Genomic DNA, 144179 nt, shown 5'->3' with positions numbered 1-144179 from the left:
ATTGAGACATATAAAATGTTGAATGGGATGGATAGGATAGAGGTGGAGAAGCTCTTCCCACTCAGAAAGGACAGTAGGACTAGAGGGCACAGCCTCAAGATAAAGGGGGGGGCGGTTTAGAACGTTTTGAGGAGGAACTTCTTCACTCAAAGGGTGGTGAATCTCCGGAATTCTCTGCCCGTTGAAGTGGTGGAGGCTACCTCGCTCAATATTTTTAAGACGTGGGTTGATGGGTTTTTGATAAGCGAGGGGATTGAGGGTTATGGGGAGAGGGCGGGAATGTGGAACTGAGCCACGACAGATCAGCCATGATCTTATTGAATGGCGGGGCAGGCTCGAAGGGCTGGATGGCCTACTCCTGCTCCTATTTCTTATGTTATGTTAAGATGGGTATAGAGGGATATGGGCTAAATGCGGGCAATTGGGATTAACATAGGGGTTTCAAATAAAAGGGTGGCATGGACAAGTTGGGCCGAAGGGCCTGGTTCTATGCTGTAAACCTCTATGATTCTGTCAGCAGCGCTATCAAGCAGAACCTGCTCAACAATAACCTGCTCAGTGATGCCCAGTTTGGGTTTCACCAGGGGGTCACTCAGCTTCTAACCTATTTACAGCCTTGGTTTAAACATGGACAAAAGAGCTGGACTGCGGAGGTGAGGTGGGAGTGACAGCCCCTGACATTAAGCCTGCATTCGATTGAGTGCGGCATCAAGGAGCCCGAGCAAAACTGGAGTCAGTGGGAGTCAGGGGCAAACTCTCTGCTGGTTGGAGTATTCCTGGCACAAAGGAAGATGGTTGTGGTGGTTGGAGGTCAGTCATCTCAGTCCCAGGCCATCTCTGTAGGAGTCCCTCAGGGCAGTGTCCTCGGCCCAAACATCTTCAGCTGCTTCATCAATGACCTTTGCTAGACAGAGGGAGTCAAGGAATTTGCAGGACCAATAGAAACTGGGATTAAGGTAACAATCTGACCAGCCATAATCATATTGAACAGCACAGTAGGCTTGAGGGGCCTAATGGCCTCCTGCTTCTGATCCTTGCGACACAATGCCCAGACTCTCCATGGTCAGATCCTAGGCATGATGTGGATGTGCCGGTGTTGGACTGGGGTAAACACAGTAAAAAGTCTGACAACACCAGGTTTAAGTCCAACCGATTTATTTGATAGTAAGTTCACTAGCTTTCGGAAAGCTTGTGAGTTTACTATCAAATAAATCAGTTGGACTTAAACCTGGTGTTGTCAGACTTTTTACTGTGCAGATCCTAGGCTCCAGCCCAGATCAGACTGGCCTTGGAATGAGTTCATCAGGCAGAGATTGTGTCCCTGTTCCAATAATTCCCACACAAATATCACATATACACTATTCAGCAATGTTCTGGGATCAGTTTTCAGTCATTGATTCTATGGGGACGACACTAACGCAGCAATGTGTGATCCACTCACCCACCAGCACTGGTATAGCTACAGATGATGCAGAGACAGTAGCGTGGTGTATAATAGGAAAACTGGATTTCAGAGTGGGAGCAGGCCATTCAGCCCTTCCAGCCTGTGCCACCATTCAATAAGGTCATGGCTGATTTCCACGTTGCTGCCTGTCCCCTCTAAGTCTTGACTCCCTGTCATTCAGAAATCTGACTAACTCACCCTTGAATAAATGCAATGAGACAGTCCCACTGCTCTCTGCAGGACAGAATTCCACAAATCAACCACCCTCGGAGAGAAAAAACCTTCTCCCCATCTCCGTCTTCAAGTCGATCTCTTATTGTTAAACTGCCAACTGCTTCTAGTTTCTCCCAAAAGGTGGAAACATCTTCCTCTGTCAAGTTCCCTCAGGATCTTATACATTTCAAAGAGCTTACCTTCATTCTTCTGAAGTCTAAAGGTTCTTGGCCCAACCTGTTCAACCTTTCCTTGGAATGTAAACCTTTTATCCTAGGAAGGAATCGAGCGAACTTTCTCTGAACCTCTTCGAAAGCAATTACTTCTTTTTTCAAAGAAAGAGACCAATTCTGTGCAGAGTATTCCAGCTGTTGTCCCAGCAACACCCTGCACAGCTGCAGTAAAATTTCCTTCTTTTATATTTCATTCCCCTTGCAATAAACACCAACATTCTATTTACCTCCCCAATCACTTGCTGTACCAGCAGACTACCTTTTTCACACAGAGGGTGGTGAGTGTCTGGAACATTCTGCCAGAGGTAGTAGTAGAGGTGGGTACAATTTAAAAAGCATTTAAGCAGTTACATGGTCCCGTATACATTGATATAGAGAGATATGGAGCAAACACAGGCAATTGGGACTAGCTGAGGAGTTTAAAAAAAGGGGGCATGGATAAGTTGGGCTGAAGGGCCTGTTTCCACACTGTAAACCTCTCTGACTCTATGATTCTATCTTTATATGATTAAATAACACGACACTCAAATCCCTCTGTGCCCATAAGTTCGGCAATCACTCTACATTTAAATAGTCCTCTGCTCTTTTATACTTCCAGCCAAAGTGAACTTCACATTTTCCCACATTAATACTCCACCTGCCACATTTTTGCCCACTCACTTAATTTATTTAAATTTCTTTGCAAACTCTCTCTCCTCTGAATAACTTACTTTCCTTTCTATCTTGATGCCATTGTCAAATTTAACTACCATACATTCACTCCCTTCACCCAAGTTTGTGATGCAGGTTGTGACTAGTTGAGGCCCCAGCACTGATCCCTGCGATACTCCACTAGTTACAGCTTGCCAACCCAAAATAAACCCATTTAACCCTAAACTCAGTTTCCTGTCAGCTAACCAATGCTAACATGTTACCCTGGACTCTGTGTGCTCTTACCTTGTGTAGTAATCTTTGGTATGGTGCCTTAACAATTTGGAAATCTAACTACACCACATCTACAGGCTCTCCTTTATCCACCTTGCTTTTTACTTCCTCAAAGAGGTAATAAATTAGTTAAACACAATTTCCCTTTCATAAAGCCATGTTGACTCAGTCTGATCCTATTATGATTTTCTAAGTTTCTTACTATCACCTCCTTAACAATGGAATTTCAGCAATTCCTTCTGACCGGTATTGGGCGAACTGGCTTTCTGTTTCGCTCCTTTTCTTAATAAAGGTCTCACATTTGCTATTTCCCAATTTGTGGGGAGCCTTCCAGAATCTAAGGAATTTTAGAAGATTATAACCAATGCCTCCACTGTCTCTGCAGCGACTTCTGTTCAGATGCTCGGATACAGGCCATCTGCTCCTGGGGACTTGTCGGCCCTTGGGTTTAATAGTTTTCCCATCCTTTTCCCTGGTGATGGTGATTGTTTTAAGTTCCTCCTTCCTGAACACCTCTTGATTTTCCAGTATATTTGGAAAGTTTTCTAAGTTTCTACAATGAAAACAGTCACAAAATATCTGTTCAACATCTCTGATATTTCCTTGTTTCTCATTACCAATCCCCAGACTCACTCTCTAGAGGACCAACGCCAATGTTAATTATTCTTTTGTGATTTAAATACAGCAGGAACTCAACATAGCGTAATGGTTTTGTTATTATTCAGGTAATCCAGAGAGAATCCCATTAAAACAGTTTGATAAATAAATAGAAATTGAATTAATCAAAAATGGAATTGGTTCGAGATTTGGGATAACTTTGCAGTGTCTGAAGAAGGCTTTCTTTCAGAGATGAGGTGAACAGAATTATACTTAAATGAAGGGTCTTCAGTTATGAGGATAGGTTGCAGATGTTACTGAAGAAATAGGGTCAGGAAATGGCCCTTCAGCCCTTCAACTCTACCCCACCATTCAATACTATCATGGCTGATCTCGTATCTAACATTGCTTTCTTTCTCTATTCTCTTCATTCTCTTAGGATCCAAAAATGAACAAATCAATTTTTAATATACTCAGTGACTGAGCCTCCACAGCCCTTTGGGATGGAGAATTCCAGAGATTCAACACCTTCTGAGTGAAGAAATTCCTCCCAATCTCAGTCCAAAATGGTTGATCTTTTACTCTGAGCGCTGCTCCTTCTTCAGGGTGTCTTTTTGACTTTGCGGTGTTGGTGGTAGCCATGATGTGAAGATGCTGGCGTTGGACTGGGGTGGGCACAGTAAGAAGTCTCACAACACTAGGTTAAAGTCCAACAGGTTTATTTGGAGTCACAAGCTTTTGGAGCACTGCTCCTTCATCAGATGAGTGACATCAGGAGTTACTGTGGCCACCCCAGTCTAACGCTGGCACTTCTATATCTTACTCTGAGACTGTGACATCTTGCTCTAGATTCTCCAGCCAGTGAGGAACAACCTTTCAGTAATCTACTCCATCAGGTTCTCCCTGTAGAAACTTTATATGTTACCATGGGAGCACCTGTCGCCCATTTAACAATCCCCTCCTCAGCCGAGTGATCTTCTAAGGTAAGTACAACCTTCAGTAGGTAATAAACCCAAAACCGAATGATATTCAGCAACGCCTTGTATAACTGCAGCAAGTGGTCAGATTCTAACTGAGACCCACAAGCTGCAAGTTTATGAATGGGAGCTGAGGATGATGAGGGGATTGATTGAGTGAGATGGAGAGAGATGCTACAGAGAAAGGAGGATCTTTCTGGAGGTGTCTTTTGCAGAATCGATTGTCCTGGTTATGACAGAGAATTCTCTGCAGTACAATCTCTCTGAGATTGAAAAGTCTCAGAAAATGATGTCTCAGTGTTTATTGGACTTGAGTATTTGTTTTGCACAGAGCAAAAAGTTTAATAAGGTTGAGTTCACAAAACATGGGTAGCTAGAGCAATGAGGCTGTCATTCTCAGTCACAAACTGTTGTTCAAATTATGTCAAGTAAATGTCACAGTTTGCCACAAACTGTTATTTTTGGGAGTAAAATGATATAACTTCTCTGATCTTAACTCTAACCTCTGTTCAAATGTGACTTCAGTCTTTTGCTTTTTGTCATTTTCCAATTTGAGTAGCTTGTGCAATGGAAATGTAAACCGCACAGTTCTCACCTGTCAGAGATGCAATGTGCGTGTCAGGCTGTGTTTGAAGCTGTCTGCTAGCCACCTTTGATCAAACAAGGAGCTGTCAACCACTGGGTAAGGGCTGGGAGCTCAGAACAGCATTGAGTAACAGAAAACAAGCTCAACTCGAAGAAATGAAAACAAGTTTTGCACAGATTCTGGGACGGGAGTTACACAACCACATTCAGAGACAGGACAAAGAGAAAACATCTTGGCCCAAAGGTTACTGAGCCTCGCCTCGCCACATTCTTTCATCCAACCAGAATACCCTCCTGGTCCTTTCTTCCACATTGTCCTACATGAGGTTCCCGTTAATTGCAAAGAGGGAATGTGCGGGGCTGTGTGGGAACCCCCCGCCCCAGAGTTCTCAGTCTAGACTGTGTGCTCAAACCTGACAAGTGTGACATTTCTTTGTTATTTTAATGGTGTAGCAGTTGTTAATGAGATTATTTTAAATATTTCACACTTTCTTTAAATAGCAAAGCAATCATATGGCCTCCATTTCAAATTTTGCTGAATCCCCCCCAATCTAATTGTACAGAAATGCTACATCAACCATTCCAATTCCAATCCTATTCCCAGCAGAACAGACCCCGGAATTCCACTACAGCCTGTTCTTGGGCCCATTTCAGCTGATTTTCAGGTCCCTGGGTAAGGAACAGTGTAGGGGTTGGAAAGGGAATGGTAGGGCGGAGTAGGGGGGAGTAGGGGGGTTTCGAATCTAAACCAGCCATTGTCCTCAGGTGTTGCTCTGGGTAAGGCAGAGAGAGTCAGTGTCTTCCTTGTCCATGGGTCTGATTGTAGAGTAGATAAACTCTGAACTATTGAACATAGAACATAGAACATTACAGCGCAGAACAGGCCCTTCGGCCCACGATGTTGCGCCGACCAGTTAAAAAACAATGACCCTCTAACCTAAACCAATCCCTTTTCGTCCATAAACCTATCCACGGATCTCTTAAACGCCCCCAAACTAGGCGCATTTACAACTGCAGCAGGCAGGGCATTCCAATCCCTCACCACCCTCTGGGTAAAGAACCTACCCCTGACATCCGTCCTATAACTACCACCCCTTAATTTAAAGCCATGACCCTCGTGCTAGCTTTCTCCATCCGAGGAAAGAGGCTATCACTATCCACCCTATCTAAACCTCTAATCATCTTATATGTTTCAATAAGGTCCCCTCGTAGCCACCTTCTTTCTAGCGAAAACAACCCCAAATCCCTCAGTCTCTCCTCATAGGACCTCCCCTCCATACCAGGCAACATCCTGGTAAACCTCCTCTGCACCCTCTCCAAAGCCTCCACATCCTTCCTGTAATGTGGGGACCAGAACTGCACACAATACTCCAAGTGCGGCTGCACCAGAGTTGTGTACAGTTGCAACATGACGCTGCGACTCCTAAATTCAATCCCCCTACCAATAAACGCCAAGACACCGTACGCCTTCTTAACAACCCTATCTACTTGATTCCCAACTTTCAGGGATCTATGTACACATACACCTAGATCCCTCTGTTCATCCACACTATTCAAAGTCCTCCCGTTAGCCCTATACTCGACACATCTGTTATTCCTACCAAAGTGAATTACCTCACACTTCTCCGCATTAAACTCCATCCGCCACCTCTCGGCCCAGCTCTGCAACCTGTCTAAGTCTCCCTGCAAACTATGACACCCTTCCTCACAATCTACCACACCTCCGACTTTGGTGTCATCAGCAAATTTACTAATCCACCCAACTATACCCTCATCCATTATTGAGGAAGATGATTGAAGGCAGTTCTCAATATTGGGCATAATTCTTCCCTTGCCTCCGCTGGCGAGGTCAATAGCAGGTGAGGGGTGAAAATTTTGAGGGACATTCAGTAATAAGTTTCAGTTTGGCATGCAATGTCAGTGGAATCTTGCACTGCCATCACAGTGGATCATTATTCGTACTCAAGGCCTCATTCTACACTTTGACCTGGACATTGTCCAAGGAAAAGGGCTTGTGTTGGCAGTATCAGTGAACATAGTGCCAGGGAACGGCCAATGATTATAGGGGGAATGGCGTGGGTGACGGGGGGGTGGGGGGGGGAGGTGGTGGAGTGGGTAATGCTGCTGAGACACAGAGAAAGTGTCTCACACCCAGCATGCCGCGCTGGCCAAAGGTAAACAGAGCCTGGAGTTGGACAGGGACAGGTGCAGCATGGGAGTTGGGTCAGGGGTCAGGTGGAGATGCAGGTCATTGCAGCTGGGAAACTGAAAGGAGGCACAGCTGGCAGACGCGACCATGCTCGAGACCTGGGATTGAGTCTGACAGGTGGGGCTGTGCTTGCACAAGGTTCACAAAGGCCCTGCCACTAACCTTTCACCCTGCAGAAGCACTCAGGGGTGTCGGGTGTCTGGGGGAAGGGGAGGGGGGGGCTGTTGGAGTGGGGGGGGGGGTGGAGGAGGTGGGGGGTGGAGGGGGCTGTTCAGAAAGATCTAAGAGTCACATTGAAAGAAGAGAGTAAAAATTATTGAAGTGAAGGTGATTTTATTGACTTAACTTCGATTGATGAGAATTGTTTATTTATCTGGCAATGAGTTATTATGAAAATGTATTTCTTCTCCATGGCCTCCCACTGCTTTTCGATGCTTCCCTGATATCTGCAGCATGGGTAGGGCAGCTGGTGGACCTGTTTGCTCTGTTTCCTTGGGTGACCCTGGCACCTGTCCTCTGGAGACCCTCAGCCTGGAGGGTCCCGAATTCCTTTGCGCCAGCTGCTGCCCGCGCAATGTCAGGGGCCGAGGGGGACACGGACAAGGTGGATCCAGAGGGTGTGGGGTGTCTCTGGTTCCTGAGTGGGTGACCCAGGCGTGACCAGCTGCTACTCCCTTGGGTGCCCAAGTTCTGACTCTGTAAGAAGCGACATCTGGAGAGAGGTCAAAGTGCATCGTCCCCTCGTGCAGAAACTCCCCCATGGCAGCCGGGGAGAATGCAGGACTGTGCGTATCTCCAGCTCAACCTGCTGGACTCGGACCCCAGAGAGCCCACTTTCCTCTCCATGGAGACTTGATTCACACACAGGACAGCAGCACCGCACCGGGCAGCCGATGGACACCCTCTGACGCGCCTGCCATCCTGCTGTCACGTTCCAACAGCTCTGCCTCTTCCTGACGCTCCAACAACTGGAAGGAAATTCCAAATGTTTCCCTTCCAACAGTTCTTGGGGAGAGGTGGGGGATGGGGGGGGGGGGGGGGGGGGGGGTGGGGGGGGGCTCGTCTGACTCCGCCTCTTCCCCTAGTGGACCATCTGCGTGGTGACCAGTGTCAGACTACACCAGAGCACATTCTCATTGAGATACGTATCCTGGGCCGGTAGAGTGTGCAGGTGTCTGCTGTGACCTCTCTACAGGTGGATATCTCTCCCCCTGTGCTCTCCCTGGGCTAAGCCTGAGAGGGAGAACATAGAACATTCCAGCACAGTACAGGCCCTTCAGCCCTCGATGTTGTGCTGACCTGTGAAACCAATCTAAAGCCCATCTAACCTACACTATTCCAATATCATCCATGTTTTTATCCAATGACCATGTAAATGCCCTTAATGTTGGCAAATCCACTACTGTTGCAGGCAGGGCATTCCACACCCTTACTGCTCTCTGAGTAAAGAACCTACCTCTGACATCTGTCCTATATCTATCACTCCTCAATTTAAAGCTATATCCCCTCATGCTAGCCATCTCCATCCGAGGAAAAAGCCTCTCACTGTCCACCACATCTAATCCTCTGATCATCTTATATGCTTCTATTAAGTCACCTCTTAACCTTCTTCTCTCCAATGAAAACAACCTCAAGTCCCTCAGCCTTTCCTCATAAGACCTTCCCACCATATCAGGCAACATCCTGATAAATCTCCTCTGCACCCTTTCCAATGCTTCCACATCCTTCCTATAATATGGCGACCAGAACTGTACGCAATACTCCAAGTGCAGCCACACCAGAGTTTTGTACAGGTGCACATGACCTCATGGCTCCTCAACTCAATCCCTCTACCAATAAAAGCTAACACACCGTACCCCTTCTTAACAATCCTATCAACCTGGGTGCCAACTTTCAGGGATTTATGCACCTGGACACCGAGATCTCTGCTTATCCACACTACCAGGTATCTTACCATTAGCCCAGTACTCTGTAATCTTGTTACTCCTTCCAAAGTGAATCACCTCACACTTTTCCTCATTAAACTCCATTTGTCACCTCTCAGCCCAGCTCTGCAGCTTATCTATGTCCATCTGTAACCTGCAACATCCTTCCACACTGTCCACAACTCCACCGACTTTAGTGTCATCCGCAAATTTACTAACCTATCCTTTTATACCCTCATTCAGGTCATTTATAAAAATGACAAACAGCAGTGGCCCCAAAACAGATCCCTGCGATACACCACTAGTAACTGAACTGCAGGATGAACATTTCCCATCAACCACCACCCTCTGTCTTCTTACAGCTAGCCAATTTCTGATCCAAACCGCTAAATCACCCTCAATCCCATGCCTCCGTATCTTCTGCAATAGCTTACTGTGGGGAACCTTATCAAACACTTTACTGAAATCCATGTACACCATGTCAACTGCTTTACCCTCATCCAACTCTTCGGTCACCTTCTCAAAGAACTCACTAAGGTTTGTGAGGCACGACCTGCCCTTCACAAAACCATGTTGACTATCCCTAATCAAATTATTCCTTTCTAGTTGATTATAAATCCGATCTCTTATAATTCTTTCCAAAACTTTGCCCACAACAGAAATAAGGCTCACCGGTCTATAATTACCAGGGTTGTCTCTACTCCCCTTCTTGAACAAGGGGACAACATTTGCTATCCTCCAGTCTTCTGGCACTATTTCTGTAGACAATGACGACCTAAAGATCAAAGCCAAAGGCTCTGCAATCTCCTCCCTAGCCTCCCAGAGAATCCTTGGATAAATCCCATCCGGCCCAGGGGACTTATCTATTTTCACACTTTCTAGAATTGCAAACACCTCCTCCTTATAAACCTCAATCCCATCTAGTCTAATAGCCTGTATCTCAGTATTCTCCTCGACAACATTCTCTTTTTCCTGTGTGAATAGTGATGAAAAATATTCATTTAGTGCCTCTCCTATCTCTTTGGACTCCATGCACAACTTCTCACTGCTGTCCTTGACTGGCCCTAATCTTACCCTAGTCATTCTTTTATTCCTGACATACCTATAGAAAGCTTTAGGGTTTTCCTTGATCCTACCTGTCAAAGACTTCTCATATCCCCTCCTGGTTCTTCTTAGCTCTCTCTTTAGTCCTTTCTCGCTAACTTGTAACTCTCAAGCACCCTAACTGAGCCTTCACATCTTATCTTGCCATAAGTCTCCTTCTTCCTCTTCACGAGCGATTCAACTTCTTTAGTAAACCACAGTTCTCTCACTCAACCACTTCCTCCCTGCCTGACAGGTACATACTTATCAAGGACATGAGGTAGCAGGTCTTTGAACAAGCTCCACATTTCAATTGTGCCCATCCCCTGCAGTTTCCTTCTATATCCTATACATCCTAAATCTCGCCTAATCGCATCATAATTTCCTTTCCCCCAGCTATAACTCTTGCCCTGCGGTATATACCTTTCCCTTTCCATCGCTAATGTAAATGTAACTGAATTGTGGTCACTATCACCAAAGTGCTCACCTACCTCCAAATCTAACACCTGGTTCATTCCCAGTACCAAATCCAATGTGCCCTCGCTTCTTGTTGGCCTATCTACATACTGTGTCAGGAAACCTTCCCGTACACATTGGACAAAAACTGACCCATTTGACTTGAACTATAGTTTTTCCAATCAATATTTGTAAAGTTAAAGTCCCCCATAACAACTACCCTGTTACTTTCGCTCCGATCCAGAATCATCTTTGCAATCCTTTCCTCTACATCTCTGGAACTTTTCGGAAGCCTATAGAAAACTCCCAACAGGGTGACCTCTCCTTTCCTGTTTCTAATCTCAGCCCAAACTACCTCAGTAGATGAGTCCTCATCAAACATCCTTTCTGCCACCGTAATACTATCCCTGACCAACAATGCCAGACTTCCCCCTCTTTTACCATCTTCCCTGATCTTACTGAAACATTTAAACCCTGGAACCTGCAACAACCATTCCTGTTCCTACTCTATCCATGTCTCCGAAACAGCCTTGCCCTCTTCCTGGTGGCACCAGTCGGTGAGGGAGAAGAGACTGAGTGACAGCAGGAGTGGAGGCACATTCCACCCTCAAGTTCCAATCCAATGGCTGGAGTCCCAAGCCCATGCCTGACACACACAAAAGTTCCAGAGAGCTCTGGTGTGGGCGTGTCCCTCCTGTTTTCTCCCATTCTCACTGGCAGTCCCCCTCCTGCTCAGAGACATGAAGAAAGTCGGGTCTGAGAGGAATTGTACAGCGCCTTCTCATCCTCATTTCTCAGATTTCCATTGGTTGGGGCCAGCTCCCTCCAGAGTGCCAAGTCCATCCACGTACAAGGATAAGGCTCAGAGATGCACCTGATTTGCTGAGGTTGCTGTATCCATTTCCCTGGCCCTCTCTGTGTGGAAGGATGGAAGAGGCATGGTTCTCACCGATTGCAGCAGGGCTGTGAGGTACTTCTCATTTGGTTTGATTTGATTTATTATTATCACATGTATTAACATACAGTGAAAAGTATTGTTTCTTGTGCGCTGTACAGACAAAGCATACCGTTCATAGAAAAGGAAAGGAAACAGTGCAGAATGTAGTGTTACAGTCATAACCAGGGTGTAGAGAAAGATCAACTTAATGCGCAGTAGGTCCATTCAAAAGTCTGACAGCAGCAGGGAAGAAGCTGCTCTTGAGTGGGTTGGTACGTGACCTCCGACTTTTATATCTTTTCTTTGACGGAAGGAAGTGGAAGAGAAATGTCCGGGGTGCATGGGGTCCTTAACTGCGTTGGCTGCTTTGCCGAGGCAGCGGGAAGTGTAGACAGAGTCAAAGGACGGGAGGCTGGTTTGCGTAATGGATTGGGCTACATTCACCAACTTTTTATAGTTTCTTACAGACTTGGACAGAGCAGAAGCCCAGACCAATCTGTGATTCAACCAGAAAGAATGCTTTCTATGGGGCACCTGTAAAAGTTGGTGCACAACTGTGAACAGACAACTGACACCCACAGACCGTCCATTACCTTTGTTCCATCTTTCAAAGGCTCTCTCACTGCACTTCCACTACACTACACCTCCAAACCTTTGAGGAGGCTTTTGACAAGAACTCCACAGGAGGTTAGTAAATAAAATTAGAGCGCATGGGATTGGAGGAATTCTACTCGTATGGATTGAGAATTGGCTAATGCACAGAAAGCACAGAGTAGGAATAAACGGATCATTCTCAGTAGGAGCAGGAGGAGGCTCCTCCAGTCTGCCCTGCCATTCAATACAATCATGGCTGACCTCATCCTGACCTCATCTCCAGTTTCCCGTCCATTCCTCGTAACCCCTCATCCTGCTGCTGGTTAAAAACCTCTCTATTTCCTTCTTCAATGTGTTTAGTATTGCAGCCTCCACTGCACTCTGTGGTAGAGAATTCCACAGATTCACAACCCCTTGAGCGAAGTAACTCCTCAGCATTTCTGTTTTAAATCTGTCACACCTTCGCCTCTTGTTCTAGAATGTCCAACAAGGGGAAACATCCGCTCAACTTCCAACCTCACAGTCCCCTTTTAGTCTCTAACAAACTTCAGTTCGATCCCCCTCATTTTTCTGAATATGAATGAGTATCAGCCTAAACTGCTCAATCTCAAGTCACAAGACAATTCATTCATCTCTGGAATTAATCTAATGAACCCTCTGGGAACTGCCGCTAATGCATTTACATCCTCCCTCAAGTAAAACTATGTGCAGTTGTGGTTTCACCCATGCCTTACACCGTTGCCATGATGTTGCCATTACTGTGTTTACACAGTTGCAGCAGCATTTTCCTATTTTTATAATCTATTCCATTAGCAATGAATGCCAAAATTCTTTTATTACCTACTGCCCCTTCATACATTGTACCCTTCATTCTCAAGGACACCCAGATCCCTCTTCACCGAACCATTCAAAGTTTCTCTTGACTTAGATAATAAGTTGCCTTTTTATTCCTCCAATCTTGCACTTCTCCACGTTAAACTCCATCTACCAGATTTTGGCCCATTCACCCGGCCTATCCATATTAATTTGTAAGTTTCTGATTTCCACATTGCAACTTGCTTTCCCGCCAATTGTAGTGCCTATAAATTTGCCCATAGTACATCTATCCCCAAATCCAAATCATTAATATAGATTGTAAATAGTTGGGGCCACACTCGTTACAGCTCGCCAACCAGAGAAAAGATTTTTTAAAATTTATTAGTCACAGTGGGCTTTACATTAACACTGCAATGAAGTTACTGTGAAAATCCCCTAGTTGCCACACTCCAGCACCTGTTCAGGTACACTGAGGGAGAATTTAGAATGGCCAATCCACCTAACCAGCACATCTTTGGACAGTAGGAAGAAGTCAGAGCACTTGGAGGAAACCCACATTGACCCGGGGAGAATGTGCAAACTCCACACAGACAGTGACCCAAGCCGGGAATCAAACCTAGTTCTCTGGCGCTGCGAGGCAGCAGTGCTAACCACTGTGCCACCCATTTATCTCAACTCTCTGCTTTCTGTTGGCTGGCCAATCCTCTATCCAAGCTAATAAATTACCCCTAATCCTATGTGATCGAACCTTGTGTATTAACTTTTGTGTGGCACCTTATCAAAAGTCCAGGAATACTACACCTACAGGATCCCAATTATCCACCTTGCTTGTTACCACTTTGTAGAACTGTCTAAGTTGGTGGTTGAGGCTGAAACACTCAAACCATTTAAAACGTTCCTGGATCTGCACCTGCAACCTGTGAGGCCACAGACCAGGTGCTGGAAACTAGGATTAAAATGAGTAGCTTGTTTCTATTTTTTGGTCAGCGTAAACACAATGGGCTGAATGGCTTCTTCCTGCCATGTAACATTTCTATGGTTTTATTCTCTCTACAACTGTCTTCCCTCCACCACAGCGACCTCAAGCCGGCTTCAATCGAAAGGCTGAGATTTCACAAACATCGATGCTGCAGCCGGTCTGCAGACTTATCCCTGTATAATCAATCAAAACACAGGAAGAAATCTCACAATACCAGGTTAAAGCCCAACAAGTTTATTTGGTAGTAAATGTCACAAGCTTTCGGAACACTGCTCCTTCGTCAGGTGAGTGGAGAGTTCTCATCAGAAACAGGGCATATAAAGGCACACACAGTTTACAGAATACTGATTAGAATGCGAGTCTTTACAGCTTGCGTTCTAAGATTCACATTCTAATCAGTATTCTGTAAACGGTATGTGCTTTTATATGCCCTGTTTCTGATGAGAACTCTCCACTCACCTGACGAAGGAACAGTGTTCCGAAAGCTTGTGGCGTTTACTATCAAATAAACTTGTTGGACTTTAACCTGGTGTTGTGAGACTTCTTACTGTGTTTACCCCAGTCCAACGCCGGCATCTCCACATCATAATCAATCAAATAACAGGGAAATTGTTAACAAGATACTTCAAAAGATGAGTGCATCAGTCCATTGAAATTAGGTCTTCTCTCCAAGATAATGCCTGTCCCTGGTTGCACCAAGTCTAAAGTTAAAGGTTTACATTAACACTGCCGTGAAAATCTCCTTGGCGCCTGTTCGGGTTCACTGAGGGAGAATTCAGCATGGCGAATGCACCTAACCAGCACACCTTTCAAACTGTGGGAGGAAACTGGAGCACCGGAGGAAACCCATGCAGACATGGGGAGAACATACAGACTCCACACAGACAGTGGCCCAAGCTGGGAATCAAACCCGGGTCCCTGGCGCCGTGAGGCAGCAGTGCCAACCACTGTGCCACCGTGCCACCCAAAGTCTAATTTAATGATGCGATGCCACATCCAAGGGAGAGTAAAACCCAAAGCAACACAGCCAGGATGAAGAATGCAAATAGCCAGATTTTCACCAGCAGGGGGACACGCTGTCATTTTCCCATTCCAACTTTCCCAGATTCCACTGGAATTGGATGCTCAGCCACTGGAGCTCCAGGAGACTTGGGAAAGGAGGTGAAGTTGATTGAAACTCAGATCTAACTTTGCGAATTGTTGGGAATTGGCAGTAAAAACTCGAATCGAGTGTCAGGTCATACAGGCACTAAACTAAAACCGTCAGACTCTCTAACATAGAGAATGGGACAGGACAAGAGGCCATGTGGCCCACTACACCTGTACTGACTCTTTAGCAAAGCTATTCTATTAGTCTCACACCCCAAGATTTTTTCCCATATCTTTGGAACCTTTTTAATTCCTTTTCAAGTATTTTTCCAATTCCCTTCTGAAAATTTTTATTGAATTCAGTTCCAACCTTTTCAGACTGAACATTCAGGAATGCATCAACTCTGTGTAAAGGAAATGCTTCACTATGTTTCCTCGGGCTCTGTCACTAATCATCTTTAACCTCTGACTCCTCTGGTTACCGACCTGCCACTGGAAACTCTTTCTCTTTATTTACTCTAGGCAACAATTCAATTAAATCTCCTCTTAACCTTCTCTCCTCTAAGGAGAACAATTCCAGATTCTCCAGTCTCTCCACATTAGCTGAAGTCCCGAATTATAGCCAATCTCCTCCACACTTTCTCCCAGATCCTGACATCCTTTCGAAAGGGCGTGATCGGAATTCAACACAACATTCCCTCTGTGGTCACATCGATCTTCATAAAACATCCTCATTATCTACCCTGCTGTCTGATAGGGCAATGTAAACAGATTTAACCAAAAAGCAATTTGATGAATTCTTCAAACAGGAAAAATGACTGGGATTGGGGAAAGTAGGGACAGCAAGCATTAACTTGATGGACTGAATGGTTGTATTATTTTATGATTCCAATCCTCTGTTAATAAAGCCCAGGATCCCATGCTTTTTCAACACCTTTCCCTAATTGCTTTAGTGATTTGTGTGTACGCTCCTCTCTGTCCCTTTTGATCATTATTGCCTCTCCTGATCTTTCCATTATCATTATTATGTCACGTTTCTCTGCATTAAAGCCCACGTGTCAGCCCATTTCATCCGTCCATCAATGTCCTTCTGAAGTTGTAGGTGGTTTCTTTCAGATAAGACACTAAACCAAGGATCACACTGCTTTATTTTGTAAAGGGGAGAGACTTCTCCCAGGAATCATGCCCAGCATTTATCCCTCACTCAATATCATTAAAAACAGATTATTTGCAAAGATACATATTCACCAGTTTGGGAAAAACTCGCTTATTTACAGTTTGAACTATACAGAGGCTCACAGCTGCTTTCAACTCCTGACAGGACTCAGTCCAGAAGCCTATGTTTATTTGGGTGATTAGAGTCATAGAGGTTTACAGCACGGAAACAGTCCTTTCAGCCCAACTTGTCCATGCCACCCCTTTTTTAACCCCTAAGCTAATCCCAATTGCCCGCATTTGGCCCATATCCCTCTATACCCATCTTACCCATCTAACTGTCTAAACGCTTTTTAAAAGGCAAAATTGTACCCGCCTCTACTACTACCTCTGGCAGCTCATTCCAGACACTCACCACCCTCTGTATGGAAAAATTGCCCCTCTGGACACTTTTGTATCTCCCGCCTCTCATCTAAACCTAAACCCTCTAGTTTGAGACTCACCTACCTATGGGAAAAGATATTGATTATCTAGCTGATCTATGCCTCTCATTATTTTATAGACCTCTATAAGATCACCCCTCAGCTTCCTACGGTCCAGAGAAAAAAGTCCCAGTCTATCCAGCCCCTCCGTATAACTCAATCCATTAAGTCTCACTAGCATTGTAGTAAATCTCTTCTACACTCTTTCTAGTTTAATAATACCCTTTCTATAATAGGGTGACCAGAATTGTACGCAGTATTCCAAGTGTGGCCTTACCAATGTGTTGTACAACTTCAACAAGACATCCCAACTCCGGTATTCGGTGTTCGGACCAATGAAACCAAGCATGCCAAATGTCTTCTTCACAGCCCTGTCCACCTGGGACTCCACTTTCAAGGAGCTATGAACCTGTACCCCTCGATCTCTTTGTTCTGTAACTCTCCCCAACGCCCTACCATTAACTGAGTAAATCCTGTCTTGGTTCAATCTAAGAACACCTCGCATCACCTCGCATTTATCTAAATTAAACTCCATCTGCCATTTATAGATTCCCCCACCTTGCTCCCCAATTGCTTTCCCAGGTCATGTTGCACTTACTCTGCAGATTCATCCTGAGAGGGACAGTCACCACGTTAGTCATTATCACTTTGTTGTTTGTGGGATCTTGCTGTGCAAAATTGGCTGTCAGTTTTCCTACATTACAACAGGGACTGCACATCAGAAAGCATTTCGCTGGTTGTCAAGCACTGTGGGTGCAGAGATTTTCAATGGTGAGATATAAATGTAAATATTTCTTCCTCTGTGGCCTTTGTGCTTTACAGTTGGGGGGCAGTTTTGTCACTTTTTTACAATTTAAAGTGGTAGAAACACCTTGAATCTCTGACCTTCATTTGCTCCTTTGGGTTGGTCATTACCTCAAACTGTCAATCCTTAGTGCACGTTCTGCTTCTATTTCACTGCAGGAGTTGATTCATTGTCCAAACACCAGATTGTGTGTGAGGGCGTGTGTCTAAATTGTAATGTCTGAGAGTGGGGGCACGGTTATATCGAGTGTGCACCAACTCATATAGAATGTGCAAAAACAGCAACTTTTTCATGAATTGTTTTTGATTTCTCACCAAACATTCTCATGAAATGATAGTGAGAGTCCAACTAATTACTGACATTTTCTTACAAATCAGCAGGTTTTACAGAATGTGGTTTTCTGCTTTTATAGAAATTTAACCCAAACATCTGACTTGGTTTCTCTCCCTGTGTCTCTCGTGGGAATCTCTGATGCCTCTCACTGACCCCCCATTCCTTCCCTTGCAGTCCAGGTTTGCAGTGTGGACAGAACAGAAGCAATTCGGTATTGGGAAAATATCAAGTTGGATATTTTGGGGGAAAATACAAAAACAGCGCTCAGAGAAGAGAGGTTTTTGGGGGCAACAAAATCTGGGAGAAGAGCCAGAATAAACTGCAAATAGTAAAAAGGACATTGGGCTTTATAGAGAGAGAGAGACACGGAGAGAAAGGATGTTTAACTCTGTGCACCGTGTGGAGGTTTAGTTTGGAACAGTGCGTGCAGTTTTGTAAACTCCGTTTTTGGGAGATTAATCAGACACAACGAACACTCACCCACAAGATTCTGTTGAAGAACTTCAAACATTTGGAAGGTTTTAAGAGGATGTATAATTGTTTCTGCTGATTGTCAAAGTGCTAACAAGACACAAACTGTGGATGATCATTAAAGACAAAGAATTATTACTGGAACAGAGAATTTTACGCCTCAAGATGTTACTGAGTTTTCTGGAACATCATTCAAATGGATATTGCACAGAAAAAAATGCAGGGAAATGCGATTAGAGAAGCGAGCTCTGGTTGAAGAGCTGTCACCATCATATGATGGGCCGACTGGTCTCACACTGTGCCGCACACTCTGATTTCAATGTTAAGAGCCCTGTATTAAATTAAACAAGGATGTTGTGCTGGTGTGGATGCTATCTGCTTCAGGCATTTAGTGATAGCAATTCTGACACCAATCCACTCCCAATGAAGTTTTTTTGACAGTTGCAAGTTTTTTAAACGGTATGTAAACTATTGACAGGATATCAGAAAAAGATGAACCACATTATACAACTGCAAGTCTGTTCTTAACCTCAAGACATCCATCAACACTCCCTTACTGCTCTGCAAGTGTTTCAGCCGAATACCAACTGTGCTGTGAAGATGTTTCCAGCTGTGACTGTGACACAAACAAGAATATATGCAACATATTGTTTTATAAGAAACAACGGAGAGAGAGCAAGGGACATAGGTCAGAACATGATCAACCAAAGGAGCAAAAGTAGGTCAATGCACAGTGACTTGGCAATGACCTTTGTAAGGAAAAGGTTTATTTGACAGTTAGTGACTTCGCCTCATATTAACCTTCATCTTCTGCGTGTTTGAGGTTTTTTGCTTTACTTTGGATCATTTTGTGCTCACAAAATGCTGTGAAGGGGATTTGAACAGGATAACATCATTAAAAACGAGAGCTGGGATTTTCCCAAAAAAATCCTGAGCCTTGAATTTTGTGTAAAAACTGGAGTAAATCCTATTGGCTTATTCAGCAGGATTACATAAGAACATAAGAAATAGGAGCAGGAGTAGGCCATCCAGCCCTTCGAGCCTGCCCCGCCATTCAATAAGATCATGGCTGATCTGTCGTGTTTCAGTTCCACATTCCCGCCCTCTCCCCATAACCCTTAATCCCCTCGCTTATCAAAAACCCATCAACCCGCGTCTTAAATATACTTAGGGAGGCAGCCTCCACCATTTCAACGGGCAGAGAATTCCAGAGATTCACCACCCTTTGAGTGAAGAAGTTCCTCCTCAACTCTGTTCTAAACCACCCCCCCTTTATCTTGAGGCTGTGCCCCCAGTCCTACTGTCCTTTCTGAGCGGGAAGAGCCTCTCCACCTCTATCCTATCCATCCCATTCATCATCTTGTACGTCTCAATGAGATCTCCCCTCATTCTTCTAAACTCTAACAAGTACAAGCCTAGTTTATTCAGCCTCTCCTCATAGCTCAACCCCCTCAACTCCGGTATCAGCCTAGTAAACCTCCTCTGCACTCCCTCCAAGGCCAAAATATCTTTGCGCAGGTGCGGCGCCCAAAACTGCACACAGTACTCCAGCTGCGGCCTCACCAGTGCCCTGTACAGTTGCAGCAAGACCTCCCTACTTTTATATTCTATCCCCCTCGCTATGAAGGCCAGCATCCCATTTGCCTTCCTGACCACCTGCTGCACCTGTAGGCTGGGTTTTTGCGACTCATGCACAAGGACCCCGAGGTCCCTCTGCACCGTCGCCTGCTGCAGTTTTTCGCCATGTAAGTAATAATCCTTCCTACCATTATTCCTACCAAAGTGGACCACCTCACACTTGCCAACATTAAATTCCATTTGCCATTTCCTGGCCCATTCACCCAGCCTATCTAGATCCTTCTGCAGACTTTCCACACCCTCCGCACAATTTGCCGTTCCACCAATCTTTGTGTCGTCAGCAAATTTCGACACCCTACACTCGATTCCCTCCTCCAGATCATCTATATAAATGGTAAATAGCTGAGGCCCCAGCACCGACCCCTGGGGCACTCCACTAGTCACCATCCGCCAATCCGAATAGCACCCGTTGACCCCCACTCTCTGCCTCCTATTTGACAACCAATCCTCTATCCACGCTAACACCCTACCCCCAACTCCATGCCCCCTTACCTTCTGCAGTAACCTCTTGTGAGGTACCTTATCAAACGCCTTCTGAAAATCAAGAAACACCACATCCACCGGCTCTCCTCTATCCACCGCACTAGACACATCCTCATAGAATTCCAATAAGTTCGTCAGACACGACTTCCCCTTAACGAAACCGTGCTGCGTCTGCTCTATCAAACAATTCTCCTCAAGATGCCTCGCTATTTTCTCCTTGATTACGGATTCAAGCATTTTACCCACAACAGACGTTAAACTAACCGGCCTGTAATTCCCTGCCTTTTGCCTGCTACCCTTTTTAAACAATGGCGTAACATTAGCCGTTTTCCAATCTTCCGGCACTTCCCTGGAATCCAGCGAGGTTTGGAAAATAATCATCAAGGCATCCACTATCATCTCCGCCATTTCTTTCAGAACCCTTGGATGCATTCCATCCGGTCCTGGTGACTTGTCCACCATCAGTCCCTCTAGTCTGTCGAGCACCGCCTCTCTAGTAACAATAATGTCATTCAGGCCCTCCACTCCTGCCATCTTTCCATCATTAACACCCGGCAAACTATTCACGTCCTCCTTCGTGAAGAGGACATGATTTTCAAAATGAATCTCCCACATTCTGTGCATCGCAGAGTGGACGAGCATGAATCTGGTGGAAGCTCAGTGGGCAGGGCCTGTTCCCGCTGGAGAGGCCGGCAGCATCGCACTGAGAGCACCACTGCACATGCGCAGATCTGTCATAGCGGAGTTCAGCACACGCGCTGTGGCCCCACACTGCTTGCCTCCTGATCATTGGCCAGTTCAATCCCCCATCACTGGCCTTGCCAACCCCCCATCACCCCATCACTGGCCCCCTTGACTTATCTGGGCCATCATCAACACCCCCCGCAGTCCTGATCTCCCCCCACTACCCCCCAACTCGGCAGCCTGAACCCTTCCCCTGCACCCCACCCCCACCAATCCCGACCCTCCACCCTCCTCCCACAGCTTCAAACACCACCCCCCACAACACCCAGCAGGCCGATACACGTCACCCACCCCAATGGCCAGCCCCAGTTGCTGCTCTTCCTAACTCTGTCGCTGATCCTGAATGCAGAGTGGTAGCAATGCCTGATGCCCAATGGGCAGTGCCGAGATGCCCCCGGTCTTTGCCACTTTGCCCAATTTGGGCAGCGAGAGGAAAAGCAGCCGGCATAATTAAGGACCCCGTGCACCCCGGACATTCTCTCTTCCACCTTATTCCATCGGGAAAAAGATACAAAAGTCTGAGGTCACGTACCAACCAACTCAAGAACAGCTTCTTCACTGTCAGACTTTTGAATGGATCTATCTCGCATTAAGTTGATCTTTCTCTACACCCTCGCAATGACTGTAACACTACATTCTGCACCCTCTCCTTTCCTTCTCTATGAACCATATGCTTTGTCTGTATAGCACACAAGAAACAATACTTTTCACTGTATGTTAATACATGTGACAATAATAAATCAAATCAAATCAAAATCAGGAACATGAAGTTCAAATGAGAAAAGGGTCCCAGAGAAAACAGAGGCCAGTACCTCGTGCCCCATCTCAGCTCAATGTCTCCCTCAGCAACACCTGTGGGGGAGACTGTCATGACGGAACTCCACTAGGTGGCGTTGGTAGCCATGATGCCAGCAGCCATAGTTTGGGATGTTTGGATAAATGTGGAAAGAATGGGTATCTAATCACACCTTAGGACATGGAACTCTGACTGTTCAAATCCGGTTAGCTGCTCCTTGGAATTCCGCAGAGAGTTCTTGAACACAAGAAAGCACTAAAATATAGGAGAAAAGTAGACTGAGGAAAGGGGTGGTAACAAGCTGAATGGATTTGAGGCAAGAGAGAGTTAGAGTAACTCGCACAGATTTCCATTCCTTTCTCCCTCATGTATGTGTTCATATTCCTCTCTGAACTGCTCACGACAAACCCAGCACCGGTAACCTGAGCAGATAAGGACACCAAAACTGTACACAATACTCCAGGTGTGGCCTCACCAATGCCCTGTACAATTGCAGCAAAAGATCCCTATTCCTATACTCAAATCCTCTCACTGTGAAGACCAACATACCATTTACCTTCTTTACTGCCTGCTGTACCTGCACACTTACTTACAGTGACTGATACACGAGGACATCAAGGTCTCGCTGAGTATCCATCTCTCTCAATTTACACACATTCCAGTAATAATCTGTCTTCCTATTATTGCTACCAAAGTGGATAACCTCACTCAGCCTGTCTAAATCACACTGAAGCATCTCTGCATCCTCCTCACAGCTCACCCTCTCACCCAACTTTGTATCATCTGCAAATTTGGAGATAATACATTCAGTTCCCTCTTCCAAATCATTAATATATCATGTGAACAGTTGGGGTCCTTGCATGGCTTCCTGTGGAAACCTCACTAGTCACTGACTGCCAATCAGGAAAAGAATAAGAAGTCTCACAACACCAGGTTAAAGTCCAACATGTTTATTTGGGAACAAATGCCACTAGCTTTCGGAACATTGCTCGTCAGGTGAGTGGGAATTCTGTTCACAAACAGGGCAAATAAAGACACAAACTCAATTTACAAAATAATTTGTAATCAAGTCTCAAAGATACAGACATTGTCTGTACCTTTAAGACATGATTACCTATATTCCAACCATTATTTTGTAAATTTAATTTGTGTCTTTATATGCCCTGTTTGTGAACAGAACTCCCACTTACCCGATAAAGGAGCAGCGCTCCAAAAGCCAGTGGCTTTTGCTACCAAATCAACTTGTTGGACTTTAACCTGGTGTTGTGAGACTTCTTACAGTGTTTACCCCAGTCCAATACCAGCATCTCCACATCAATCAGAAAAAGACCCATTTATGCCAACTCTTTGCTTCCTATCTGCTAACCAGCTTTATATCCATCTCAAGACATTACCCACAATCCCATGTGCTTTAACTTTACATCAGAATCTGTTATGTGAAACCTTGTTGAAAGCCTTCTGAAAGTCTAAATAAATCACATCCACTGGTTCTCCTCAGACAACTCTACTAGTTACATCCTCAAAAAATTCCAATAGATTTTCAAGTATGATTTCCCTTTTGTAAATCCATGCTGACTGTGTCTGATTATCCCACCGCCTTCCAAATGCTGAGTTATGATGAAGGGTCATCAGGACTCGAAACATTGGCTCTATTCTCGCCCCACAGAGGCTATCAGACCTGCTGAGATTTTCCAGCACTTTCTGTTCTTGTTTCAGATTCCAGCACCCAGAGTATTTTGCTGTTAGTAGAGTTATGAAATCCTTGAGAATGAATTCTAGCAACTTCCCCAGTAGTGACGTTAGGCTCACTGGTCTATAGTTCCCTGTTTTGTCTCTATCTCCCTTTTTGAATAGTGAGCTTACATTAGCTACTCTCCAATCTGTAGGAACTACCCCAGAATCCAAAGAATTTTGGAAAATAACCACCAATGGATCTACTGTTTCCAGGGCCAGTTCCTTAAGTACTCTGGGTTGAAGATGATCAGGACCTGGAGATTTATCCACCTTCAGTCCCATCAATTTCCCCAAACCATTTCTCTGTTAATGCTGATTTCCTTCAGCTCACTAAAATGTGTTTCTCCCAGCACTTCTGGTACATTATTCATGTCTCCCTTTGTGAAGACTGAAACAAAATACAAATTTAATTCCTCAGCCATTAGTTTATTCCCCATTATGATTTCTCCCATTTCTGACTGTAAGGAGCCTACATTTGTTTTTGTCAATCTTTTTCTCTTCACACACCTATAGAACCATGGGAAAGGCACAGCAATTAAGGAGATAATTCAGCCCATCTCGTCCATGCCAGCTTGAGGACATTCGGGTGCCCTTTCTGATCCCCCCTTCCTGCACCCAGCCCAGAGCCTTGCAGCTTATAGCCCTTAAGGTGCAGATCCAGGTACTTTTTAAAAGAGTTTAGGGTCTCGGCCCCACCACCAATTCAGGCAGCGAATTCCAGACATCCACCACCCTCTGTGTAAAAGCGTTCTTCCTCGTGTCCCCTTGACACCTAACACTACTTATCTGGATTCTATGTTCCCTGGTTCTAGAAATCTCCACCAAGGGGAACAATTTTATCCTGCCGACTCTATCTCTTCCCCTCAATATCTTTACACTTCAATCAAGTCATTCCTCAGCCTCCTTTGTCCCAGGGGAAATAATCCCAGCCTATCCATAGCTGCAATTCCCTAGCCCTGGCAACATTCTTGTAACCTTCCTCAGCACATTCTCCAGAGCAAATACTTCCTGCCTGTAATGTGGTGACCCAGGACTGCACACCATACTCCAGCTGTGGCCTCACCAGTGTTTTATACAATTCCAACATCATATCAGTACTTTTATATTCGATACCTCTGCCAATGAAAGGCAGCATTCCAGACGCCTTCTTTACAACCCTCAGCACTGACCCTCTGACAGTGCGGCGCTCCCTCAGCACTGACCCTCTGACAGTGTGGCACTCCCTCAGTACTGACCCTCTGACAGTGTGGCACTCCCTCAGCACTGACCCTCTGACAGCACTCCCTCAGCACTGACCCTCTGACAGTGTGGCACTCCCTCAGCACTGACCCTCTGACAGTGCAGCACTCCCTCAGCACTGACCCTCTGACAGTGCGGCACTCCCTCAGCACTGACCCTCTGACAGTGCGGCGCTCCCTCAGCACTGACCCTCTGACAGTGTGGCACTCCCTCAGCACTGACCCTCTGACAGTGCGGCGCTCCCTCAGCACTGACCCTCTGACTGTGCGGCGCTCCCTCAGCACTGACCCTCTGACAGTGCGGCGCTCCCTCAGCACTGACCCTCTGACAGTGCGGCACTCCCTCAGCACTGACCCTCTGACAGTGCGGCACTCCCTCAGCACTGACCCTCTGACAGTGCGGCACTCCCTCAGCACTGACCCCCTGACAGTGCGGCACTCCCTCAGTAAAATTTATTTATTATTGGCACAAGTAGGCTTACGTTAACAATTAAAATCCCCTAGTCGCCACTCCGGTGCCTATTCAGGTATACTAAGGGGGAATTCAGCACGGCCAATGCATCTAACCAGCATGTCTTTAAAACTGTGGGAGGAAACCGGAGAACCTGGAGGAAACCCATGCAGGCACGGGGAGAATGTGCAGACTCTGCACAGACAGTGACCCAAGCCGGGAAGTGAACGTGGGTCCCTGGCACTGTGAGGCAGCAGTGCTAACCACTGTGCCATCGTACTGTCCAACTATCCACTACTCAGTCAATCTTTGAGTCATCTGAACATTTTACAATCATGCCCCCCACATTCATATCCAAATTGTCAATATACAACATAAACAACAAGGTTCCTAACATCAAACCCTGTGTAACACCACTTGAAACAGCTTTCCATTCACAAAGGCATCCATCAGTCTTTGTTTCCTGTTTCTAAGCCAACTTTTGATCCAGTCTGCCAAATTAGAAAAACTACAGCACAAACAGGCCCATCGGCCCACAAGTTGCACCGAACATGTCCCTACCTACTCGGCTTACCTATAACCCTCCATCTTACTAAGTCCCATGTACTTATCCACAAGTCTTTTAAAAGACCCTATGGAATCCACCTCCACCGCCACCGCCAGCAGCCGATTCCACGCTCCTACCACCCTCTGAGTGAAAAACTTACCCCTGATATCTCCTCTGTACCTACTCCCCAGCACCCTAAACCTGTGTCCTCTTGTGGCAGCCATTTCAGCCCTGGGAAAAAGCCTCTGAGAATCCACTTGCCCTGTATTCCATGGGATTTTAGTTTTTTGACCAATCTGCCATGTGGGATCTTGTCAAACACCTGACTAAAATCCACGTACACAACATCCACTACACTACCCTCAACAACCCTCCTTGTCACTTCCTCAAAGAATTCAATCAGGTTTGTGAGACAAAGCCACACTAACCCTCCCTGATCAGTCCATCCCTTTCTCATGGCAATTAAACATCTCTCTCTGGATTGATTCTACTAATTTGCCCACAACCAATGAAGACTAACTGGGCTATAATTGTTTGACATTTCCTTCAATCCCTTTTTAAACAATGGAACTACATTTGTACTTCTCTGGTCCAAATAACCTCCTTCTGTGTTGTAACCATTCTGTGGTTGCGTGTGATCCCCATCTCCTTCTGCTACCTCCAGCCATCTGAACTGCAAACCTCTGATACTGTCAAATGGTATCAATTTGCCCCCAGATTGAAGGTCTTTACAATACTGACCCCTGGGGACACTTGCTGTTGGACGCCAGCTCTGGGACAAGAGGTCACAGTCTTAGGATAAGGGGCAGCAAATTTAAAACAGAGTTGAGGAGAAACTACTTCTCCCAAAGGGTTGTGAACCTGTGGAATTCGCTTCCCCAAAGTGCGGTGGATGCTGGGACAGTGAGTAAATTTGAGGAGGAGTTAGACGGATTTTTATTTGGGAATGGGTTGAAGAGTTATGGGGAGAAGGCAAGAAAATGGGGATGGGGAGCAAATCAGCCACGATCAATTGGCGGAGCAGGCTTGATGGGCAGAATGGCCTAATTCTGCTCCTCCATCTTTGAACCTCTGACATGCTCAGGTAGCTAATGGCATTCGGAAGCATAGTGGGTGGAAGGTCATGTGATGTGGAAACAGGAATTGCAATGTGACCCTCCCAAAAATATAACCCCTGTCTTCCAGCCAGCTTCAGGGGTCTCTGCTCTCACCTTGAGTGCAGTTACAGATTGCATTGTGGGTATGGCCTATATATATCACAACAGGAAGTGGTTATTCTCTACCTATCTACCTGTACTCCAAAGCATTCAGTGTGGTTTTTATTGGAACACAGTTTCCACCACATCCTGCTCTGTCAGACTGCAGAGGAAGCAGCAACAGGAGAGGACCAGCTCTCAGCACAACACCTGTTTACCCCTCAATCAAACTTGCTGAAAAAACATCTATCAGAGATTGGCCCAGCCTCATTCCGGCAGTGAAACAGCTCAGGGTGGAGTCAATGCTTCTCTACCCAGGTGTGGCCTGTGAGTGGCTCCCACCTCAGTCCATTCAACACCTTCATAGATTGAGTCATTCTCCAAAGAATTCCAATCGCAACAATGGCAGTTAGAGCAAAATGTACTCTTCCCCATCTTCTTCATTACAGGAATAGGAGTGCGGTCAACACAGGGTCAAACACAAAGCAGCAGAAGCTATTCGGTCGGGTGGGGGGGCGGGGGGTTCGGGGTGAGGGGGGGACATCAACTGAACAAACTCACTGAGGCAAAACCTGCACATTGCAGTTTCTCATAACTTGATTCAGCATTCGTATATCTAACCCAGTGCTATACCTGTCCTGGGAGTGTTTGATGGGGGACAGTGTAGAGGGAGCTTTACTCTGTATCTAACCCCGTGCTGTACCTGTCCTGGGAGTGTTTGATGGGGGGACAGTGTAGAGGGAGCTTTACTCTGTATCTAACCCCGTGCTGTACCTGTCCTGGGAGTGTTACCTCCCAATTTGCTGTTACAATGTGTTGCAACATTTATAAGTTCTTTGCTGATTGGCGTTGATGGTTGGCAGACAGACAGAAGCTGAACACTTTTTCGATCCTGTGAATGTTCACAGGTTCACAAGTTTGCTGCAGAATGCTGGTAGCGTGAAGTGTAAACATTCTGACATGACATTGAACATCCGGCCGTGTTGCACAATTAGGTTTAATTTTGAAAATCATTCAACGTAACTCAGGGATGACACTTCAATATATCAAAAATATAACAAGAAAATCAGAGAGACTTTTCTTGCGAGTTCTATTTAGTTGGACTTGTAACAAGGGGCCTTTTGGTGTCCCATCCTGTTTGAACTCTTTGCAAAAGCTTTCGGAATACTTCCACTCCCCTCTGTATCTATCAGCTGCCCGATTGTTTGCCCTGCATATCACTGATGTGCTAACAGTGAGGGGCAGTGCAGGGAATGTGCTGGTTATTGTTTCTGAGAATTTTAATTGTTCAGTAAAGTACCAGATAACAGGCCGGTTAACCAATCCAGCCTTCAGGAAAAGGGGGCTCAGATTCCAATTGGATAAAAAATGATTGCTATTGATATAATTTGGGCACAGTAAGAAGTCTCACAACACCAGGTTAAAGTCCAACAGGTTTATGTACAATTATCAGCTTTCGGAGTGCTGCCCCTTCATCAGGTAAGCTCCGAAAGCTCGTGATTCCAAATAAACCTGTTGGACTTTAACCTGTGAGATTTCTTACTGCTGCTACCCCAGCTAACGTCTCCACATCCTGGAGAATCTGGATCTCAGAAGGCAGAGTACAATGTGAAAAATTGCCATTGCTGCCCAGGTTGGAGATGTGAAAACAGCGAGGATGAAGGTAATAAATTGTACATTTGCAGAGACAGATTCACAGTTTGATGGGCTGGTTGAAGATAAAATATAGAGAAATGCAGATTATTGCATTTTGACAGAGGGACAACATGGTTTTGATTGTGCAGTTTGAAAGAGTGTGCAGAGACAGAGGGACCTGGGGTTGAGTACAACAGAAGGTGACAGAATATATTCCGAGTGTTGTTAGTAAAACAAACGGGAATTTCCACTTCAGAAACGGAAATGTCGAGTCCAAAAGTTGGGAAGTTCTGGCGAACCTTTCTGAAGTTCTGGTTAGGCCTCAGCTAGAGGACTGCAGCCAACCCCAGTCACCAGACCTTAGGAAGAACGTGAGGGTCCTCGGGAGGGGTTCGGAGGAAGGTTTACCAGAATGGTTCCGGGAATAAGGGATTTTAGGTCCAAGGTTAGGTGGGAGAGGCTGGGCTGCTCTCCCTGGAGTGAAAGAGGTGGAGGGGAGATTTGATTGAGTTGTACAACATCACGAGAGGTTTGGATAAGATAGACATGGAAACATTGGTTGTGAATCTTCCATTGCGACTCACAACTTTTCTTTTCTGTGAGAGACACGCGTGTCCAATCTTGAACCGGGATTTGAGCATGTTCAGGGAACACATGCACATCTCCCTGAGCCAGAGAACAGTCACCAGTCAGACCACACTCTGAACCAGCAGGCAGGCAAGTCAGTTATTTCCATCTTTTTTATATGTATTTGAAATACGTAGATTAGTGAATTATTAGGACCTGAATCTCCCACTCCGTCAGGAGTACTTCATCCTGGTGGGGCTTAGACTAGCTTCCCACATCCGGGAATATCAGGAGACTCTGCCGGAATGAAGGGGGGGTAATCACGGCGCCCCCCCCACCCCCCCCAGGGGGTTGGGCAGCGGGATGGGGCTGGTGCCCCCTGGGTACAGGCATTCTGGCAGTGCCAGCCTGTGCCCCAGCGCTGCCAAAGGGGCAAAGTGCCCATGACCAGGGGGCACCTTGGCACTGTCCAGCAGGTAGCAGAAGTGCCAAGGGGATGGGGCCAATGTGAGAAGGGCCAAAGGATGATTGGTGGGGATGGGGGGGGGGGGGCCCACTGCTACTCTGCATGAGGATCGGTCTGGGACGGAGAGGGGGCACCGATTGAGTTGGGCAGTTGGGCAGGGGGTCTGCCCCTTGGGAGGGTCTGACCACAGGGGTTGTGGAGGGAGCGGGGTGTCCGCTGGGGTGGTGGGGGGGGTTGGGGGATTGCCACTGCTGGGAAGGGGGGTGGGTTGTGCATCAGGGTGCTGTGGGAGGGGGGTGGGTGGTCAGGGCCGGCCCAGGAATTGTTGTGGGGACTGCGATCAAGCCGGTGGGGGGGGGGGGGGGGGGGGGTTGGTTCTTGGAAGGGCAGCACTGTGGGGGTCCTGGGCAATCGAGTTGGCAGCAAACAGGAGAGTCTGACAGATCAGGACCCTGCACATGCACAGAGTTCCAGAACTGTCAAACTCCAGTGCGAATAGCATGCCCCCCACCAACCCCCCCACTCCCCGCGCCCCCACCCCCCCACTCCCCCAGCCCCGGTTTTTAATGAGCTTCATGACTGGGAGCTCCGCAGTGCTCAGAGTGCAGAGATTCAGGTGAGAAGCTACACTGACAAAACAGTCGGGATCTAGAATGGTTTTCCTGCCAATTCAGCACCTTGAGAAGAATCGCGGAAGTGATTCCCATTGGCTGATTGTAGAAGGACCGGGGAAGGGAGCCAGATATCCGGAGGGTGTGAGGAATAGGTTTATTACACAGCGAGTGATGATGGGCTGGAACCCTCAAGGCTGCAGGACAGGGAAATAATCAATGATTTCAAAAAGGAATTGGAGGGAAACTTGAAGAAAAGAATTGTGCCGGATTCTGTGGATCTGGTGCAATATTGGGGTTGAGTGGATTACCACCTAGAGGCCAGTATGAATTAGATGATCCAAAAGTCCACCTGCTGTACCGTATGATCTATTTATAAAACTTCCCTTCTGAAGATTATTATTGAATCTGCTTCCACAGTCCATTCAGAACATTATGGATAACAACAACTCGCTGGGTCAAATATGTTCTCAACATCTGGCTTTTTAATCTATTTCAATTTAAGAACCGATTCCTGTTGGTGAGGGATGTTTGCAGATTAACCCACAGCTGGATGCTTCCTTACCCCTGGAATTACAGGACACACTTTCTCCAATATCCTGTTTATTAGCTGGTGAAATATCTCAGGATGGAACATTGGACACACCCAAACTCTGCCAAGAGCTGAAAGAGAAGGTTAGGGAGATAGGGAGGGGGTGTAGGGGGCTGGAGGAGGTTACAGAGATAGGGAGAAGGGTGTAGGGGCTGGAGGAGGTTACAGAGATAGGGAGGGGGTGTAGGGGGCTGGAAGAGGTTACAGAGATAGGGAGAAGGGTGTAGGGGCTGGAGGAGGTTACAGAGATAGGGAGAAGGGTGTAGGGGCTGGAGGAGGTTACAGAGATAGGGAGAAGGGTGTAGGGGCTGGAGGAGGTTACAGGGATAGGGAGGGGGTGTAGGGGGCTGGAAGAGGTTACAGAGATAGGGAGGGGTGTAGGGGCTGGTGAAGGTTACAGAGATAGGGAGGGGTGTAGGGGCTGGAGGAGGTTACAGAGATAGGGAGAAGGGTGTAGGGGCTGGTGGAGGTTACAGAGATAGGGAGAAGGGTGTAGGGGCTGGAGGAGGTTACAGAGATAGGGAGAGGGGTGTAGGGGCTGGAGGAGGTTACAGAGATAGGGAGGAGGTGTAGGGGCTGGAGGAGGTTACAGAGATAGGGAGGAGGTGTAGGGGCTGGAGGAGGTTACAGAGATAGGGAGAGGGGTGTAGGGGCTGGAGGAGGTTACAGAGATAGGGAGGAGGTGTAGGGGCTGGAGGAGGTTACAGAGATAGGGAGGAGGTGTAGGGGCTGGAGGATGTTACAGAGATAGGGAGGAAATATAATCATAGAATCCCTTCTGTGCAGAGGGAGGCCATTTGGCCCATCGAGTCTGCACCGACTACAATCCCACCCAGATCCTATTCCCATAACCATATTTACCCCACTAACATTAGTGTCAGTTTAGTCGGGCTAATCAACCTAACCCATAAGAGATAGGAGGAGAATTAGCCATTTGGCCCATCAAGTCTGCTCCACCATTCAATCAGAGCTTTGGACTCCATGGGAATCTGTCAGGGGAACAGGAGAGGGGTAAAGAGTGTAGGTGGGTCTTTCAGTGTAAAGTTTAATGTTTATTTTATATGGGTCACAAGCAAGTCTTACATTAACACTGCAATGAAGTTACTGTGAGAATCCCCTAGTCATCACACTCTGGCGCCTGTTCGGGTACACTGAGGGAGAGTTTAGCACGGCCAATGCACCCTGACCAGCACGTCTTTCAGACTGTGGGAGGAAACCAGAGCACCCGGAGGAAACCCACACAAACACGGGGAGAATGTGCAGACTCTGCACAGAGACCCAAGCCGGGAATTGAACCCAGGTCCCTGGCGCAGTGAGGCTGCAGTGCTAACCACTGTCCCAATCTGCCGGTGGAGAGAGGAGGAAGATGGAGAGGGGTCTGAGGATTCAAACACTGTTTAAATGGCCTGGCTGTATATAAACGGAGCTGTGAGCAGTCAGACGGAGAACCTGGAGGAAGTTAATCATTGCAGCTACAGTGAGAGCAGGAACAAGAGTATACCAAGCACAAAATAAATAACACAAAGTGTTTTATAAAAACTGTAGCAACAAAGGGACACCATTCTAAAGGAGAAAATCCTGAGGGTGGGGGAAGAACAGGAGGGGGTGGGGGAGAAGCGGGAGGGGGGTGGGGAACTAGGTGGAGGGATGGGGAGCAAGGGTGCAGGGGGTGGGGATCAGTGGTGGAGGTGGTGGGGAGCTGGGGTGGAAAAGGAAATGGGGTGGGTGGAGAGCGGATGGGACTGGAAGTTGCAAAATAAGTCAGACTAAAAAGATCACGGTGTTCCTGGAGGGGGTGGAGGGACTGGAGGAAGGTACAGAGATAGGGAGGGGTGTAGGGGACTGGAGGAGGTTACAGAGATAAGGACGGGTGTCGGGGCTGGAGAAGGTTACAGAGATAGGGAGGGGTGTCGGAGCTGGAGGGGGTTACAGAGATGGGGGGATTCGGGGCTGGAGGAGGTTACAGAAAGAGGGAGGAGTGTAGGGGGCTGGAGGAGGTTACAGGGATAGGGAGGGGTGTCGGGGCTGGAGAAGGTTACAGAAATAGGGAGGGGTATAGGGGGCTGGAGGAGGTTACAGAGATAGGGAGGGGGGTCAAGGCTGGAGGAGGTTACAGGGATAGGGAGGAGGGTCAAGGCTGGAGGAGGTTACAGAGATAGGGAGGAGGGTCAAGGCTGGAGGAGGTTACAGAGATAGGGAGGAGGGTCAAGGCTGGAGGAGGTTACAGAGATGGGGGGGATTAGGGGTTGGAGGAGGTTACAGAGATAGGGAAGGGTATAGGGGGTTACAGAGAGGGAGGGGATTAGGGGCTGGAAGAAGTTACAGAGATAAGGAGGGGTGTAATCATAGAAATCACAGAAACCCTACAGTGCAGAAAGAGGCCATTCCGCCCATCGAGTCTTCACCGACCACAATCCCATCCGGGTTCTATCCCCATATCCCTACATATTTACCTGCTAATCATCTAACCTACATATCTCAGGATACTAAGGGGCAATTTTAGCATGGCCAATCCACCCAACCTGCACATCTTTGGACTGTGGGAGGAAACCGGGGCACCCGGAGGAAACCCACGCAGACGTGGGGAGAACGTACAGACTTCACACAAAGTCCAGTCCACCACGCAAACCAGCCTCCCATCCATTGACTCTGTCTACACTTCCCGCTGCCTCGGGGACAAGCAGCCAGTATAATTAAGGACCCCACATACACTGGACATTCTCTCTTCCACCTTCTTCCTTTGGGAAAAAGATACAAAAGTCTTAGGTCACGTACCAACCGACTCAAGAACAGTTTCTTCCCTGCTGCTGTCAGACTTTTGAATGGACCTACCTCGCATTAAGTTGATCTTTCTCTACACCCTCACTATAACTGTAACACTACATTCTGCACTCTCTCGTTTCCTTCTCTATGAAGGGTATGCTTTGTCTGTATAGCGCGCAAGAAACAATACTTTTCACTGTATGTTAATACATGTGACAATAATAAATCAAATCACTGGATCAGTTTTCGGTGTAAGTTACTTCCTTAATTTCAGTGAAGTTGTAAAATAATAATTCCTCCACAGACATGGCAGGAAATTCCAGATCACAAGAACAATGTGACGTTACCCAGAATCAGCAGATTCTGTTCGTAAATGGAAAATTGATACATCTTACGTAACTGAAATAAGAAACGATTTAGTTTCAGTGTCTTGTGTTGTGGCAGGGAAGGCCCCAGTTCTATTCCTGGTCCTGTGCTCGCACTCAGTCTCTGTGTGGTGGAGTCTCTGTTTCACATTGTGTTCCTGGGTTCGAGATTGAGTAATTGGCATGGGCAATGGCAGATTGTCCTGTTTTTCTTTTATTAATTTGTGGGACATGGGCATCGCTGATTGGCCAGTATTTATTGCCCATCCCTAATTGCCCGAGAGTCACCCACATTGCTGTGGCTCTGGAGTCACATGTAGGCCAGACCGGGTAAGGACAGCAGATTTCCCTCCTTAAAGGACATTAGTGAACCAGATAGTTTCACGGTCATCAGTAGGCTCTTAATTCCAGATATTTTTTATTGAATTCAAATCCCACCATCTGCCCTGATGAGATTCGAACCCCGGTCCCCAGAACATTAGCTGAGTTTCTGGATTAATAATCTAGTGCCTCCCCTTATCGCAGGGTCAATGTGCACAGGTGGGCACTTGAATTCTGACGTTCCCCAAACTCCAGCTGCTGGTTGTTATTCCCCATTGAGGATATCCCTGTGTGTGAGGCCATGCACACTGAACCCCAGTGAGGGTCAGTAACAGAGAAACGGTGGGAGCAGAATATCAGAATGTGGGCACTCTAATAATACCCTGAATCCAGCAGAGAGCAATGGAATTCCATACCAATCACAGCTAATCCTGTTGAAAGTTGTGAAGGAATTTCTATACTCCTTTTGCTACCTCAGGACAATCCAAAATGTCATGAGGCAATAAAGCAGCAATCCAGCACCCAAACCAGCCTCCCATCCATTGACTGTCTACACTTGCCGCTGCCTCGGGGAAAAGCAGCCGGTATAATTAAGGACCCCACGCACCCCAGACATTCTCTCTTCCACCTTCTTCCGTCAGGAAAAAGATACAAAAGTCTGAGGTTACGTACCAACGGACTCAAGAACAGCTTCTTCCCTGCTGCTGTCAGACTTTTGAATGGGCCTGCCTCGCATTAAGTTGATCTTTCTCTATACCCTCGCTATGACTGTAACACTACATTCTACACTCTCTCGTTTCCTCCTCTATGAACAGTATGTTTTGTCTGTATAGCACGCAAGAAACAATACTTTTCACTGTATGTTAATACATGTGACAATAATAAATCAAATCAAATCAAATCAATGTGCCGGTGAGCAGTTAATCAGGTTTAGTGATGTTGGAAGTGGGATAAATATTAGCAGGACAGCTCCTGGAGAATTCCACAATCTTCTCAGATCAGCATCCATAACATCTTCCACAGTTCCTTGGTGGGGGCACGGTTTCACATTTCACTAAAAGACGTCAAGCACCTGGCTCCAGGCAATCGAATTGTTCTAAAGAATGAACCTTTCGTAAACCACTTTGGATCCAGTTCCTCACTCTGTGTGCACGCACGCTGGTCTCTGAAAGAATTCTCTGAAGCCCAACCCTGAGTCCATTCTGTGATTTATGTTATAATGACTGATCCGAGTGAAGTGTCAGCATGGAATTGATATTAATCACAAGCTTCAATGTGAAACTTGGGGAAATGTGGACAGTGTGTTTAACAATGTTAGAATTATACATGACCTCAATATTCAACTAGTCCAATCTTTCCTCATTGGCTTCATGATGGACACACCTTGGTAAACTGGAGCCTTTCCAAAAGGGAAATTTCAAGGAGTATCTTAAAGGGAGAGAGAGAGAGAGAGGCAGAGAGAGACGCAGAGAGAGAGAGGCAGAGAGAGAGTCAGAGAGAGAGAGGCAGAGAGAGTCAGAGAGAGAGAGGCAGACAGAGAGTCAGAGAGAGAGAGGCAGAGAGAGTCAGAGAGAGAGAGGCAGACAGAGAGTCAGAGAGACAGAGGCAGAGAGAGAGGCAGAGAGAGAGAGGCAGAGAGAGAGGCAGAGAGAGAGGCAGAGAGAGAGTCAGAGAGAGAGTCAGAGAGGGAGAGGCAGAGAGAGAGGCAGAGAGAGAGAGGCAGAGAGAGAGGCAGAGAGTCAGAGAGAGAAAGTCAGAGAAAGAGGCAGAGAGAGGCAGAGGGAGAGGCAGAGAGAGAGGCAGAGAGAGAGGGGCAGAGAGAGAGGCAGAGGGAGAGGCAGGGAGAGAGGCAGAGAGAGACATCTTCTGAGCCTTTAACACATCATTGATGAAGATGAACATCTCGCCAAGGCCATCCCCACACCCTCACTTCTTGCCTTCAAACAACCACACAACCTCAAATAGACAATTATCCGCAGCAAACTACTCAGCCTTCAGGAGAACAGTGACCACAACACCACACAACCCTGCCACAGCAACCTCTGCAAGACATGCCGGATCATCGACACGGATGCCATCATCTCACGTGAGAATACCATCCACCAGGTACACGGTAAATACTCTTGCAACTCGGCCAACGTTGTCTACCCGATACGCGGCAGGAAAGGATGTCCTGAGGCCTGGTACATTGGGGAGACCATGCAGACACTACGACAAACGGATGAATGAACATCGCTCGACAATCACCAGGCAAGACTGTTCCCTTCCTGCTGGGGATCACTTCAGTGGTCACGGGCATTCAGCCTCTGATCTTCGGGTAAGTGTTCTCCAAAGCGGCCTTCATAGGACAATGCAGAATCTCTGAGCAGAAACTGATAGCCAAGTTCCGCACACATGGGCAGCAAGGTGGCACAGTGGTTAGCACTGCTGCCTCACAGTGCCAGGGACCACAGGTCAGGTCCCAGAGGATTGGAGGATAGCGAACGTGGTACCGCTGTTTAAAAAGGGTAGGAGGGATAACCCTGGTAACTATAGGCCGGTGAGTTTGACGTCAGTGGTAGGCAAGTTGATGGAGAGGATTCTTAGGGATAGGATGTATGAGCACTTAGAGCGTTGCGATCTGATTAAGGATACGCAGCATGGCTTTGTAAAGGGGAAGTCTTGCCTTACGAATCTGGTAGAATTTTTTGAGGAGGTGACAAAAATGGTTGACAAAGGACGAGCCGTTGATGTCGTCTATATGGATTTCAGTCAGGCATTTGACAAAGTCCCTCATGGTAGGTTGGTTGAAAAGATTAAGGCTCATGGGATACAAGGCCAGGTATCTAGATGGGTGGAGAACTGGCTTGCTAAGAGGAGATAGAGAGTAGTAGTGGAAGGGTCCTTTTCTAGCTGGAGGTCTGTCAGTAGTGGTGTGATGTGGGTATGCCGGCGTTGGACTGGCGTAAACACTGTAAAAAGTCTGACAACACCAGGTTTTAGTCCAACCGATTTATTTGATAATACTCCATTCACCTGACGAAGAGGCAGTCCCCTCGAAAGCTTGTGAGTATTATCAAATAAATCGGTTGGACTAAAACCTGGTGTTGTCAGACTTTTTACTAGTGGTGTGCTGCAGGGCTCAGTACTGGGACCTCTTCTCTTTGTAGTGTATATAAATGACTTGGAAGAGGGAGTAGGTGGTGTGATCAGCAAATTTGTTGATGACACTAAGATGGCTGGATTGGCGGGCAGTGAGGAGCAGTGTCTGGCAATACAACGGGATATTGATAGGCTGGTATATTGGGCAGATAGTTGGCAAATGGAGTTTAATCCTGATAAATGTGACGTGATGCATTTTGGCCGGAATAATGTAAGGGGGAGTTATATGATAAAGGGTAAGCCTATAAAGAGTATAGAAATGCAGCGGGACCTGGGGGTGCAAGTGCACAAGTCTTTAAAGGTGGCAGTACAAGTGGAGAAGGTTGTGAAGAAAGCCTATGGTATGTTAGCCTTTATAGGAAGGGGTATAGAATATAAGAACTGGAGTCTAATGTTGCAGTTGTATAGAACGTTGGTTAGGCCGCGTTTGGAGTACTGCGTCCAGTTCTGGTCGCCTTACTACCGGAAGGACGTGGAGACTCTGGAGAGAGTGCAGAGGAGGTTTACCAGGATGTTGCCTGGTATGGAAGGACTGGGGTATGAGGAAAGATTGAGCAAATTGGGGCTGTTTTCGCTTGAAAGCCATCGACTGAGGGGGGATCTAATAGAGGTATATAAGATTATGAAGGGTATAGATAAACAGTGGTAAGCTATTTCCTATGATAGAGACACACAGTACGAGGGACCATGGGCTTAAGGTGAGGGGGGAGAGGTATAACACAGATATTAGAGGGAAGTTTTTCACACAGAGGGTAGTGGGGGTATGGAATGCTCTGCCAAGTAAGGTGGTGGAGGCAGGCAAACTGGAGTTGTTTAAGAGTAACTTAGACAGGCACATGAGTGGGTTGGAGATGGGAGGATATAGGAGATTGTTTTAAATAAGGTTCATTAGCACTGGGGCGTCCCTGGTAATGTAAAAGGATGAGGAATGATACTAATGTTTTTCTCTTTTAATTCACAGGTTTTAAGTTGGTCCGCCTTGTTGTCCAACGAGGGGCATACACACGATGGGTCGTACTGGGGCTGCTCTTGGTTGTTCGAGATTGGCCTAGTGCTTCATGTCATTAGTGTGTGCTTAAACTGGACCAGATACTGGGCAACACGACAGCTCAGTGACTATCGCTGTTTGCTGTGCAGATACATGGATTTGGGCCGGTGTCTGTGGGAGTTTGCGCATTCTCCCCGTGCTTGCGTGGGTTTTCTCCAGGTGCTCCGGTTTCCTCCCACACCCCAAAGATGTGCTATTAGGCTGATTGGAGGTAATAAATTGTCTCTAAATTAGTTTCCCTCAATGTGGAATGCCATAAACAATAGATAAGGGTCATGGGTGGAGGGGGGACTGGTAATGTTAGAATAGCAGTGCGGGCTCGTTGGGCCGAAGGCCCTGTTTCCCGGGCTGTTTTTGTTCTTTGTTCTTTGTTACTGTCTGTATGGTGTTTGTACATTCTCCTCGTATCTGTCTGGGTTTCCTCCAGTTTCCTCCCACAGTCCAAAGATGTGCAGGTTGGGTGGATTGGCCATGGTAAATTGACCCTAGAGTCAGGGGATTAGCAGGGTAAAGATGTGCGGTTACAGGAATAGAGACTGGGTGGAATTGTGGTCGGTGCAGACTCGATGGGCCAAATGGCCTCCTTCTGCACTGTCGGGATTCTATAACATGAGGACGGCCTCAACCGGGATCTTGGGTTCATGTCACACTATCTGAAACCCCCATGACTGGGCTGGGTTTGCAAAATCTCTCTAACTGTCCTGTCTGGAGACAATACACATCTCTTTAACCTCTGCTTAACCCTCTCCCCACTCACATTGTCTGTACCTTTAAGACTTGATTACCTGTAAAGACTCACATTCCAACCGTTATTTTGTAAAGTGAGTTTGTATCTTTATATGCCCTGTTTGTGAACAGAACTCCCACTCACCTGATGAAGGAGCCTGAGACTCCAAAAGCTCATGTTACCAAATAAACCTGTTGGACTTTAACCCGGTGTTGTGAGACTTCTCACTGTGTTTACCCCAGTCCAATGCTGGCACCTCCACATCATTCTATTCTCCAACAGCAGATGGCAATCTCTGTCCACATTTCAATTCTGGTGAATGGAGTTTAATCTGTTGTGATTGGATTTGGACACTGATCTCTCTTTGCTGTGTGGTAAACTGAGGCAGTTAAACAAACCCCTTCCCCACTGACCCACCCAGTCCAAACATTGACTACTTGGTGGCCAGCGAGGAGGATAGCCGGAGACTTCAGGGATGTCAGTAGACTGGTCAGGGGGGCAGGAAATGGTGAATGGAGGTCAAACACAGCAAAGGATCACCCAATAAAGGGGCCTCACTCCCACCACACCTTGGTGGACGGTCAGGCACCAGGGGGTAGGGTTTTAGAGGAGGGGCAGGAGATTCAGAGGAGATTTGAGATAAACCTTTTTCACTCAGAGGGTGCTGGAAATCTGGAATGCGCTGCCTGGGGAGGTAAGGGAGGCCGGAAACCTTACACCCTTTAAAAAATATCTGGATGAACACTGAAATATCAGAACATTCAAGGATATGAGACAAGTAATGGAAAATGGGATTAGCGCCACTTTAGTGGTATTATTGTTAGTACAGGCTCGATGGGCTGAATGGCCTTCTCAATGCTGTACGCCTCGATGACTTTGGAGTGAGTGTCCACTGGCATGGCCTCACCTTCCTACATAGTCAGACTGTGATGGGCTCAGAGAAGGATATTCAAGCAGGAAATCCTGTCCCGTGCAGAGATCCACAACGGGACCCTCTAACCGGCTGTGAGGAAGGCAGGAGCCGGAGACAGAGGGTTCCAGCAGATCCTGGGCCTGCTCCGTGAGGGAGCGTGCAGAATGGCTTTCTACTGATCCTCGACTCGCGTCTGAGGACAACAGGCCAGAGGCACCAGCCAGTGAGGAGCACCCCCCACACCCACACCCAACCCCCCCCAACCCTCTCCCAACCCCCCCCCCCCCACACCCACACCCAACCCCCTCCCAACCCCCTCAACCCCCTCCCAACCCCATCACCAACACCCCCCACACCCACACCCAACCCCCCCCAAACCCCCCCAACCCCCTCCCAACCACCCCCCCACACCCACACCCAACCCCATCACCAACCCCCCCACACCCACAACCAACCCCCCTCAACCCCACCCAACCCCCTCCCAACCCCCCCAACCCCCTCCCCAACCCCCTCCCAACCCCCTCCCAAACCCCCCAACCCCCCCAACCCACACCCAACCCCATCACCAACCCCCCAACCCCCTCAACCCCCTCCCAACCCCAACTCTGGGTACGGACTCTGGGTACGGACTCTGGGTACTGACTCTGGGTACTGACTCTGGGTATGGACTCTGGGTACGGACACTGGGTACTGACTCTGGGTACAGACTCTGGGTACTGACTCTGGGTACTGACTCTGGGTACGGACTCTGGGTACGGATTCTGGGTACTGACTCTGGGTATTGACTCTGGGTACTGACTCTGGGTACGGACTCTGGGTACTGACTCTGGGTATTGACTCTGGGTACTGACTCTGGGTACGGACTCTGGGTATTGACTCTGGGTACTGACTCTGGGTACAGACTCTGGGTACTGACTCTGGGTACTGACTCTGGGTACTGACTCTGGGTATGGACTCTGGGTACGGACACTGGGCACTGACTCTGGGTACTGACTCTGGGTACTGACTCTGGGTACGGACACTGGGTACTGACTCTGGGTACTGACTCTGGGTACTGACTCTGGGTACGGACACTGGGTACTGACTCTGGGTACTGACTCTGGGTACTGACTCTGGGTACGGACACTGGGTACTGACTCTGGGTACTGACTCTGGGTACTGACTCTGGGTACGGATTCTGGGTACTGACTCTGGGTATTGACTCTGGGTACTGACTCTGGGTACAGACTCTGGGTACTGACTCTGGGTACGGACTCTGGGTACTGACTCTGGGTACAGACTCTGGGTACTGACTCTGGGTATTGACTCTGGGGTACGGACTCTGGGTACTGACTCTGGGTGGTGGTGAAGGATTTCTGGGTATGGAGGGGGCAGCAGTCAGTAAATGGACCAGAATGTGGATCCCGGAGACTATCGGACAGTAAATGGAGCACGAGGGAAAGTTGGGGGTGGGGGTTGGGGGTGGGGGGGTGGGTGGTGATGGGGGGATGGTGAAGGAAGGAAGTGAAGGAAGAGACGTTGTTGCAGGAAGAAAGGCGAATTCTGTCAGCAAAGCTCCAAAACTGGCACATCCGAAACCGGTGCATCCGAGCTTTTTGGAGCAAGTTGCCAGGACACTGGGACATTTACCGAAAATCTGGATGGTACGGTCACCATGGGGAGCTCGATTGCCCCCCTGCTCCTAACTGCCAGCTCCCCTCCTGTGTGATCCCCCACCTCTGTACAGAGTGCCTCCATCACACACACGGCTCTCTCCATGATCCCGAGCTCTGTGTGGCTGCGTTACTGAGAGTGGCCGTCACTTTCCCGATGATAATACTGTTCATTAAAACACAGGTGATGCACGAATGGCTCGTGACAGACAGATTATTGCAGAGTTTTGCAACAAGGAGAGATTTTCTCCAGCATCCTGTAAAGATGATGGCGTCGAGTTTAATGTTTCTAGCTGCTTGCGGGCTTGCAGTTTGAGCAATAGCACAGCGAGATCTGACTTGTATTTTCAAACCTGTGCACGACAGAATTCCATACATGACACACACAGGAAATCTTTACGACATGTTCTCATTCACTGTGATTTGGACAGGCTGAGTGTGGGGGTATATACATGGCAGATGCAGTATAAAGTGGAGAAATGTGACATTATCCACTTTGGTAGCAATGACAGGAAGGTAAATTATTATTTGAATGTGTGTAGATTGAGAGAGGCGGATACTCAATGAGACCTTGGAGTCCTCATGCATCAGTCGCTGTAAGTAAGAGCCCAGGTAAAGAAGGCAAATGGTATGTTAGCCTTCACAGCGAGAGGATTTGAATAAAGGAATAGGGATCTTTTGCTGCAATTGTACAGGTGTTGGTGAGGCCACACCGGGAGTATTGTGTACAGTTTTGGTCTCCTTATCTGAGGAAGGATGTTCCTTGTTACAGAGGGAGCACAGCGAAGGTTTCCCAGGCTGATTCCTGGGATGGCAGGTCTGTCATACAAGGAGAGACTGAGTCGATTAGGATTATATTCACTGGAGTTTAGAAGAGTGAGAGGGGATCTGATAGAAACTTATAAAATTCTAACAGGGTTAGACAGGGTAGATTCAGAAAGAATGTCCCCAATGGTGGGGGAGTCCAGAACTAGGGGTCAGAGTTTGAGGATAAGGGGTAAACCTTTTAGAACTGAGGTGAGGAGAAATTTCTTCACCCAGAGGGTGGGGAATGTGTGGAATTCAGTCCTGCGGAATGTAGTTGAGGCCAAAAACATTGTCTGATTTCAAGAAGGAATTAGATATAGTTCTTGGGACTAAAGGGATCAAGGATATGGAGGGAAGGGGGGGTCAGGATATTGAACTCGATGATCAGCTATGATCAAAATTATTTTGAAAAGGATATTAAATTATAATAGCTCTTTGATGCTCTGCTTATCCCTCAGTTCTGTCCTTGCCTCAGTCGGTCTGTCGTTAAAACCCTTATCCAAGCCTTTGTTTCCTCCAGACCTGAATATCCCACCCTCTTCTGGCTGATATTCCTTCTCCCAGATTCTGCTATCGTTCCTCTGCTCTCCCACCTGCACTGCCTCCCAGTTTAAGCAAAGCCTTGATGGTAAAATTCTCATCCGCTTGTCAGGGGAACACAAACACGTTAATACATTGGGAGGTAAATGTCGAAGGAAATTTAATAGAGAAATATGAAATGATTCATTGAGGGGGGAAGCATGAAAGGCGAAGAAATGGGCAGCGAGGCTGGGACTTTCCGTCCCCACTGTGGGGGGTCCGGGAGATTCGGCAAAGCGGCCTAAAGTCAGCGGGACTGGATAACCCCGGCAGTGAGTGGACTATAAAATCCCACCCAAAATCCAAAAGCACCAGAGGATCAGCGAGAGACAGTGAGGTGTGAGAGCCACAAATCTCCCAAAGGGTGAGGATACTTTGGTAAAAACTGCAAAAGAAAATATCTGGACAACCGGGTTTTCTGAAGAGACACATTTGAGCAGAAAAACAAAGAGGCAAAACCACAAATGATCAGTTAGCTGCATTTAAAATATTATTCAGAAGGTCATGGCTAGCACAGAGAGAGCTGAAGGGACTGACTCAAGTGATCCGAGTGGTGAGGAGGGACTGGAGTAACCGATATTCTTTTAATTAGGGAGAGCGGATTAAGGGGATAGCAATGTCTAAGGAGAGTTCTGATAAAGTGAATAGGGAAAAAAAAACTGATTCCACGAAACATAGAAACAAGAAAAGAATCACTAACAGGGCAAAGGCTGTGATCGGGAGAACAGTTTTACACAGAGGGTGGTTAGGAGCCACAACAGTAAGGAAGCAAACTCTGGAATAGCCTTTCAGTGAGTTAAACAGTACAAATGGCGAAAAATAAAATATTAAAAGCATGTGGCAGGTAAACGGGGAGTTCTCTTCCCAGAACAATCAGATAAATGGGCAAAATCTGCACTGTAAAATTCCAAAACCCCACAGCATTTGCAAAGCGCATGTGTGGCAGAGAACCAGAGAGTGATTAGAATTTAATGTTGTTTTTAAAATCATTAAGAAATACAAAAATCCTATCCTATAGTGATGAAGGTGAATCACCTGTACAATTCAAAGCTGTTCTCACAAATCATAAAATCCCTACAGTACAGAAGAAGGCCATTTGGCCCATCGAGCCTGTACCGACCACAATCCCACCCAGTTTCTGGTCCCGTAATCCCACATACTTACCCTATAAGCCTCCCTGATAGTAAGGGACAATTTAGCATGGCCAATCTGCACATCTTTGGAGAGTTGGAGGAAATTGGAGTACACCCACGCAGACACCAGGGGGGTAAGTGCAGACTCTGTACAGCTATTACCCAGGGCCGGGAATCGAACCCAGGTCCCTACTGCTGTGAGGCAGCAGTGCTAACCACTGTGCCACCAGGCCGTTCAAAGTAATTGACTTTTTGAGGCTGAGTTGTCAGTGAACTGCACAAACATCCCTGCAGTGCTGATGGTGTGGGGGAGTGTCTGCCTGTTTACATAAGAACATAAGAACATAAGAAATAGGAGCAGGAGTAGGCCATCCAGCCCTTCGAGCCTGCCCCGCCATTCAATAAGATCATGGCTGATCTGTTGTGGCTCAGTTCCACTTTCCCGCCCTCTCCCCATAACCCTTAATCCCTTCTCTTATCAAGAACCCATCAACCCGCTTCTTAAAAATATTTAGCGAGGCAGCCTCCACCACTTCAACGGGCAGAGAATTCCAGAGATTCACCACCCTTTGAGTGAAGAAGTTCCTCCTCAACTCCGTTCTAAACCGCCTCCCCTTTATCTTGAGGCTGTGCCCCCTAGTCCTACTGTCTTTTTTGAGCGGGAAGAGTCTCTCCACCTCTATCCTATCCATCCCATTCATCATCTTATACGTCTCAATGAGATCTCCCCTCATTCTTCTAAACTCTAGCGAGTACAAGCCTAGTTTATTCAGCCTCTCCTCATAGCTCAATCCCCTCAACTCCGGTATCAGCCTAGTAAACCTCCTCTGCACAGCTTCAGTTCAATCTTTTTAAATCAAGGTTCCTGACAGCAGACTACTCCACCTTCACTTGTAGAAAATATCTCAGGCAAATTCTCAATAACAACTTCAAATAAACGCAGACAAACTGTCTTCAAACTCTCTGCCTGCGACCCGCCTTGGAACTTTTAACTTCAAATTACTTTCTTCAACGCCCTTTGCGGGGGCGGGGGGGGGGGGGGAGGGGTGGGGTGGGGTGGGGTGGGTCGGGTCGGTGGGTGCTAAGACCAGGAATGGTCCAGTGGTTAACACTCTGCCTCACAGCGCCAGGGACCCAGGTTCAATTCCCGGCTTTGGATCACTGTCTGCGTGGAGTTTGCATGTTCTCCCCGTGTCTGTGTGGGTCTCCTCCGGGTGCTCCAATTTCCTCGCATAGTCCCAAGATGTGCAGGTTAGATGGATTGGCCATGCTAAATTGCCCCTTAGTGTCCAATGATGTTTGGTCAGGGGGATTAGCCATGGTAAATGTGTGGGGTTAGAGGGATAGGTGGGGAAGGGGGTTTGGGTAAAATACCCTGTCAGAGAGATAGTGTGTACTCGATGGCTGAATGGCCTCTTCTGCACTGTAGGGCTTCTATGATTTGTGGGTGGGTGGGGCATGAGACGCACATTGCTGGGTAACAGGTTGGTGATGGGGGGGGGGGGGAAGGGTTTCACCAGGAGCACAATCCCTATGCCAGACTGATTTGATTTATTATTGTCCCGTGTATTAACATACAGTGAAAGTATTGTTTCTTGCGTGCTATGCAAACAAAGCATACCATTCATAGAGAAGGAAACGAGGCAGTGCAGAATGTAGTGTTACGTTCATAGCTAGGATGTAGAAAAAGATCAACATAGTGTGAGGTAGGTCCATTCAAAAGTCTGGCAGCAGCAGGGAAGAAGTTGTTCTTGAGTTGGTTGGTATCTTTTGTATCTTTTTCCCGAAGGAAAAAGCTGGAAGAGAGAATGTCCGGGGCACGTGGGATCCTTAATTATACCAGCTGCTTTGCTGAGGCAGCGGGAACTGTAGACAGAGTCAATGGATGGGAGGCTGGTTTGTGTGATGGATTGGGCTACATTCACAACCTTTTGTAGCTCCTTGCGGTCTTGGGCAGAGCAGGAGCCCAGACCAAACTGTGATACAACCAGAAAGAATGCTTTCTATGGTGCATCTGTAAAAGTTGGTCAGAGTCGTTGCTGACGTGCCAAATTTCCTTCGTCTTCTGAGAAAGTAGAGGTCTTGGTGGGCTTTCTTAACTATAGTGTTGGCATAGGGGGGATCAGGACAGGTTGTTGGTGATCTGGGCACCTAAAAACCTGAAATTCTCGACCCTTTCTACTTCACCCCCGTTGATGTAGACAGGGGGATGTTCTCCTTTATGCTTCCTGAAGTCGATGACAATCTCCTTCGTTTTGACATTGAGGGAGAGATTATTGTTGCCGCACCAGTTCACCAGATTCTCTATCTCATTCCTGTACTCTGTCTCGTCATTATTTGAGATCCGACCCACTATGGTGATATTGTCAGTAAACTTGAAAATCGCATTGAAGGGGAATTTGGTCACACGGTCATCAGTGTATAAGGAGTATAGTAGGGGGCTGACAACACAGCTTTGTGGAGCACCGGTGTTGAGGATGATTGTGGAGGAGGTGTTGTTGCCGATCCTTACTGATTGTGGTCTGTGAGTCAGGAGGTTAGTCACAGAGGGAGGAGCTATGGCCCAGGCCACGGAGTTTGGAGATGAGTTTTGAGGGAAGAATGGTGTTGAAGGCTGAGCTGTTGTCAATAAATAGGAGTCTGACATCGGTGTCCTTGTTATCTAGGTGTTCAAGGGTTGAGTGCAGGGCCAGGGAGATGGTGTCTGCTGTGGACCTGTTGCAGCGGTGGGTGGGGAGACCCACAATGCTTGGCAATAGCAATGTCAAAGGTCAAAGCTCTACCAAGGGTCATCCAGACTTGAAACGTTGGCTCTATTCTCTCCCCACTGATGCTGTCAGACCCGCTGAGATTTTCCAGCATTTTCTGTTTTTGTGTGTTTTTTTCAATTTGCTCTGTTTTTAATAGCTAATGACTTTACTCTTCCTTTGATTCAAGAAAGCCTGGTTAAATTGGCTCCTTGAAAAAATAAATATATTTGAACTGGAGAAAGGCATCCACAGGGGAAGGGATCCCTCTTAAATTAATTTGTTGCAACAAACCCTGGGGGGGTGAGAGTTAGATAAAGAAGGAGAGGCAGTTCATTCCTCCTCACCCAGGTTTCCACTGGAGAACTAACAAACCAGAGCACCCTGTCTGGGAACCAATGCTACATTGCAGTCCCTGAGATAAGATGTTAAACCAAGATCCTGCCTGTCTCTACAAATGTAAATTAAAATCTCCATGGCAAAATGTCTTCAATTCATCCAAACAGGTTATTCTGGTTTCTGGAACAATGTTAGTGCTGGCTTATTCATACACACCCACAAGTAATTATTTTTATCAAGCGATTAAGCCTCCTGAGTTGAGAAAGTTCTATCACTGAATCAGACCTCCTGAATTCGGGCTCCGGATTCAAGTCTATACTCAACAAGGGCTTTTAAATGCTAAATCTTGGGACGTGGGTGTTGCTGCCAAAGCTGGCATTTAACGTCCAGCTCTCTGTACCCTAGAGGGTATCAGGTGGACTGGTGACAGGTCACTTTCAGAGCTACATGTTGGGACACTTGGAGGGCAGCCACATTGGTGTGGCAGTAGAGTCACACACAAGGCCAGACCTGGGCAAGGTCAGCAAGTTTCCTTTCTTAACGCCGTGATTTTGGTATCGATCTGATAGTTCTTTGTTCAGTTTTACTCCGGATCTTTACAGTGTGAAAGGATCACCAGCTCTGCACTGGCTCTCTGACAGAGCACTCTATCTCATGCCACTCCCCTGCCTCGTCCCCTTACACACTCCCTTTCTTCCCGATTGCAATCCAACTCTTTTTTGAATACAGCGATCAATCGTGCCTTTACCACCCTCTCAGGAAGTTTGTTCAGATTCCACCCACCCTCTGGGTGAAAATCTTTTCCTCCATTATTTCTACTCCTTTTGCTGATTATTACGAATCTGTGTGCTCTCATTCTTGATGCTCTCGAGGGGGAACAATTTCAGCTTCTTGAATACCTCTCCTCTCAGCCACCTTTTCTCTAAGGAGAACAGTCCCAATCTCGCTAATCTATCTTCATAGCTACAGCTTTTATCTCACGGATTATTCTTGTGAATCTCCTCTGCACTCTCTCCAATGAAAGGGATCAAAGGTTATGGGGAGAACGCAGGATTAGGCTATTAATTTGAATGATCAGCCATGATCGCAGTGAACGGTGGAGCAGGCTGAATGGCCTCCTCCTGCTCCTATCTTCTATGCCTCAGGTATGGCACCCAGAACTGCACATAGTCTCCAGATGAAGCCTAACTAGTGTCTTATACTTGTTCAATGCCCCAGTGAACAAAGTTCAGGATAATATTCACTGTATTAACTGTGCCACCTTCAATGGTTTATGTCCCTTTACTGTGGCCTGGTGTTCTGAGCCGTCTTATGTCCATGTACACTGAATTCCCTTTATTCTTGCACCTAGAAGCATAGAAACATAGAAAATAGGTGCAATCTGCACCACCATTCAATATGATCACGGCAGATCAGGCAGTTTCAGTATTCCACTCCAACTTTCTCTCCATTGTTTCTGTTAGCCGCAAGGACCACATGCAGCTCCCTCTCGAACGATCTAACAAACCGGCCCCAATAGCTTTCTGTGGGAGAGAATTCCACAGGTTCACAACTCTGAGTGAAGAAGTTCTCCCTCATCTCAGTCCTGAATGGGGTTTACCCCTTATTCTTAGGCTGTGATCCTTAGTTCTGCACTTCCCCAACATTGGGAACATTCTTCCCACATCCAGCTGTCCAATCCCATCAGGATTTTATATGTTTCTATGGGATCCCCTCTCATTCGTCCAAATTCCAGTCAGCGCAAGCCCAGTCGATCCAATCTCTCTTCGCACGTCAGTCCCACCATTCCAGGAATCAGTCTGGTGAACTTTCACTGGACTCCCTCAATAGCAAAAATGTTCTTCTTGTCAAGATGTGGCCTTACCAAGACCCAGTATAACTGTCTCCCCGTACTCTTCCTGCCAAAATCAATCACCTGAATCTACACTGAATGCTATCTGCTACTTGTCTGTCCAATCCACCTACGGGCTAATGTCATTTCGCTCGCAGTGATGACCAGAATCATGGAACATAAATACAAGATCAATACTAATACAATCAATACTAATCAATCAAATAAGGAGTGTAAGAACAGAATGGTTAGAATTTGGAATTGGCTACCATAAAAGAAGTGGTTGAGGGAAAAAGCACAGATGCATTCAATGGGAAGTCAGATAAACACATAAGAGAGAATGAATAAGTGGATTTATTGATAGGGTTAGAGGAGAGGGGGAAGGAGACTTGCGTGGAGAATGAACCGGTTGGGTTAAATGGCCTGTTCCTGTGCAGTAAATACTTTTAAATTGCTATCGATGTCATGATCCCTAATATACCCCAACGTTAGATACAAATGGAGAGAGGAAACAATACTTAATCACAGAATCCTACAGTACAGAAGGAGGCCATTCAGCCCATCGAATCTGCACTGACTACAATCCCATCCAAGCCTATGTCCGTAACCCTCACTAACCCTGCTAATTCCCCTGACACTATGGGGCAGTTAAACGTGGCCAATCCACCTCACCCAACATCTTTGGACTGTGGGAGGAAACAGGAGCACCCGGAGGAAACCCACACAGACACGGGGAGAATGTGCAGACTCCACACAGTTAGTCACCCATGGCTGGGATTGAATCCGGGTTCCTGGCAGTGTGAGGCAGCAGTGCTAACCACTGTGCCACCCCATATAAAATAAAACCCATGATTCACAACTTCACTGAAATGTATCAAATTATTTCATAAAGTAAATTTCTTGTGGAATGAATCAACTGAGATGGCAAACAAGGAGGGATACTAACCTATATCAGCTGAATAGGCTTTTTATTTGCTACTGACATCATTAAATATAAAGCCCCTATTGTCACAGCATAAACGTATTAAGTGAAATTTAATTTCCGTCTAATCTATTTTACAGATCTGATCCAAGTAGGACACACACATTCACTGAGTGCAGAGATGCCACACCCAAGATTCAATTCCTCACAGGTTTGAGACAAGGCTGTTAAAAAGGCACAGGAATCCTTTGCTCTACAAATAGACATCAAAGTCACTTGGAGTACAAAGTCCAATTCCAGGGACCATACTCCCCAGAGGAGCGCCAGGTCCCCGGAGAGCGTGCAGAGGGAATCTTCCAGAACTGTTACAGGGATGAGAATCGTCAGTTATGGAGAGAACCCATATTGGTTTCCTTAAAGCAAAGACGGATAAATTTGATAGGACACCACAGTTTTAATAAGAAGAAACATTTTCTAGAAGCAAGACAGTCATTGGCGCTAGAATTAGAGTTGATATGAGGGATTTTTTTCTGGAATGCACTGTCTAAAAGGCTGGTGGAAGTAGGTACAATAACTTTCAAAAGACAACTGAAAAAAGTAGGGAAAAGAATAAAGTGTTGGATCTAATTGGGTAGTTCTTTCAAAGAGGCTGGACTAGAACAGTGGACTGAATGGCCTCCCTGCATACTGCAAGATTCCATAATTCTCAAAACTATACAAGTTTGAGCAGCTGAGTATATGTGTTGCAAGTTCACCTTATCCTTTGACGATATCATCGATACACCCATGATCCTTTCATGTTCTACCAACCTTGACAATCAGAAGGAAATTCCTTCCTTCGGCTCAAAGACAACATTCCAAAACAACAGTTTTTGTCTCGTATTGCGTGTGAATTCGGAATAACAACACGCTATTGCGCTTGTGAAGAATTGGCCCAGTCTGTCACCTAACCTTTTTCTCAAGGGTGTGGCGATGATGTTTATGATATATTTGCATATTACATTTTCAACAAGAGGCACAGACAGGCATTTCTGTAGATGCAAACAAAACTCCAGGATGGTATATTACGTCCCTGGTGCAAGGATCAAAGATGTCTCGGAGCTGCTGCAGGGATTTCTGGAGGGGGCTGGGGTGAACAGCCAGTGGTTCTGGTGCACATAAACACCAAAGATACAGACAAAAAAACTGGATGAGGTCCTGCAAGCTGAATTTAGGGATTGGGAGTTAAACTAAAAAGTAGGACCTCAAAATTAGTAATCTCAGGGTTGCTCCCAGTGCCACGTGCTAGTCAGAGAGGAATGTCAGGATGGCTAAGATGAATACATGGCTTGAGGGATGGTGCAAGAGGGAGGGATTCAAATTCCTGGGACATTGGAATTGATTTTGGGGGAGTGGGACCAATACAAATCAGACAGTCTGCACCTGGGCAGGACTGGAACCAATGTCCTAGGGGCAATATTTGCTCGTGCTGTTAGAGAGGGTTTAAACTAATGAGGCAGGGGGATGGGAATCGATGCAGGAAATCAGAGGGAAGTGGGGACAGAAACAAAAGGCAGTAAGGGGAAAAGCAGAAGGCAGAGAAACCAAAGACAAAAATCAAAAAAAAGGGCCACAGTACAGAGTACAGAGACTGTGGAGAACTCAGTGACTGGGTCCAGTATGGTTAAGAGAAATAAAACACAGGGAGATGTACAAAACATTCCAGATGGGATTTACCCTAGGATTTTCTGGGAAGATAGGGAGGAGATTGCAGAGCCTTTGGCTTTGATCTTCATGTCGCCATTGGCTACAGGTATAGTGCCGGAAGACTGGAGGATAGCAAATGTTGTCCCCTTGTTCAAGAAGGGGAGTAGAGATCATCCTGGGAATTATAGACCTGTGAGCCTTACTTCTGTTGTGGGCAAAGTTTTGGAAAGAATTATAAGGGATAGGATTTATAATCATCTAGAGAGAAATAAATTGATTAGGGATAGTCAACACGGTCTTGTGAAGGGTAGGTCATGCCTCACAAACCTTATTGAGTTTTTTGAAAAGGTGACCAAAGAGGTGGATAAGGGTAAAGCAGTTGACGTGGTGTATATGGATTTTAGCAAAGTGTTTGATAAGGTTCCCCATGGTAGGCTACTGCAGAAAATGCAGATGCATGGGATTGAGGGTGATTTAGCAGTTTGGATCAGGAATTGGCTAGCTGATAAAAGACAGAGGGTGGTGATTGATGGGAAATATTCAACCTGGAGTTCAGTTACTAGTGGAGTACCTCAGGGATCTGTTTTGGGACCACTGTTGTTTGTCATTTTTATAAATGACCTAGATGAGGGTGTAGAAGGATGGGTTAGTAAATTTGCTGATGACACCAAAGTTGGAGGAGTTGTAGACAGTGAGGATGGATGTTACAGTTTGCAGAGGGACATAGATAAGCTGCAGAGCTGGGCTGAGAGGTGGCAGATGGAATTTAATGTGGAAAAGTGTGAGGTGATTCACTTTGGTAAGAATAACAGGAGTACAGAATATAGGGCTAATGGAAGGACTCTTAGTAGTGTTGACGAGCAGAGAGATCTCGGGGTACATGTGCATAGCTCCCTGAAAGTTGGCACCCAGGTTGATAACGTTGTTAAGAAGGCGTACGGTGTGTTAGCTTTTATTGGTAGAGGGATTGAATTTCAGAGCCGTGAGGTCATGTTGCAACTGTACAAAACTCTGGTGTGGCCACAATTGGAGTATTGCGTACAGTTCTGGTCGCCGCATTATAAGAAAGATGTGGAGGCATTGGAAAGGGTGCAGAGGAGGTTTACCAGGATGTTGCCTGGTATGGTGGGAAGGTCTTATGAGGAAAGGCTGAGGGACTTGAGGTTATCTTCGTTAGAGAGAAGGTTAAGAGGTGATCTAATTGAGGCATACAAGATGATCAGAGGGTTAGATAGGGTGGACAGTGAGAGCCTTTTTCCTCGGATGGTGATGGCTAACACAAGGGGACATAGCTTTAAATTAAGGGGTGGTAATTATAGGACAGATGTCAGAGGTAGGTTCTTTACTCAGAGGGTAGTAAGGTCGTGGAATGCCCTGCCTGCAGCAGTTGTGGACTCGCCAACTTTAAGGGCATTCAAATGGTCAGTGGATAGGCGTATGGATAATATTGGAATAGTTCAGGTTAGAGGGTCATTAGATTGGTTCCACTGGTCGGCGCAACATTGAGGGCCGAAGGGCCTGTACTGCGCTGTAACGTTCTATGTTCTAAAACATGATAGGACAGATGGTCTGAGAAAGCAGGGCAAAGAGCAAGGGAAATAGCACTGGCAATCACTCCCCCTAGGACATTGGTTCCAGGGCAAAGAGGAAGGGAAATCTAGATTAAACTGCATTTATTTCAATGCAAGAGGCCTGATAGGCAAGGCAGATGAACTCAGGGCATGGATGGGTAAATGGGACTGGGAAATTACAGCAATTACTGAAACATGGCTAAGGGAGAGGCAGGACTGGCAGCTCAATGTTCCAGGGTACAGATGCTATAGAAAAGGTAGAACAGGAGGTAAGAGAGGAGAGGGACTTGCATTCCTAATTAGGGAGAACATCACAGTAGTACTGAGAGGGGATATATCTGAAGGTTCACCCTCTGAATCTATATGGGTAGAACTGTAAAATAAGAAGGGGGAAATCACTTTGATTGGGTTGTACTATAGGCTCCCAAATAGTCAGCAGAAAATTGAGGAGCAAATATGTAAGGAGATTACAGATAGCTCCAAGAAAAAATAGGGCGGTAATAGGAGGGGATTTTAACTTTCCCAACATTGACTGGGACAGCCATAGTATTAGAGGGTTGGATGGAGAGAAATTTGTTGAGTGCATTCAGGAGGAATTTCTCATTCAATATTTGGATGGTCCGACTAAAGAGGGGACAAAACCTGACTTCCTCTTGGGAAATAAGGAAGGGCAGGTGACAGAAGTGTTAGCGAGGGATTACTTTGGGACCAGTGACCATAATTCTATTAGTTTAAAGATAGCTATGGAGAATGATAGGTCTGACCCAGGTGTTAAAATTCTAAATTGGGGCAAGGCCAATTTTGATGGTATTAGACAAGAACTTTCAGAAGTTGATTGGGGGAATCTGTTGGCTGGCAAAGGGATAGCTGGAAGGTGGGAGGCTTTCAGAAGTGTGTTAACCAGGGTTCAGGACATCCCTTTTGGAGTGAAGGACAAGGCTGGTAGAAGTCAGGAACCCTGGATGGCTCGAGATATGAGACCCTGGTCAAGAAGAAGAAGGAGGCATGTGACATGCATGAGCAGCTGGGATCAAGTGGATCCCTTAACGAGCATAGAGGCTGGCGGGGTAGAGTTAAGAGAGAAATCAGGAGGGCAAAAAGGGGACACAAGCTTGCTTTGGCAGATAAGGCAAAAGAGAATCGAATGAACATGAGAACATAAGTTCTTCATAATCCAATGAGTTTCTACAAATACATAAAGGGCAAAAGACTAACTAGGGAGACAGTAGAGCCTCTTAAGAATCAACAAGGTCATCTATGCGCACATCCACAAGAGATAGGTGAGATCCTAAATGAATATTTCTCATCAGTATTTACTGTTGAGTAAGCCATGGATGTTAGGGAATTTGGGGAAATAAATAGTGATGTCTTGAGGAGTATTCCAGAGAAGGAGGTGTTGGAAGTCTGAAAGCACATCAAGATAGATAAATCCCCGGGACCTGATGAAGTGTATCCCAGGACATTGCGGGATCCTCTAGCCGAGATATTTGAATCATCGAAAGTCATAGGTGAGGTGCCTGAAGATTGGAGGATGGCAAACGTTGTGCTTTTGTTTAAGAAGGGCTGCAGGGAAAAGCCTGGGAACTATAGACCAGGTTAAAGTCCAACAGGTTTATTTGGTAGCAAAAGCCACTACGTCTCGTGGCGTTTGCTACCAAATAAACCTGTTGGACTTTAACCTGGTGTTCTGAGACTTCTTACTGTGTTTATCCCAGTCCGATGCCAGCATCTCCACATCATAACTACAAACCAGTCAACCTAATGTCTACAGTGGATAAGTTGTTAGAAGGTACTCTGAGAGACAGGATCTACAGGCACTTAGAGAGGCAAGTACTGATTAGGGACAGTCAGCATGGCTTTGTGAATGGAAAATCATGTCTCATGAATTTGATTGACTTTTTTAAAGGGGTGTCCAAGAAATTAGATGAGGGCAGTGCAGTCAATGTTGTCTACATGGACTTAAGCAAGGCCTTTGACAAGGTACCGCATGGCAGGTTGTTGCATAAGGTTAAATCTCATGTGATTCAGTGAGGTAGCCAATTGGATACAAAATTGGCTTGATGACAGAGGACAGCGGGTGATTGTAGAGTTGTTTTTCAAACTGGAGCCATGTGACCAGCAGTGTGCATCAGGGATTGGTGCTGGGTCCACTATTATTTGTTATTTATATTAATAATTTGGATGAGAATTTAAGAGGCATGGTTAATAACGTTGCAGATGATACCAAGATGGTGGCATTGTCGACAGTAAAGAAGGATTGCAACAGGATCTTGATCATTTGGGCCACTGGACGATGGATGGCAGATGGAGTTTAGTTTAGATAAATGTGAGGTGATGCATTTTGGTAGATTGAATTAAGGCAGGACATACTCAGTTAACAGTAGGGCGTGGAGCAGAGTTAAAGAAAAAAAGAGATCTAGGAATACATGTTCATAGCTCCTTGAAAGTGGAGTCATAGGTGGACAGGGTGGTGCAGAAGGCATTCGGCATGCTTGGTTTCATTGGTCAGAACACTGAATACAGGAGTTGGGACGTTGTGTTGAAATTGTACAAGACATTGTTAAGACCCACTCTTGAAACACTACATGTACAGTTCTGGTCACCCTATTACAGAAAAGAAGAACATAAGAAATAGGAGCAGGAGTAGGCCATCTAGCCCCTTGAGCCTGCCCCACCATTCAGTAAGATGATGGCTGATCTGAAGTGGATCAGTTCCACTTACCCGCCTGCTCCCCATAACCTTTAATTCCCTTATCAATCAGAAATCTATCTACCCATGACTTAAACATATTCAACGAGGTTGCCTCCACCACGTCAATGGGCAGAGAATTCCAGGGATTCACCACCCTCTGAGAGAAGAAGTTCCTCCTCAACTCTGTTCTAAACTGCAACTCCCCGCCCCCCCATTTTGAGGCTGTGCCCTCTAGTTCTGGTTTCCTTTCTAAGTGGAAAGAATCTCTCTACCTCTACCTTTTCCAGCCCCTTCATTATCTTATATGTCTCTATAAGATCACCCCTCAGCCTTCTAAATTCTAACAAGTACAGGCCCAATCTACTCAATCTCTCCTCATAAGCTAACCTCCTCATCTCCGGTATCAACCTGGTGAACCTTCTCTGCACTCCCTCCAAGGCCGATATATTCTTTTGCAAATAAGGGGACCAAAATTGCACACAGTACTCTAGTTGCAGCCTCACCAGTGCCTTGTACAGTTGCCGCAAGACCTCCCTGCTTTTATATTCTATCCCTCTCGCTATAAAGGCCAACATTCCATTTGCCTTCTTGATCACCTGCTGCACCTGCAGACTGGGTTTTTGTGATTCATGCACAAGGACCCCCAGGTTCCTCTGCACAGCATGTTGTAATTTTTCACCATTTAAATAATATTCCATTTTATTATTATTTCTTCCAAAGTGGATAACTTCACATTTGCGAACATTATACTCCATCTGCCAGATTCTCGCCCACTTGAAAGGATATTATTAAACTAGAAAGAGTGCAGAGGAGATTTATCAGGATGCTACGAGGACTTAATGGTTTGTGTTATAAGGACAGGCTGGATAGATTAGAACTTTTTTCCCTGGAGTGTAGGAGGCTTAAGGGTGTTCTTATAGAGGTAGGAGAGGGTAAAAGTAGAGGGCGTAGGTTTAAGGTGACGGGGGAGAGATACAAAAGGGTACAGAGGGGCATTTTTTCACACAGAGGGTAGTGTGTGTGGAATGAGCTGCCAGAGGCAGTAATAGAGGCAGGTACAATTTTGTCTTTTAAAAAGTATTTAGACAGTTACATGGGTACGATGGGTATTGAGAGATATGGGCCTGATGTAGGCAGTTGGAACTAGCTTAGTGGTAAAAACTGGGATGAAGGGCCTGTTTCCATGCTGTAAACCTCTATGACTAATCATCAGTTGGGAACTCTCCAAGCACTGTTTTTTTCAATTTTAACTATTTTCCAAACCCAATCATTTCTTAGCTATGGTTCCATTTCAATGATTGCCAACAGTGGCTTGTTCAAACATGAAGCGTTTGCCAGATATAACATATCAGCTGTGGTTCAGTGGATCGTGCTCTCACTTCTTCTCACAGAAGATTGTGGGTTCAAGGCCATCTTCAGAAGGCCAAGAGGTAGACCCAGGCTGATGTGCCAATGCAGTACAGTGAAACCCCAATTTAACGCACCCCGATTTAGGGCGAATTCGGATATAATGCGATGAATCATTGGACCCGCAAGGCTACTTCTCATTTCTGTCATTGTTTTAAAATATGCGGGAGAAGAGAATTTGCATATCTGGTAACTGTCACAAAATGAAAATGTTTCACTTTGTATGGTAATCTTTCTAAGAGGAAACGAAAACTGAGGAAATACTGATATTGACTCACTGACACTTATTTCAGTATCTCCCTCTGTCCACTCCATCAAGGGTGATAAAACCTTCAAACACTGTTTTTAGACAATGAAAAAGATCCTGACCTAAATCCTTCCACCTTTCCCCATTTCTGTTCATCTGTAATAACCTCCCTGAACTAAAGGCAATGTCTACCTAAATGACTGATGCAGTATCCATCCTCTGTGAATGAGACTCATCACAGAAGCTTGAACTCACGCTATATTCATTCAGAAGAAGCTGTGACTCTTTTGGAATAAGATGGAGGAGGGCCTTTACATTTCCTAATATGGATGAGTTTGTTTCCTTTAATCCTATTAACAGATCATGTTGCACTTTTTGCCTCCTGTTGTAATGATATAATGTTCCGCAAAAATGGTGAGATTAACGTTGGAATAAAGCTGTGCAGGTTAGCACCCCAATTTAGCACAACCCCGCTTTCTTCACAATAATATTTTACGGACCCCAACCATCACGTTATAATGGGGTTGCACTGTACTTCAAGAAGTCTCACAACATCATGCTAAATTCCAGCATGTTTATTTGGTAGCACGAGCTTTCGGAATGCCCAGCACTCTGAAAGCTCGTGCTGCAAAATAAAAATGTTGGACTTTAACCTGGTGTTGAGACCCTACTGTGCTTACCCCAGTTCAACACAAGCATCTCCACAGCAATGCAGTACTGAGGGGTGACGTTCAACCAAAAAACCCCACCTGCCTCTCAAGTAAACAGGAAAGATGCCACAACACTATTTTGAGAAACAACAGGGCCATTTATTCCTCAGCCGTTGAAAAATAATTGATCTGGTCACAGTCACATTGGATTTTGCTGTATAGAAATCAGAGACTTCACTTTAAAAATATTTCATTCTCTGTAGTGTGTTGTGGCATTTCGGCATCGTGTTTGAGAAAAGCAGATTGAACATTGGACCCTTAGAGGGGGGACTTAGTGGTAGGGGATGGGGAAATGGCTGAGGTCTTGAATAACTTTTTTGTTTCGGTCTTCACGGAGGAGGACATGAATAATTTGCCAGGTGTTAGAGATGGAAAGATGGTAGGACTGGAGGGTCTCAATGACATTATTGTTACTAGAGAGGCGGTGCTCGACAGACTGGAGGGACTGATTGTGGACAAGTCCCCAGGACCGGATGGAATGCATCCAAGGGTTCTGAAAGAAATGGCGGAGATGATAGTGGATGCCTTGGTAGTTATTTTCCAAACGTGGCTGGATTCCGGGGAAGTGCCGGAAGATTGGAAAACGACTAATGTTACGCCATTGTTTAAGAAGGGTGGCAGGCAAAAGGCAGGGAATTATAGGCTGGTTAGTTTAACGTCTGTTGTAGGTAAAATGTTAGAATCCGTCATCAAGGAGGAAATAGCGAGGCATCTTGAGGGGAATTGCTTGATAGAGCAGACGCAGCACGGTTTCGTTAAGGAGAAGTTGTGTCTGACAAACTTATTGGAGTTCTATGAGGATGTGTCTAGGGCGGTGGATAGAGGAGAGCTGGTGGATGTGGTCTTTCTTGATTTTCAGAAGGCATTTGACAAGGTACCTCACAAGAGGTTATTGCAGAAGGTAAGGGGGCATGGAGTTGGGGGTAGGGTGTTAGTGTGGATAGAGGATTGGTTGTCAAATAAGAGACAGAGAGTGGGGGTCAATGGGTGCTATTCAGATTGGCAGTTGGTGACTAGTGGAGTACCCCAGGGGTCGGTGCTGGGGCCTCAGCTATTTACCATTTATATAGATGATCTGGAGGAGGGAACCGAGTGTATGGTGTCGAAATTTGCTGATGACACCAAGATTGGTGGAACGGCAAATTGCGCGGAGGGTGTGGAGAGTCTGAAGAAGGGTCTAGCAGGACATAAATAGGATGCAGGACTGGGCGGAGAAGTGGCAGATGGACTTCAACGCGGATAAATGCGTAGTCGTCCATTTTGGCAGAACCAACGGGATGAACGAGTACACTATCAAGGCCAGGAGTCTTAGTAGTGTTGAAGAGCAGAAGGATCTTGGGGTCCGGGTCCACAGGACTCTTAAATCGGCCTCGCAGGTGGAAGAGGTGGTCAAGAAGGCGTATGGTGTACTGGCCTTCATTAATCGAGGGATTGAGTTTAGGAGTCGGGAGGTAATGCTGCAACTTTATAAGACCCTTGTCAGGCCTCATTTGGAGTACTGTGCGCAGTTCTGGTCGCCTCACTATAGGAAAGACGTAGAAGCTATTGAAAGGGTACAGAGGAGATTTACAAGGATGTTGCCTGGACTGGGAGGCATGCCTTATGAAGTTAGGTTGAGGGAGCTGGGACTCTTTTCCCTGGAGAGATGAAGGTTGAGAGGCGACCTGATAGAAGTTTATAAAATGTTGAGAGGAATAGATAGGGTGGATTCTCAGAGGCTATTTCCCCGGGTTGAAATGGTCGCTACGAGAGGACACAGATTGAAGGTGCGGGGAGGAAAGTACAGAAGTAATGTTAGGGGTAAGTTTTTCACTCAGAGGGTGGTGAGTGAATGGAATCGGCTGCCGTCAGTGGTGGTGGAGGCGAACTCGCTGGGGTCTTTTAAAAGACTTCTGGATGAGTATATGGGGTTTTATGGGATTGGGGGTTATAGATGGGTCTATAGACTGGTAGGTGTTGATGTGATCGGCGCAACTCGTGGGCCGAAGGGCCTGTTTGTGCTGTAGTGTTCTATGTTCTATAGGCTGGGCGAATGGGCCAGGAACTGGCAAATGGAATTTAATGTTGGCAAGTGCGAGGTGGTCCACTTTGGTAGGAATAATGGTAGGAAGGACTATTACTTACGTGGCGAAAAACTGCAGCAGGCGACGGTGCAGAGGGACCTCAGGGTCCTTGTGCATGAGTCACAAAAACCCAGCCTGCAGGTGCAGCAGGTGGTCAGGAAGGCGAATGGGATGCTGGCCTTCATAGCGAGGGGGATTGAATATAGAAGTAGGAAGGTCTTGCTGCAGCTGTATAGGGCACTGGTGAGGCCGCAGCTGGAGTACTGTGTGCAGTTTTGGTTGCCGCACTTACGCAAGGATACTTTGGCCTTGGAGGGAGTGCAGAGGAGGTTTACTAGGCTGATACCGGAGTTGAGGGGGTTGAGCTATGAGGAGAGGCTGAATAAACTAGGCTTGTACTCGTTAGAGTTTAGAAGAATGAGGGGAGATCTCATTGAGACATACAAGATGATGAATGGGATGGATAGGATAGAGGTGGAGAGACTCTTCCCACTCAGAAAGGACAGTAGGACTAGGGGGCACAGCCTCAAGATAAAGTGGGGGCGGTTTAGAACGGAGTTGAGGAGGAACTTCTTCACTCAAAGGGTGGTGAATCTCTGGAATTCTCTGCCCATTGAAGTGGTGGAGGCTGCCTCGCTAACGTGGGTTGATGGGTTTTTGATAAAGCGAGGGGATTAAGGGTTATGGGGAGAGGGCGGGAATGTGGAACTGAGCCACGACAGATCAGCCATGATCTTATTGAATGGCGGGGCAGGCTCGAAGGGCTAGATGGCCTACTCCTGCTCCTATTTCTTATGTTCTTTTGCGACTATCAAGCTGGCAGTTTTATAGGGTTGGACATTAAGCTGAATCATCTCGTCCTTTACCAGAGGGATTTCCAGCTCCTTGCTGGCAATGGAAACATAGTCTGGGTTTGTCCTCAGTGCACTGTGCCCACAGCAATATCCCTGCTGACATCAGCTGACTCAGCACTGATTTGAGATTGAATCAGAGCTCTAGCAGTGTGACTCATTGGGTGATTTCCACGGAGAATTCAGCAATCCCCTTTCAACCTCCACAGTCGGCAAATAGCAGCAAACTTCGAGTAATTTAATAACCACTATAATTCAAATTTCAGCGGGGATGTTCGGGCATCTTTGTCCACTTACCTCCAACAATCTACAAACTCCAAACAACCTGTCTACATCAACGGGAACAAAGTAGAAAGGATTAATAGCTTCAGGTGTTTAGGTATCCAGATCACCAATAACCTGTCCTACTCCCCTCATGCCGACGCTATGGTTAAGAAAGCCCACCAATGCCTCCACTTTCTCAGAAAACTAAGGAAATTTGGCATGTCAGCTATGACTCTGACCAACTTTTACAGATGCACCATAGAAAGCATTCTTTCTGGTTGTATCACAGCTTGCTATGGCTCCTGCTCTGCCCAAGACTGCAAGGAACTACAAAAGGTCTTGAATGTAGCCCAATCTATCACGCAAACCAGCCTCCCATCCTGTCTACACTTCCCACTGCCTCGGCAAAGCAGCCAGCATAACTAAAGACCCCACACACTCCAGAGACTCTCTCTTCCACCTTCTTCTGTCAGGCAAAAGATACAAAAGTCAGAGGTCACAAACCAACTGACTCAAGAGCAGCTTCTTCCGTACTGCTGTCAGACTTTTGAATGGACTTATCTTGCATTAAGTTGATCTTTCTCTGCACTCTAAATGTGACTGTAACTCTACATTCTGCACTCTTTTGTTTCCTTCTCTATGAATGGTGTGCTTTGTCCGTATAGTGCGTAAGAAACAATACTTTTCACTGTATGTTAATACGTGACACTAATAAATCAAAATCAATTTCTCTCATATTCTTTCCAATCATAGAGGTTTCCTGAACTCTGTGTTTAAGTGAACAAATAAAGCAGAACATGGATTGTGGGATTTATGATGAAGGTACAGAGTGTGGGTTACATTAGATATATCCCCTCAATGTTTGTAGTGCGATTGCATCCCTATCATCACTTTTCAGAACAAAGTAACTGAAAGTTGAGTGAGGGATGTTAGACCTAGCTAAGATTCCACTAATCTCACACAAAATCAGATGGAAATTACTGAAGAGTTTGGAGTTTCTATTTGTGACTGCCTTAGGTTTTGAGATTCATATTCAATTATGAAACTCAACTCAGAACTTTGATCACAGCCATCAATTAAACAACTTCTTTAATTTTGGATTCACCGCTCTCAGGGAGACAGGGCCTTGAACCAGATACTCTATAACCCTCACAAATCCTCTTTACTTTCAATATTTGTGGATTTGTCCTACAGCCTACAAGTAAAACCCTCAGACACTGGAACATTGAACGAAATGGAAGATGCCGGAAAAACCCAGCGGGTCTGGCAGGGTCACTGGAGGTAAACAGAGTTAATGTTTACAGTCCAATATGATTCTTCTGGAGAGCACTCTTCTGTTCCAAAGAGTCACACTGGACTCAAAACATTGGCCAGAATTCTAACCCACTCCCCTCCCCCCACCGCCACTGCCAGTGAGGATGGAGAATGTGACGCTCAGCCACATCTCAGTTCACTGCAGCGGGACAGGAGAATCCCATCCACAAGCGAGGTCAGAGGATCAAGCCCATAAACTCATTTCCCTCTCCAGACCAGCTGAGCTTTATCAGCATTTTTCTGTCTTTATTTTGTTTCACAAACTTCTGCCCACATTTAAAAGTCAAAAGATCTTTAGAAACTACTGCATGGTTGTGCATGAATGAACTTGAATTTTTTTTTATCTCATCTACAGTTAGTGGAATTAAAAGCCTGGAGAGGTGGGGCATGTAATAACCTTACCTTCACCTTTCAATTCTCCTGTTGCCTGATAACTCCAAGGGCTGGTGAGAAACCCTCCCTTGCTGGGATGTGACTATGAGTGATAGCAGCCCTTTTATTGCCTCTACCTATTCAACAATGGCAGGCGTCATGTCCCAGCCTGATCGTACAAATATGAATATTCCAACTGAAGTTGCAGGAGGGGGATTAAGGACACCAAACTCAGAGTTTATTTGGCCAGACTCCAAGTCCAGTTATAAGCCCCTCCCCACCTTGTTATTTGAAGTAAATTAGCAGAGACCAGGCATTGAATCTGCAACTTTGTGGAATGTTCAACTTCGCATTAGTCAATACTATCACCAAGGAAACAAATTGAAAACTGAGAAATGTCAACCAAACTTAGAAAAACCAGCCCAGTGCAAATCTCCAAAGAATAGAAACTAAAAGGAGGAGGCCATTCAGCCCTTGAGCCTGCTCCATCATTCATTTTGATCATGGCTGATCATTGAATTCAATATCCTGATCACACTTCCCTCCAATCCCTTGATCCCTTTAGCCCTTTAGCCCCAAGAGCTATGTCTAATTCCTTCTTGCAATCAGACATTTTGGCCTCAACAACATTCTGTGGTAGTGTATTAGACCATAAGACATAGGAGCAAAAATAGGCCACTCGGCCCATTGAGTCTGCTCTGCCATTCAATCATGGCTGATATTTTTCTCATCACCATTCTCCTGCCTTTTCCCCACAATCCCTGATCCCTGTATTAATCAGAACCTATTGACCTCTACCTTAAAGACACCCATCGACCTGGCCTCCACAGCCTTCTGCGACAAAGGGTTCCACAGATTCACCACCTTCTTGGTGCAGAAATTCCTCCTCACCTCAGTTCTAAAAGGTTTACTCCTTATCTGCAAACTATGACCCCTAGTTCTGGACTCCCCCACCATTGAGAACTTAATAGGAAGAACTTAAGGCGATGAAGCCATAATATTGACATTGCTGCTTGTCCAAACTTGATGGAGATACTGGTGGCTTTGACCTGAATCCTCCAAGATCAATCTTGGGGGTGGGATGTGGTTCCAAGTCACGTTGGACAAACTGAACCAATCCCCCACTGCCCCCCCCATGATGACCTATGAACTGGGAATGCATAAGAGCTAAGAATCAGAACAGTGCAGATATCCCAGACGTTTGTGGAATTGGTGGAGATTACAGAGCACAGAAGGATTGAAAACAAAGATGAGAATTTTAAAAGGCAAGACACTGCTTGACCAGCTCAGGAATGCAGCGAGTGGTGATTGGGGAGATGCGATTTGTTGCAAGTTAAGACATAGACAGCAAAGCTTGAATAGCCTCAGGCTTCGAGAGGAGAATGTGAGAAACCAGTCAGAAGTGCGACAGCCCAAGATAGAGATAACAAACGTCAATGTTTTAATAATTACATTCAGGTTTAATTGCAAATACATGGTTAAACAAGTGGTAGGTATTTATACAGCTATAAATAGAAAAAGTTTTGTTGTTACAGTTCCTCTTTTAAAGTTGCCCTGTTAATTTACTGGTTTAGTTGGTTAGCCCAAAATAATATAAAGGGGAATGACTGGTAGACTTGGGGGGTGGGGGGTGGTTTTAGGGTAGTGTTGATTGTGAACTAAATCACTAAACTCTTGAAACCAAAGAAACCCTGCTGTGTCTTAAGTTTTAATTTCACCAACCAGTGTAGATCCAGCTAACAACAAAAGCGCTAATGAGGGGGGTCCAGCAGCAGATGAGCTAAGACAGGAACAGAGTTGGGCGACATTACAGATAGAAATACACAAAACATGGCAATGGGCACAAATACGAGGGCGGAAGCTGATCTCAAGTAAAACATGAGACCAAGATGGTGAACAGACTGGCTTAATCTCAAGCCGGTGTTCAAGCCTCAATATCAGCAAAACAAAGTCACCGACTTCAGGAGCATAGTGGAGAAAATGCCACCGTCTACATCAATAAGGATGAAGTGGAAACGGTCAAGAGCTTCATGTGTTTAGATGTTCAGGTCATCAACAACCTGTCCTGGTCCCCCCATGCCGACGCTAGAGTTAAGGAGGCTACGGAAATTTGGCATGTCAGCTACAACTCTCACCAACTTTTACAGATGCACTACAGAAAGCATTCTTTCTGGTTGTATCACAGCTTGGTATGGCTCCTGCTCTGCCCAAGACAGCAAGAAACTACAAAGGATAATGAACAAAGCCCAGTCCCATTATGCAAACCAGCCTCCCTCCCACTGACTGTCTACACTTCCTGCTGCCTCAGAAAAGCAGCCAACACTATCACCACGGACATTCCCTCTTCCACATTCTTCCGTTCGGAAAAAAATACAAAAGTCTGAAGTCATATACCAACCGACTCAAGAACAGCTTCTTTCCTGCTGCCATTAGAGTTTTGAATGGTCCTACCATATATTAAGCTGAGCTTTTTCTATACCCTAGCTATGACTGCAGCACTAGTCTATACCCTCCTTTCCAGCCTCAAGATAAAGGGGGTGCGGTTTAGAACGGAGTTGAGGAAGAACTTCTTCACTCAAAGGGTGGTGAATCTCTGGGATTCTCTGCCCGTTCAGGTGGTGGAGGCTGCCTCACTAAATATTTTTCAGACGCGGGTTGATGGGTTTTTGATAAGCGAGGGGATTAAGGGTTATGGGGAGAGGGCGGGAATGTGGAACTGAGCCACAACAGATCAGCCAAGATCTTATTGAATGGCGGGGCAAGCTCGAAGGGCTAGATGGCCTACTCCTGCTCCTATTTCTTATGTTCTTATGTTCTTTTCTATGCACAGTATGCTTTGTCTGCATAGTGCACAAGAAACAATACTTTTCACTGTATGTTAATACATCTGACAATAATAAATCAAATCAGAATTGATACCCAGGGAACAGAGTTTTGAGCAGGAACTAAAAACAATAGCTTCAGTCTTCCCAATATTTAACATGAGGAAATTTCTGCTCATCCAGTACTGGATGTCAGATTTAATTCAATAGTAGTGGAGGAATTGGGAGTGAGGTAGAACAGGGTGTCATTAGTGTACATGTGAAAACTAACGTACAAAGTCACTTAGATAACTTTTACTTATGTCTTCAAGACAGTTCATTAACAGTGAGAGATTGGCTCAGAGCCAATGGAGCCATGGTGTGACATGGTGGCACTGTGGTTAGCACTGCTGCCTCACAGCTCCAGGGACCTGGGTTCGATTCCCGGTTTGGATCATTGTCCAGGTGGAGTCTGCAAGTTCTCCCTGTGTCTGCGTGGATTTTCTCCAGATGCTCAGATTTCTTCACACAATCTGAAAAATGCGCTGGTCAAATGGATTGGTCATATTAAATTCACCCTTGATGTACCTGAACAGGTGTTGGTCAGAATGTGTCGACTGGAGGATTTTCACAGTAACTTCATTGCAGTGTTAATGTAAGCCTACTTGCAACTAATAAATAAACTGTAACTGCAGAGTCAGAGGGCTTGTGTTTCATTCCAGAACTTCAGCACATGATCCAGGTTGAAACTTGGAGTGTATTGATGTGGGGAGTACTGCACTGTTGGGGGTGCCATTTTTCAGATGTTAACCCGGTCCCCCCCACCCTACATCTTGCTCAGATGAATGCAAACCCTCCATGGTACTATTGCTACTGTCTCAACATCATCAAATCAGATTTATTGGCCAATGACCTCATACCTCTGGGGTCTTCCATGCATCAAAATAGCTGCTGTGCTTGCCTGCAAATCTTTGATACTCTTTTAGATGTCCCGAGGATGAAAAAGATGCCGAATAAATACAAGTCAGTGTTGCTTTTCTGTAGTAGGAAGCCCAGCACAGTTTCCACACACTGCTCAATAAAGCATCACAGGATCACAAAGTCTGCACAACAACCTTTACCATAAGCTTCTCTTTTATTGTGGTGGGGAACTTTTTTTTAAAAAATAGGTAACTTGTCATAGTACAGCAGAAGACAACAGTGATATCAATCACACTGGGAAGCCACCTGAACTGTCATCTTTGCTTGCTTCTCTTTCCAAGGCATAGCAAGACTTCAACTACTGAGGCCCAAAAACTGAGGTCTTTAAAAAGAAATGTTCCTTTCACAAAACAAGTTCACCCAGCACAGAATTACAGCTTGGTGGGTATGACCAGCAATTTGTGGCCTTGTGAAACTGCTTCTCCATCATCAGCTGAGGGCAGGAGGCTGCAGCTCCATGAACTATCAGCTCTGTGGTCACAATATGTCATTACAGGGCACTGTTGACAATACTTTTACATCATAGGCTGCAAGGAAATGCGGGCATTAATCAAACACATACTACAAATGAACTTGCAGTCACCCCTGGAACAACTGCCATCTTATCAAGGTCCCACCTGGCACAGAATGAATTCTAGGAAGGTGCACACCAACTGCATTCACGCCAGGAAGTAGTAAACTTTTTAAAGGTCCAGAAAATTCTTGTAAAAAGGTGGGTAGGGGAGTGCAGCCCATCATGCTTTTCAGGTAATGCTCATAGTTCTTTAACACATCATCCATGGAAATTAAATACACAGGAAATCAGAGGGGAAAATAAATCTCAAAACTGACAACTGCAACCTCTGCACTTTGACCTTGTGATTCAGGCACTGAGCCGTGTTTATTTCAATTGAGGAAAATAAATATCCTTTCACAGGCACCAGAGACCAACAAGCTGGTTTAAGTAGAGCATACAGTACCTTTCAATTTTTGTATCTTTTCATCAACCCCTTAAATTTATTCACCTCCATCTTTTAGCACTGAATCGCAAACTGGCCACGGGGCTGTTGGTTGTGTTTAAGGAGTCCATTATGCTGGCATTTCTACAAATGTGTAAAAAGAAAATCCTTCTAACTTAGAAACAGGTAGAATAAAAAACGAGTACGATACTAATCAAGTAGTACAACTAACTGGAATGAAAAGTTTGTGCGTTTGTTGAAGTCATTCTTTTTTGTCTTCATTCTCTGGTGTAGGCTCTGGCATGGGTTCCTCAGCCAACGCACTGTTACTCTCTGTCCCAGAGGTGCTCTCACTTGCTCCTTGCTCCACACTGCTGTCTGTTGTGTCCTGACACCCTTCTTTGTCTTCTGGAGTTGCTGTGCTCTCTTCACTACTCTGTTGGGTTTCTGGTGTTTCATCATTGCGTGGCTCATCTGTAAATAAGAAAACAGGTTTTAACCATCGCTCCCCCCCCCCACCCCCCGGCCCCCCCCACCCCCCGGTTGCCACAGGGAAATCTAAAGCACCATCTTCAGCCCCATCATAAAACACACTCAACTGAATTTTCTTTTTTATTCATTCATGGGACATGGGCGTTGCTGGCTGACCAGTATTTATTGTTCATCCCTAGTCACCCTTGGAGGGTACTTGAAAGTCAACTGTATTGCTGCAGCTCTGGAGTTAATGTAGGCCAGGCCAGTTAAGGATGGCAGATTTCCTTCCTTAAAGGACATTAGTGAACCAGATGGGTTTATCTGACAATCGACAATAGTTTCACGGTCATCAGTAGATTCTTAATTCCAGATATTTTTTATTAAATTCAAATTCCGTCAGCTGTCGTGGCGGGATTCAAACCTGGATCCCAAGAACATTAGCTGGGTTTCTGGATTAATAGTCTAAATGCAAAAACAAACTTCAAAACAAAGCAATGGAACTTTCACAGCCAGCTGAAAAGAATGCCATCTTGAAGCTCCTCATGAGGCCTCGCTTAACGTAAGTTTGCTGCTGCAATTCCCTACTGAACAGTCACCACACCACGTTTTAAAGCCCTTTAGCTTTTCCTAAGGACCTGAAAAGGTGCCATAGAGCTGCAAATCTTAAAAAAAACAGGACTGGCTGTGCTTGTGCTTGCTGTTTAATAGGTTATTGACGCCAACAGGACTGCATTAAAGTGGCACACTAAACCATGTGCTCAACACACAATCTCCAGATTCAGGGGTAAAAGCTCTAGTATTCAGCAAAGATGTCACTCACAATTCTAAACTTTCCAGCCAAAATGTGGTTGGAGATTAGAATTTTAGTGGTGTCACTCCTAATTGCCTGTCATTTCACGACAGAGCGAGTGGAACAGTGTAAGCTGCCAAAGTGAACAAGAAAATCCCTTGGTTGAATGTTCCTCCATCTCATTAACTTAGAGGCACTGAAGAGGGACTGTCAGTGTTTACAGCATCCTAACTCCAGCATGCCAGGGATCAGGGTGGTTGGGGAGCACCATGGGGATTGGGCAGTACGATACATCCTGTATACAAACCACATGTAGAAGAAGGTAGTCCAGTTATCATGCACCTGGCTAGAAGTAGGCCAAACATGAAGAGGACAAAATAACTTTTAGCTGCTTTGCTACTCAATTCTGAATGACTGACTTGGGGCAGCAGATTGATTGCACGTACCATCCTTAGAAAGTCGATCGATGACTTGCCAACACGTGGTTCTTTTGTTCCCATTCCATAAGGGTATTTCTAAAATCCATTAAAAGTATTCTGGAGTAGGTAAATCATCAGGTTTCGTTATGAATCAGATCAAGATGATGCAGCACTTTACAGGCATGCTCAAACCAATTCACCTGGGGGTGGCATGGTGGCACAGAGGTTAGCACCGTGGCCTCACAGCACCAGGGACCTGGGTTCAATTCCCGGCTTGGTTCATTGTCTGTGTGGAGCTGCATGTTCTTCCCTTGTCTGCATGGGTTTTCTCCAGGTGCTCTCGTTTCCCCCCCCACAATCTAAAGATGTGATCAGGTTGAGTGGCCATGATAAATTGCCCCTTATGTGTCAGGGGTACTACTAGGGTAAATATATGGGGTTATGGGGATAGGGCTTGAGTGGGATTGTGGTCAGTGCAGTGGGTCGAATGGCCTCCTTCTGCACTGTAGGATTCTATTCTGAGAGAGTTCAATCCTCTCTGTACTTCGTGCAGTTACCATTACTGAACAGGTGAGAGTGATTTAAAAGCCTGAATCACAAATACACAGAGTAAAACTTGAACAAATTCCAGTGACAGAGCAGCTAATTAAATACTGCAACAGAGGCCTTTCCCCTTCCACCCCAATAGCAAACAGGAAAGTTCAGTACACATATTGTATAAGAATGAGCTCATCTAATGTCTATGGCAACATGACAAATGACAATGTGAAATTGCAGATGAAAAGGAGCAGCAAGAATTTAAAAAAACACACCTGTCAACAGACTGGGAAATCCTGCTCACACTCAGGAGGGTGGTTTGTGGTTAACACTAGCATTCTATGCTTAACTAGGACTCATCTACAGTAACTTCATTGCAGTGTTAATGTAAGCCTACTTGTGACATTAATCAAAAAACTTTAAACTTTATCCAGAAGCATCAATTAAACTGAGCTTTAAGCAAAATACTGTGATTGCTGGAAATCTGAAATGAAAACAGAGTCCAGGTCTGGCAGCATCTGTGGAGAGAGAAACAGAGTTAATGTTTCACATCTGTATGATTCTTCTACACTACAGATTCTGTGGTTCTGTAGAAGAGTCATACAGACTCAAAATGCTAACTCTGTTTCTCTTTCCATGGGTGTTGCCAGACCAGGATTTATCCAGCATTTTGTGTTTTCATTTATTATCTGTTGTTTAGAACGGAAATACAGCAGATAATGAAAAATACTCATGAAATGCTGTCCTTTATTATGAGACAGTAAGAAGTCTCACAACAGCAGGTTAAAGTCCAACAGGTTTATCTAGTATCACGAGCTTTCGGAGTGCTGCTCCTTCATCACGTGAGTGGCTTTATTAAGCGAGGAATTGAATATGAAAGTAAGGATGTTATGCTTCAGTTATATTGGTGAAAGAGTAGGGAGGCAGAACTAACTGGACTGCTCTTCGAAGAGCCAACACAGACTCAATGGGCTGAACGGCTTCTGTGCACCACTCTATGACAAACAAGCCATTATGAGAAGGTATATGGGAGTTTCATGATGTTGCTGCTCCAATATAATGCACAGGAGAGTTGGTCAGACACAGAATCGAGTTTAGCTCTCTCACACAGACTGCTCACATTTCTATTTCAGGCACGGCTGGCCACTGTAGCCATCTGTGAACTTTTCATAACAGTTCACAGCACTGAATGAAGGCATGTGGCTGGACAGTGTTGATGGTGGCTATTTGCTACAAAAATAATCCAAATGCTCTGCTCAGTTTTTAGCTTTGCAACATCAACAGGGTGCCCAGAAATGCCGGTTCTGCTAGGGCAGTTACAGCTTTTCATTTTATTCTGAAGTCCTGTTAATTTCCCAGTAATAGTTCAAATGTCTCAGCTTTCGATTTTTCCCTTTTTGTTGAATACAAACTGGGTCTGGGGGTGAATATCTGGGAAATTTCATCTTCCTTCCCGTAAATACCCGGCAGCTGACCAAATCTACCGAATAGGACTGCCAACTCTAGCTGACATATTCCAAGACATGTCATCGCAACAGCTCCAATCTTCCCCCTTCCTAGATTCAAGCTATTGGTCACCCAATAATTCAACCACAGAGTCCTACTTCCCTAGACTAACAGGAAGCAGAGTGTAGACATAAATGGGTCTTTTTCAGATCAACAAGATGTAATGAGTGGTGTGCCACAGGGATCAGTGCTGGGACCTCAACATTTTACAATTTATATAAATGACTTGGATGATGGGATGGTTGCCAAATAACACAAAGATAGGTAGGAAACTAAGTTACGAAGAGGATATAAAAGGAGACACAAATAACAGGTAGGTTAAATGACCGGACAAAGATTTGACAGATCTGAGAGAATGGTGTGGGAAATTGTCCATTGTGGCAGGAATAATTAAAGAGAAGCAAACTGCCTAAATGGTGAGAGATCATAGAGCTCTGAAATGCAGAGGGATCGGGCTGTTCTCATACATGAAATGCAAAAGGCTAGAACGCAGATACACCAAGTAATTAGGAAAGCTAATAGAACATTATCATTTATTGCTAGGGAAATTAAATACAAAAGTATGGAGGTTATGCATTAGTTATACATAGCACTAGTGGAGAAAATCTGGAGTATTGTGTACAGTACTGGTCACATTATTTAAGGAAGTATGTAAATGTGTTGGAAGCCAGTTCAGAGGAGGTTTATCAGACTAACACCTGGATAGGCAGGTTGTTTTTCAAGGAAAGGTTGGACAAGCTAGACTTGTATCCATTGGAGCTTAGAAGAGTAAAGGGCAACTTGAAACTTTAAGATCCTGAAGAGTATTGACAGGGTGGATGTGGAGAGGATGGGTTCCTTGTGGGAGAATCCAGAACTAGGGGGTCGCTGTTTAAAAATAAGAGATCGCTCATTTAAAACAAAGACAAAGTGAACTTTTTCCACTTAAAAGATCATGAGTCTTCGAATCTCTTCAAAAGACGGTGAAAGCACAGTCCTTGAATATTTTTAAGGCAAGACGTGGATAGATTGTTGGGGTGATTGGTTATTTGGAGTGGGGGGGGGGGCGTGCGGGAGGAGAGGTGGGATGCAGATGAAATTACTGTCAGATCACCCATGACCTTATTAAATGGCAGTGTAGGTTCAAGGCATCAAATGGCCAACTCCTACTCTTTACTCATATTTCAGGCTTTGAATGTGTCTTGGGATTGACTTTGAGAATGTATTCATCTTAAACATCGAATAGGGTACATCTGACTCAGACTTCAAATCGAGGTCGTGGTTAAAACAGAATTTTCTTTCAGCTTTAAGAGATTAGTGATAAGATCCATGGAAAACAACATTCAAGTTAGTCACTGAGGCATTCAGATACATGCACGAAGTATTTCTGACAGACGAGCAAGAAAATCACCCTTTCTTTTCAAAAAAAATACATTGCCAGAAGGATATTGCTGCACCCGAAAGTGGCATCTCTAGTTACTTACAGAATGTAGTCACACAACTTCAACCTGTACCACACCCAACAATTAGAATCATTTAGTCTACAGTGCACAGCCTTAGGGGTAAGACGATCGTCAGAATCCTACCCCAACTCAATCACTTCTCCCAAAAAGGAAGAACTGGGCATCAAGTGATCAAATGCAGCACAGCCAGTAAACCAAAGGAAAACATTTTGGCACCTGTTTCTATCATGTACAAAACTAAAAATGTACAACATGTTGGAATAAAAGGCTGTATGTTAGGGAAAAAAAATACAGAAAGTACACACAGAAAACTATGAAGCCATTTACAGAGCATGGGCAAAACTGAAGCAATACATGCAGTAACTGAACTGAAATTTTCAATCCTGAAATTAGAAGGAGCGTATAGCCAGGCTATGGAGACAGCACACTAGTGATGTGGGTAGACAGAGTCAGAAATAATGGTAGCTGCATATCGAGTGCCAGTGGAAGTCCAGTTTGTAGCATGATTAATGCAACATAAATTTAACAACCTCAAGTCTGTATGATTGGACATTCCGAGCTCTCTCTCTCTCCTGCTGTAGGCCATGTAGGCTCGACAGACTGGAGGGACTGGTTGTGGACAAGTCCCCAGGACCGGATGGAATGCATCCAAGGGTTCTGAAAGAAATGGCGGAGATGATAGTGGATGCCTTGGTAGTTATTTTCCAAACGTGGCTGGATTCCGGGGAAGTGCCGGAAGATTGGAAAACGACTAATGTTACGCCATTGTTTAAGAAGGGTGGCAGGCAAAAGGCAGGGAATTATAGGCTGGTTAGTTTAACGTCTGTTGTAGGTAAAATGTTAGAATCCGTCATCAAGGAGGAAATAGCGAGGCATCTTGAGGGGAATTGCTTGATAGAGCAGACGCAGCATGGTTTCGTTAAGGGGAAGTCGTGTCTGACAAACTTATTGGAGTTCTATGAGGATGTGTCTAGGGCGGTGGATAGAGGAGAGCCGGTGGATGTGGTCTTTCTTGATTTTCAGAAGGCATTTGACAAGGTACCTCACAAGAGGTTATTGCAGAAGGTAAGGGCACATGGAGTTGGGGGTAGGGTGTTAGCGTGGATAGAGGATTGGTTGTCAAATAGGAGGGTTAATGGGTGCTATTTGGATTGGCGGTTGGTGACTAGTGGAGTGCCCCAGGGGTCGGTGCTCGGGCCTCAGCTATTTACCATTTATATAGATGATCTGGAGGAGGGTACCTCACAAGAGGTTATTGCAGAAGGTAAGGGGGCATGGAGTTGGGGGTAGGGTGTTAGTGTGGATAGAGGATTGGTTGTCAAATAAGAGACAGAGAGTGGGGGTCAATGGGTGCTATTCAGATTGGCAGTTGGTGACTAGTGGAGTACCCCAGGGGTCGGTGCTGGGGCCTCAGCTATTTACCATTTATATAGATGATCTGGAGGAGGGAACCGAGTGTATGGTGTCGAAATTTGCAGATGACACCAAGATTGGTGGAACGGCAAATTGCGCGGAGGGTGTGGAGAGTCTGCAGAAGGGTCTAGATAGGCTGGGCGAATGGGCCAGGAACTGGCAAATGGAATTTAATGTTGGCAAGTGCGAGGTGGTCCACTTTGGTAGGAAGGACTATTACTTACGTGGCGAAAAACTGCAGCAGGCGACGGTGCAGAGGGACCTCGGGGTCCTTGTGCATGAGTCGCAAAAACCCAGCCTGCAGGTGGTCAGGAAAGCGAATGGGATGCTGGCCTTCATAGTGAGGGGGATTGAATAGAAAAGTAGGGAGGTCTTGCTGCGGCTGTATAGGGCACTGATGAGGCCGCAGCTGGAGTACTGTGTGTAGTTTTGGTCGCCGCACTTACGCAAGGATATTTTGGCCTTGAAGGGAGTGCAGAGGAGGTTTACTAGGCTGATACCGGAGTTGAGGGGGTTGAGCTATGAGGAGAGGCTGAATAAACTAGGCTTGTACTCGTTAGAGTTTAGAAGAATGAGGGGAGATCTCACTGAGACATATAAGATGATGAATGGGATGGATAGGATAGAGGTGGAGAGACTCTTCCCGCTCAGAAAGGACAGTAGGACTAGGGGGCACAGCCTCAAGATAAAGGGGGGGCGGTTTAGAACGGAGTTGAGGAGGAACTTCTTCACTCAAAGGGTGGTGAATCTCTGGAATTCTCTGCCCGTTGAAGTGGTGGAGGCTGCCTTGCTACATATTTTTAAGACGTGGATTGATGGGTTTTTGATAAGCGAAGGGATTAAGGGTTATGGGGAGAGGGCGGGAATGTGGAACTGAGCCACGACAGATCAGCCATGATCTTATTGAATGGCAGGGCAGGCTCGAAGGGCTAGATGGCCTACTCCTGCTCCTATTTCTTATGTTCTTATGTAGCCAACTCATTCCTGGGCAGCCACCTGACCCAGATTTGTCTTGAATTGGGATTTCTTCTATACCCTGACTGAAAAAGCATGGTCTTGATTAACATACCATCAGGTATATAATGGAGAGTGCCTTCTCAATACACCAAGCAACCACAAAAGGTGGCTACTAAAGGTCACAGTTATTCCACTGACATTACTGTTAGAATGCAGCAACTTTGATAGTCGATGTCGGTTACAAACCACCTTAAACGTTCGCACTTTCACGAACAATGCAGCATGGCTGCAACGTGTACTATCTACAGGATGCATTGTAGAAAACTGTTCATGTGCCTTTGACATCACCCAATTCTGCTATCTCCAGCAGCTAGAAGGCAAAGGGCAGCAGGTTCATGCAGAACACCATCTTGGAGTCATTCACACACCAACCAATTGGACATACACGGTTGATCCTTCGTCATTGCTTGTTCCTGGAAGTTCCTCCCTAACGGCATGATGGGAGAAATCATAGAAACCCTACAGTGCAGAAGGAGGCCGTTTGGTCCATCAAGTCTGCACCATCAACAATCCTACCCAGGCCCTATCCCTGAAACCCCCTATCTTTACCCTGCTAATCCCTCTAACATACACATCCTGGGACACTAAGGGGCAATTTAGCATGGCAATACATCTAACTCGCACATCTTTGGACTGTGGGAGAAAACCAGAGCACCCGGAGGAAACCCACGCAGACATAGAGAGAATGCGCAGACTCCATACAGACAGTGACCCAAACCGGGAATCAAACCCAGGTCCCTGAAGCTATGAGGCATCAGTGCCAAAAACTATGCCACTGTGCTGCCACTGTGACCGAAGCTTTACTGAACAACCTACAATGGTTGAAAACGGTCTTCTCAAGGGCAACTCAGGATGAGTAATAAACATTGGCCTTATCAGTGATGCCACATCTTAGTGAATTTTTAAAGAGACATTCATGTATCTTTGTAATCCAGCCATTTTGTTACCTGTGTCCATTGGGGCCTCCTCTACTTTGGACTCGTCAGCCTCACTGCTGCTTGGAGGTTCCTCTGGTATATTACTCTGCGGCTGTTCGACATGGTCAGCCTCCCTTTCCCGTTCTTCCTGACGCTTGCGGGCCTGCTCTTCAGCCTGAGCGATTTCCGCTGCAATTTTCTCCATGTCAACCTCCACTTTTAAATTGCACAACTAATTAAAACAAGAGGAAGTTACAACTAAAAGCTGTAAAAAATCCAAAGATATCAATATCATCCAGCATCTCAACAACACCAGAGAAAGATACTTTCAACAACAACTTGCATTTATAACTTCTTTAATACAATAAAACACCCAAAGCGGCTCCGTTACCATTATTAGATACAATTCAACAATGAATCAGATATCACAATAGATGACCAATAGTTTTGGACAAATAGATTGATATTAAGGAGCACCTTAAAAGGAAAGAGTTGAAAGAGGATTGGGGAGAAAAATTCAAAGTTCAGGGCATAGATAGTTCAAGACAAAGTCACCAATAGGTGATGTGGAGTTGTCACGTTGGACTGGGGCGGACACAGTAAGAAGTCACACAACACCAGATTAAAGTCCAACAGATTTATTTGGTAGCTCAAGCTTTTGGAGCACCACTCCTTCATCAGGTGAGTGAAGGAGCGGCACTCCGAAAGCTCATGCTACCAAGTAAACCTGTTGCATTTCAACCTGGTGTTGTGAGACTACTTATTGCACCAATAGAAGGGCAAAGGAAATCGGAGATGCACAAGAGGTCAGAATTGGTGGATTCCATGTAACTGCACAAATCTGTGTGTGTGGAGTGTAGGTGCTTGATTTTGCAGATTGAGGGTTTGCAATTTCCCAGGAGCATGACTGACACAACCTGCCTCAAAAAGGCATTAATGTCTTGAGAACATAATGAGAAAGTTTCTTCAGGTTGGAGGGGGCAAGAGGTTCAGTCCTGGTCCCTAATTCTCTCACACACACACACCAGCTAGGGCAAAACTCAACTAATGTGACTGATGGATCTCAGTGGAAGGTTCTTACAGTAAGGGAGAATTATAAAAATCCCCTTGCTTGTTGACCAGGACACCATCAAGGTCAGTGTTCTTTTCCTTCTAGAATCTTTAATCCACTATCTTCTCCTCTGTAGATACTGATCCCTGTTGGTGGAGGTACCCTCAGATAACTTTTTCTAATAGTTACTAGTCATGTGTCAATATCGTCAAATGAACAGCTGCAGGTTAACAATCCACTGCACTGACATGACAGCACCGCCTGACCCTATCTTTACCCAACATTTGTCACATGCATTGTGAACAAGGGGACTGAATACCAATCGATTTCCCCTTTCCGAGCCTAAAGGAAATTCTGAGCCCTAACCAGAGATCCAGCCGCGATCACCTAACTCAGGAGGCCAAAACTATGACCAAGTGCTCTGTCTGTATGTAGAGACAGAGGCCCCTGCAACAACTTGCTTAGGTACAAAGTCTGCTTTTGTGAGTGCAACAGTACATAACATTAAACCTTAGAGCATATAAATTTTGCACAAGCTAATTTATACAAAATAGTAAAGGGTCTGCTTAGAGAGTCAGAGTTTTACAGCATTAAAAAAGGGGCCCTTCAGCCCATCCTGTCTGCGCCAACTGTAATGACTCTTACGAGGCCCACGACGTGGATCTCTTAGAATACGAGCTCTCTGATTAAGGCAGAAATAGCTTGTCCGATCAAGAAGCCCTGCTTGCGTATATAGTGTGTAATGTCAGGGTTAGTGGCACTCAGGATTTATACTCTGTACAACGAAGTACCCGTCTGAATGTTGCTGAGTATGCAAGTAAATCTAAGTTTGCTGAGGGAACATTAGCCTTGGAGGAATTATTTCACCCACCATCAGGCCCCTATCTATTCTAATTCAATTTTTCGGTATTTGGTTCACAGCCTTGTATTGCTACATTGTTTAAAGTACTTTATCTAAATGCTTCTTAAATGTTCAGGGTTCCCATCTCTACCAGACTTTCAAACTGTGACTTCCAGATTCCCACATCTTCTGGGTGAAAAAGCTTTTCCTCAAATCCCCTCACCTTAAATCTATGCCCTCTAGTTACTGACCCTTCTACTAAGGAGAAAGGTTCTTCCTATCCACCCCATCTGTGTCCCTCATAATTTTGTACACCTCAATCAGGTCCCCCCTCAACCTTCTCTGCTCTAAGGAGAACAACCCCAGCCTAAAGCTTGAATACTCACAAATTACTTTTCCAATTTACACCAGTTCAACACTAAGTTAACTATGGCGTTAACACCATTGGAAAATCTAAGCTCAATGCAGAAAATATTTTAATTTCTGAATGGTTAGAACTCATCAAGAGCAAATCGATTCTTACCCGCTTTAGTTCATTATTAAACAACTCTGTAGTTTCGAGGAATTTCCTTTTCTTGTCTTGATGGCGCTCCTCAATCTGAAGGAGCTCTGCTTCCAACTTCCGCTAAACAAAAACATTTAAAAATATTTGGTGATCAACTGAATGTTCAATTATGCGACTGAAAATGAAGAGAGTAGTTAGGTATACAAAGAATGATCTCCAAACTTCTGAAGAAGTTGTATTTTTCAAGATTTGCTTTGCATGGTTAAAAATTACAAATACTTCAGTTAAGTGGTATAAAAACAGAAAATGTTGGATGAACTCAGGTCTGGCAGCATCTGTGGTGGTAGAACAGGGCTAACATTCCAGAATGGGCATTCATGTGGATTTTTGGAGGGTTGCTATTACCTATGGTTCCTGTATCCCAACAGGAGGTCAGCACAGTAGCACAGTGGTCAGCACTGCTGCCTCACAGCACCAGGGACCCAGGTTCAATTCCCAGCTTGGGTCACTGTCTGTGTGGAGTCTGCACATTCTTCCCATATCTGCCCCATTTCCTCTGGACCTAGTTGGGTTCGGCCTAGATGGGTTGGTGCAGACACAATGGGCCAAATGGCTTCTGCTGAACTGTAGGGATTCTACAATGATTCTATGAGTGACAGCAGAAGAGGGAGTGATATAAAATATTGGCTTAAAGATTTTTCTTAAAGTAATTCATGTTGATGTATAGCTTTCATGCGCAACTGCATTCTTCCATGGTCAAAGTTTCTACCTGGCAGACAGAAATAACTACACTGAACTTTAACTTACCCATTAGGAACAGGAGGATCAGTAAGGCACAGCACAGAGAACCCACAAGTTGGAGGTCCCCCACACAGTAAAATTTCAACCCTTGGACAGAGAGGAGGGAAGTCTGGGATCAGAAATACATTGGAGACAGCGGCGGGTTCGATCATTAGAGATTGCTGCCCATCACTGGTGGTTGCCCAGGCAGATTGGCTCGATACAGCAGGTAGGTCAAAAGGCTCTTAACCTCCTGATCATATAGCCCTCATCTTAGTTTAAATGACAGGTTTCCTGAGGCTTGGGAAACCCAGCCTTTCAGTTACATTCAAATAAGAGACTCACAATGATGCCAGCTGCTTCACTTTCAGTTAAAGTAGCAACCACCTCCCTGAAGCAGACTGCCTATCTGCTGTTCCATCTCCACTAAAATCCCAAGTGAATGGGTCAGAATGAGGTTTGAATCAGAATTTTAACACTTTTAATCTACCAAATCTGCCTGATTTCCATTGGTTGCAGTCTGGAACAAGGGGCAAAAGGTACAAGATGAAAAGAAAGAGGTTTATAGGATATAGATCAGTTGGAGACTTGGGCGGAGAGATGACAGATGGAGTTTAATCTGGACAAACGTGAGGTAATGCATTTTGGAAGGTCGACTACAGATAGGAAATATATAGGAAATATATAGTAAATGGCAGAACCCTTAAGAGTATTGATAGGCAAAGGGATCTGGGTGTACAGGTACACAGGTCGCTGAAAGTGGCAACACAGGTGGAAAAGATAGTCAAGAAGGCAAAAGGCATGCTTGCCTACATCAGTTGGGGTACTGAGTTTAAAAATTGCCAAGTCATGTTGCAGCTTTATAGAACCCCTGTTAGCCGAAGTTGGAATATAGTGCTCCATTCTGGTTGCCACACTACCAGAAGGACACTGAGGCTTTGGAGAGGGTGCAAGAAAAATTTACCAGATGTTGCCTGATATGGAGGGTATGAGCTATGAGGAGTGGTTGAAGAAACTTGGTCTGTTCTCACTGGAACAACAGAGGTTGAGGGGCGATCTGATAGAAGTCTACAAGAGAGTTTTTTCCCCAGGGTGGAAGAGTCAATTACTAGGGGGCATAGGTTTAAAGGTGCGAGGGGCAAGGTTTTAAGGAGATGTATGAGGTAGATTTTCTTACACAAAGAGTAGTGGGTGCCTGGAACTTGTTGCTGAGGGAGGTAGTGGAAGCAGATGCGGCTGTGACTTTTAAGGGGTGTCTTAACAAATAGAAGAATAGGATGGCAATAGAGGGATATGGTCCCCGGAAGCGTGGAGGGTTTTAGTGCAGTCGGGCAGCATGGTCGGTGCAGGCTTGGAGAGCCAAAGGGCCTGTTCCAGTGCTGTAATTTTCTTTGTTTTGTTTTATTCTTTATTTAGTGTAGAGAGAAAGAACAAAATGTTTCAGTGGCAAATTACATTATAAAGCAGACACAGAAATTCATAAATTGGAAAAGTTAACCGGAAGTGCAGAGTGAGGCAAGATTTCACTGGGTAAATTAACTCAATTTCCTTAAAGCTCCAACTGCAAAGGACAAACATGACACAGCATTCACTCCATTACCTGGTGAACCATCAGCGATTGCACCTGTCGTTTTAAAACCTGCATTCGTGCTGTTGTCACCACAGATCGGACATCTGGGACCACACTCTCGCTAAGAATCTCGCTAATCAAACGGTGGTTTCTCTGGAATCGTGCTGCAGAAATGTGCTTCATTGAAAAGCCATCATCATAATCTGAGAGGATTGGGAAAGAAGAAAGTTAGCACAACGCAGGTGCAAAAGAAACTAGAATGATTAGCTGCGAAAAGTTTCTCAATTCCTCTCACAATCGAAATTCACATGAACATTGATCAGGTTAACAAAACTAACAACTGTTGTGCATTTGAAATTTATTGTATATATTGTAAATTTCAACAATTTAAGTTTCTTGAGGCTTGGGAAACCAGCCTTTCAGTTATGTTCAAAACAGAGATCACAATGATGCTTGCTCACTTTCAGTTAAAATAGCAATGACCCCTTCAAAGCAGACTGCCTGCCTGCTGCTCCTCCTCCATTAAAACCGCAAGTGAATGGGTTGGAGGTTTGAATCAGAATTTTAACACTTCAACCTTCTACCAAATCTGCCCGATTTCCATTGGTTGCAATCTGGGCCAAGGGGCATAAGTACACTAAAGGACAAAATGGACCCCATTCAACAGTCCTGAACCCAATTCTATTCTTCCTCAGTTACAGCAAATGGTTAGGGCCAGGCAAATTTGGTCTGATGGAAGGTTAAAGTGATAAAACTTTGCTGGCAATCTGATAATGACACAGAGAATGCTGGAAACACTCTGCAGTTCAGGCAGTATCTGTGGAGAGAGAAACAGAGCTTTGACACCACCAGATCCAGCCAGGAGGCCAGCAGCCCTCTATTGACAGTGGAGCACCCTCTCCCAGCACCAGCACAGACACTGGCACATCGGTGCGCAATAGTGTGTTAGCTCAGTTGGTATGGCACAGTGGTGAGGTACATTGCAGTCTCTTGAGCAGATGGTGGAAGCATGGAGTGCCCTGGATGCTGGCAGTCGGAGGAGTATCAGAGACCAGGACCATGCCGAGTCTGAGGCAGATGGAGTTGTCAATTAGAACTAGTAAATCACAGAATTCTTGCAGTGCAGGAGGAGGCCATTCGGCCTATCATGCTTGCACCGACAACAATCCCACCCAGGCCCCTTCCCCGTAACCTCTCATATTTACCCTAATATCCCTGACGCTAAGGGACAATTTAGCATGGCCAATTAAACAGATCTGCACATCTTTGGCGTGCGGGAGGAAACTGAAGCACCCAGAGGAAACCTATGCAGACTTCGCACAGACAGTGACCCAAGCCAGGAATCGAATCCAGGTCCCCAACATGCGAGGCAGCATTGTGCCACCATGCTGCCCCCAATTAGATGGTAAATGCTGGATGCCCTCCTGGTCCAGTGGTTGTTCCCTGAGAAGAGCAAAACTTTGCAGAGCTCAGCAGACAAGGATGATGAGCGACATATTCTGGTGGATATTGCAGGATGGAGCATTCCAGGTGTTGGGGCCTCATTTCCAGCAGCAGATCCTCTCCATCACCGTCCTTGTGGTGATCTGGCAGCAAATGTATTTCTCCTTTGCCTCTGTCCTCATGTGCCCAAGAGGCATTATCAGCCACCTTTTCAAAAGATGCCCCTTGTCATGAAGCAACCACCTGCCAGGGCAAGCTGGAACTATGAGGATTCTTGGCACTTGAGTGTCTCAGTGCATCAGCATCATGGGAGTTGCCAGGGTACCTCGCATAGGCTGTGAAATGTGGGTCCTGTGGTCACAAAATATCTGGACATTCATAGAGTGAAACCCTGTCTTAATGACAAAGGTGCCTGCTGGCAATGGATGCATTGCACCCTAGGTGAGGGCAAACCCTGCAAATTGCAGCAAATCCTCTGACCCACTCAGACCCATTGACTTGGTCACCCCGAACTGTTCTCACCTGTCTGAACAGAACATCAGTTACCAACTGAGGTTATTGACCCAAAATATTGTCTATTTCTTTCTCTACAGATGCTGCCTGACTTACTAAGTAATTTCAACATTTTCTGAGGTGATTCCCTTGTTTTTCCTCCAACCATTTCCAATCCAGGACTGTTACCACTCTCCATGTCCTTCTTACCTCTGAAATACTGTAGCACTTTCCGAGAGTACCATTGAAAGAATTATTAAATTTATCTATATAAAGACAAATTACACACACACACACACACACACACACACACACACACACAAGCAAGCCTTGGGTAGGTGTCACACCAACAGTGGCCACTGCATCACTGGCTCTCTGATCCCAGGGAAGGCCTACCATTACCCAGTTAGAAGTCTCACAACACCAGGTTGAGGTCCAACAGATTTATTGGTAGCATGAGCTTTAGGATCGCTGCTCCTTCATCAGATTATGATTACCAGTTAAGAACCTGAGTTGCACTTAATACATGTGGAGATGCCTGAGTTGGACTGGGGTGGGCACAGTAAGAAATCTCACAACACCAGGTTAAAGTCCAACAGGTTTATTTAGAATCACGAGCTTTGGGAGTGCTGCTCCTTCATCAGATGAGTGGAGCCTGATGAAGGAGCAACGCTCTGAAAGCTCATGATACCAGTAAACCTGTTGGGCTTTAACCTGGTGTTGTGAGACATCTTACTGTGCATTTAATACAGTGGGCCTTCCTGAAAAGAAGTAACACTGGCTCTCCAGAAGGTGGGCAAGATCCCTCATTAAAGATCTCCATTAAATCAAGCCCTGATCTTAAACACAAGTGGCCATTTAGACCATCGTACTGTGCCAATTCATTGAATGAGTGACCCCAATTAACCCCATTCCCCTGCTCAGTCCCTGTAGCTCTGCAAAATATTCCTTTTTCAAGAACTTATCCAATTGTCTTTTGAATCTACTAGTGAATCTGCTTCCATCATCCTATTACACAGCTCATTCCAGATCACAACAGGTAGTGCAAAAATAATTCTCATCTTCCCTCTGGTTCTTTTGACAATTACTCTCAATCTGATACAGCATGGATAGCAGTTTCTCCCTGACAAACCCTACACTGCGCAGGTGAGGCTAACAGAGACTAAACAAAATAGTAAATGTCAAAAAGGAATGACCTCACATTTACCAACATTGTACTTAATCTCCCAAACCCTTAACCACTCACTTAGACTATCTATATCCCTTTGCAGACTTTCAGCATCCTCTGCACACTTTGCTCTGTCACTCATCTTAGTATCACCATCTGTGAACTTTGATACACTACACTTGGCACCCAGCTCCAAACCACCTAGGTAAATTGTAACAACTGCGGTCCCAACACTGATCCCTGAGGCACACTACTAGTCACTGATCACCAACAAGAAAAACACCCATTTACACCCACTCATTGCTTTCTGTTAGTTAACAAATCCTCCTTTCATGCTGAAACATTGTCCGTAACACCATGCATTTTTATCTTTTTTTAAAAAGATTCAATACATTATTTTATTCAATAAAAGGTTTGCTATTTGTCCCATGCACGAGTTACAGCCCATTCAAAGTGGAAAGGTGGGGTGATGCTGAAGTTCCGCAGAATTTCAATGTTCTTTGGTCTTCATTCTTCTTGGAGAAAACAGGGCATATTCAACACTCAGAGCCACAACAAAAGCTGCAAATCCCTACTTGAAGCCTCAAAAGAAGATATCACTGAAGGCAATCGGTCTAGCAAAGCCTCCAACGAACCACCAGGCATCACTGCAGGTTCAGGGGTCCTGGAGGCCCCACCGCCACAGCCTCTCCTGGACGGTCTCCAGTGGGATCTTCGCCACGTTCCAGCTCCGAGGGTCCAGCAGCTCCAGCCTGGATCCCATGGTAACAGTGACCATCTTTATCTTTTGCGGCAGCCTTCAGTGAGGCACCTTGTCAAACGTCATCTGAAAATCCAAATACACCACATCCACTGGTTCTCTATTGTCCACCGTATTTGTAATGTCCTCAAAGAATTCCACAAAATTAGTTAAACATGACCTGCCTTTCATGAACCCATGCTGCGTCTTCCCAATGGAACAATTTATATCCAGATGTCTCGCTATTTCTTCCTTGATAATAGATTCAAGCATTTTCCCCACTATAGAAGTTAAGCTAACTGGCCTATAGTTAGTTACCTGCCTTTGTCTACCTACTTTTTTAAGCAGTGGCGTCACGTTTGCTGTTTTCCAATCTGCCGGAACTGCTCCAGAGTCCAGCGAATTTTGATACATTATCACAAGTGCATTTGCTATTTCCCCTGTCATCTTTTTTAGTATCCCGGAATGCATTCCATCAGGCCCAGGAGACTTGTCTACCTTTAGCTCCATTAGGTTGTCCAACAGTGCTTCTTTAGTGATAATGATAGTTTCTAGGTCCTCACTTGTCATCAATTTTTGGCACGTTATTTGTGTTTTCCATTGTGAAGACCGACACAAAATACTCGTTCAATGCCTCAGTTATTTCCTGATTTCCTGTTATTAAATAACCCTTCTCATCCACTAAAGGACCAATGTTTACCTTAACAAAGGTAACCTTTACCTTCATTGTTCCTGTGGAGCAGCATCAAGAGGCAGTGATTTTTGGGCGTGTGTGGAGGTCGCGAGTAAGGTACATTTTCTTGTTTATATTTTTTAACTTTTATTTCTAGTTTAAAGTCGCGAGTAGCAGTGGTTTTTTTTTCTTTTTTTTGAATTAGTTCGAAACCGGAAGTCGTCACTAGGACGCTTACCGGTATTTGTAGTTTTTTTTTGGGTCTCCAACCCTATAAATTGGCACAAAGAGGGGACCCGATCCTCTACACTGGTAGAGAATCCCACCCTCCCACCTCCTCTAACCTAATTATAAGTGTGTGGGAAGTTTTTTTTTGTTGTTTTTCTTTTCTTTTCTGCTGGAAATTGTTTCAGGGATGGCAGTTCAGGCAGTAAGCTGCACGTCCTGTGGTATGTATGTGGTGAGGGACATCAGTAGTGTTTCTGCTGATTTTACCTGTAGGAAGTGTATACAATTGCAGCTTCTGGAGAAGCGTGTTAAGGAGCTGGAGTTGGAATTGGAGGAACTCCGGATAATTCGGGAGGCTGAGGCAGACATAGATAGGAGTTACAAGGAGATAGTCACTCCTAGAAATGAGTCTTGGGTAACTGCCAGGAAGAGGGGAAAGAAGCAATTGGGGGGACAATCCCCTGGGGCTGTTCCCCTCCAAAATAGGTTTTCGGTCCTGGAGGCTACAGTTGAGGAGGAATCAACTGGAGATTGCCAAACGGAGCAGGTCTCTGGAGGTGAGCCTGTTGTGAAGGCTCAGGTGGTTAGGGGATGTAAAAGATCGGGCCTAGTGATTGGGGACTCCACAGTTAGGGGGACGGATAGGAGAGTCAGAGGTAATGGTAGGGACTCAGGGCTGGTGTGTTGCCTCCCAGGGGCTGGGGTCCGGGATGTTTCAGAGAGGGTGTTCAGGACTCTTAAGGGTGAGGGGGATCAACCCCAAGTCATAGTTCATGTGGGGACGCATGACATAGGGAGGTTAAGGGAAGGGGATATTAAGCAGAAATTTATGGAGTTGGGGTGGAAACTTAAGGCCAAGTCGGACAGGGTGGTTACCTCGGGACTCTCGCCTGTGCCACGGGATAGTGTAGAGCGGAACAGAGAGAGAGAAAGTTTGAACTCGTGGCTGAGGGGATGGTGCAGGAGGGAGGGGTTCAGGTTCTTGAGCAATTGGGGCTCATTCTGGGGAAGGTGGGACCTCTACAGGAGTGATGGTCTACACCTGAATCAGAGGGAAACCAACATCTTGGGGGGAAAATTTGCTAAGGCTATGCAGGGGGGTTTAAACTGATTCAGAGGGGGGGTGGGGTCCTGAGGAGGGGGGGTGAAAGTGAGGGGGGCATAGATGGGGACTGCAATGCACGGCATCGTGGGGGTGAAGCGGAGCAGGGTTTGAAATGTGAATACTTTAATGTGAGGAGTATTCGCAATAAAGTGGATGAACTTGCAGCATGGATCAGTACCTGGGACTTTGATGTTGTGGCCATTTCAGAGACATGGATAGAGCAGGGTCAGGAATGGTTGTTGCAGGTTCCGGGGTTCAAATGCTTCAGTAGGAGTAGAGAAGGAGGTAGAAGGGGGGGGAGGGGTAGCATTATTAGTCAAGGATTGTATCACGGTGTCAGAGAGGAAGTTTGATGAGGATTTGTCTGTTGAGGTAGTATGGGCTGAGGTTAGAAATAGGAGAGGAGAGGTCACCCTGTTGGGAGTCTTTTACAGACCTCCTAAAAGTTCTAGAGAGGTTGAGGAAAGGATTGCAGAGACGATCCTGGATAGGAGTGAAAGTAATAGGGTAATTGTTATGGGGGACTTTAACTTTACTAATATTGATTGGAATAGCTATACCTCTAGCTCATTAGAGGGGTCAGTTTTTGTACAAAGTGTGCAGGAAGGTTTCTTGACTCAGTATGTTGATAGGCCAACTAGAGGTGAGGCTATATTGGATTTGGTGCTGGGAAATGAGCCAGACCAGGTGCTAGACTTGGAAGTTGGGGTGCATTTTGGTGATAGTGACCACAATTCTGTTACGTTCACCTCAGTGATGGAAAGGGATAGGCATGAACCTCGGGTCAGTAGTTTTAGCTGGGGGGAAGGGTAATTACGAGGCTATTAGGAGAGAATTAGGAAGCATAGGTTGGACTAGGAGACTACAGGGTCTCGGAACGTCCGAAATGTGGAGTTTTTTCAAGGAGCAGCTACTGCGAGTCCTTGATATGTATGTCCCTGTCAGGCAAGGAGGAATTGGTCAAGCTAGGGAACCATGGTGCACTAGGAAAGTTGATTCGCTGGTTAAAAAGAAAAAGGAGGCTTATGTCCGGATGAGACTTGAGGGCTCAGGTAGTGCACTAGAAAGCTTTAGATTGGCTAGGAGGGAGTTAAAGAGAGAGTTAAGAAGGGCTAAAAGACATGAGAAGACTTTGGCTGATAGGATTAAGGAGAATCCTAAGGCGTTCTATAGATATGTTAAGAACAAAAGGTTGGTTAGGGCAAGATTAGGGCCAGTTAGAGACAGCAGTGGGAATTTATGTGTGGAACCGGAAGAGGTTGGAGAGGCATTGAACCAATATTTCTCTTCGGTGTTCACGCAGGGGGACATAAATGTAGCTGTGGAGAACACTGGGTTACAGGGTTGTAAACTGGACCGTATTGCAGTTGATAAGGAGGATGTGCTAGTTATTCTTGAGGGTTTGAAAATAGATAAGTCCCCTGGGCCGGACGGGATTTACCCTAGGATTCTCTGGGAGGCAAGGGAGGCAATTGCAGAGCCTCTGGCTCTGATCTTCAGGTCGTCGTTGGTCACCAGTATAGTGCCAGAAGATTGGAGGTTAGCGAATGTTGTCCCATTGTTTAAGAAGGGGAACAGAGACTTCCCCGGGAATTATAGACCGGTGAGTCTTACTTCTGTTGTGGGCAAGGTTTTAGAAAAAATTATTAGGGATAGGATTTATAGTTATTTGGAGAGTAATGAACTGATTGGAGATAGTCAGCATGGTTTTGTGGAGGGTAGGTCGTGCCTTACTAACCTTATTGAGTTTTTTGAGAAAGCGACCAAAGAGGTGGATGGGGGTAAGGCAGTTGACGTGGTATATATGGACTTTAGTAAGGCGTTTGATAAGGTTCACCATGGAAGGCTTCTGCAGAAATTGCAGATGTATGGGATTGAGGGTGATTTAGGAAATTGGATTAGGAATTGGCTGACGGATAGGAGACAGAGGGTGGTGGTTGATGGTAAGTATTTGACATGGAGTTCAGTTACGAGTGGTGTGCCTCAGGGATCTGTTTTGGGGCCACTGCTGTTTGTAGTTTTTATAAATGATCTGGATGAGGGTATAGTTGGGTGGATTAGTAAATTTGCTGATGACACCAAAGTCGGAGGTGTGGTAGATAGTGAGGAAGGGTGTCTTAGTCTACAGGGAGACTTGGACAAGTTGCAGAGCTGGGCCGAGAGGTGGAGGATGGAGTTTAATGCGGAAAAGTGTTAGGTAATTCACTTTGGCAGGAATAACGGATGTGTAGAGTATAGGGCTAACGGTAGGACTCTGAATAGTGTGGATGAACAGAGGGATCTAGGTGTATGTGTACATAGATCCCTGAAAGTTGGGAATCAAGTAGATAGGGTTGTTAGGAAGGCATACGGTGTCTTGGCGTTTATTGGTATTGAATTTAGGAGCCGCAGTGTCATGTTGCAACTGTACACAACTCTGGTGGATACACATTTGGAGTATTGTGTGCAGTTCTGGTCCCCACATTATAGGAAGGATGTGGAGGCTTTGGAGAGGGTGCAGAGGAGGTTTACCAGGATGTTGCCTGGTATGGGGGGGGAGGTCCTATGAGGAGAGACTGAGGAATTTGAGGTTGTTTTCGTTAGAAAGAAGGCAGCTACGAGGGGACCTTATTGAAACATATAAGATGATTAGAGGTTTAGATAGGGTGGACAGTGATAGCCTTTTTCCTCGGATGGAGAAAGCTAGCACGAGGGGGCATAGCTTTAAATTAAGGGGTGGTAGTTATAGGACGGATGTCAGGGGTAGGTTCTTTACCCAGAGGGTGGTGAGGGATTGGAATGCCCTGCCTGCTGCAGTTGTAAATGCGCCTAGTTTGGGGGCGTTTAAGAGATCTGTGGATAGGTTTATGGATGGAAAGGGTTTGGTTTAGGTTAGAGGGTCATTGTTTTTTAACTGGTCGGCGCAACATCGTGGGCCGAAGGGCCTGTTCTGCACTGTAATGTTCTATGTTTTAACAAAGGTTGGTGGCACGTGGATAGTGAGAAAGGTTATCTCCAATTGCAATGGGATCTTGATCAATTGGGTCACTGGGCTGATGAATGGCAGATGGAGTTTAATTTAGACAAATGCAAGGTGGTGCATTTTGGTAGATTGAACCAGGGCAGGACTTACTCAGTTAATGGTAGGGAGTTGGGGATAGTTACAGAACAAAGAGATCTAGGGGTACATGATCATAGCTCCTTGAAAGTGGAGTCACAGGTGGACAGAGTGGCAAAGAAGGCATTCGGCATGCTTGGTTTCATCGGTCAGAACACTGAATACAAGAGTTGGGACGTCTTGTTGAAGTTGTACAAGGTATTGCTAAGGCCATACTTGGAATACTGTGTACAATTCTGGTCACCCTATTATAGAAAGGATATTAAACTAGAAAGAGTGCAGAAAAAAATTACTAGAATGATACTGGGACTTGATGGATTGAGTTATAAGGAGAGGCTGAATAGACCGGGACTTTTCTCTCTGCAGCATAGGAGGCTGAGAGGTGACCTTATGGAGGTCTACAAAATAATGAGGGGCATAGACAAGGTAGATAGTCAATATCTTTTCCCAAAAGTAGGGAAGTCTAAAACTAGCAGACATAGGTTTAAGGTAGGACTTACTGCCTAAGGTAGGCAGTAGGACTAGGGGGCACAGCCTCAAGATAAAGGGGGGGCGGTTTAGAACGGAGTTGAGGAGGAACTTCTTCACTCAAAGGGTGGTGAATCTCTGGAATTCTCTGCCCATTGAGGTGGTGGAGGCTGCCTCGCTAAATATTTTTCAGACGCAGGTTGATGGGTTTTTGATAAGCGAAGGGATTAAGGGTTATGGGGAGAGGGCGGGAACGTGGAACTGAGACACGACAGATCAGCCATGATCTTATTGAATGGCGGGGCAGGCTCGAAGGGCTAGATGGCCTACTCCTGCTCCTATTTCTTATGTTCTTATGTAAGGTGAGAGGGGAGAGATACAAAAGTGTCCAGAGGGGCAATTTTTTTCACACAGAGGGTGGTGAGTGTCTGGAACAAGTTGCCAGAGGTAGCAGTAGAGGCAGGTATAATTTTATCTTTGAAAAAGCATTTAGATAATTACATGGCTGATAGGATGGAGGAGGTAGATGTTCTGAGGAAAGATGCATTAGCAATTTTGAAAAACCTGAGAGTCGATAAGTCCCCTGGGCCAGATGGGATACATCCTAGAATACTTTGGGAGGCAAGGGATGAGATTGCGGAGCCTTTAGCTTTGATCTTTGGGTCCTCACTGTCCAAGGGGATTGTGCCACAGGACTAGAGAGTGGCGAATGTTGTTTCTCTCTTCAAGAAAGGAAATAGGAATGATCCTGGTAATTATAGGCCAGTTAGTCTTACTTTGGTGATTGGTAAGTTAATGGAAATAGTCCTGACAGATAGGATTTATGACCATTTGGAAAGATGCAGTTTAATTCAGGATAGTCAGCTTGGTTTTGTGAATGGTAAGTCCTGCCTCACAAAATTGATTGAATTCTTTGAGGAGGTAACTAAGTGTGTAGATGAAGATAGAGCAATTGATGTCGTATGCACGGATTTTAATAAGGCGTTTGATAAGGTTCCCCATGGTAGGCTCATGAAGATAAGGAGGTGTGGGATAGAAGGAAATTTGGCCGATTGGATAATTAACTGGCTGTCTCATAGAAGACAGAGAGTGGTGGTGAAAGGAAAATGTTCAGGCTGGAGGCCAGTTACCAGGGATGTACCACAGGAGTCAGTGCTGGGTCGGTCCTCTGCTATTTGTGATTTTTATCATTGACTTGGAAGAGGGGGCTGAAGGGTGGGTTAGTAAATTTGCTGATGACACCAAGATCGGTGGAGTAGTGGATGAGGTGGAGGGCTCTTGCAGGCTGCAAAGAGATATTGATAGGATGCAGAGCTGGGCAGAAAAGCAGTAGATGGATTTTAACCCTGATAAGTGTGAGGTGATTCATTTTGGTAGGACAAACTTGAATGCGGATTACAGGATCAATGGCAGGCTTCTGAGGAATGTGGAAGAACAGAGAGATCTTGGGGTTCATATCCACGTATCTCTGAAGGTTGCTTCTCAAATGGAGGGAGTCGTGAAGAAGGCTTATAAGTGTGTTGGTGTTTATTAACAGAGGGTTTGAGTGGGGTTATGCTGCAACTACACCAGATGTTGGTGAGAGCACATTTGGAATATTGTGTTCAGTTCTGGTCACCTCACTATAAGGAGGATGTGGAAGCATTGGAGAGAGTGCAGAGGAGATTTACCAGGATGCTGCCTGGTTTGGAGGGTAGGTCTTATGAGGAAAGGTTGAGGGAGCTGGGGCTTTTCTCTTCAGAGCAGAGGAGGATGAGAGGTTTATAAGATGATGAAGGGGATAGATAGAGTGAACGTGCAGAGACTATTTCCGCAGGTGGATGTAGCTGTTACTAGGGGGCATAACTATAAGGTTAATGGTGGGAGATATAGGAGAGATGTCCGAGGTAGGTTTTTCTCTCAGTGTGGTTGGGGTGTGGAATACACTGCCTGCTGTGATAGTGGAGTTGGACACTTTAGGAACCTTCAAGCGGTTATTGGATAGGCACATGGAGCATACGAGAATGATAGGGAGTGGGGAGCTTGATCTCGAGTTTGGACGTAGCTCAGCACAACACTGAGGGCCGAGGGGCCTGTACTGTGCTGTACTGTTCTATGTTCTATGGGTATAGAGGGATATGTGCCAAATGCAGGCAACTGGGATTAGCTTAGGAGTTTTAAACAAAAAAAGGGCGGCATGGACAAGTTGGGCCGAAGGGCCTGTTTCCATGCTGTAAATCTCTATGACTATGACACTCTTATTCATTTTATATATTTGTAGAAAGTTTTGCTATCTCTTTTTAAATTCTGAGCTAGTTTACTCTCATAATCTTTCTTTTCTTTATAGTTTTTTCATGACTTTCGGTTATGCTTTAAAGATTTCCCAATCCTTTAGTTTCCCACTAATCTTTTGCCACTTTGTGTGCATCTTCTTTCAATTTGGTGCCCTTCTGTATTTCCTTAGATATCCATGGCTGATTATCCCTTTTCCTACATTCTTTCCTTATCACTGGATATACTTTTGCTCAGCACTGAAAAATCCAGAGCAGTATAGTATTTCTGCAGCTCCTGTCCCACTGACATGGGGGGAGGGGGGATGATTGTTGCATTTTGTCATGTGGGCATAATCTCAATAACATCACCAAATCCTGCCTGTTCCTTTTGAATGAGGTTAAAATACAGCTCTCAAAACCCTGGGGTTAAGATTAGAAATGGTTAACTAGAGCCAGGTGCTGCCTCCATTTTAAAGAACTTCAATCCCCACAACGATGCATGAATGACGTGTTACATCAAAAAGCCCTGGGAGAGGGAGGGGCAGTTAAAGCAGTCAAACACTTCTTTGTGAAAAACAATTAGCAGCTATCAGTGTATCAGGCAAGCTTGGCAAATTCCAAAAAATACTGAAAATACTATCAGTGCCAAGGAGGTGGATATGATTTTCCGGAACCAAGTATATCAGCGGCTCGAAGAATCACCAAGACATCCACCTTTGCTTTGGGAAGGAAATTAAATTTGTATTTGTTACATAAAAATAGTTCTTCAAGGAAGGGAAGTGCCAAGTAAGATGATACAATCTTGGCTATTCCACATCAGTGTTGTTCCTGATGATGATGGAGACCAATAACTGTAAGACACATGTCAAATCATGTGCTGGTCCTAAAGGAATTTATAACGAGTCCAAACAGGGCAATTATATTGCAAAAGCATTGAACAAAATTATTTGGCAAAATTTACGATTAGTTTATATCCAAAGTCACCCCACTGCACCATTGAGTAATGTGTTCGGGAATGTTTAACAGCAGAGATCTGCTTTCATGTTTAAACAGCGACTGGTGCATAGCACAAGGACATAACAAAGAGCTTCTTTTTGGAGGCTGGGGGAGAGAGAAAAAAAATTAGGAACTTGACAACTAGACTTTTACATAGGGAAATACCATCATACCATCCTAAAGTGATGAAGGAAATGACACTGGCCCCCAAACTCCTAGTCTCACCCCATCTCTGAAAGTTCCTCCCATGTTGTGGCTCTGTTTCTATGTGCTGTGCATCCCATCAGCTACATCCCCCTTCATGAGGCCATTTCTTCACTTGCTTAGGCTCCTTATTCTGCCCTTCCCTGCTTAAACCTCTCTTGCTGTTCCACCACCCACCCTTGACATTCCTTACCACAACAGCTTTTATATATCACCTACAACAAAGTAAAACATCTCAAGGTGCTTAAATCACAATTGTTTCAAGCATTTCCGTGTGAAGTATCCTGTCCAAACTGCCTGAAGGTGTTGCAAACCACTCTAGCAGGAACCAAGGCTGGAATCTTTCGGTTCTATAAACCTCAGTTTCAACCCAAATGCTGCACCCACAACCATCAGATGACCAGAAAACTGGCAAAGGAATTGTAAACACTGCTTTGTTTGAACTAGTTATTTTGCAGAAGCATTGAATAGGATATGTACCAAGTAACAGAAGTAATATTAGTAGCAGAACAAATACAGAATAGACAATGAACACAGAGGCAGCGTTTACACAGCAAGCAGTATACATCCTCCAATAGAACAAAGATCTCAAACTTAAAAGCAGCACGGATCCCGTCTACTCAAAGACTAGAAATCTCAGTTAAATTAAAGGAAAAAAAAATCAGAAGATCTGGTTCACGAGTTACGTAAAGGTAAGGTTGCCTTCGTCCCAGATGACCTTAGGCTGCTCTTTCCTTTGAAGGGGAAGAGCTGACTGCTGGAGATTTAACCTGAGGGTCACCACACCTCAGGTGAAAGACAAGGTTGAGAAAACTCATGTCACTGCATCATCTATCAGCAACCACCCCCCACCCCCCGCCTCCCCAAGCCTACCACCACCACCCTCCCAGATTGCTGGTCTCCCTCCAGCTGAGACCAATCCCCATGCAAAGTGGCACTGGGAACCCCCCCACCCCCAATGATCACCACCTAGACCCCACGCACAATAGGCCCCACTCCTCGGCACTGCCCAATGCCTGCTGGGCAGTGCCAAGATGACCCTGGCCATGGGCACTTTGCTCCTTGGGCAGTACCAGGGGACACAGGCTAGCACTGCCAGGGTGTCCATGCCCAGAAGACACCATCCCTCCACCACCCCCCCCCACCACCGCCCCCCCCCCCCCCCCCACCCACCCACCCAAACCCCTGGGGAGCCCCAATTGCCCCTCCTTCATTCCAGCAGGGTCTCCCGCTAGTTCCTCGAATCTGGGGAGCCAATCTAAACCCCGCCGGACTGAAATACTCGTGGGGGGGTGGGAGATGCTATTGGGCTTGTTAAGTTCTGTGCTGATAATGACATTTAAAATAAATTAAAACGACTTACCTCTCTTTCTGCCAGTTTCCAGCTGGGCCTGTTCTCTGGTTCTGGGAGACGCACATGCATCGGGAACGCACGTGCAAATCCTGTGAAATGGCTGACATGCATCTCCCGACCCACCAGAAAATTTGCGGGTCGCAAAGGGAGAATCGTGTCCCCCTTTCCCCTCAAAATCACCAGGATGATCCCCCACCCTGCGCACTGATTAGTTCCCTGGGTCATGTGACCGTTACTGAAGATGAATCCTTAAAATGACATTTACCACAGCCCTCCCCCTCTAAGTTCTTTCATGCAAATATCAATACTCAATTTACACAGTCCAAGAGAATTAAGTATCTAGTTAATTTATAATTGACTAAATTCATGAAGTCTTTCAGAGGGTTTCCAAGTCCTTGTGGAGCAGTGTAATTCCTCTTTCTGGGCACTTCCACAGGATTGTGGTCACCCAAAACCACAATCACAGATGCCTCTTCAGGAACTGGCAGTGCAATTCTATCTGTTTCCATGGTGATATCAGTTGTGCCTGCCACAAAATGACCATAGTTCAGTGCTTGGATAATCAACAACATTTGTAGGTGACGACATAGCTCCTGATGGCAGTACTGGCTGCTGGGGCAACTCTTGCTCTCTCAAAATGGTCTACGTTTCTGGGTGATCTTTCTGTCTACGTCCACTTGATAAGACTGGGGTCCAGTTTTGGATACAACAAATTCAGAGACGCAACTTGAGCCACTTCCAATATTCCTCACATACACAGCTTCATTCACTGAAAACCACCATGTTGACTGCCATGAATCATGGTTTGTTTTCTGACTGCTTTGTCTGGCCTCTACCCTCTGGCAAATTTGGAAACACGAGGCTCAGTCTCGCTCTGAGATCTTGTTCGTTAATAATTCTGCTGGTAGGACTCCCGTTGTTGCATGTGGAGTGGCCCAACAGCCCAGAAAGAGTCATGAGATCCTGGTCTCCAACATCTCTCCTGATTGCTTCTTTAGGCCAGAGTTAAAGGTCTGGCTGGCTTGTTCAGCTGTCCATTGAATGCTTGATGGTAAGGTGCATTCCTGATGTGCTTTAGACCATGGAGGGCGGTGAAATTCTGTAATTCAGCACTCGTGAAAGCTGCTCCATTATCAGACCTGAATGACTTGAGGGATTATGCAGGGCCTGGACAGAGTGGATAGCAGCTGCTGTTCCACTTAGTTGAAAGGTCAGTCATGAGGGCACATAGGTTCAAGGTGAGGGATGGGAGATTTGGGAGTGGGGGCATGTGAGGAAAAACCTTTCTACCCAGAGGATGATGGTCTAGAATGTGCTGCCTGGGAGACAGGATGTCTCACATCATTTAAGAAGTATCTGGATGAGCACTTGACACATCATAACATTCAGGGCTATGGGACAAGTGCTGGTAAATGGAATTAGGTGGGAGGTCAGGCATAGACTCAATGGGCCGAAGGGCTTCTTATGCACTGTATGATTCTATGATTCCATGGCCGGAAAATAATTGGCGTAAATCGCTCAACTGTACAGTGCTATGTCAGAGACTTCACCTCACACACTACCATCCGTTTTGAATGTGCATTAGCAATCAGCAGAAACACTGTGCCCATGAATGGGCTAACATCATCAATATGGATTCAATACCAATGAGCAGCCAGGCCACTCTCAAGGAGTCAATGAGGCTCCAGCAGGCAACCTTTGTTGCAATTAGCACTGTTCATAGTGCTTGACCAGGCTCACTGTGTCGGCATCAACACCAGGCACCCATCTCCTTGCCAGCATCTTCATCTTAGATACATCCAGATGAGCACTTTGCAACTCAGCTAGGAGCAACTCTCTCCCTGATACTGGGAGGACTACTCTGGCTCTCCAAAGTATGATGGCAACTTGGCAACTCATCTCATCTTTTCATATAAAATATGGTTTCATCTCTTCAGAGCCCAATCCATTATCATCTTGTTCCTCACTTTAGACTGCTGTGGATCCTGACTGGTCCAGTACTTGATCTGTTCCTGTGATACTAGGGAGAGGAGCAACACTCTTTTGTAAAGGTAGGCTTCAGAATAATCAAGAGTAGGAACACCAGCCCAAAGTCACCAATAGCAACTCCACAAGAAAGCTGGTGGGCCAGAGGAAGGCCAAATCTGGGTTGTGAACTGCTCTATCTTGGGTAGAGCTAAACAGCTCCATTATTGTTGCTGTGGTTATACTCATCCAGACAAAATGGACAATGTTATTCCTGACTTCAGCTATTAGGTAGAAGACAGGCTTTGAAGGGTCAGGTGAGCCACTCTTCAGAGAATCCAGCCTGTCTCTAACAGGTGACTGTAACAGGTAGTGAAAAAAAAATGAGGCAATGTAGAGAAACACTGTCAGTGAAATGAGATGGGAGGAGAAACAAGCTATAAAAGCAGGGGCAACAGGAGGTGACACATTATTGACTGAGAAGATCAGTGCAAAAACATGTAGGAATTTCCACTGACTGGTCTTGTTTTTAATAAAGATATCATCCTGTATGTCTATGTTCCCTTTCTGTGGGTACCATGAACTGTCACGCCAATCGTTATGTACCTATATTTACCATTAAGGTTGTCACCTAGTTGTCACAAAATGCAATTTTTATTGCATTTTGTAGGCTTGCGAGGACAGCTGACATGAATATTAAAGTCTACAAGGTAGAATGAAATTCTATCTACACCCAAAAGACAGTGTGAATAAGCAGTGCTTACCATCAGGGTCCTCAGCTGGCTGGATGCTCATGTAAGGCTCTCCTTTCTCCATTCGTGACTGCCGTTGGCGACTCTCTTCCTCAAGTGCTGCCTCAGCCCGGCTTTTTGCATTGATATAGGCGAGATAGGCAGGTGAGTTATGATATGCTTTCATGGCTTCATTGTATTCAACCTGAAAATAGAAGCAAATCCCATAAAGTGGGAACAACCAAACACAGCAAGCCATTCCTCCTGAAGTCTATGATTCAACTCCAAGGTCACACAGCAATCTCGAGGTGACAACGTATCCACTCTAAGTTCATCTTGGGGGAGGGCACAGCAGTGACTCTCCCAACCTTCTCCGTCTTCCTACTGGATTTTGATAGCCTTCACATGACAAATCAGTAATTTGCTGTGTGGGGAATCACAGGCAGGAAGTTGTGCACGCTAATTTCTTGTGTTGCAAGATGTCACTCACGGTCTTGCAATGTGTCAGAAGCAGAGAAAATTCACTCGACTTATTCATGGGATGTGGGGCTTATGAAGAAAGTTTGAGCCTCTATATCCACTGAAAAAATGAGGGGTGATCTTATTGAAACATATAGAATCCTCCTTTCCCACCCCCAGCTCCTTTTGGAGAAACAAGGGAGACAAGGGACCAGGGAAAGTAGACTTTGGAACACAACTAAATCAGCTATGATCTTATCGATTGCAAAGCAGAGCAGGCTCCAAGGACCGAATAATCTCCTCCTACTTCTGTAGTATGTCCCTACTGACGAATACCACTGAAAATAAATGTGATCACACATGCACTGGGGTGAGAACTGAAGTGGTAAACGAGCATTACTCTTTACCATTCAAAACAATAAAAGACTGAAAGGGTTTGAAATGTGGCCAAGCAGTTAAAAAAAATGGTTGAAGCATCATGGCTCATTAGTTTAAACAAGTTCAATTAGAAGGAGCAAAACCTTGCTTCCGTTAAGCCCCTTGGCTTCACACAGGCAAAAATGCCTGGTTTTACTGTAAAAATATACAATGTTTTGAGAGATCAGCATAAACCATACATAAGAGAAACTTATCCTTTGCCATATGCTGAGCTATAAAATCTCCTGGACCAAGAGGAAGATGAATCAAATAAATTTTCTATTATGGAAGTTTGTTTGAAGAGAGACAATATTTTCATGTTTTCATACAGTTTATTCTCCAAATTAATTAATTTTTTGCAAAAGTTTCTTTCCATTCTATCCAAGAGCTTAACATCACACTGAATCATAGAATTAAGTTTGACAAAGTCATCTGGAATTGAAACGTCAGTTCTTTTTTCTCCTTAGAGGTTGCAAGACCTGCTGAGATTTTCCAGCGTTTTCTCTTTTGGTCTCTGTGAGTAGCACTCTGTGTTCGAAGAGATTAAATCTCAAGAATATATTCTGACAGAAACCAGCAGGGCATGGGGAAGACAACACAAAATTCCAACCATGTGCTTATAACAAAACATACTGCATTTTTACAAAGCTTAATGCGAGAATTGGCTGGAAAAAAGCTCCCAAGTCCCTCATCATGAGCAGGAGCGTTCAAATCCAGACTGATGGGCTGATAGTCTTAATTCTTTTCTCAAAAGATGTGAACCCACAGAAAACTGCTCAGGACTGAGTAAAGGCTAGCAATTTCCTTCAAAGGGACAGATGAGAAACTGAAATGTCAAAAGGTACAGCAGAAGTTAAATTGCAGAGAGAAGGAAAAAGAGGAGAATTAAAGCTCAATGTTTGGGGCAGATTTACCCTGTATCCAACAAGTGTTGTATCTGGCTTGAGAGTATTTGATGGATGTACCAAGGACGCTTTACACTGTGTCTGACTCGTGCTGTATCTGAGCTATGATGATGATGAGATGAATAAACATTCCATTTCCCAATGCTGACAATCCTCAAACCAAGAATATCACCCCCACCCAAAAAAATATAAAAACAAACCTACATGATTAACACTATCGACCAAATGCACTTTATGGTCACTGAAACTCATTTGCTGAGAGGAATCCTGTTCCTCTGTTTTACCTTTTCTGCTTCATAGTCATTCAGATATTCCTGCTTTTCCTCATCTGTGAGATCCCGCCACATTCCACCGATGATTTTCCCTATTTCCCACAGCTTCAGATCAGGATTGGAGGCCTTAACCTGGTCCCATACCTAAAACGTAATAAGGAGACTTATTTACAGAGCTAATACAGTAATAGAATTACCACACTGTCAACCAGACAGTTTCTGGGTATAGTACAACCAACACCCGAATGTACTTACTACAGTTAGGCATTAATAAGGGAGTTCTGTGATTAGTACTCCTACAAATCACTTTTTTAAAAAAGTTATTTTTTTAATTTTATTTTAAATTTAAGCTGCAGCTCTTGGTGACATCATCGGTGGAAGCTGGCTGGGAGGAGTTAGTGCGTCTGAAAATGCGAAGGAGCTGAGGTCTCACACCATGCAAATGGAATGACAAATTTGCTGAATGGCAGCAGGTTAAATGCTAGTAATGCACATTCAGCTGATCACACAACCCGGACTCAAAAACTCATCCAAGTTAATAACTAGCACAAAGTCTTAAATAAGAACAGAAAGAGGAAAAGGGAAAAATCAGATCACAACCTCAATTTTTTAATATAAAGTTGCACCTATGGGAAGACACGCTTTTAAACAAGGCAGTGGCGGCAGCAAATTACAGACCAGGAATTTATTGAAGTTCAGATGTTTTCTAAAAAGATTTCCCATTCAGAATGTATTACAGCCTCCACGTAGTACAAGATGTCAGATGTTTACATAAATAATAATCAACACCCAACAGGAGATATAGACTGTAAAGTAATCCCACTGCTTGCTAGAAACTTTAACCAGTGAAAGGATAACGATACAAGAGAGAGCATCTTTCTTCAGTTGTCTTGTGTAATCGGGCTGGGCTTGACCAGGTGACTGGATGCGATAGTAAATGCTGTGGTTCAATCCTGCAGATACTGTACCTTTCTGCTGTAACGCATGTAGGGCATCAGGGGCTTGTCTGGGGGCTTTGGGGGTTTTGGAATAGTGATGCCGGAGGATGCCTGTGAGGAAACAGAAACATGTTACGTTACCTTACACTTCAAGGAGGGAAGCAAACACTCCTAATATCAAATTGTCAATAGTTAGCATGAAATAAAGGCTAAAGATCTACAGGAATGGGAATGCTATCTGGATTCAGGGAGGTCGCCCTGGCTCTGATTTGAAATATATATTTTTTTCAGTTCAATTGTGGGACATGGGTATCGCTGGCTGGCCAGCATTTACTGCCCGTTCCTATTGCCTTTGAGAAAGTGCTGGTGAGCTTTTTTCTTGAAACGCTGCATCCACTTGCTGAGAGTTGACCCACAACTCCATTAGGGAGGGAATTCCAGGAGTTTGACCCAGTGAATTTCTAGTTTAAAAGTTAAATGTCAAACACTATGGATGAGAAAAGAAAGGATTGAACAGTGAATTTTTTTTTGCCAGGTTGTACTGGGAATGTTGAATCAACATAAAAGACTGCTGAGGAAATCTATGCTGATCAAATAAATACTTCTAATTACCAGCTGGAGCTTAAACAAAGCAGTTTTACCTTCACAAAAATAAGATATAGAAAAGCTGTGGATCCTCCTGTCACTTGCAATCAAATCACATGCAAATGAGGCATTTATCAAACACTTCAACATTAAGATAATTGGGAATAAAGATTTGGGAAATGACTGGAGTCAAACTCACAACACTAAATCTAAAACAGGGCATGGGCAGGTGGATGAAGTTAGGACACATTATTCTTGATGTCACTGAATGGCAGAACAGGCTAGAGGAGCTTTATAATTTATGGGAATATGGATGTCACAGGCTGCTGCTGCTGAAGGATTATGAACTCATCTGCCCAAAACTTGCTGATCTTCTCCACTGCAAAATATTGTCCTTGACTGAGTGATGCAAACTAGCACATTCCAAGATCCAGGACATGCTGAGGAACGCACTCAAGCTTGGGGCAGCTGGTGCCAAGACACAATGGGGAAAGGCCTTTCACAGTAAGAAGTCTCACAACATCAGGTTAAAGTCCAACACGTTCATTGGTAGTAAACGCCACTAGCTTTCGGAACTCTGTTCCTTCTTCAGGCGAGTGGCGAGTTCTGATCACAAACAGGGCAGGATTTCCAAAAGCTTTTCAGCCAGAGTACATCGAAGGGCATTAACTAGGTAATACCTTGGACTGTGTGTTTAGTTCTAACTGTTTGTAGCTGTACTGAAGTACCAGAGAGTCCAACATGACCAATGTATATAATTTAAACAGAATTGCACTCACTCTAGCAAAACCACTGCAATTTTTGTAATGTTCCCTTTACTGAATTGGAACACCTCAGAGAGCATCTTGATCTCTGGGAAAAATGTGAATATCTGCACTTTCCTGTTATAACAATTTGAAATGTTTTGTAATTTCTCTTTCAGATATTTTATGAAAAAAGTATATTTTTACAAAAAGGATGTTGTTGACGGGATAGTTTTTATTGCCTATCCTTAATTTCCCTTGGGGTGGGGATGGCGAGCTGTCCTCTTGGCCTTCGCCTATTCTAATGCGGTTATGCCAGCTCTATTCCATATCTTAGCCATTCAAATACGCTAATCACATCATTCCAGAAAACAAAGTTCAAAGTGAAATCAGTGCAGCAATAGTCTGCTACCCAACCAGAAAGTCGGATGGCAATGAGTTTAACAACAAACCTTGCCACAGCTCGGACCTGAATGTTTCAATAAACTTAGTTCCAGTTAAGGACCAGTCTTTATTTTGCCATGATGTGATAGCCAAGTTCCGCACACGAGGATGGCGTCAACCGGAATCTTGGGTTCACTATCTGTAGACCCCACGACTTGCCTGGACTTGCAAAATTCCATTAACTGGCCTGGCTGGAGACAATACGCATCTCTTTATCCTGTGCTTAACCCTCTCTCCACTCACATTGTCTGTACTTTTAAGACATGATCACCTGTAAAGACTCGCATTCCAATCATTATCTTGTAAATTGAGTCTGTATCTATGTATGCCCTGTTTATGAACACAGTTTCTCACTCACCCGATGAATGGGCAACACTCCCAAAGTTGTGCTACCAAATAAACCTGTTGTACTTTAACCTGGTGTTATGAGACTACTTGCTACACTTTATTTTTCCATTCAGGGCTTCTGAAAATATGCAAACCTGGATATTTTAAATAGAGTTGCAACATAACTGCATTCTCTGATGCAAAGGAAAACAAACTCACTCCAGAATGGGAGTTTTTAAGTCTTGAATAATTTCCTCTGAATCTGTTGGGATGGTGTGAAGTGGAGGTGAAAAACGGACATGTAAATGACCTCCACATTTTAAAATGTGTCATAGCTGGCCAATACCTGCATTTAAGCTCCAGCCAGCCTCTTTCCATCCCTCTGGACCTGTAATCTAACCACATCAGCAAACCCATCTATCCCTTTAAGAACATAAGAACATAAGAAATAGGAGCAGGAGTAGGCCATCTGGCCCTTCGAGCCTGCCCCGCCATTCAATAAGATCATGGCTGATCTGTCGTGGCTCAGTTCCACTTTCCCGCCCTCTCCCCATAACCCTTAATCCCCTCTCTTATCAAAAACCCATCAACCCGCTTCTTAAAAATATTTAGCGAGGCAGCCTCCACCACTTCAACGGGCAGAGAATTCCAGAGATTCACCACCCTTTGAGTGAAGAAGTTCCTCCTCAACTCCGTTCTGAACTGCCCCCCCTTTATCTTGAGGCTGTGCCCCCTAGTCCTACTGTCTTTTTTGAGCGGGAAGAGTCTTTCCACCTCTATCCTATCCATCCCATTCATCATCTTATACGTCTCAATGAGATCTCCCCTCATTCTTCTAAACTCTAACGAGTACAAGCCTAGTTTATTCAGCCTCTCCTCATAGCTCAACCCCCTCAACTCCGGTATCAGCCTAGTAAACCTCCTCTGCACTCCCTCCAAGGCCAAAATATCCTTGCGCAGGTGCGCAATGTTCTTCCCAATGTTCTTATCTAACTAGTTTCCTCTTAGACTCCTTGTGGGAATATGTTCCACATTCCTATCACCTGACGGTTGGTCCTGAATTCCTGTGTCAACTCTCTTGGATATTTTAGCTGCCACCATAAACCCAAGTCCATCATTTCTATTATTCTTTCCCTTTCAACCCTCCCAGGCCTCCTCTCCCATATTAAGCTTCTTTTCATCTCCACCCACACACCCCCTCCACCCACACCAAATCACTACCTCAGTCATTCAGCACTCCACAATCTTTCTACTTCATCCCAAACTTGACTTCCTCTGCCGTAAGCTCTCTATGACTCCCTTGGTATCCTTGGAAGGCCCAATTCAGGCAAGTGCAGCTACTTCCTTACATAGAACCATAGAAAGATTACAGTGCAAAAACAGACCATTCATTCAGCATATCATGTCTGTGCTGGCCAAAAAGGAGAAGATAAAAGCTACTCATTTTAATCCCATTTCCCCAGCACCTGATCTGTAGACTTGTAGGTTACAGCACTTCAGATGCAGATCCAGGTACCTTTTAAACAAATTGAGCATTTCAGCCTCAACCACCAATTCAGGCAGCGAATGCCAGACACACACCATCCTCATCAAATCCATCCTGGTCTATCTCTGGCACCTATTCGTCCTTCCTTGTTTCCTTAAAAATCCTTGTGCTCAACTATCCTCCCAACTACCATGCCAAGTTTCTCACTCAGATATCTTCGCTGCTTTCCTTGCATTGTATCTGATTGAATGTTGTTGTTACTCCTTTGCCCCATTTATCCAAGCAGTACGTGGCCCATAGGCCTCCTAACAACTCCAATGCTTCCTAACAACATGCATCACCCTTCACACTTCTCTACGTTGAAATTTATTTGCCATTTAAACAAATATTCTGAAAATTATCATTTTGCATTTTGTTATTGTCTTCCATTGTATTAAATTCACTTCCTTGGTACTGACCAAGTTTTAAAATTGCTTTTGCTTCCCAGACTCCAAATCATTCAGCATGTTAGGAACAGACAGCCCAGCAGCCATCTCTGTAGAACACTCCATCTCACTTGACAGCCAGTGTAGGGTGCCTTTCAAAAGGCACTTCTCAACACTAAATACTTGGAATTGATTTTACTTCAGCTGACAGCAAGTCTTTTTGTTTCTAGTTGCAGTGAAGCCCACCCACTTCCACACAGAGAATGGGTGCTTGGAATTTTTTTGCGAGATTCCCAGAATTGAGGGCCTGTCACAAGTTGCTTTTTCAGCCCGCTGTTATTATCTGGTACTTTTAGAAGTTTGATAGTTACCTTCTCCCTGCCGATTATACTCGAAGCACGTGGAGTTCCGTTGTGGAATGGGGCTGCAGGGCCACAGGAATCCTATTTATAAACACAAGTCATGTATTTTGTTACACTGATTGGAAATAAATAATAAATCACATTGAGAAAAAGGCATCTATTAATAATGCCAAATAAATCTAGTTACAACACTTCAAAACTCAACTTTGTTCCCAAATTGGCTTGACAAGTTTGATTTCAAATTTCTTTTAAAAAGTATAAATGATGAGAGTTGCCATCAGACAGTTCTCATTAGTGGTTTGGAAAAACATAATAAGCTTGTTCAAACTTTGACTGCTTTCTCTTTTTTCTTTTAGGTACGCCCTCAACAAACCCCTAGAACAAGACACTGATTAGTTAGCAATTGAAATTTAAGCCTCAATCAGCTCCATGAATCATTTGGTTATTTAAGAGCACGAACCTCAAACATAAATGAGAGTTACCTTTCGCTGCAGCACATGGCTATTACAACAATGGATTTTGAGATGGAGAAATAATGCAGCGCACACACTGCTGTATTATTTTTTGCATAACACTTTCTTCTTCCATTGAAAGAAACAGATGTCGATTACAAGTTTAATATCTCACCCAGTGAAAGAATGGTCCTTTCTCAGTTCTCTCAAACACTGCTGTCTGCCAGTGATGAGTGTGTGGTTTATTCTGATCTCTTAAAAACCAATTTCAACCACCATGGCTTGAAAAATTCAAGCCCAAGATGGTCCAAAAGCTAGTCAGTTTAAAACTGATTTGTCCACTGCTGAATTAAAAATTACTGGATAATGTAAGGGACAATAGTAAACCAACCCATTTAAGATACACATCCATTTTTGAACAACTCATGTTTCTGCTTGTTGGCGCAGTTCTGCTGGATTTCCATTTGAATGATCTGGAGGAGGGAACCGAGCGTATGGTGTCGAAATTTGCTGATGACACCAAGATTGGTGGAATGGCAAATTGCGCGGAGGGTGTGGAGAGTCTGCAGAAGGATCTGGATAGGCTGGGCGAATGGGCCAGGAACTGGCAAATGGAATTTAATGTTGGCAAGTGCGAGGTGGTCCACTTTGGTAGGAATAATGGTAGGAAGGACTATTACTTACGTGGCGAAAAACTGCAGCAGGGACCTCGGGGTCCTTGTGCATGAGTCACAAAAACCCAGTCTGCAGGTGCAGCAGGTGGTCAGGAAGGCTAATAGGATGCTGGCCTTCATAGCGAGGGGGATTGAATATAAAAGTAGGGAGGTCTTGCTGCAGCTGTATAGGGCATTGGTGAGGCCGCAGCTGGAGTACTGTGTGCAGTTTTGGTCGCTGTACTTACGCAAGGATATTTTGGCCTTGGAGGGAGTGCAGAGGAGGTTTACTAGGCTGATACCAGAGTTGACGGGGGTTGAGCTATGAGGAAAGGCTGAATAAACTAGGCTTGTACTCGTTAGAGTTTAGAAGAATGAGGGGAGATCTCATTGAGACGTATAAGATGATGAATGGGATGGATAGGATAGAGGTGGAGAGACTCTTCCCGCTCAGAAAGGGCAGTAGGACTAGGGGGCACAGCCTCAAGATAAAGGAGGGACAGTTTAGAACGGAGTTGAGGAGGAACTTCTTCACTCAAAGGGTGGTGAATCTCTGGAATTCTCTGCCCGTTGAGGTGGTGGAGGCTGCCTCGCTAAACATTTTTAAGACGCGAGTTGATGGGTTTTTGATAAGCGAGGGGATTAAGGGTTATGGGGACTGAGACACGACGGATCAGCCATGATCTTATTGAATGGCGGGGCAGGCTCGAAGGCCTACTCCTGCTCCTACTTCTTATGTTCTTATGTATAGACTTGATAGGCCGAATGGCCTCCTTCTGCACTGTAGGGACTCTATGGGATGATGTTCCTTGCAACATAAATGCCAGCATGGACTGCTTCGGTGCTGTAAGTACATTGTATTAATTCCCCCAAGGCGCCATCATATACAAAATGCAAATCCAACTTGAAACTTACTGATACTAACAGATTTTGATGTTCTTATTATTTGAATTTGTTTTATTCACGAATAAGGAAATACCATCCTTTCCAAATCTGCTGGGACAAAGAAATGTAAACAAGACAAACTAGCCACTAAGATGCAAGCCCATATTAAAAAAGTTGCACGAGCTTGGAAAGGTTCATTGCGAAGGAACCGACTTCTTGAGCCCAACATCAAATCATTTTAAGAAGGAATAGAACGACAGCAATAGGCAAAGTAAAATAACAATACTTCTTTTAGAAATGCACAATCCAAGAGTAGACAGGTTTTTGAAATATCTATGACCGAAATACTCATAGAAAGAATATGTTAGCAGAAATCAAACTCACCCCTCATTTTCAGAACCATAAAGATCTTCATGGATTAAGTGGGGACTTTCTAAATTTTAATTATCCATCATTTTGAAAGTACCAGTTTGTATAGCATGATGAATAGAATGGCAAGAGGAACACCCACAAAAAAATGAATGCAAGATTATTCTCCAGCAAGGCACACTGGCAGCAAAAGAAGTGGGGCAGGGGATGGGGCACAAGTATGCTGAGCAGATGATCAGAGGAGTCACAGGAGTGCAGGAATATTATGACAAATTAGGCAGGCATAAAATTTGATGTTGAATATTCAAAAAGAAAGGAGGCAGATCTTTGGTAAATCGTTGAGATCAGAATTGGAGACAAAAATGGCTGTCTTTAAGAGAATTAGCTACATACAATTGGAATGGTATCTCCTTCAATTAAACATGAAGCCGACTCAAACCATTGTTTACGATCCTCGCCACAATTGCCTAGCCACAGATTCTGTCCCTCCCCCAGGCAACGGGCTGGGACTGACCCAGGCTTCTTGCAATTCTTATATCATATTTAATATACATATTAAGAAAAGTAAGATGGATTATGAGAGTAAACTAGCTCAGAACATAAAAAAAAGCAAAAGTTTCTACAAATATGTAAAATGAGAAAGAGTGGCGAAAATAAACATTGGTCCTTTAGAGGGCGAGAAGGGGGATGTAATAACTGGAAATGAGGAAATGGCTGAGACACTGAACAAGTATTTTGTGTCGGTCTTCACAGTGAAAACCACAAATAACATGCAAAACATTGATGACAGGAAGGCTATGGCAGAAACTATTATCAGGAACAAGGTAGCGTTGGCCAATTAATGGGGCTAAAGGTAGACAAGTCTCCTGGCCCTGATGGAATGTATCCCAGGGTACTAAAGGAGATGGCAGGAGAAATCGCAAATGCACAATTGGTGATTTATCAAAATTTGCTGGATTCTGGAGTGGTTCCCACAGATTGGAAAACAGCAAATGTGACGCCATTGTTTAAAAAAGGAGGTAGACAAAAGGCGGTAACTATAGACCAGTTAGCTTAAATTCTGTAGCAAAGAAAATGCTTGAATCTATCAAGGGAGAAATAGTGAGACATCTGGATAAAAATTGTCCCATTGGTAAGACGCAGCATGAAGGGCAGGTCTTGTTTGACTAATTTGGTGGAATACTTTGAAAACATTACATGTGCAGTGCACAATGGGGACCTGTGGATGTGGCGTATCTGGATTTCCAGAAGGCATTTGACAAGGTGCCGCACCAAAGACTGCTATATAAGATAAAGGTGCACAGTGTTACAGGTAATGTATTAGCATGGATACAGGATTGGTTAACTAACAGAAAGCAAAGAGTGGGGGTAATTGGGTGTTTTTCTAGTTGGCGATCAATGACTAGTGCCTCAGAGATCAGTGTTGGGATCGCAATTGTTTATGATTCACACAGATGATTTGGAGTTGGGGACCAAGCGTAGTGTCATCTGCAAATTTTGACACACTGAGATGAATGGCAAAGCAAAGTGTGCAGAGGATACTGAAGGTCTGCAAAGGGGTATAGATAATCTAAGTGAGTGGGCAAGGGTCTGGCAGATGGAGTACAATGTTGGTAAATGTGAGGTCATCCATTTTGGTAGAAATAACAGCAAAATGGACTATTATTTAAATAGTAAAAAATTGCAGCATGCTGCTGCGCAGAGGGACCAGGGTGTCCTTGTGCAAGAATCACATGGAATTGGTTTGCAGGTGCAGCAGGTAATTAAGAAGGCAAATGGAATTTTGTCCTTCATTGCTAGAGGGATGGAGTTCAATAACAGCGAGGTTATGTTGCAGCTGTATAAGGTGCTGATGAAGCCACACCTGGATACTGTGTAGAGTTTTGGCCTCCTTACTTGAGAAAGGATATACTGGCACTGGAGGGGGTGCAGAGGAGATTCACTAGGTTGATTCCGGAGTTGAGAGGGTTGGCTTATGAGGAGACACTGAGTAAACGAGGAGAGACTGAGTAGACTGGGGCTATTATACTTATTGGAATTCAGAAGAATGAGGGGAGATCTTATAGAAATATACAAGATTATGAAGGCAATAGACAAGATAGAAGCAGGGAAGTTGTTTCCACTGGCAAGTGAAACTAGAACTAAGGGGCATGGCCTCAAAATAAGGGGAAGCAGATTTAGGACTGAGTTGAGGAGGAACTTCTTCACACAAAGGGTTGTGAATCTATGGAATTCCCTGCCCAGTGAAGCAGTTGAGGGTACCTCATTGAATGTTTTTAAGGCAAGGATAGATAAATTTTTGAACAGTAAACGAATTAAGGGTTACAGTGAGCGGGCAGGTAAGTGGAGCTGGAAAGACTAGCCATAACCTTATTGAACAGCGGAGCAGGATCGAGGGGCCAGATGGTCTCCTAGTTCTTATATTTGACCTGAAGAAGAAGAGTTTTTTACAACATATCTGCACCATCAGCAAGATTACCATTTCTACTCTGTATCCTATCAAACACGCAAATCCATCTCGGCTGAACGCATCTGCTCACCCATGTTTTTTTCCCGAAGCGAGGCGACTTCTTGCAAGCTTTGCCCAGCATACCTTCTAATTCTATCTTTTACTCTCACTCTATGCTTCTAAAACTTCATTCTAACTCTTTTAAACTCTCTGACAATGCTTTAATTCAATTTTTCTCTACACCCTAGCCATGACAGTAACATATATTCTGCAAAGTCTTATGTCCTGCTCTATGAACGGTAAGCTTTGCCTGAATAGTGCACAGGAAAGAATACTTTTTGCTGTACGTTAATACATGTGACAATGACAAATCAAATCAAAATCAAACATTTGGCTATTCCAATGTTCTTACAACTGGTCTTCTGTCTTGCACCCTCCATAAACTTAGGTCGATGCAAAAGTAACTCGTCCAAGTCCTGTTCACTCATCACCTCTGTGATTACTGACCACAACTGGCTTTTATTCTTGTTTTCAAATCCCTCCTTTGTCTCACCCCTTCTTACCTTTATAACCTCCTCCATCTATACAATCCTCTGGGATCTTTGCATTCCTCCTGTCCTGGCCCTTGCTAGAAGCCGATCTCAATTGTCCCACCATAGTTGGCCGTGTCTTCAGCAGCCATGGCCCCAAGCTCTAGAATTCCCTCCGGTTTTAATCATGAAAGTATAAGCACTGGTAAAAGCTGACACCTTCAGACTCAGGATGTGAGCTTCAATTTAAGAGACACAGATAGCCCGTGTATGGACCAAGATCTTTGGAGCAGCAAAAGCTGACATTGCTTAAAACAAACAAGCAGGATGGGTGATCCTTACACGTAAAGCGAACACTGCCAAAAATAGGCTAATTGGAGAACTGTCATACAAACAGCATTCAACATTGTCTGAGAGACTAGAATCATAGAATTTCTACAGTAAAGGAGGTGGCCATTCAGCCCATCAAATCTGTACTGACCAGAATCCCACCCAGGGCCTATTCCCAGGCATTTACCCTGCTAATCCCCCTGACACTAGAGGCAATATGGCACGGCCAATCAACCTAACCCACGCATCTTTGGGCTGTAGAAGGAAAATGAAGCATCTGGAGGAAACCCACACAGATACAGGGAGAATGTGCAAATTCCACACAGATAGTGACCCAAGGCCGGAATTGAACCTGGGTCCCCGGCGCTGTGAGGCAGCAGTGCTAACCACTGTGCCACCATGTCAGCTACTCAATTGAATTTTTGATAATGACCTTAGAAACCTGGTTGACACAAAATGGAGAAAGTGCTTGTCTCTACCCCCCACCCAACACCCCATGGTATCTCTTCCACTGAGCCCACAGCCCAAAATTATATTTTAGCCATTGCCAGGTGAAGAGAACTAGCCCTTGAAAGCATACAGATAGCATCACAGAGTTGCAACAAAACAGAGCTATGTAAAACTAGGTGTAAAGTTTTAAGTGTAATGAAATCATTATCAACCAGGTAGATGCAACAACTACCACACACTGATGACCACTAGCTGACTGATTCCATTTCCAAAAGATTAACAAAGACGGAGAAATTAAAGCACGACAGAAACCTAGTCAGAAACATAAAAACAAATAGTAACAGTTTCTATAACTATCCTATAGAGAAAAGAGTCAAACTGAGAAAATGAGGTCTAGGGAATTAATAATGGAAAAGGAGGAAATGGCAGATGAATTAAACAGATATTGTGCATCAGTCTTTACTATAGAGGGTATAAGTAACTGCAAATAGCTGTAAATCAGGAAATTGAAGGAAGGGAGGTACTCAAGGAAATTACAATCAGCAGGGAAGTGGTACTGAGCAAATCACTGGAGCTGCGTGTGGGCTGACAAGTCCCACCGTCCTAATGGACTTCATCTTAGGGGCTTAAAAGAAATGGGCAATGGGATGGTTAATGTCTTGGTTTTAATTTTCCAAAATTCCCTAGATTTGGGGAAGGTTCCATAGATTGGAAAATAACAAATGGAACTCCTTTATTCAATAGGGAGAGAGACAGAAAGCAGAAAACTACAGACCAGTTAGCTTAACATCTGTCATGGGTAAAACATTAGAAGCTATTATTAAAAATGTTATAATAGAACATAACAGCACAGTACAGACCCTTTGGCCCTCAATGTTGTGCTGAGCTATGTCTAATCCCGAGATCAAGCTATCCCACTTATAATTCTGGTGTGCGCCACGTGCCTATCCAATAACCACTTGAAAGTTCCTAAAGTGTCCGACTCCACTATCACAGCACGCAGTCTATTCCACACTCCAACCACTCTGAGTGAAGAATCTATCTCCCACCATGAATCTTACAGTTATGCCTCTTAGTAACCGTTACATCCACCTGAGGAAATAATCTCTGAACATCCATTCCCCGCATCATCTTATAAACCTCTATTAAGTCACCTCTCATCCTTCTCCGCTCTAAAGAGAAAAGACCCAGCTCCCTCAACCTTTCCTCATAAGACCTACCCTACAAACCAGGCAGCATTCTGAAAAATCTCCTGTGCACTCTCTCCAATGCTTCCACATCCTTCTTATAGTGAGGTGACCAGAACTGAACACAATATTCCAAATGTGGTCTCACCAGCGTCCAGTATAGGGCACTTAGATAAATGTAATCAAGTAGAGCCAACACAGTTCTCTGAGGGGGACATCATGTTTAACTAATTTATTGGACTTCCTTTGAGGAAGTAACATGTACTGTGGAAAGATTTCTAGAAGGCATTTGATAAGGTGCTACATCAATGGTGTTGCAGAAAATAGAAGTGAACGGTGTCAGGGTAAAATGTTGGCATGGATTGAAGATTGGCTCATTTACAGGAAACAGAGGACATGTTTCATCTTGCCAACCAGAAAATAAGTGGTATACCACAGAGATCAGTACTGTAGCCTCAACTTTTTACAGTTTGTACCTTGACTTGTACAAAGAGACCAAATCCATTTCGAAAGGAAACATAAAAAAGTATATTATCTATGCGGCTATGCATGCGTGGTCAGATGACATTAGACTATAATTGAAAGCATTCTAAATGGAACCACACTAGAACAAAGAAAATTACAACACAGGAACAGGCCCTTCGGCCCTCTAAGCCTGCATTGACCATGCTGCCCAACTTAACTAAAATCCCCTACCCTTCCGGGGACCATATCTCTCTATTCCCAACCTATTCATGTAATTGTCAAGATGCCCCTTAAAAGTCACTACCGTATCCGCTTCCACTACCTCCCCCAGCAACAAGTTCCAGGCACCCACTACTCTGTGTAAAAAATCTGCCTTGTACATCTCCTTTAAACCTTGCTCCTCGCACCTTAAACTTACATCCCCTAGTAATCTGACTCTTCCACCCTGGGAAAAAGCTTCTGACTATCCATTCTGTCCATGCCTCTCATAATCTTGTAGACTTCTGTCAGGTTTTCCCTCAATCTCTGTCGCTCCAGCGAGAACAAATCAAGTTTCTCCAACCTTTCCTCATAGCTAATGCCCTCCATACCAGGCAATATCTTGGAAAATCTTTTCTGTACCCTCTCCAAAGCCACCACATCCTCCTGGTAGTGTGGTGACCAGAATTGAAGACTATATTTTAAGTGCAGCCTAACTAAGGTTCTATAAAGCTGCCACATGACTTGCCAATTTTTAAACTCAATACCCCTGCCTATGAAGGCAAGCATGCCATATGCCTTCTTGACTACCTTCTCCACCTGCATTGCCACTTTCAGTAACCTGTGAAACCGTACACCCAGATCCCTTTGCCTATTAATACTCTTAAGGGTTCTGCCATTTACCGTATATTTCCTATCTGTATTAGGCCTTCCAAAATGCATTACCGCACATTTGTCCAGATTAAACTCCATGTGCCATCTCTCTGCCCAAGCCTCCAACTGATCTATATCCTGCTGTATCCTTGATGGTCCTCATCGCTATCCGCAAATCCACCAACCTTTGTGTCGTCTGCAAACTTACTAATCAATCCAGTTACATTTTCCTCCAAATCATTTATATATATTACAAACAGTAAAGGTCCCAGCGCTGATTCCTGAGGAACATCACTTGTCACAGCCCTTCATTCAGAAGCACACCCTTCCACTGCTACCCTCTATCTTCTTTGACCGAGTCAGTTTTGTATCTACCTTGCTAGCTCACCTCTGATCCCATGCGACTTCACTTTCTGTGCCAATCTGCCATGAGGGACCTTGTCAAAGGTCTTACTGAAGTCCATGCAGACAACATCTACCGTCCTACTCTCATCAATCACCTTCATCGCTTTCTCGAAAAACTCAATCAAGTTAGTGAGTCACGATCTCCCCTTCACAAAGCCATGTCGCCTCTCACTAATACGTCCACTTATTTCTAAGTGGGAATAAATCCTGCCTTGAAGAATCCTCTCCAATAATTTCCCTACCACTGATGTAAGGCTCACCGGCCTGTAATTACCCGGATTATTCTTGCTACCCTTCTTAAACAAAGGAATAACACTAGCTATTCTCCAATCCTCTGGGATCTTCCCTGTACTAGACAGGATACAAAGATTTCTCTCAAGATCCCAGCAATTTCCCCTCTTGTCTCTCTCAGTATTCTGGGGTGAGCATTTCCTCAGCTACCTAAACTTAGGCAGGTGGAAAAGGTAAAATAGTTGGCCTAATGCCTGTGCGTTAATGAGTGACCTGTTGGAAGGTGTATTTGTACAGAGCCACATCACCCTAGGATAGTGTCAGCTGCGATGTCCTCCTTGCTTATGAACAGCAGCCATTCGGTGAAATTGAACAAACCGCACCTCAGGACTACATCATAGCACAAGTTGCCAGCTCCAGAATATGAGATTAAAAACCATAAGAGGGGAAGAAAGATAAGCATTCATAGTGTAACAGCAGAACTGATTTGCTGTTTGAACCTTTCTTGCTCTGTCTGCAGATTAAATTGTAATCCAACACAAGACTCACAGATACAACCAGGATTAATAATCTGGGCTACTAATTTGGCCTAAATGCCAACATATTTAAGCTTTGGGACTTTTTACCAAAAGAACTGAATTAATTAAGGAAATCAGAAGGATTCCATTCTCAATTCCAAAACAGCTTTCTTAAATGAATTTCAGCAACAATTAAATGTAAAAATCAGATTTTCTACTTGTTTTCAACCCCAGGTTTTACCTGCATGAGTTCAGTAATAACAAGCAGTTTTCACATGGGTAAAATGGGTATTTCGGGCCAAATGCAGGCAGTTTAGGTGTTTTAAAAAAAAAGGGCAGCATGGACAAGTTGGGCCAAAGGTCCTGTTTCCATGCTGTAAATCTCCATGACTCTCAGCAGCTGATAGTATTTATCATTGTTCACTTACAGAACAAGTTGCTGCATTACAGTATTTTTTACATTGAGTTGCTTAGAAACCAAACTATTCAAGACCTGTGCCTGGTTTCTCAATTAGCCAAAAACTATCCAAAATGCTTTTTAAAGTTTACACAAATTTGCTTCTAAAACATAGTAATGTCACTTTGTTATTTTGCACTCTAAGTTAATGGACCAGGTATAATGCAAAACCTGAACTGAATGATAAGAGTTGCAGAACATGTGAACTGAATAAAGCAACAAGCAAGCATATTGCTTAACATTCTGGCCTCAATTCCAGTAGATAATTAAATTAGGATCAGAACCAAGACAGCTCTTTTTGGAAAGGAGATTACAATATGTCAGATATTTGTCACATTTGGGAAATATGCTTAAAACAGACTAAAAAATAAACAACTGGGAGAAAGAAATTAAACAGATTTCCCCTATGCACTGAACAAAAAAAAATCCCTTGGTAAAGAAATGGGATTGCAAATATATAATAATGGGGAACAAAGGAAAAGGAAAGAATATATGGAGGGGAGGGAATTGGTGGGGTAGCATTGGCGTGTACTATGGAAAACAACCCTGTTTCTGTAGATTTTCTGCTGATCAATAACCCCAGCCCTGTTCAGTCTAAAGAACTGGAAGTTGAAATGGCAGATCAAGACAAGAGATGTGGTTCAAGCCAGAAATTATCTGAATCAATTATTTATATAAAAACATAACATCAGAGACTGGGAACAGCAGACAGTAGTATTTTGCAGAAGGTAGTGGGATGAATATTCAATGGATTTAATCCTATAACTTCAATTTATGCTGTGCCTAATTAATGCAGGCATCAAGTGAAACAATTGGAAACTTCAATACTGATATTTCTCTCATTTCCCAATGCAATGCATACAGGCCACATGAGGAAAACTAAAAGCAGGAGGTTAGCAATGTCATTGTCTGTTCAAAAGCCTAGCAGTTCATAAACCTTCAGCAATCAATATTCCCAAAGTTATGTGGTTGAAACTAGTAGGTTTTAAAAGTCACAAGGGAAATTCTGAGCACGCAATTAAGATCAGAGATTGTTTCATTGAAGTGGCCCGACACTGATCTTACTGCATACTTTTAATATTATTTATTTTGAAACACGCCCAACTCTTTCACATCCCCCTTTAAAAGACCATAACAAAAGCAAACAATTCTGGATATGCAGAGCAGGTCTATCAACATCTGAAAATGGGAGAGACAGGTTATCACTTCAGCAAGAGATCTTTTAGCTGTTCTTAGAAGGGACCCCAGTTGATGTATGGCCTTTGCAGATGCTGACTGACATGCTCGGGATTTCCAGGACCTTCAGTTTATATTTTAGATTTCCCACACTCGAACTTTGATTTATAGTTGTTAAAATCTTGGCATTTGTCAACCCCACCATAATTACTGAAGCTGCCAAAATGAACCTCGTGAGACAATGTTCCCAAAAAGCCACGCATCGCGAAAACTGGATCCAATGCCAACCACCACCTTTCTGTACTTTAAATCATCAGATCCGCAGACCTGACACATACGCAATCCTGGCCTAGCCTTTCGGATTTTTTTTGTTGCAGTGCAATAGTTAATACTCCTACCGTGACCCGGCTGTTGGTGCCTGGGTTCCCTCCCAGCCTGTAGTTGTTGTAGGCCAGATGACTGTATGGATTGTATCCCACAAACCCTGGGGTGCTGGGCATTTGCTGATGGAAACAAATGAGACAAAACACGAATGAGAATGAGTTCAAACAAGAAACACAGAAATGAAATGGTCAGCATACAAAAAAGTGGCAAAAATTCAAACAAGTTATGGTTGCGTATGGAAAAGCACAGTTCTACTAACTACACTACACAGCTAACGCTAGTGTCATCCCCACTCTTCTCTTGACACACACTGTTTCCTCAAGATATATCTACTGCCTCTGACAGCAATGTCGCCATTTCAAGAAAAGAGGTCTCAAAAAGCAATGTCGTCTCTGTAACCCCGGTAATAATGTTCCCTTTTCCATTTGTTGGCAAGCCACTTTGTTTCCACACAGTGTTATGCACAACAACCTAATCAGGAATGGAAACCAGTATCTAAAACGGTCAGGGAGAACACAAGCCACTAATGTCAGCCAAGAAACTGCACAATTCAGGCATTAAACCTTACCCTGTTCAGCTAAATTTCAGTAAGATCACTTAAGATACTATAACTGGCAACTTTGAAATTGATGTTAACACAAATGATAATGCTTAGTGGATGCCGTAAATGGTGGGGACTATATGCAATTGCTCCATTTGCGTTTGATGTATCCTCCACTCAGACAAACAGTGAATATGATGGAAGAGTGCATTACTTCAGTATTTCAGTACATGAATTCCTTTTAGGTCTTGCACAATGGAACAGGACCTGTACGAAGGAGCTCCAAGATATCTGGATGTGGACAAATCCAACATTAAATATCACAAAGAATTAACGCCATCATTCAGCCAATATTGCTCCTCAGAGTAGTACCTGTGAGGTATAGCTGTGGCTTACATACACCAGAAAAGCATTTATTAAAACATTCTCTGATAAAGAAGGGACAAAAAATATGCTTTCAATCATGCAGATGCTCTACGATGAACAGAAATCACTGCGCAAATCTTTTATTAAAACTGAGAAATATAATTACAAGGACCGAATTGGCCATAACCCAGCAAATATAATTTATTTTTTTCACTGGTAGAGTCAGGATTTGGTTGCGAGAGCTCTACTAATTGGGCATCAACTCCATAACGGCACACTAGGAAAGATGCAAAGCCGGCTTCGAGCGATTGACCCGAAGACAAGCAAGAAGTGTTCATTAACCTTATCTTCATGAACACATCTTAACCGTACACTTCTAGTACAAAATTTTCCCGAGTAATTTCTAAACAATGGGGCTTCTCTTACTCTCCCATTTCTCACAAATGGTGTTTGTTTCAGAACTTTCGAATCACTCAAAAGTGAGGCTTTTACAAAAATCTGTAACTATTATATCAATACTCTGAACAAAAGACCACAATGAGTTTTCAGCAGCAGCAGCTCAACACAGCCAGGTTTCAAAAATAGCAAAACGTTCTCAACTAAAGCAATGTGGACTGGAGCAACCAATATCACAATGTGAACTTCCACTTAACCTGCATTTAATAAAAATACATGCCCAACATTACTGGTTGCTTTAGGTAATTGTATAAACTCTAATCCCTTACTGTACATACAGAACAGAATCATAAAATCTCTACAGTACAGAAAGAGGCCATTCTGCCCATTGAGTCTGCACTGACCACAATCCCACCCAGGCCCTATTCCCACAAACCCATATATTTACCCTGCCAATCTCCTGACACTAGGGTCAATTTAGCATGGCCTAGCCACCTAACCCAAACGTCTTTGGACTGTGGGAGGAAACCGGAGCACCGGAGGAAACCCAAGCAGACACGGAGAGAACATGCAAACACCACAGTCACTCAAGCTGGGAATCAAACCCAGGTTCCTAGTGCTGTGAAGCAGCAGTGCTAACTTTTGTGCCTCCGTGTCACCCAAATGTTTTGAGTGTCAACAGGTTCAGATTGCCAATAACAATTCTCAGCCCAAATGTTATAAGCACAAAAACTGTTTTATTTTTCACAAGATCCAAAAGGTTTTTAACATTTAATTGCTATTGTTAGCTTGCAGCCCGAGGCACAAGAATTTGGCAGAAGTACACCTTCAATAAATTATACATTACTATTTCTGAATATCTAAACAATGATCATTATACACAATCTCTCAATATATACATACACACACATATTATATGTAGTACACTTTTATCATTTCACACATATGGTTGAGTTATTTCGCAGTAAACAACAAGGCATGAAGCATGGGATTTTTAAAGTGTCCCTCAGTCTAGCATTCCCCATACAAATCAACATGAAGTTCAATTTCCTGTCCTAATAACAGCTGCCAATTACAATGCCATGTTACCTTGCTTTTTTTTTGGTACATTCAATATGCAGTCAGCACACAATATTGTCTCGGAGTAAGCATCCTCTACATATCCTAAATATTTACTATATTACACATTCACTAATGCTAACCAATTGAGAACCCCCATAGGCATTGCTTATTAATAATAGTCAATTCCAAACTTAACACCAGGTTGTATTGACAGGTCTTTGAAACTTTATAAACACAAGTATCTTGGGATTAAATTTTAATGCAATAACATCTCACATTCTGAATAGCATGCTCAGAGTTCCTGTAATGTGGTGAACAGTTGGAGGTTCAATGTCCTAGTGTTGGTCAGTATTTCGACTAGGACACAAAATGTTCTTCCTCATCCCTACACCTCACTAGGTTCAAATCCAGAGTTAGTGCAGTCATATTCTTTCCCAGATGTTCAGACTGTGGAGATCTTTATTTTCCTTCAAAATAGGAACAGATAACCATTCTAAAAGTGTGTATAGAATGAGTGGGGGTGGGGGAAGGTCTGTGTAATGGAATTAAACTTTATTGGTCCAGTTATAGAGCCTGTTCCAGCAAAGATCTTGTGCACTGTAATTTCTGTCAATATTCAGCCCCATTTTGTGACTATCATTCTAACAGTAACAGTGACTATGTAAATGTAAATGAGTTACTTCAGCAGTATGTTAAATATCAATTTTAAAACTCAAGCTAAGAGTTATTCCTCATATCTAAGATCTTCAGCACTGCCTCATTTCAGTTTTCCAATAAATCTCACTTCAATTTGGCTCCCAACTCCCCTCTTCACTGTCATCATGCTAATTCACGTGGTTATCTAATTACAGATAGTCTTCTCCAATACTCACATCGCCAATCTCCCCGTTTCATAGAACATTACAGCACAGTACAGGCCCTTCGGCCCTTGACGTTGCGCCGACCAGTGGAACCAATCTAATGACCCTCTAACCTAAATTATTCCAAAGTTATCCATATGCCTATCCACTGACCATTTGAACGCCCTTAAAGTTGGCGAGTCCACAACTGCTGCAGGCAGGGCATTCCACACCCTTACTACCCTCTGAGTAAAGAACCTACCACTGACATCTGTCCTATAATTACCACCCCTTAATTTAGAGCTATGTCCCCTCGTGTTAGCCGTCACCATCCAAGGAAAAAGGCTCTCACTATCCACCCTATCTAACCCTCTGATCATCGAGGGTTCGTACAGTTTCTACAGTTCATAAGACACAAATCATCCAGAATACCTCGCTCTGTCTTCTCACCGGCATTAATGCACAAATCAACCTTCTTACCAAACTTACAAAAGCTCTTATAATTGACCTCACACCTTTCATCTCTAGATTTCTCACTCCATCACCAGTATGGCTTCAGCCACATTATTTATTTCTGCTCTTTCAAAGTAGTCACAAGAACATAAGAAGTAGGAGCAGGAGTAGGCCATCTAGCCCTTCGAGCCTGCCCTGACATTCAATAAGATCATGGCTGATCTCAAGTGGCTCAGTTCCACTTTCCCACTTTTTCCCCATAACCCTTAATTCCTTTGCCTGCCAAAAACCTATCTACCGTGTCTTAAATATATTTAGCAAGGTAGCCTCCACCACTTCAACAGGCAGAGAATTCCAGAGATTCACCACCCTTTGAGCGAGGAAGTTCCTCCTCAACTCCGTTCTAAACTGCCCCCCCTTATCTTGAGGCTGTACCCTCTAGTCCTGCTGTCCTTTCTGAGCGGGAAGAATCTCTCTACCTCTATCCTATCCATCCATTTCATTATCTTATACGTCTCTATAAGATCCCCCCCCCCCCATCCTTCTAAACTCCAACGAGTACAGACCCAGTCTATTTAGTCTCTCTTCATAGTCCAACCCCCTCATCTCCGGTATCAGCCTAGTGAACCTCCTCTGCACTCCCTCCAAGGCCAAAATATCCTTGCGCAAGTGCGGCGACCAAAACTGCACACAGTACTCCAGCTGCGGCCTCACCAATGTCCTGTACAGTTGCAGCAAGACCTCCCTGCTTTTATATTCTATCCCCCTCGCTATAAAGGCCAGCATCCCATTCGCCTTCTTGATCACCCGCTGCACCTACAGACTGGGTTTTTGCGACTCATGCACAAAGACCCCCAGGTCCCTCCGCACCGTAGCATGCTGCAGCTTTTCGCCCTTTAAATAGTAATCCCTCCTACTATTATTCCTGCCAAAGTGGAAAACCTCATACTTGCTAACATTGTATTCCATCTGCCAGGTCCTCGCCCACTCGCTCAGCCTATCCAGATCCAGATAGTCAGTACCTCCTTGCCTTTCCTGTTGATCTACACCCCACCACCAACCCCTCAACTATTAACTAATGCCTCTGTATGTAACAAATGTTGTAAAAAGCTACTATAGAAAAAAAACTGATCAATCTCTAATGATTGTTACCAGCCACTGCAATTTCCCGTATAATAGTTTTTAAATGGTCAGAAAATAAATACATCTTAGCCACACAGTTGTGCTGAGTATAAAAGTCTCGAGTCACTTATTTTTTAATCTGTGCTCAGTTTCAAAGCCACTCAAATAATGACTGGGCCACTATTTCAAAATACTAAAGCCATAATGGCGCAATATCAACATTGAAAGTTGGGTCTACATTTACTCATTAAATACCCTATATCTACGCTCCTGAAAATGTAGCATCTACAGATCCCATCCACCAAGTGTAAGCTCAACAGGACATTAGTCGCTGAGTGAAACATCCTACACGAGAAGGATTTAAGGATTTTCTCAGAAACGTTTCCTGTCATGAAGCAGCAACATCTCTGCACCAGAGAAAGTGCAAACAACAATACTGATACCAAGTTGTGAACAAAAAGTAAAAGGAAATAATTTTTCTGGCACATAAAGAGTAAAAGTATCCAACTAATCCACTATCTGAATAAAATTAAACACTCAATTCATAGACAATTAACAACTAAATAAATCAGGAAAATCCAGAATATGTATACAAAAATAGTGCAGAGAGTAGAATCAGAGGACAAAATGAGAAAGTGAAAAAGTCAATCTAAACTCAATATCAAGAACTATACTCAAAAAGACGCACAGTAGAGATCAATGCATCTGAAATATTCAAAATACAGCTGAATGCTAAAATGAGGGAGAATACTTGAAAGGAAAACGCAATGGGCTGATGGCCACTTTTCCTCCTCTAGCTCTTCATGCATTTTACAATTTTGATTTGATTTGTTACATGTATATACAGTGAAAAATATTGTTTCTTGTGCGCTATACACACAATGCATACCATTCATAGAAAAGGAAAGAAGAGTGTGCAGAATGTAGCATACAGTCATAGCTAGGGTGTAGAGAAAAATCAACTTAATGCTGGGTAGGTCCATTCAAGAGTCTGATGGCAGCAGGGAAGAAGCTGCTCAAGGCCGTTGGTACATGACCTCAGACTTTTGTTATCTTTTTCCTGATGGAAGAAGGTGGAAGAGAGAATGTCTGGGATGCGTGGGGTCCTTAATTATGCTGGCTGCTTTGCTGAGGCAGAGGGAAGTGTAGACAGAGTCAACGGATGGAAGGCTGGTTTGCATGACGGACTGGGCTTCGTTCACAAGCCTTTGTAGTTGGCTTCAGGGCAAGTTAGAACTGATAAGCTCTATGCTGAGATGCTAAAAGAATGTTAAGTGCTTCCCAAAACATTTCTCTATGAAGGCACTAACCAAACAACAGAATTGTGGTCAGTTTAAGTAAACTAGGAAGAAAAACAAAAAGTAAATTGAAGCACAGAGACAACTGAGCCTGGGTTTTCCAACCCATGTGACGTCTCATTTTAAATGGATTACCATTATTGATATAACAATGCCGATTAGAAAATCTAGTCTATAGTATATTCACAGGCAGGATAATAACTCCTTAAACCTTCTTTCATTTAAGTATCCACAGTACTGCATAACTAAAAGCTGTATACAGGTTAATAATCATATTTCCAGCTCCGGTTCATTCTCTGTAACAGCTGCTGGAAATTTTAATCCCCCTAAGTGTAGGGCCAATTGAGAGTACAATTTCTCTTTTGTATCCAAACCTGAATTGTATTCTTTGCTTTTATATTCACAGCAGTTACTGTAAAACAGGGAGCGCTGTTAACAACAGCAGGGATATAGTATTTATACTTCCAGCTACCACTCTTCTTCCCTCAAACTGTTAATGTGATGAATTCTGACAACAGGATCATTTACACAGCCTCCAGGAGACAAAAACCTATCTCTTCACAACACACACCCACCTGCTGTTAGGTGATCACTGTATCATGACACAAAGCAGTAGGATGGCAACCGACACTCTCAATTCCACAAGCAAAACAACAACTTTACTAGAGGGCAGCGGTCAGGTATCCCTCTGCACAGAGATTATAACAGAAGGTGAATCACTTGGGCTCTCACACACTGCTTCCAAAAACTGTGATGGAAGATCCTTGCTAGCAAGTCAACTGGCCAAGCATAAGTACTGGTGCATGGAGACGAAAAGAGGAAGGGCAAGTCGAATGGAGGCTTTGGGTGTGAAATGAGGCTCAATATTATGGCTCAGCAGACAAGGGCCAGAGTTTGTTCTGGGAAAGAAACAGTAATAACAGACAAAGCTAGAAACACAGATTCAAACAGCATCTGAAAGAGAAAGACTGGTTGCATGTTCATATCAGAACATTGATGATGTTTCCTTTTAAAATGCAAATTTATTGTAGTTCCTTTAGATCCTGATGGGCCAGGTGTGGACCCCAGCATTTCCTAGTAAGTGTTCACTCATGCTTTAAAAAATCTCTACAGTATTTTAAATATAGATTAAAGCAGCTTCATATTATGTTACAGCATTGCAATTCACTTTCCTGAGACACACTGGGCAGGATTTTCCGGGTGCACATGTCAAAAGCTGGAAATTTCCACCTGAAGTTAATGGACCTTTGCATGGTCGGTCCGCCCGCTAAATTCCTGTGGTGGGCGGGACAGGAAAATTCTGCCCACTACATTTCCCAAATCATTTCTGTTTAACACACAAGGAAACACTTCAATCCCTAAAAGAGCAATATTCAGGTCTCCATTCTGAAATGCCTTCCACAAAACACATGCATGTACAATTGGAACACAGAATTTTAATACGCTAATATTTTCAACAAATGTGTACCTCGCCAGTTCCTGAAAGCAAAGCAAGCAGGAGGCTGTACCCAGCCAGAATCAATACCCAAGGGAGACTCATTCCAGTGGCACTAGTCTGGGAACAGATCACCCATCCTACTCTTGCTCAGGAAATGGAAGACAATACCATCCCAATTTTGCCATCATTTGCAACATCAACACATTAGGGAAGAAATTCATCCTGGGGTTAGAGAAGGGAAGGGTGGCGGCACAAAACAAGTGATATCAGATTGGTCACCTGGTTGGGCAGCACGGTGGCACAATGGTTAGCACTGCTGACTCACAGCGCCAGGGACCCGTGTTCGATTCCCAGCTTATGTCATTGTCTGTGTGGAGTCTGCATGTACTCTCCACGTCCGTGTGGATTTCCTCCAGGTGCTCCGGTTTCCTCCCACACTCCAAAGATGTGCGGGTTAGGTGGATTGGCAATGCTAAAATTGCCCCTGTACGAAGTCTCACAACACCAGGTTAAAGTCTAACCAGTTTATTTGATAGTAATCCTACAAGCTTTCGGAAATGCTGTTCCTTCGTCAGCTGTGTGGAACCAGAACCAGAGGGCACAATCTCAGGCTAAAGGGATGATCCTTTAAAACAGAGATGAGGAGGGAGTTCTTCAGCCAGACAGTGGTGAATCTGTGGACCTTTTTGCTGCAGAAAGCTGTGAAAGCCAAGTCATTGAGTGTCTTTAAGACAGAGATAGATAGGTTCTTGATTAATAACTAAATCAGGGGTTATGGAGAAAAGGCAGTGGAATGGGGATGAGAAAAATATCAGCCATAATTGAATGGCGGAGCAGACTTGATGGGCCAAGTGGCCAAATCCTGCTCCTATGTCTTATGATCTATGTTATAGGCAACTCCTAATTTTTAATTCCACTAACTGCAGTGGGAGGGAATACCAGTCGCTGTGTACAAAAGTGGGCGACCCAGTACTGCTTGTTCTGCATCACTGGATAAGATGAAATGTTACCCCATAAATTGTTAAGTCCTAGGATTTTAGACCTAAGATGTAAAATTGTAGCTCCCTTATAAAATTAAATATTTAAATCCCAAACTCTTCATGAGTAAAACTGCTTTGAGAACGTTTCACTGCACAAGAAAAATGAACACAAGAATGGGACTTCATTCCCTGCGAACAGTGACTATACAAAAGCCTAGTTTGAAATACACAAAATAAAATTTAAATTCAAACTTCTCCCCTCTTCCAAATTCACTCATAATTGGTCAAATATCAAAAAGCAGTTCAGCAGCTGCCACAATCTCATTAAGCATCACAATGGATATTTAATAACCACAACCTCAAGCAGCCAAACTTAACCATCTTTATTCATTCATGGAACATGGAAAACACTCATACTGCCTTTCTTGCTTTCTCTGAGGGATGGTAGGCCTTCTGTTGTTCCCTGATGATTATTTGTATGCACAACATCAGGTAAAAGTCCAACAGGTTTGTTTGGCAGCACCAACTTTTGGAGCCTCAGGGTCCTTCTTCAGGTGAGTCACCTGAGGAAGGAGCAGTGCTCCGAAAGCTGGTGCTGCCAAATAAACCTGTTGGACTTTAACCTGGTGTTGTGAGACTTCTTACTGTGCTTAACTCAGTCCAGCGCTGTCATCTCCACATCATGATTATTTGTATAGCAGTGCTTTCAGGATGCCTCTGAGAACATTAGAATGAGTCCCACACTGTGAGCAGCATTCCAAAACAATCTTCTTCAGGTATGGTTAATGTAACAATCACACACCATTTAATAGAAAATTGTACTTCAATTTATTTCTATTTTATATTCTTGGTCAAATCAAACATCTGGCACAGGATGGTCTTGGAATACTTTGCAGCAGAAATCATTTACTTATCAGTCACATACATTACACTACCATCTGTACATAATCTTCACTTCTCTTGCTACCATTTTACACATGATGCCCTCAACCCCCTACTCCCCCAGTGAAGAAAGGATTAAACATAAAAATCTCTCAATGTTATCAGAAAGCTCTAACCATACTTATCAATAGCAAAAGAAATTCTGCCAAGACATGTACAAAGAATGGAGCAAAAATAATTTCCACTAGTGAATAGTGCAAATTAGTGACTAGCTTAGGGGGTTAAAAAAAAGGCAGCATGGACAAGTTGGGCCAAAGGGCCTGTTTCCATGCCGTAAGCCTCTATGACTAGTCTTGTCTCATTACACAACCAATACTGTTGTATCTTTCTGCTTTGAAGGACTTGAGATACTCCTGATATCAGAGCACTAATTTTTAATTTACACAATTTATATTTTATCTACTTAATAGACAAGAAGCTTGGCAAGGCTACAACTGCCCAATCTTACACCCACTCATGTTCCATAGCTGAGAAGTGCCAGGGACAATCCTGTAACGTATGTCACCACATACCATACACCAATTCCCACTTCAAAGTCTGAGACAGCTTGTGCCAGGTTTTGGCCAAGATCTGAATTAAACTTTCACCTGTCAGTACAAGTCAGTGCTGCATTTTTACCATCCAAGAATCATTTGTGTTAACCAGTTAAAACTTACATTACTTTTGCAATAATTTTTTTTAAATTCAAGAAAACATAAAGACTTACAGTGGCAGGAGCAGGGGCAGGGGGTGGTGCATAAGATGGTCTTTCTGTAATAGAACAAAATTAAATTTTAATTTTTGAGCAAATAGTGGGATTGAGAAATCAGATGAGAATCCAAACTGTAACTATCCTGGCTCAAAAGATGTCTTTCATCTCTCACCTTCCTAACCTGAAGGCAAAGTCACTGAATAAGGACAATTCCATGAGTGCTAAGCACACTCAGGGATCTCATCCAAGTGACTATTCTTCCTATGTACATAAGAACATAAGAAATAGGAGCAGGAGTAGGCCATCTGGCCCTTCGAGCCTGCCCCGCCATTCAATAAGATCATGGCTGATCTGTCGTGGCTCAGTTCCACATTCCCGCCCTCTCCCCATAACCCTTAATCCCCTCTCTTATCAAAAACCCATCAACCCGCGTCTTAAAAATATTTAGCGAGGCAGCCTCCACCACCTCAACGGGCAGAGAATTCCAGAGATTCACCACCCTTTGAGTGAAGAAGTTCCTCCTCAACTCCGTTCTAAAACCCATGCAATAAGAGATAGAGGCTCTGCAGGGGCTCCCCAGTCTCCAACATAATCTCATTCCCTGCACATGGAGAATTCCCAGCATGAGCCATCGCATCAAGAGATAACGTCAACAGGCAGCTTTCTCCCCATAACCTTTCATCCCATTCGCCCCAAGTGCTACACCCAGCCATTTCTTGAATACATTCAATGTTTTGGCATAGAACATTACAGTGCAGTACAGGCCCTTCGGCCCTCGATGTTGCGCCGACCAGTGGGACCTATCTAATGACCCTCTAACCTGAACTATTCCAATATGCCTATCCACTGACCATTTGAACGTCCTTAAAGTTGGCAAGTCCACAACTGCTGCAGGCAGGGCATTCCACGACCTTACTACCCTCTGAGTAAAGAACCTACCTCTGACATCCGTCCTATAATTACCACCCCTTAATTTAAAGCTATGTCCCCTTGTGTTAGCTATCACCATCCGAGGTAAAAGGCTCTCACTGTCCACCCTATCCAATCCTTTGATCATCTTGTATGCCTCAATCAGGTCACCTCGTAACCTTCTTCTCTGCAATGAAAATAACCTCAAGTCCCTCAGCCTTTCCTCATAAGACCTTCCCACCACACCAGGCAACATCCTGGTAAACCTCCTCTGCACCCTTTCCAATGCCTCCGCATCTTTCTTACAATGCGGCGACCAGAACTGTACGCAATACTCCAAGTGCGGCCGCACCAGAGTTTTGTACAGTTGTAACATGACCTCACGGCTCCGAAATTCAATCCCTCTACCAATAAAAGCTAACACACCGTACGCCTTAACAACCTTATCAAAATGGGTGCCAACTACTTCATACGGCATCAACTACTTCCTGTGGTAATGAATTCCACAGGCTCACAACTCTTTGGCTAAAGAAACGTCTCCTCACTTCCATCCTAAGTGGGCTACCCTGAATCCTCAGACTGTGACCTCTGGTTCTGGGCTATTATATATTCCCATTTCTGTCTGTAGGAGATCTACCTTCGTCTTCACCATCTTCATTCTCTTCACGTAACTATAGAAACCCCTCATGTCAGGCTTCATGTTCCCTGCAAGTTTACTTTCGTACCGTATTTTCCCCTTCTTAAATCAATCCCTTGGTCCTTCTTTGCTAAATTCTAAACTGTTTCCAATCCTCAGCCTTATCATTTTTCTTGGCTAATCTGTATGCTTTTTCCTTAGATCAGATACTCTCTCTAATTTCCTTTGTAAGCCATGGATTTGCCTCTTAACCATTTTGCTTTTGTGTCAGACAGGAATAAACAGTTGCTGCAGTTCTCCCATGTGTTCCTTGAATGTCTGCCATAGCCTATCCATTGTCATCCCTTTAAGTAACTCTCCCCAATCTATCAAGGCCAACTCATGCCTCATAGTTTCCTTTATTAAGATTCAGCATCCTAGTCTCCGAATCAACTACTTCACTCTCCATCTTGATAAAAAATTCTATCTTGTTATGGCCACTCATCCCCAAGGAGTCTCGTACAGCTAGACTGGCAATGATTCCCTTCTCATTACAAAGTACCCAGCCTAAAATGACCTGCTCTCTAATTGGTTTCTCCACAAGAAAACCATCCCGTACACACTCCAGGAATTCCTCCTCTATGGCATTGTGGCTAATTTGATTTGCTCAATTAATGTGCAGATTAAAATCAGTAAAAAGTCTGACAACACCAGGTTTTAGTCCAACCCGTTGGATAAATCGGTTGGACTAAAACCTGGTGTTATCAGACTTTTTACTGTGTTTACCCCAGTCCAACGCCGGCACATCTACATCAGATTAAAATCACCCAGGATCACCAATATTGCTTTATCACGTGTTTAATGCCATTCCCAACATCACTACTGCAGTTTGGAGTCTATATATACGCCCACTGAAGTTTTTTGCCCCTTGGTATTTCTCAACTTTACCCATAGATTCCATGTTGTCAGAGTTAATATCCTTTCTCACAATTATGGTCTCATGGGGATCTTTTATAACCACTTGAGAAAATGCTCTCAGGGGCCTGGTTTAACATCTTTCCAAACAGAAGATTTTTGGGGGGATTTGTCTTATGTAGTTATTATCTGTAAACACAGCAAAATTCAAATTTGGAATATTTCAGATTTCAAGAATACTTTTCCCTGGACATGGCAATCACAGGCATGTTCCAATTCTTGATACTTGCAGTGTTCTTCAGCCTTTCCCCTTAAACACCAGGACAAACAAATTGGCCAGAGCAATAACCCATCCAAATGGATGAAAGACTGAGCAGAAATATACTGGAAAAATTAGAGGCCAACATCAAAATAGTGAACAATGGTATAATCGCAATTACTGGTCATTTAGGAGTGGCAAACATCTTGAATTCAAAGATGACGTGATTTTTAAAAAAAAAATCTGAAAACAGGCAGTAAATTGACGTTTACAGTTGCAGTAAAAACCAATGGTTGAATACTTTGCACAGTATGTTACAAAGCCATTCACACCAGGGAGATACAAGGTTTGAGACACAATAGATCTGACATTAACCAATTTCAGGTAGGACACACACACACACAAACGATTTCTGAAAAGGGTTGGTAGTTACTAGAAGTCAAAATAACACAGACTACATTGTTAGTCAGTATTATGACTCAAGCGTGTACCATTGGATGTAGAATTAAGTTTGCCAAGGAAGTTGATTTATACTAAAACGATAGACCTCCAAACAATGTTTCGGAACTAATAGACATGACACAAAACAACAGTGACTGATCTTTCACTGACAGACATGTGCACTAACTGCACCTTGCACTCTGCAGATAGTTTGTAAATGAACACGGGTCCATGTGGGTATGAGACAGAGCATGCATAAATAGCAACATATTTGCTGGGCCGTCAGAACAATACCACTTCACTGCCCCTGGGTATCACTCAATGTAGCAGACGTTATTTGAGCAGATCACGGCTAGAATTAACAAATAGCAACAAACAAATAAATGTTGTGCCCACATTGAGCAAATTAGAAGTGAAAAGAATGTTCCTGAATCATGGGATGAAATATTCCCACCCCTTCCATTTTTTGTCTAACTAAAAATAGTGTGAAAACCCAGCAAGTCAGCTGGCGGGCTGCTCTCTGCTTTTCCCATCCGAAACAACACAAATCGTCAGAATTCTGCCACCCTGCCCACCACGGGAATCAGAGTGGGTGTGGGATGGACAATAGGAAGGTTCGTTGACCTCGGTCTCGAGTCGAGCAAAGCCATAAAATCCCACCCAACGTCCTTTTATAAAATTAATCAAGTCTCCATTCAACGCATTAAGTAATCTCCAGCTGCCATCTTGGGCATGGGCTGAGAATCAACATCAACACAAGCAGGATAAAAAAGGCAAAGGTTACTGATGGAGGGGGAAGAACAGATCTGAAGTAGCCATTCTTGAAGCTTTCCACCAGAACAAAGTAACTGAAGGTTCAAGTTATTAGAAATACCGCATTATCTGAAAATAGTCAACATTTGCATTTTCATTCAACAACAAACTCTAAATCACAATTTTTTGCTTACTTGACATGATGATGCCAGCAGCCTCTTACAAGCAACCTGAAATTAAAAAAAAAGAAATATCAGGAAAGCAAAACCTTTCAGAAACAGCACAAGTTCAATATACCATCCATTTGCATCTTAGAGGAACACTGAACATTACAGCACAGTGCAGGCCCTTTGGCCCTCGATGTTGCGCCTACCAATCTAATGACCTTCTAACCTGAACTATTCCAATATTATCCATGTCTATCCAATGACCATGTGAATGCCTTAAAGTTGGCGAGTCCACTACTGCTGCCCTTATTACCCTCTGAGTAAAGAGCCGACCTTTGACATCTGTCCTATATTTATCACCTGTCAATTTAAAGCTATGTCCCCTCCTGTTAGCCATCACCATCCGAGGAAAAAGGCTCTCACTGTCTACCCTATCTAATCCTCTGATCATCTTGTATGCCTCAATTAAGTCACCTCTTAACCTTCTAACGAAAACAACCTCAAGTCCCTCAGCCTTTCCTTATAAGACCTTCCCACCATAGCAGGCAACATCCTGGTAAATCTCCTCTGCACCCTTTCCAATGCTTCCACATCTTTCCTATAACGCGGCGACCAGAACTGTACACAATACTCCAAGTGCGGCCGCACCAGAGTTTTGTACAGCTGCAACATGATCTCATGGCTCCGGTACTCAATCCCTCTACCAATAAAAGCTAACACACCGTACGCCTTCTTAACAACCCTATCAACCTGGGTGCCAACTTTCAGGGATCTATGCACGCAGACACCTATATCTCTCTGCTCATCCACACTACCAAGAGTCTGTCCATTAGCCCAATACTCTGTAATCCTGTTACTCCTTCCAAAGTGAATCATCTCACACTTTTTCTCATTAAGCTCCATTTACCACCTCTTAGCACAGCTCTGCAGCTTATCTATGTCCCTCTGCAAACTGCAACATCCATCCATACTGTCCACAACTCCTCTGACTTTAGTGTCATCCGCAAATTTACTAACCCATCCTTCTACACCCTCATCTAGGTCATTTATAAAAATCACAAACAGCAGTGGCCCCAAAACAGATCCCTGCAGTACACCACTAGTAACTGAACTCCAGGTTGAACATTTCCCATCAACCACCACCCTCTGTCTTCTTCCAGCTAGCCAATTCCTGATCCAAACCACTAAATCACCCTCAATCACATGCATCCGTATTTTCTGCAGATGAAGACTCCTACTTATAGTGCCTTATAGATTGGAAATGAAAACCAGTGCCTCAGTGTTCCTTGTGGATCAGCTAGTTTTATAGATAATATTCATACTGACAGTCCAAATGTCATGGGCCATGCACCATTGCAGCCACCTGTGATTATGGTCAAGGCTGACAGTGTGCACTGAAGGAATGCTGCACTGTCAGATGCGCTGTCCAAAAGGATAAAACATTAAACCAAGACCACATCTGTACTGTCAGGCGAGTGTAAAATATCCCATTGCCAGTACAACGGAGCAGGTAGATTAAGGGGGTTATTTTCCTTGATATCCGGGCCAATATTGATGGCCTCCAGTCTTGGTGTCCCACTGATGTGAAATCATTCTGTATGTGCTTCAGTCATTTTTTATGGTGCCAAAGATCTACCAACATTCAGAGTAGGGAGCCTGCTCAACCTTTCTTATCATTACATAGAATCCCTACAGTGCAGAAGGAGGCCATTCAGCCCATCTAGACTGTACCAACCACAATCCCACCCAGGGCCTATCCCCATAACCCCTCATACTTACCCTGTTAAACCCCCTGACTAAGGTTAATTTAGCATGGCAAACCAACATAACCAGCACATCTTTGGAGTGTGGGAGGAAACTGGAGCACACAGAGAATGTGCAAACTCCACACAGACAGTCATCCAAAGCTGGAATCGAATCTGGGTCCTGGCGCTGCGCGGCAGCAGTACTAACCACTGTGCCGCCTTTATAACCTCTCAGTTCTGGAATATCATAGAACATAGAAAAATACAGCATATGGCTCACAAGTTGCGCCGATCATATCCCTACCTACGAGGCCTATCTATAACCCTCAATCCCATTAAATCCCATGTACTCATCCAGAAGTCTCTTAAAAGACCTCAACAAGATCACCTCCATCACCACCGACGGCAGCCAATTCCACTCACTCACCACCCTCTGAGTGAAAAACTTGCCCCTGACATCCCCTCTGTACCTACTCCCCAGCACCTTAAACCTGTGTCCTCTCGTAGTGACCATTTTAGCCCTGGGAAATAGCCTCCGAGAATCCACCCGATCTATACCTCTCAACATCTTATAAACCTCTTAGCAGGTCACCTCTCATCCTTCGTCTCTCCAGGGAGAAAAGACCTAGCTCCCTCAACCTATCCTCATGAGGCATGCCACCCAATCCAGGCAACATCCTTGTAAATCTCCTCTGCACCCTTTTAATAGCTTCCTTGTGATGAGGCGACCAGAACTGTGCACAGTACACCAAGTGGGGTCTGACTAGGGTCGTATAAAGCTGCAGCTTTATCTCCCGACTCCTAAACGCAATCCCTCGATTAATGAAGGCTAGTACACCTTTTTGACCACATCCTCCACCTGCGAGTCCGATTTAAGAGTCCTATGGACCCGGACCCCGACCCCAAGGTCCTTCTGATCCTCTACACTGCTAAGAGTCTTACCCTTGATATTATACTCCTTCATCCCACTGGACCTGCCAAAATGGACCACTACACATTTATCTGGGTTCATCTTTGCAGCTTCGCCAGTGATTCCACAACATACACCCTCTCCCTGCCTCAGAACACCACATATTCCCATCCAATATTCCCCTAAATATTCTGTATCCCCACAATATTCCCCCCTCGACCCCCCCACAATATTTCCCCCTCACCACCCCCACAATACTCTCCTCTTACCCCCCACAATATTCCCCCCTCCCCTCCCCACAATATTCCCCCTCCCCCCATATTCCCCCTCTCCCTCCACCAATATTCCCCCCCAATATTCCCCTTCCCCCCCACAGTATCCCCCCACAATTCACCCCCCAACATTTCCCTCTCGCCCCCCCAATATTTCCCCCTCGCCCTCCAATATTTCCCCTAATACTCACCCCAATATGCCCCTCTCCCCCAATATTTTCCCCTTCTCCCCCCCCACAATATTTTCCCCTTCTCCCCCCCCACAATATTTTCCCCTTCTCCCCCCCCACAATATTTTCCCCTTCTCCCCCCCCACAATATTTTCCCCTTCTCCCCCCCCACAATATTTTCCCCTTCTCCCCCCCCACAATATTTTCCCCTTCTCCCCCCCACAATATTTTCCCCTTCTCCCCCCCCACAATATTTTCCCCTTCTCCCCCCCCACAATATTTTCCCCTTCTCCCCCCCCACAATATTTTCCCCTTCTCCCCCCCCACAATATTTTCCCCTTCTCCCCCCCAACAATATTTTCCCCTTCTCCCCCCAGGCGGTGGGGGTGACACTGGGGACACAATGGCGGGGCTGGGGGAGGGTTGGGAATCCGCGCTCTTTCCCGCTCGGGGCCGCAGGCGCCGCGATGATTCAATGAGAGACTCACACACAGAGACTGGATCCCGGGGCCGGGTGCTGACTGGATCCCGGGACCGACTGGATCCCCGGGCTCACTGACTGGATCCCGGAGGGGAGGCGGCGCGAGCGGCTGCTGTTGTCCGGGGCTGAGAGTGGGGGAGGGGCTGGCACTTTCCACACAAATCCCCCCTCCCCCCCGGGCCCCAGCACCGCTGAGGAAATTCCCCCGGCTGCGGGGGAAGCACGGGGCGCGAACCCAACTCTCTCTCCGCCCGCGCCGCACCGCCCAGGATTTTAACCGGGATCAATCCCGCGGCGAATGTGCGGCCGGGAATCACAGCGCTGCCGGTCCGGGGACAAAGTGCGGCCCGATTCCTGCTCGCAGATTCCAGCCTCCCCCCCAAATCCCCAAATCTAAAGGCAGCTCAGACTGCAGTTACTCTCAGCAAATAGTCATTACTATAACATCTTCAATCAAACTCTGCCCACTAAAAAATTATCTGCTGCAAGAAAAGCGTTTCTCACCAAGAATCTGTTACTATGGATAGTAAACCTGCTCTTCTCAGTTCAGTAGAATTCTTTCCCCAAACTAGAAGTTCTATTCATTAATATTGTTAAATTTTAACATTATGATTTATTTTATCCCCCTCAAAGCCTCGTCATCCTGAGAATGGCTATTTCTAAGTCTTCCCTGAAATATTGGGCAAATTCAGGTAATGAAATTCTCCACATATCCTGCCTTATTTATCCATTACATTCTTGGCAATAACATTAATTCCAATAAAAGGTTATTTATAAGAATATTAAGAATATTGCTTGTTTGGGCTACATTATAATTACATAACAATAGGAGCAGGATGAGGCCATGGGCTGCTTTACCATTCTGCACGATGCCATCTGAGCTCCACTGGTGCCCAGACCCAAAGAAGTAACCGTGAGGCGGGAGACAAGTTCAGCCACAAATTAAACAAGAAGATTTAGAAGAGTCAATCAATCTGCAAAGTTGGATGTGGAATGTTACTGATGAGGAAGTGACTGCTCTCCTGAATCCTGCAGCTTTAAGGAGACTGTTATAGGAGGTCACTTAAAGCGTAGGTGCAGAGCCAAGTCAAGTCTACCGAGTAACTGAGTAAATAATGCATCACCAGTATACTATGTGGAAGAGTCTAGCACCAGTGATTTAAAAATGCACTCACTGTTTAATATAAAAGTGGGTAAGATAGCCCCTATTACTGTAATGCTCCAAGTACATGATTTCAGTTTGTTTATTAATGTCAGAAGTCGACTTACATTAACACTGCAATTATGACAGTGAAAATCCCTGAGTGGATGGGAAGCCTGTTAAGAGGGAAGTTGATACAGGGGCTTCAGCTACTATGATAGGGAAGTATACAAATGGGTACTTCAGAGAAGGAGTTCAACCTCCTTCTCTGAAGGAATAGGGCCTGGTTGGGATTATGGCCAGTGCAGACTCGATGGTCTCCTTCTGCACTGTAGGAATTCTATGATAACCATTGAATTTGAAGAATAGTGCAGCCAAGTTAACAACTTATGCTAGAGAAGTGATACTTGGCTGCAGTTGGCTTGAAGAAATCAAGTTAAATTAGACCAAGATTATCCAAGTGCAGGAAGGAGGAATGCTTGAATTGCTGAAGAAATACGAGAATGTTTGAATTTGATAAAATAAAAAGCCTGCAAACTAAGATCTATGTGAATCCAGATTCTTTGGGGCGAGACCAGTACCACATGCTTTACTAGAGAAAGTAGATACTGAATTAGAGTGAATGGAAGAAATGGGCATTATCCAGTCAATTCAGTTCTCGGAATGGGCAGTAGCCATAGTTTCCCCTGTTAACATCTGACAAGACCATCCACATTTGCAATTTTCAGAGGACAATGGAGAGTCCGCTGCAGGAGCCACCGTGAGTTGTGGTACACCTCGATAATGTTCTCATAACTGGGTCAACTGAAGCTGAGCAGCTAACTAACATAGAGGGGGTGCTAAAGAGATTTCAAGAGGCTGGAGTTTGCATCAAGAAGGAGCGAAGTTCTTTTTAAGTCACTGAGGAGGCCTATTTGGTGTACCGTATAGATGCACATGGATTGCACTCTATGGAAGATGAGGTCAAACCCATAAAGGAAGCACCAGCCTCCAAAAACATATCTCAATTCAAGTAATTTTTTTGACAATGGTAAATTACTGTGGGCATTTTCTACCAAACTTGTCGACATTATTGTCCCCCTTGCATATTCTGCTAAAGAAGCAGCAGCATTGGTCTTGGAAACCCTCCCAGAAAGAGGCTTTCAACAGAATTGCAGCATTCTTCAAACTTGTTCGTATATTTGGACCTGTCTATGGAACTGGTGATCAGGGCTGGGACTTCTGCTGTTTGTAATATGTATAAATAACTTGGAGGAAAACGTAGCTGGTCTGTTTAGCAAATTTCCGGATACTAACGTTGTTGGAGTTACGGATAATGATGAAGATTGTCAGAGAATACAGTAGGATATAGATAGACTGGAAAATTGGTTGGAGAAATGGCAGGTGGAATTTAATCCAGATAAATGTGAGGTGATGCTTTTTGGTAGATCCAATTCAGGTGGGAGCTATAACATAAATGGCAGAACCATCAGGAACATAGACACATAGAGAGATCTGGGAGTACAGGCTTTTTAAAAATGGCAGCACAGGTGGAAAAGGTGGTGAAGGAAGCATATAGTATGCTTGCCTTCATCGGATGGGGCATCAAGTATTAAAGTTGGCAAATTGTATTACAGTTGTATAAAATGTTGGTTAGGCCACATTTGGAATACTGTGTCCAATTCTGGTCACCACACTACCAGAAGGACATGGAGGCTTTGGAGAGAGTACAGAAAAGGTTTACCGGGATGTTGCCTGGTACGGAGGGATTAGCTATGAGAAGAGATTGTTCTCCCTGGAAAGACAGAGGCTGAGGGGCAACCTGATAGAAGTTTATAAAAATATGAAAGGATGAACAGTTGGAAGCTTTTTCCCAGGGCAGAAATAACAATTACAAGAGAGCACAAGTTCAAGATAAGGGAGGAAAGGTTCAGTGGAGATGTGCGGAGGCAGTTTGTTACACAGAGGGTGGTGGGGGCCTGGAATGCACTGCCAATTGAGGTGGCTGAGACAAATATGTTAGTGACATTTAAGACTTATCTGGGTAGACATATGAACAGGCGGGGAATAGAGGGATACAGGCAGTTAATCTGGATAGGAGAATATGATTGGCGCAGACTTGGCGGGCCAAAGGAACTGTTCCTATGCTGGACTATTCTTTGTTCTTTGGTGTTGACCTGTGATGCCTTGCGATATGGCATTGGTGTGTTGCTGCACCATGACTAGGATGACAGATCTGAAAGGCCAATGTCTCAAGAACCTGCTCAGAATCTGAAAAAGACTATTCACAAATTGAGAAAGAAGGATTATCAATTGTTTTGGTGTCAAGAAATTCCACCAGTACTTATATGATAGGTACTTTACCACTGTTTCTGACCACAGACCACTCTTGGGTCTTTTTAAAGAAGGCAAGGCTATTTCACCAACTGCATTGGCAAGAATTCAACATTGGGCATTAGCTCTGCCCACCTAGGAATACATATTGAAGCACTGACAGAGAAACATATAATGAATGCAGATGCACTTGGCCACCTATCTTTACAAGAAAGTGTTCCAGCTGCTCCAGGCCCACCCGAAATTGTCATGGCATTGAATTTTTTGGACATGTTGCCAGTCTTGGCAAAACAAATCAGGCACTGGGTCAGTCAGGATCTACTTCTGTCCAAAGTGAGACATAGATACTTACAAGTTGGGCCAATGAAGAAATGAAACCGCTCGTTACGCACTGGATGAACTGAGTTGCCAGGATGGCAACATAATCTGAGGAGCAAGTGTAATAGTCCCTGCACCAGGCAGAGAGCTGCATCCAATGGAATTATACTGTGACCATCCAGGTGTCCCAAAGATGAAAATATTTGCCATTAGTTATGTCTTTGGCATTGATGCTAACATTGAGAACCCGGTAAATCACTGTGCACAGTGCCAATTGCAACTCAGGTTGCCTGCTGGAGTCTCACTGAGTCCTTGGGAGTGGCATAGCAGGCCATGGGTATGAGGCCATTTGATGATGTTGTCCATTCATGGACACAATGTTTTTACTCATTGTTTCTGCACATTCCAAATGGATGGAAGTGTTTGAACATAAGAACATAAGAAATAGGAGCAGGAGTAGGCCATCTGGCCCTTCGAGCCTGCCCCGCCATTCAATAAGATCATGGCTGATCTGTCGTGGCTCAGTTCCACTTTCCCGCCCTCTCCCCATAACCCTTAATCCCCTCTCTTATCAAAAACCCATCAACCCGCTTCTTAAAAATATTTAGCGAGGCAGCCTCCACCACTTCAACGGGCAGAGAATTCCAGAGATTCACCACCCTTTGAGTGAAGAAGTTCCTCCTCAACTCCGTTCTGAACCGCCCCCCCTTTATCTTGAGGCTGTGCCCCCTAGTCCTACTGTCTTTTTTGAGCGGGAAGAGTCTTTCCACCTCTATCCTATCCATCCCATTCATCATCTTATACGTCTCAATGAGATCTCCCCTCATTCTTCTAAACTCTAACGAGTACAAGCCTAGTTTATTCAGCCTCTCCTCATAGCTCAACCCCCTCAACTCCGGTATCAGCCTAGTAAACCTCCTCTGCACTCCCTCCAAGGCCAAAATATCCTTGCGCAGGTGCGGCGCCCAAAACTGCACACAGTACTCCAGCTGCGGCCTCACCAATGCCCTATACAGCTGCAGCAAGACCTCCCTACTTTTATATTCAATCCCCCTCGCTATGAAGGCCAGCATCCCATTCGCCTTCCTGACCACCTGCTGCACCTGCAGGCTGGGTTTTTGCGACTCATGCACAAGGACCCCGAGGTCCCTCTGCACCGTCGCCTGCTGCAGTTTTTCGCCACGTAAGTAATAGTCCTTCCTACCATTCTTCCTACCAAAGTGGACCACCTCACACTTGCCAACATTAAATTCCATTTGCCATTTCCTGGCCCATTCGCCCAGCCTATCTAGATCCTTCTGCCGACTCTCCACACCCTCCGCACAATTTGCCTTTCCCCCAATCTTGGTGTCATCAGCAAATTTCGACACCCTACACTCGGTTCCCTCCTCCAGATCATCTATATAAATGGTAAATAGCTGAGGCCCCAGCACCGACCCCTGGGGCACCCCACTAGTCACCAACCGCCAATCCGAATAGCACCCATTGACCCCCACTCTCTGCCTCCTATTTGACAACCAATCCTCTATCCACGCTAACACCCTACCCCCAACTCCATGTCCTCTGACCTTCTGCAGTAACCTCTTGTGAGGTACCTTATCAAACGCCTTCTGAAAATCCAGAAAGACCACATCCACCGGCTCTCCTCTATCCACCGCTTGAGGTGAAGTTTTCGACATTGAACATTATAGTTGAGAAATTACACCAATGTTTTCCCACCCACGGAGTACCTGAGGTCATAGGGTGGAATTTTACTGACACATCCGCCCGAAGTTTGTACGATCCCACCCGAGACCAACAGAGAATGCTGTTCTCCAAGCCTCTCCTGCTCCTGGAATCGGAGTGTGCATGCTGATAAAATTCCAGCCATAGAGTCCGATAATGGAACAGCCTTCACAAGTGCTGAGTTTCAGAACTGCAGCACCCTCAATGGTACCAAGCACGTTAGAACTGCGCCTTATCACCCAGCATCCAATGGAAGAGCTGAGTGAGCCATCCAAACTTTTAAGTCTGGCCTAAAGAAGCCTGGAGACCAGAATATCACTCTCTTTCTTGGCTATCGAACCACTCCGCATGTAACATTGGCACTCTTGCCAGCTGGGTTGTTAATGAACCATCAGTTCGGAATGAGACTGAGCCCATATTTCCAGGGAGAGTAAAGATCAGTCAAAGCAGTCAAAAAACAAACCATAATTCATGTCAGTCAACCGTTTATGTCAGTTTATAGTGGACGAAGCTGTGAACGTGAAGAGTTTTGGCCATGGGTCAGGTTGGGTACCTGGAATTTTTGTCTCTATAACTGGACCCCTGTGGGTGTGAAAGGAAGGATTATCCAAAAACACAGAGCATTTCAGAAAAAGGCCCAGCAGCCAGTTTGCCCATAGGAAGCATATTGCTGCAAGCCGCTGTGTACTTTAATCTGTAAGTAAGTGAGTTGTGTTTTCCCTAAACTGTTGAAAAAGCATCTTCACAAAATTCCAAAGATTCACACACCCTAAACAGATTTTCATATTTGACTCACACCTTTTGTTTCCTCGTTACATCTTTTAGTTTCTATTTTCTCCTCATTTCCTACTGCACAATTTCTGACTTTTGTCTTCAAACTTATTTACATTACTTTATTCCACCTGAACCCCCCCTCATGCCCATCCCATATTTACTCATTTCCAGTCCTTGTGACTGCCCTATTTCTGCATCCTGCTGGGACTGGAGTCCCAGACCAGTTTAAGAGGAGCCAGTCCTTCCCGGAGTGAAGAGGAATCTTTTGTTCCCATGTCATTCCTTCAGACACACGTTCACACTTTAATTTGCCAATTTGTACGTGGCTCAGGTAATAATCCAGAGATTCTAATCCCTGAGATCCTGTTCTTTAACTTTGTCCCTGCTACCCTGCAAGAGAGGAGCTCATATGAGGTGGCATGGTGGCACAGTGGTTAGCACTGCTACCTCACAGCACCAGGGACTCAGCTTTGATTCCCGGCTTGGGTCACTGTCTGTGTGGAGTTTGCATGTTCTCTCCGTGTCTGTGTGGGTTTACTCCGGGTGCTCCAGTTTCCTCCCATACTCCAAAGACGTGTGAGTTAGGTAGATTGGCTATGCTAAATTGCCCTTCAGCGTCAGGGAGATTAGCAGGGTAAATATGTGGGGATAGGCCCTGGGTGGGATTGTGGTCGGTACAGACTCGATGGGCTGAATAGCTGCTTTCTGCACTGTAGGGATGCTATGGTTTCTATTCTTCACTGTGAGTTTCAGCACAGATCCAAACAACTGAATCTATCCCTCCTTCTCCCAAATCCTTCACAGCATTGGCAGGTCGGGCTGAATGGTTGACTCCTGTGCTATAAACCCTACAGATTGCAGCGAGGGCCAACCTGCTCTGAATGTCTCAGGACCTTTGTGGGAAGCACATTTTCCTAATAGGCTGCTTAAACATGATTAATAGACCAGGCTGAATGGATAGGCTGGCCAGAAGACTGATACATAACTGGCAATTAAAGATCTCAGCCTATAATCATTGGGGAAGTTGTTTTGTTTTGCATCTGTTAAATCCACTCTGAAAGAATTGCTGCTGTGGTCAAGACCTCACTAAAACTTCCTGACATCTGTTTTAAATATAAAAGCAAATTGCTGCAGATGCTGCAATCAAAAACAAAAAACAGAAAGTGCTGGAAAATCACAGGAGGTCTGACAGCATCTATGGAGAGAGAATTGGGCCATTTCCAGTCTGGATGACTTGATGAAGAGGCTCTGACTGAAGAGGAATGAGACCAGAGGATGATAACAAAGGGAGACAGCAAAACTCTTCATTCCTGCAGAGGAGCTAACGGCCACCATCTCACTTGGGGGATTGTCAAAGTCCATTTCACAAGGGAATTACTGAAGGAAGTCGATGTTATTTGAATCTTTATAAGTTTTTCTCTCAGTAGAGTCCAAATCAACAACTACCCCAGAACAGCAGTGTGGATAATGACTCTTTCAAAGGATAATTCAAAGGGGAGATGGTGGTATTGTCGCTAGACTAGTAATCCAGTGACCCAGGTTAATGCTCTGAGGACCCTGATTCAAATCTTGCCATGCAGGTGGCAAACTTTGAATTCAATAAAAATCTGGAATTAAAAGTCTAATAATGACGCTGAAACCATGTCATTTTCCATCGTAAAAACTATCTGGTTCACCAATGTCCTTTCAGGGAAGGAAATCTGCCATCCTTACCTGACCTGGACTACATGTGACTCCAGACCCACAGCAATGTGGTTGATTTTAAAATGGAGGGCAGTTAGATTTGATTTGATTTGTTATTGTCATGTGTTTAGTGTGCAGTGAAAAGTATTGTTTCTCTCACACTATACAGACAAAGCATACCATTCATAGAGAAGGAAAGAAGAGAGTGCAGAATGTAGTGTTACAGTCATAGTTAGGGTGTAGAGAAAGATCAGCTTAATGCAAGGTAAGTCCATTCAAAAGTCTGATGGCTGCAGGGAAAAGGCTGTTCTTCAGTCGGTTGGTACATGACCTCAGACTTTTGTACTTTTTCCTGATGGAAGAAGGTGGAAGAGAGAATGTGTGGGGTCCTTAATTATGATGGCTGCTTTTCTGAGGCAGCATGAAGTGTAGACAGAGTCAGTGGGTGGGTGGAAGGTTTGTGTGATGGACTGGGTTTCATTCACGACTCTTTGTAGTTTCTGGTGGTCTTGGACAGAGCAGGAGCCATACCAAGTTGTGATACAACCAGAAAGGATGCTGGCCAACCGGCAAAGCCCACATCCCTTGAATAAATTTAAATAAAACAGTGCTATTAAAGGTCACAAAATAAAAGCCAGGTGCAAATACAATATCAATTGATGCAATTATTGTGGAGGAAGGAGGTCACATGACTGAAGTGGCATTTTGAAACCTTATTAGAACATAAAACAGTACAGCACAGTACAGGCCCTTCAGCCCTCAATATTGTGCCGAGCTTTGTCCAAAACCAAGATCAAGCTATCCCACTCCCTATCATTCTGGTGTGCTCCATATGCCTATCCAATAACCACCTTAAAGTTCCTAAAGTGTCCAACTCCACTAGGGCAGCAGGCAGTCCATTCCACACCCCAAACACTCTGAGTGAAGAATCTACCT

The 144179-nt window shown here is 44.8% G+C and overlaps 1 protein-coding gene across 3 annotated transcripts; it reads right to left on the bottom strand.

The window, feature by feature from the left end:
* Positions 1 to 64907: 64907 nt before the first annotated feature.
* On the bottom strand, positions 64908 to 136166 carry smarce1 (SWI/SNF related BAF chromatin remodeling complex subunit E1). Of its 3 annotated transcripts, none has more exons than XM_080213312.1 (12): positions 136148 to 136166; positions 131739 to 131774; positions 127667 to 127710; positions 117538 to 117642; positions 105740 to 105811; positions 101389 to 101469; positions 100433 to 100564; positions 98401 to 98572; positions 81483 to 81655; positions 79121 to 79222; positions 76736 to 76937; positions 64908 to 68664 (listed from the first exon to the last, which is right to left on the bottom strand). In XM_080213312.1, the coding sequence occupies exons 2-12, from the start codon at positions 131743 to 131745 to the stop codon at positions 68453 to 68455; spliced, it is 1302 nt and encodes a 433-aa protein (XP_080069438.1). In that variant the 5' UTR covers positions 131746 to 131774; positions 136148 to 136166; the 3' UTR covers positions 64908 to 68452. The 3 variants fall into 3 exon arrangements, with proteins under 3 accessions (XP_080069438.1, XP_080069437.1, XP_080069439.1); XM_080213311.1 differs by lacking the exon at positions 136148 to 136166 and adding an exon at positions 135297 to 135377; XM_080213313.1 differs by lacking the exons at positions 100433 to 100564; positions 136148 to 136166 and adding an exon at positions 135297 to 135377.
* Positions 136167 to 144179: the final 8013 nt, after the last annotated feature.

This window comes from Carcharhinus amblyrhynchos, chromosome 27 (assembly GCF_965287045.1).
Source record: "Carcharhinus amblyrhynchos chromosome 27, sCarAmb.v2.hapA, whole genome shotgun sequence".
NCBI classification, from domain to species: domain Eukaryota; kingdom Metazoa; phylum Chordata; class Chondrichthyes; order Carcharhiniformes; family Carcharhinidae; genus Carcharhinus; species Carcharhinus amblyrhynchos.
The sequence above is the reverse complement of the archived record's forward strand: the minus strand, read 5'-3'. Positions and strand labels throughout refer to the sequence as shown.

Excerpts from the sequence above, each read along its gene's own strand:
- smarce1 (XM_080213312.1), bottom strand. Across the intron at positions 105,812-117,537 it reads GCACCAACAGCCGGGTCACG|GATTCCTGTGGCCCTGCAGC; the intron begins GTAGGAGTATTA and ends GTTTATAAATAG. Across the intron at positions 76,938-79,120 it reads TTAATAATGAACTAAAGCGG|TTGTGCAATTTAAAAGTGGA; the intron begins GTAAGAATCGAT and ends TGTTTTAATTAG.